Source organism: Heteronotia binoei, chromosome 16 (genome assembly GCF_032191835.1).
Source record: "Heteronotia binoei isolate CCM8104 ecotype False Entrance Well chromosome 16, APGP_CSIRO_Hbin_v1, whole genome shotgun sequence".
Classification (NCBI taxonomy): Eukaryota; Metazoa; Chordata; class Lepidosauria; order Squamata; family Gekkonidae; genus Heteronotia; species Heteronotia binoei.
The window spans coordinates 34,780,018-34,919,052 of record NC_083238.1 but is presented as its reverse complement, the minus strand read 5'-3'; the positions used below and the strand labels follow the sequence as shown (position 1 = coordinate 34,919,052).

Genomic DNA, 139,035 nt, shown 5'->3' with positions numbered 1-139,035 from the left:
GAAGCCGCAGAACAAAGTTTGAGATCAGTGACACCTTTAAGACCAACAAAGTTTAATCCTGGGTATAAGCTTCTTCCCATACAGATCCGAAGAAGTGTGCGTGCACAGGAGAGTTTACACCCAGAATTAAACTTTGTTGGTCTTGAAGGTGCCACAGGTCACCAACTTTGTTCTGTCTGTTTCAGACCAACACAGCTACCCACCGGGATTTAAAGGCGCCACTGGACTCAAACTTTGGGGAGTTTTGCAGCGAAGACCTTGCAAGACCACCGGGGTACCAAGGCAACCACTTTCTTTTTTTTACATTTCATTTTATTTTTCCTCTGGGGGGAGGTCAGGATCCTCGGTTGGGAAGCCGGCTCAGCCATCCCTCTGGCCGGGTACCTGCAGCAGGGGCGCAGCTGTTTTTCTGCTTGGAGTTCTGGCGGGACTCCTTCATCCAGGGGAAGATCTGCTTGCTGATGGTGGCCGCCGAGGCGCCGGAGGAGGAGGCGTTGGGCCCGCCTTTGCCCTTCTTGGCCGGCCCGGCGTGGGCGGTGTTGGCGCTGGGCGGGGAAGGCGAGGGCAGGGCCGGGGGCGGCGCCTGGGCCTGCTGCTGCTGGGCCGGAGGCGGCTGGGCCTGCTGCTGGGGCTCGCCGAGGCCTGGGGGTTGCGTTGGGCCTGCCTGGCCCCCTCCGCGCATGCAGCTACCGCTGAGGTCCGCGGCGCTCTTGTGGGCCGGCGGCGGCGGACGGATGGGAGCGGCGCCCTGGAGGGAGCAGGCCGAGGCCGGGTAGTCGGTGTCGAGGGCCGGCTGGGCGTAAGGCTGCGGCGGGGCCGAGGTGTAGCCGTAAGCGTCGGCCTTGCCGTAGGCGCCGTAGCCGCCGAAGAGCGCCGCGTTGTCGTAGTAGGCGGCCTTCTGCATCTTCGGGGGCTCCCCGCTCGCCGAGGCCTCGAAAAGCAGAGACCGCCGCCGCCCCCCCGCTCAGGCGGCCGCGCCTGCCTCACGTCTCGGGCCTGGGCCAGTCGCCGCCCGCCGAGCCACCTGCGGAGGGGAGAGAGAAGGAGAAGAAAATGGCGTCATTGGCGGGAAGGAACACACACACAGATGCCTCTGGCCTGGTCTAGACAGCGAGGGTGCAGAGAGGGGGCTTTAGATCTCCAGGGAAAGGTGACCATGAGTCGCAGTGCCTTCTGTCAAGGAGAAGGCCTTGTGGATGGGAAACCTGAGCAGCATGGGAAGAGCTCAACTAGAACCTCTCCCCCCTGAACAGGCTGCAATCACACACACTAAACAATGCACTTCTAATCCACTAGCGATTGCACTTTGCAACAGAATTTTACTGTGTGAACTGGCAAAATCCAGTTGGAAAGTTAATTTTTGTGTATGTGATTGCAGCTATATGCTGCCTCACTAAATATAGAAAGTATAAATACGTCTCTATGTACATATATACAGAGAGAGAGAGAGACAGACCTATACTTTCTGTACACGTCCTGTACTATATATACTCACACTATACTGTTCTATACTAGATTTGAGTCCTTAGAGACCAACAAGATTTTTGTTTTCAAGAGTCAAACCTTCCTTCCTCAGATACGAGTAGGAGCTGAAATCCCGTAAGGACTCTGGCGCTATTAGACTTTTAAGTCTTCTGCTACAGACCAACATGGCTACCCTCTGCAATTATGTACAGTATTTATAGTCTGCCTTTTTTCCACTGAGACTCAGGGGGAATTACTCCATGCAAGTCAATAGGATCAACAGGATGAGCCATAATAAAACAATAGATTGCAAAAATCTGAACAGGACAAGTTCAGTTTTTGAGTTGTGGGGGGTTATAGCATCTTTGGGATTCTGCTGCCGCATTCTGTAGATCACTTCCAATCCACCTGCGATGTGGATTATCTCACTGTGTGGAGATAATGGTCTACAGAACATTTACAGTTTCTCAAGCCTTGGAATGAACCAGGATGGTGGCTCAATGGTAGAGCATCTGATTGGTAAGCAGAAGGTCCCAGGTTCAATCCCCGGCATCTCCACCTAAAAAGGGTCCAGGCAAATAGGTGTGAGAAACCTCCGCTTGAGACCCTGGAGAGCCGCTGCCAGTCTGAGTAGACCCTACTGACTTTGATGGACTGAGGGTCTGATTCAGTAGAAGGCAGCTTCATATGTTCATGTTCAGGCATGTGGTGTCTCCTCGCACGAACTTTACTGTGACAAGGATACAGTATTTATACACAGACGTGGTTTTAGGCTATGCAACCCTACTGGGACCCTTGCCAGCTCTTCTTCATGTACCAAAGAACATACACTTGAGGACAAGCTAGACCATAATTTGACACTGGGCTCTCCACCATGCAGAGGAAGTCACCCACAAATGGCACCTAGATGAGCAATACAGGCAATGGCCATATAATTTTGCCTTTGTGAGTTCATTCTTAGATCAGTCACCCTCAGTGAGGATGTGAGATCCAGTGCACAAACTCTTAAACTAGAACAAGAATGTGAGTAAGATACCACAAGACATCAGTTTATTTCAAGGCTCTCCCTTGGTTTTCTAACCCTCCCCATGACATACGCACATAAGACTTCCATTGTTCCTCATGGAGTTGTGGCAATTCCACAGTAGCACAATAAAAGTCACATACACTATGCACTCTTGGGTGCTGGTTGTCTCTGGTAGCTATTTTTTTCATACAACATGGTACACAATTGCCTCAAAACAAGATTTACTTCATCTTTCTTTTAGATGCTAGACTTGATAGCACAACCGTATGGAAAGTTATATACCTACAACAGCGAAAGCAGACATTTTGCTTCCAAATACATCGTGTTTGGGATTATAATATATGCAATCTCCTGTTTATCACCTCATAAATATTGGGACCCAATTTGATTCCTGTCTTCTTAATTCCCCACCTCCCATAATGCCATTTGCTGACTTTCATGTGGGCATGAAATTCACATACTCTTCTCATATGCACTCTCTCTGCCTCCCCCCCTCCCAAGAGTAACATTTTTGTCATCATTGACTTATAAACACACCAATGGTCTTTACTCAATGTTACTGTTCTCCAGAAACACATACTAGATCAATTTCAAACAGAAGTCCAGTGTGGTGTCTTAAATGCTAATAAAATTTATCCCAGCATAAACTTAAGTGAGTCAATGCTCACTTCATCAGTTGCATCTAATGAAGTGAGCTCTGATTTATGAAAAGTTAGTATAATAATGTGTGCCATCAAGTTGCAATCAGCTCTTGGTGACCACAGAACCATGGGTGGTTTTCAAGGCAAGAGGCAAGCAGAGGTAGTTTTCCATTGCCTTTCTCGGCCTAGCAATCCTGGAGTACATTGGAATAAATAGTCTTTAAAATGTCTCTGGACTTTTGTTTTATTTTGCTTCAATGGACTAACATGGCTATTTTTTTGAGATACCAGGGCAGTCACAGAGCTATCCAAAGCAGACTCACACTTTTTAATCCCATTGACCTTGACTAATTTAGAACAGTGTAATTCTACTTTTAGGACTGCTCTTATCGGACTGTTTATTGGTATCCTACCTTACACACAATCAGTATAAAATCAGTATCCTTCCTTACATACAATTGCTATGGATTATACACATCAGTGGGTTTATCTACCAAGTACTTATGTTGTGGATTAGGATACTCCAAAGGCAACAATACTCTATGGCATGAATATTGTACACTCTATGGTCTCAACCAGGGACAGAAGGTTTGTTGAAATCACTGAGACTGACCTCCAGCAATGTATTTAAAATGGCAGTGCAAGGGACTATACAGTCCAAAATGGCAAAGGGGAGAGAAAATACACAGAAGACAGATTTTCCTGTGTGTCATTCCTCATCATAATTTATTATCTCTGCTTTGTCTGTCCATCAAGATCAGGGAAATTTGTTATCTCTGCTTTATCCCTTACCAAGACCAGGGAAATATATATCACTCTCTAAAAATGAAGAGTTTTTAAAGGATGATTTTTCAAAACAGTTTCAAACACAACTCTGTCAATATTACAGTTTTATTTGGAGGAGAGCGGTGAGTGTTAAAAGAGCAAGCCTTCGGCAAGCAACAAAATGCTGTTATATTATTCAGAGCCGGCATGTGAAATTACCCTGGACAAATTGATAAAGAGACTGGCAGGTTGAAACAACTGAATTGGTCGTCTACAGTTTATTCTATAAATGCTTTCTTTGGATGAAAATGGGATATAAAAATGAAAACTGAATTTCTCTCAATTGCCTATATGATTAATTATTATATTTTTAATGCAAACATTTCTTCACCCTTTATGTTTGATCTCTGTGTCATATTGGTATAAATATTAACTAACTATTTTTGTTTACTCTCACTTCCCTCCTCCCTCCCCCCATTTTCCCCTGCAGGTCACGCATGCGCCTGAGTATTTGTGAGCCCAGAGTGACATGATGGATTGAATCACAATTGGAACCTGAAAAACCAGAGAAAATTCCATCTCTATTGTAAATCCTGTCTCTTGGTGTTTTGTTTTGTTTTTTGTTCCTGGGAGGAAGTTAAAGTGTAACTGAGGGCATTCAATAACTTTCATTTGCAATATAAAGAAGAAATACATAGGTCAGCTACCTTGGTCTTAACAGCTTAAGACAATGTCAAAATATTTCAACCACATCTTCTTGTGGGTTATTTTTTCACCCAAAACTAGAGTAAACTACAGGGCTTGGTTTTCCTTACCAAACTCTCAGGATTGTCTATGACTGTGCAAAAAAAGATTTTACCTCCAGATGTAATACAAAAAGGAAATTCACCAAAATTATCACAGGCATACTATGCTTTTTGCTCTTTCATGAATAGAATTGTTTTTGGTGAATAGGACCCTGAATTCCATGGATGTTGAAGGTAACTTGTCCATTAATGGTGCAATCAGTCTACCTCTCCTGATTTGTGCCAACTGGGCCAAGATTATCTGTTTATTCAAATAATTGTGCTATGGTTTGTTCCCCCTGCCCCCCAATGGGGACCTAATACAATTTACAATGTCATTCCTCCATTTTATCCTCCAATAACAACCAAGATAGGCAATATAGGATGAAGGGGAGAGAGTGATTGGCCCTAGTTCACCCAGCAAGCAGAATGGCAGAACGGGAATCCCAAACTGGATCTCCCAGATCCTAGTCTGACATTATAAGCATTAAACCCACACTGGCTCAATTTTGTATCCCTTTCTGGTATGTTAGAACAGATCTGAGCTTAATAAATACATTTTTTAAAAGCTCAAAAGCAACTAGAACTCTCAGTCTGCATTGCATCAATTCTACAATAGGTTTATATATAAACATTCCAAATAAAACTTTCTTGGTCTTAAAGGTGCAACTTGACTCCTACTTTAAGCTAAACCTATGACAGTCCCTGTTTTAAGATTTTCCAAAATGCTGCGTTTCTGAACAGACTCTTCAAAAGCACACTTCTCAAGAGCTTCTGTTTACTACATTGCTTATTGGAAATCCCATCCCATTGATCGCATTGATACAGGCTGTGGAGTCCACTTTGAGTCTCACTGAGAGGGGGGGAGGGGACTATTAATACTGTAAATAAATAAAGCAGGGGCTTAAGTATTATTGGCAATCATGGAGAATGCACGATTCACTTCACTGCTGTAAAATCCAGATTAGCCTCTTTCCAGGCAAGTGACAAACAGCAGGACCCTACCTGTATTTGCTCAGAAATAAGTTTTCACTGAGTTAAGTTTTAGGATCACAGCCAGCAGCTTGCCCAGTCGTAATACTGAAATCTATCTCCAGAAAGCGGTTCCAGTGCTTCACACTACAAATGTGGTCTTATGTACCTAAGTGGACCTAATGGCACTCTATCCCCCATTCACTTCCTTCTCTCGTTATAGCCTACAATTCCTGCTGTTTGGATACTTAAATAAATCCTTGATCAAACATCATAAAACAATCTGTGGGGAACTGACTGGTTACCAGTGAGTGTGGATGTTTCCTTCCCAATAAATCAGTTTAGCTTCAGGGAATACCATCATTTAAGGGCCTTATGAACATGATATCACCCAACATCCACTGGTCCCTGTCGCTAATCCCTCCCCTCCCGAACAGTCGAGCATGGTTAAAGGCCAAAATTATACCTTATCCTTCATTTCACATTTCTGCCTCTTCAGTAATCATTGATGGAGTTCACCGATAAACTCCCCGTACAAAATATGGATCATGAAAACATTCTTAATTTACTGCACTTCCTTCCCATCTCTATCTTAATCCATCACCCTCAATTTAGCCTGCAAAATATCTCAGCTGTTTACGATCGCTCTTCGGGTCCCCACATTTCTTTCCTGCATCGGGGTGGGTGGGTGGGGGTGGGAGGAGATAACAACGAGGTTCTATTATCTGTCATGTTCTAGGACTGCAGACCCTCTACACGCTTTCCTGGAAGTGATCCCATTGACTAAAATGGGACTTAATACCACTGTAGGATTGTTTAGGATTGCTTTCTCTCTCTCCTGGCAAGGTTCTTGCAGGCTTTCTACAATTATGGAATACAGTAATTATTAAATAATTGAACAGGAGAAAGGGAGCTGTGAGGTTCCCTTCTGCACTCTTAAGAGTGCTGATGCTCATTTATTCCCAAGTGAGACTCTATATTCACAAAGATCAGGCTCCCCGAAAGCCTGCACCGAAGGGTGCTTTTTTGTGGGTTATTTTTTTCTCCCAAACCAGCCCAGCGCATCGCTGCGTCCCACTCGGTTCCCCAAAACCAGGGCTTCCCCAACCAACACATCAGCTCCTTCACCGAGAATAATCATGGCCAAACCCGAGAAGCTTTATTTCTTTTCTGAAATACCAACTGCTTGTGAACTCTGCTTGAACCTAAAAAGGAGGCATGGGGCCATAAATCACACGGACAATGTTCTAGTGTTTGGTGGCTCATCTTTTAGATCTCCCTCCCTCCCTCCCACCCAACCACCCACCCCCACACAGGCGAGCACATGCCTTTCCAGCGCTTCCCTTCCTTCCTTTAAAAAGGGTTTGCGTGGGGACAGACCCTTACATGTTTAACCTTTGCAAGAATATCATACGCTGAGAAGCAGGGGGGGGGGGTCTTGCTGGGTTGCAGGTAACATACCCAGACACACATACTCAAACCCTTGTTGGCTTGGCGCGCCGGCGCGCACAGAAACATACAAAGAAGCGCCTCTTTCCCCAGACGGTTTCCCACCCCAGTGGGAAGCAGGAGAGGCGAATTCTCTCTGCCCCAGGAAAACCACAAAGTGCCCTCCCGTCTGTGTTTCGAATCCCCTATCCAAAGCTGCTTCTAGGGAAGTTAACCTTGTCTGAACCGCGGTGCCATTCGCCCGAGCAAGGGGTCCTTTGTTTCCTGGCTACTCTCGAGATGCTGAGGAGCCTAATCTCTGGAAATCAGACTTGCTGGGGTGGGGGAGAAGAGAGAATAGGAGGCTCCCCCAACCTCCCCTCCCCCTCCTTCCCTTCTCTCGGCCTCCCCGCCACCACCACGCGTCACCCCCCCCCCTCCCCTCCAGGAACAACAAAACTCGCTTCCTGACAAGTTCCTCGGCTCTGGCCCGTCCCGGTTCGATTCCGCCCCCACCCCCTGCTCCGATATTCATATGAAGCCGGTTCTCGACTAATGCGCCCACTACACTTAATTCTGCCGGGGAATCAATATCTAATATGATACCGAATAAATAAAAGGCAGTAAGAGAGGCCGGCGGAGTGGTTATTAGGCGGCCCCGGGTTCTCACGGTGCATATCAATGTTCCTGTCACGGCGGCGTGTAGCAAAATTTATGACTGCTGGCGCTGGGGCAGTAAACGCTCCAGTAAGGAACGGAGGAGGGGGGAGAAAGAGAGAGGAAGAAAGGGAGGAAGGCAGGAAGAAAAGCTCCCCTTCCCAAGATCGGCGTGTAGAACAGGCTGCGTAGGAGGGAGGCCGGCCCCAGAAGGAAGGCCGTCGGCCACCTTTCCCCTTCCCTGCAGCCTGGCGAGGGGCCCGCCGCCTATAAAGAGGCCGCCGGGCGCTTTGGAGAGGTTGCCGCGCGCTTTGCTCGGCTCCGGCGGCGCCTTCTGCAACGAGAGAGAGACGGGCCGGGGGGCTGCAGTCTTAGGCGGGCGTCTCCGAGCCCGCGGAAAGGCAGGAGCCTCGCGGGGAAAGAGGCCTTTTTTTCCGGGCAGGAATTGGACGCAGAGGGACCCTGCCCTGTTGTATCCACGCCGTTGAACTAAGGCGGCTGGAGGGCCCCGCAGCCCTGCAGGGTAAGGTGCTGATGCTCACAGCCCGCCCCCCCCCCGCCCCAGCTGATACGGGGGTCCTTTCTCTCCCCTGCCCATCTGTTGGGCCTCCGAATCAAAGGGCCGCTTCTTCATAGACGGGGATGCCGCACAGCGATATTGCTGGTATCTGCAGGGATGGTGCGATGCGGCCACAATTAAGCGCTTTGCAGTCGGTCTGAAGGCCGGGGGTGGGGGCACATTTTAGCTCGGGATTTCGTGGGGCTCAAGCGGATCTAAGCTGCGCTGGAATGGTTCCCCCAGTCTTCTCCAAGACTGGATCGCAGGGGCCCACTGAAATAGCTTTCAAGTTTGGTCGGATCGGGATCGCTTCTGATAGGGCTTCGTTAAATGTCCCTTCCTCTTCTCGCGCTTAATAACGGCCTACTGAAGCGGCCTGGTAGAATATCATTTCCGCTTAGGCAAAAAAACAAAACAAACAAACAAAAACAAAAAACGCCCCCCCCCCCAATCCCTTCACTATATAACCTTTTCATCTGTGTGCGAGAAGTATTTAAGGGCGGTGAATATGAACCATTTTTAACCGATTGTCAACTAGATTATAGCAGCTGCCCAAGAATCGGCTTTTAAGGTCCTTCCTCCTTCTAGTTAAATAAATAACCCTTTGGCAAACTTCAGGCATAACAAACAACTGGGGAAAAACATTTAGGGGGAAAAAGGCAACCACAACTCACCACGCTTATGTTTTTTCTTTAGTTTTGTCTGTAAGCCTTTTGGCAGGATCTTCAGGCTCCTTTGGATAAATCGCTGTGACGTACCTGGAACAAAGCGGGAGACTCAGTGGAAGCTGCACTAGTGTCTTTTTGGTTGTTTTTTATTTTTTTTAAAAAAAAACCCTCTCTCCCCTCCCCCCCTTCTGTACATGAGACTTCATAATAAATGTAAGTATTAAATGCAGCAATGAATAAATTCAATATAATGGAACATAGGAAAACGTGCACGGTAGCCTTCATTGACTGTATCATGTTGAAATATGAGTCTGTTTATGCGCTGGGAAACAATATTCTTTATTGGTGAACTGGCACAACAAAGCGCCACGGAGACATTCGAGGGTCTTGGAACACTGAGAAAGTTCACCAGGACTTTGGATCACCACCAGTAGACCCCGCACCTACCCACCTTCACCTTTCCCATTTGCAGTTATTTGGCAAAAAAAGGCGCTGCAAAAGCTGCCATGGTGGGAATCCTCCTTTTCGATATCGCCCTAGCAGGATCTCTAAGAAGAAGAGGTCTGTATCGGGGTGTAGCGTTGTTGTACACTTGTGGGGGGGGGGGGGGGGAGGAAACGCAAGAGCTCCTGCTGAGGAAGAACTTTGTAGCACACATAAGGAGGCGTTGGATTGTCCCTTCCCCACCTACCCTCGGAGGGCCACGGGCATCGAAGACCAGGCCAGCGTTCAAAGGAAGGCAGAGCATCATTGCGCCCAAGGCGAATGGGGAGCGACCAAGGCGACTCCCGCACCAGACCCTAAGCCAGAAGCTAGACTCATTGCATAGCCCTAGTTATCCTGCCTAGGGCCCGGCCTTCACACCTCAACTGCTGCAGCAGTCCTGGGGCACTTTCCAGACCAAGCGAGTCCCATAAAGCACAAAGGAAGTCAGAACCCTTATTTCAAAACACACAGGCAAACCTTGCATTTCTTGAACAAAACCCAAAACGTGTCTGACCAAGGGAACTTGGACTCCCCCACGCTGATACCCTGGCAATTTTTGGAGGAGTTGGGCTTTAAGTTGCTACTGGGCTCAAACTGCATTAAAAAAGGGGGGGCACTTGCCTCCCCAACCCCCCCCCCCCGGAAAATCATCTCACTATATTTATTTGGAGACCCAGCGGTTATTTTTTTGCCTCTGAATCTGCTCAGGAAGAACTTTAAAACCGCGCAAGGGGTGGAGAGGGAAAATGGGATCCCCTCCCGTCCACAGTGAAGAAGCCGCTGTCATTACAGAGCGAATATCTAACAAGCATAAGCCTTTGGGATGACCTTTGGCTCGCACAGCCATAACTCACCACTTAATGAACAACCAGCGGAAAGCCCTCCGAGGGCTGGCCCGGCACCCCAACCAGCGCCCAACTTTCTTCGCCCTCCTAGCTGAGCCCAGCTGCGAAGCAGCTTTCATTGATGCTTTGGCAAAGCGGAGTTTGGGGGAGTCGAGCTGGCTGCCCGCAGGCCACAGGCTCCAAGGAGCTCCCCGCTCCTCCCGAGGCCTAGTCCAGGAAGGTCTTATATAAGAGATTCACGTGGGCCTGCGACGTCTTTCCAGGGGCTTTAAGATATCATTTCCCCCCTGTTTACAACTGGAGTTCGTTTTTATATATTTATATACATATATATATTACACACAGCATTAGAAGAAAACTTAAGCTTAGGGGTGTTTTTTTGGGGGGGGAGCGGGAGGATGCATCATGAAAGTGAGCTGAGCTGAAAGGATTCGCCAAAGGCCGTCGGTCATTGTTACCCGCGGTAGATTAACGCGGTAAGTTCCCCCCACCTCTCTCCTTTTTTTTTTTGCTTCTAATTAATTATCGACTTCTGAATCCCTTCTGCAGAAGAAGTACAGCACCTCTGGGAGATCCTGATTAGGAGAAGAAAGAAAGAAAGAAAGAAAGAAAGAAAGAAAGAAAGAAAGAAAGAAAGAAAGAAAGAAAGAAAGAAAGAAAGAAAGAAAGAAAGAAAGAAAGAAAGAAAGAAAGAAAGAAAGAAAGAAAGAAAGAAAGAAAGAAATTTGGACCAAGATGCAAATGTTGATGGGAGAGCCACATAGGTTTCTTCTGTTCTTATAATAATAATAATAATTTTTTTATTTATATCCCGCCCTCCCCGCCGAGGCAGGCTCAGGGCGGCTTCAAGGTCCTACGTTGAACCTCTCACCTGCTTTCTGGTGACCTTGGACTGAGATGTTCTCCTCCAATCCAGAGCTTCAAGCTCTGTCCAAAGGGTGCTAAGGAGTTTTGAGAACCAGAGGCCTGTATTTCAGGACTCATCCAGACCAGGGCCCCAAGACAGAGGCGGCTGAAATTTTAGGTGAAGGTCCAAACCCTGGAGTCTTCCCTGGAGTGCAAGGAAATGAAGTGCTCTTTGTCCGTAATTGGATTCAGGTGAAGAACTTGTCAGATTCGCAGCTTGGAGGCATGGGAGCTGGGGTGGGGGGGGGGGGGAGGAGACCAATGCTCAGTTTCTGGGCAGCATCTTTCGACCAAGCCTCGCACAAGTCACTGAACAAAACGCCACTTATGCTCTGGCCTAGTTCGGGGTACTAAAACAGGGTTAACACTGGAGTCAAGGAGAAAAACCAAGAAAGGAAAATCCTCCTCCAGACACCAGGATGTACAAAACCTAGATTTCCAACGCTGAAGAGCTGGGATCTTAAACATACTTAACAGCAAATCAGGAGACTCACCTCCGAGTAGACATGCCTGTGAACAGGCCGCACCATCACAACCCTAAGCACACTGGCTAAGTGCTGAGTTTCATTGAAATGGATGGGATTTACTTCCAAGTAAATGCGTTTTGAATGTTTAGAGTGATACAGCAGCAGTATCCCCACCGCCATAACTCACGTCAGTTCTCTCGAAATCCATCACTTCTGAATAAGCACATTTCACATCGGAGTAGTTTGTAACCCTGCTATTTTAAATAAGACGGGCATTTCTTTGGCTGTCTTTCAAACAGCCTATGCCAAAGAAAACCCAGCAAAATGCTACTGGGATACTGTACTGGATATGTTTAGAAACGTAATCTTTCCTTGATAATGACTAGCCATAATCAATTTAGGACACACACACACACATACTACTGCTGCAACCCTATGCGGAGTTACTCCAGTCGAAGTCCACTGGAATCAACCGGAGCGACTCCGGAGAGACTACGCATCGGACTGCACTTGCCAGGATGAAACCTCTAAACACACAACCCCCACCCCTCACTGAATTCTTCCGAGCGAACATGCAGAGGAACCGGCTGCATCTAAACACCAGAGACCATGAGCATGCTTGGTTCCGTGAGGTTGTTGTGTGTGCACACACAACACACACATCCGGACCAGTCCTTGCAAATTACAATAGAACTATAGCAAGCGGAGCTGTGGTCAGCAATTCCATTCGACTGGGGGCCCAGGGAAGCAATTCAGAGAAGAAAAGAAAAAAAGATATGGGGGGGGATTTGCTTCTCGAAAGACACCCCCCCCCAAAAAAAACCCCCAGTATTTAGTGACACCACTGCCTCTGGGTGTGATTAAAAGACGACTGCCTACTCCGAAGGATCTGAGGACCGGTCGCCCTGCCTGTCCCTCTCCCGAAACGAAGGTTGAGGTCCAGAAGCATTGGGTGTCCAGCCCATTACAATCCCATGGGACTTGGATCACCCCCGGAGAGTTACGTCCCCCCTTCTTCCCGGAACCCAAAGGTTGGTCTTTTCTTCCAAGGGTGTCATGCGCAGCCTGTCTATTTCAATCAGGTCAGCACTGATCAAATAATACCTGAATCCTCAGCAAGCAATGTCACTCCTTCTATAGAGAGGCAGAGAGAGAGAGACCTATTCTGACCTGCGGGTTCCTTCCAGGCACACAGGATTTCTGCTGGTCTCCTCTGGGAAAGGGCCTGGGTTGGGGGAGGGGGATGGAGGTCAACGCTGGGCTTCAAGACTGGTAAAGTTCATGCAATGGCTTACCTGCGTCCCCTGTTTATGGCTAAGAAGCCGTCTTTCCCGCTCTCAAAACCTCTGGGTTGGCAGACGAGAGGATCTCTCCTTCCGTCTTTGTTCTTCAGACAATACTCTCCTAAACCTGATCTTGCGGCTTCGCACAGACATTTCCACAGACCAGTATTCCCGATAGAATAGAAACTAAGGCTGGCGCTCCAATAAAAAAAAAGAAGGCGAATGGAGTTCGGAGTTTGTTGGGTTTAATGCGGGGGGGGGGGGGGAGTAAAGCCTTCAGCGATCAACCCCACGGAATAAAAGACGCCAATTGGCTGGCGAGGGTTTAACCCCCTTTTTTTGGTAAATAAGAAGCCAGGAGGCCAGATCCGCATCAGCGTTATAGCGGTAATAAAAATAATTGCGATGATAATAATGATGATGATTACTATTATTTAAAAGGAGCAAGCGAGGCAGCTTCCTGTAATAAGAAATAGCCAGGCTGCCTTATAACGCAAGCATATTTGTTCACGTGATCCGGAGACTGGCGATGCTTCGGATCAAGGTTGGCGCTCCCCCCCCTCCCCAATTCGGGATCTTCTGGGAATCCTCCCCCAAGATCCTCCATCTAGGTGGCCGTGGGGTCGGGCTGTGGGGTCGGGTGGGGCTTCCCCAAGAGCCCGCAGACCCCCCCCTCCCCCAAGCTTCCTATGGAGAAAAGCAATGGGAGCGCACAACCCCGTCAAAGGGCTCCATTCGCAGTCTCTGTGCAGAAGGGGCACCACCGGGGAGCCGAAAGCCTCCTTTGCCAAGCCAGGTCCATCCGACCAGCTCGATTTCTTTAGCAAAGTCTTCGCGGAGAGGGAGGGAGGGAGGGGAGGGATGGGGAAGAGACAAAAATCCCTCAGATTTTGTCGGAAATTGGTGGCAAATTAAAACCAGCGCGGACAGTTTGGCTCAAGAACCGCTATAGTATTATAATAATCTGTAACTAAAACAAATGGTGGCGGCGGCTGTAGAGGGGGGGACGTGTCAATGACAGGGGAGTGGCTTCCCCCATCGCTCCTCAAAATAATTGCGAGTTTAAAGCTTCGGGATGACATAAAGAAGAAATGTGGATCGCGTCGTGGTTTAGGAGTTATTTGCTTGGGAAATGGTCGATTTTTTTTTTGTAAAAGCCCATCGACGACACAGGAAGGCTGCAGTTTTGCCCAAGCTTTGTATTGCAATAATATTCGGCTTTTTCTTCATAAAAAAAAAAAAAGGAGAGGAATGAATTAGGAGAAGTTGGATTTGGAATGAAAGCGCAACCTCCTTTCCTGCCTCAACATTCAGCCCGGGATTCGTGATGGCTTTGTGGTGGGAACCATAATCTCTTGAGTGGTCCCCACCAGGGACAATCCAAGCATGAGACGCGGTGGTACCATTACTAGCGAGTATGGTAGCTCCTTTGTCTGATGCCTCTAAAGTCACTTGGGCTAGCACCCCTTCCTAATCTAGAATCTCCCATGATTTCATTACCACCAGAAGCACGGAGATCTGACAGTAATGTATGGCTTTACAATACTCCCCATAAGTATGTGGTAGCATTTTATCTAAATCCCTCTGCTTTCTCCTGACTTTGTAAAGCAGGTTTTGAACCACCAAATCAAACAAAAACCGGGAATCCACTTATCCAAGTTCAGGAGAGACTCCGACCTGAGAATCGGCTCGCCTGGGGTGGCGTTTAAGACCTTTCTGAAGTGGAGAGGGAAGCTGTTCAAAGTCAAGCTCTTCTTCGGCCTAACCTGATGCGAAAGGAAGCCCCACTGAGTCCAGTGGCGTTTACTTCCAAGTAAGCGGCCTGAGGATCGTGGCTTATGGATTTCGCTAGAGGTTGAACGCGCGCGCACACCACGGTAATAGCAAGAGAGGTCCAACATCCAATAGAACCTGGGTGGTTGAGGAGAATCTTTTCCGCCCTGTTCAAACAGGACCAGCAACGCAGATCATCAATCAAGCAAAGATCAAGGTGTAGCGGGGGTGGGGGGGGGGGGAAGAGGATACTAAAGAAGAGAAACCAAAACGCCCCAGCCCTTCCTCCAGAAACAACTTCTGGAATAAGGAAATCGGCCACCTATAAACTGTGCGCTTCACAAAAAAACAAGAGGACAAACCTCCGGCTGGAAAAGGCTACGAGCCAAGGGGGGTGGGGTGGGGAGAGGGGTGGAGGAGATCCAGTTTGGCCGAGATCTGTCTCCGGTAAAGGATCTAAGGCTTTTTCCAGTCTCAGCATCTGTCCGTAGAGCAACAAAACCGAAAGATTTACGGTCTTTGCCGGGCCTCCTTTCTCCCCGCTCCATACCCACCAACCCCCTCCATCACCACACACACACACACACAAACACACACACACACACGGATCAGCTTCGCACCCTTCCAGGAATTACTTACGATGATTTATAACGGCCAAGCCGGCAATTGTCAAACTGATAAAATATACGGGGGACAATATGCAGGAATCAGCGTTATCATTAAAGGGCCCTTCGCGTTCGAAGCTCCGAGAGGCTCACGCCAAGCGGTGGCTTTCTTTGATGGAGCTTTTGAGGTTCTTGCTGGGGTCAAAAACCCAGAGAATGGGGACCCCAGGACTCGGGTCTGTAGGGGCAGCGAAGGGAAGAAACCTCTGCGCCCCGGCCACTGTCCCAACCCTTAAAACATGTCTCATCTTGGAATAACGGAATTGATACCCGTATTGTTTGAATGTATAATGCACAACGCAGGAAACTCCGTCGATGTCCCGACACGCGCAAGGGAAGTAATGAAACCACAATCTTGGAGATATATATATATTTAATATATATCTTGGAGATATATATATATATATATTTATATATATATATATATTTAAAAAGCAAAGGTGTCCAAGCGAGGTTGGATCAGGACCACAGGGGTTGCAAAACAGACGTCCAAATGGCTAGAAAGGGAAATCCAAATGGCTTGGAAGGACAGAGTCTAGGTTTGCGACGCGCACCCTTTTAATATGCATATATACCTATGTGCGCGCGTAAGCACACAAACACGACACTTCTCGATCCCTCTTTCGCTTAAGGTAGCCTAAATCAACCCCAGGCACCATGAATTACATGCCAGTTCCAAGTGCCAAGAGATTTCCCTTTCCTCTCCTTCCAAAGCGGCAGCTTCCCCACGCATTTCTCGTTGGTTTGTTTTTAATTTCCCCAGGATCGCGGTCTAAACCCAAACTCCGCCGGATCGCCCCCACCGCTTTGTGCGAGAGGACCACTGCAGCCTGGTAGGGTCTGGATGGGGGGTGGGGGGAGGGGTGTTAAAGTACCCTTCGGATTCATTACCTATTGGTTAAAGTCCGCCTTGGGTAAAATTTCAACTCCGTTTTATAGCCTTCTATTATGACGCAGAGCCAAAAGGGGGAAAAAAAAACCCCGAAAACCACCCCATTCGACGACCTTTGCCTGAAAAGGAGTTCAGGGCCTTTTCTCCGCTTTTCAGAATGGGCAGCAGATGCCCTGACAACCCGCATTGTTCCCAGTAAGATATCAACAACCAGTAAATCTTCCCCCAGTTCCTCCACACACAGGCAGCTCCCTTGGCCAAACCTACCCATTCTCTCTCTCCACCCCCCCTCCCCATATCCTAATCTCTCACAATAAAGGGTAAACATTGGGGTGCTCGCCTCCCCCGCCCCCCCCCCCCCCAACGCACACCCCCATATGCCCAGAACAGTTTCTGCCTAGAGAGCGCGGCTACAAATCAGCCCGGGAAGGGGGAACCTATTTGTCAAGCCTTTGACAGCTAAGTTCATTAAGTATCTCGAAATATAAAAGAAAAGAAAGAAAATGGGTACATACCAAGGCTTCGCTTTCTTTCTTTCTTTTATTATGAGTAAAGGAAAGAAAATATATAAATATATATATATTTGTTTTGTTTCGTTCGGCTGTAGCCAAAAGAGCTAGGTGTGCGTAGAAAGCGCCTGAGCCCCTTTGTATATTATATTCTTGGGATCTCTTCAGTTTTCAGGTCTGATAGAGTCCTTTCCTTGGCAGATTAATGACGACTCCGTGTTTCTTAAGGGACGCGCTGAATTAATTATTTCGCCCATCACGTGGTCGGGACTTGGAGAAAAATCTATTCTTATCATCTTCCCCCGCACTTGGAGAAAGGCTGCCTTGCGGTGACTCTTCCCCAGCAAAGATGATTTGGGTCTACATGGTTATATTTAAACCTCTCCCACCTCCGCCAGCAGCCTCCCCCCCCCCCCACACCGAAAAAAAAAAAGGAAGGAAAGGAAAGCGATCAGGGGGAAGGTTTGGCAAACATGGCCGTTGGAAGCCGTGCGAGGCGCTCCATTGGCAAGGGTCCCCTGTTTACTGGACTGGAGAGGGGAAGGGGGATTTTGATCTCTCTCTCTCTCTCCATCCTACCCCTGGCTCTTACCACAATAACGAGCAGGGAGGCAATATTCAAAACGATATCGATGTGTTTGGCGGAAGCGGAGCAGCCGCTGAGCAGAAGGCGCTGGGAAGCCTCATCAGAACCAGATTCCCCCAAGGCTGGCTCGCCGGGGTGGCGTGGACTCAGGGGCGCACAATCAGCCATTCCCAGCCCCTTCTGGAGCCACAGCATCCCAGCCCGGGGGGGGGGGGTGGAGTGGCGTGGAAGTCTACAGCCCCAGCGGCAGAAGAAGGGGGGGGGGGAGACCAGTGGCACCTTCAAGGCTAAGTCGATGCCCGAATGGTTTCTTGTGTAGTCCTGAAGCCACCACGCGTATTCTCTGCTAAGGGGAAATCAGGCCTTGGTGCCACTCACTGGAATCCGTGGCCAGTGAGGCACCTTCGACTTGGCACTCCTGCCCAGGCTGCCCAGGTGCCATCAGAGTAGACAAGCTATAGATTGTATAAGTACATGTGTATGTGTGTGTGAGAGAGACAGAGAGAGAGAGATGGACACACACACACACATACAGAAGTGCAAGAGTCCAGTAGCTTCTTAAAGACTTACAAAATTAAAGGTAAAGGTAAAAGGTAGTCCCCTGTGCAAGCACCAGTCACTGTGGAGTCTTCTGAGCAGAAATTCTACTTTGTGAGAGCTACTGGCATTAAAGTGGTGAGCTACTGCATACATTAGTTTGCTCTGGGGCCATTTTTCCTGAGCTAAGACAAGAATGGGTGAGCCAGAGGCAAAAAACCCTGTGAGTTAGCTCACAGTAATTCAGCCTAGAGGGAACACTGGTGGCAGGGTATGAACTTTCCCGAGAGTGACAGATCAGCTAGATTCGAGCCCAGTAGCACCTTAGAGACCAGCAAGATTTTTGGGGTATAAACTTTCCACTCATACCACCCCCCCCCCCCCAATCTTTCGGTCTCCTCTCTGAGGTAACCCTGGATTCCATTCTAGCTGTTCCACCACAGGCCGACAGGGCTGTCCTCTGAAGCCCTCTCCACAGAGTGAGACATGGTTAGAAGTTGGCTGGAATTTTCCCAGAAATCCTCAGAATGGGTGCAAGTTTTCCCCTTATGGGCTTGACAAGGCACTACACTGCCAACACCGCTCTTAGAGCCAGGTTCAAGTCTGAAACATGATTCCCCCCAAGTACATCTCCATCTCCATATTCAGCAATAACCTGACCCCAAAGGCAGTTTATACAGATGCCCCCAAGGGCATTTCTTCTTGTCAATGGACTCCATCCAAGCAAATCACTGCATTGCAACCAAGGCCGGATCTGCTACTAGACAAACTAGGTGATGGTCTAGGGCGCATGCCTTCTGGGGTCGCAGAATTCGGTGCCCCCATGCAACTTAGTGATGTTATCAGTTCAGTACAAGGGGAGGGGGGGCACCAGAAGTCAGCCTCGCCTAGGCCGCCTAGGCCAGCCCTGATTGCAACGGATCTGATTGCGTTGTATTGAATTGTAAGCACCTTGGTTCTGATCAGAGGCTCCAATCCAAGACGTTTCCCTCAGGAATAGTTTCATTCCTCACCTGAATGGAACTACTCGTGAGGTAGAAGATGCAGTCGGTCTCTACTTATTCTTTTGAATTCTGCCATGGGTTTCAGAGGAATACAAACGAGTTAGCTTTGCATAAGGCTTCCATCCTTTAAAGAAATAGGCATAAATTCCACTGAATTCAATGGTAAACAGATTCCATTTGAGTCCAGTAGTACCTCTGAAACGAGCAAGAGGTTCAGGGTACAAACTTTGGAGAGTCAAAGCTCTCATCCTCATGGTAAACATGGTTAGATTGCAAGATTGCAGTCATGGCTATTTCAAATTAAGTTTCAGTAGACTTAGTCCCAGGTGAATATATTTAGGGTTCCTGATTTCATATGTGAACCAGTAGGAATCAGCAGTACAACTCTAAGGCCACTTGCATGAGTGTAAACCTCACTGGGCAGACCACACTTTGACTCCAGTGGCACCTTTAAGATCAACAAAGTTTTATTCATGAAAGCTCATATCTTGAATAAAACTTCATTGGTCATAAAGGTGCCACTGGACTTAAACTTGGTTCTGCCACTTCAGACCAACATGGCTGCCCACCTGGGTAGGCCACAGTATGATTCTGCATAGACTGGCTTAGGGTGGCAGCAGGGTTGGCTCTGCCAATAGGCAAACTAGGCAATTTCCTAGGGCGCTGGCCTTCTGGGGGTGCCAAACTAGGTGCCCCCATGTGAATTGGTGGCTTTATCAGTGCAGGGTGAGGGCACCAGAAGTTAGCCTTGCCTAGGGTGCCAGACACTCAAGGGCCAGCCTTGTGGCAGAGTAAATCCCACTCAGTTGACTGAGGTTGACTTCAAAAGGAGCATGCTGCTGAGCAGGGCTGGTAGATCCACGCTGGGGTTGAAACGACAGACCAGTTTTCTCATACTTGGGCGGTCAGATCCTTCCTTGGAGCTGCTGAGGAACTCTAGAGGCCATGTGGATTGTATGTTGGTGCAATTCTTAACAGTAAGTCTGAGAATGTGAGCTCTAACCTGGGAGTCCCTTTTTGTCTCAGCCACACTGTTCCACAGGGGTCCACCATCTGTAATGAACCACAAAGGCCACTGCCCAACCTTGCTGTCTTGTGGTAAGATTTAGCAACGGGGGTGACAGGTTTAGCACTGCAGCAGGTCTGGCTGTAAATGCCTTTCAATAAACACACACACTTCCTTTTGAAATTAGCCTTGCCTTAAGGTTTGGTTGATGGTTACTTGGCTCTTGAACACATTGGCCAGATTTCAAACTGCTCTTGAAAGCATGCACACACACACACACACAAGCCCGGTGGGATTTTTGTTTGCTGCTGATGGTGTATTCTCTCTCTGTCTCTGTCTGTCTGTCTGTCTGTCTCTCACACACACACACACACATGCACACACACACACATGCACACACACACACACATAGCCTTTGAAACTCTGCTCACTTTCACTTGGAAGGCTACTGTTGGACAGTCCCAGGCGTTCTTGAGCACATGGAGAGCAATGCTCAAATCCAGTACTGGCTCTTAATTTTGCTCTTCTACAGCAGACCAACATGGTTGCCCATCTGGACATATCTTCACGGTGGTACGTGAATTACAGCACTATTCTAACCAGAGCTGTGCCCTTCTAAGACTATTGGCTACAATGGACATGGGGTGGGAAGAGATGTAACTCTGCTAAGGATGGCTCTGTGGGTCAAAGGATACTTTGGATCCTGACCAACATTTGGAAGCCAATCCTGAAATGAGTGGGGCTTGATGTGTTCAGGGTCAGGACATCAGGGACCTAGAAACTAATAATAATAATAATAATAATAATAATAATAATAATAATAATAATAATAATAATAATAATAATAATAATATTTAATATAATAAAGGTATTATTATAGGTACAAGGCAAAAGAGGGGAGATCAACCAAAGCAATATGGATTTTAGTGGGTTTTGCCCTGTCTCCTTTACTTTTCTGGTACTAAGTCTTTGATCCATGCTTGTTTACAAGTAAACCTCAGGTGAGATTTAATTTCCAAATCGAATTACCATGCTTGAAAGTAACCCAGATTGAGATTTGAGGACGACTGTAGATTTATACCCAGCCCTTCTCTCTGAATCAGAGACTCAGAGCAGCTTACAATCTCCTATATCTTCTCCCCCCACAACAGACACCTTGTGAGATGGGTGGGGCTGAGAGAGCTCTGATAGTAGCTGCCCTTTCAAGGGCAACTCTGCCAAAGCTATGGCTGACTCAGGGGTTTTGTCTGAGTAAATATGCTTAAGGCAGGCCTAAACAGCTGTAGCCCTACACAAATGGCCTTGGAAGTAAGCCCGGGTGAATTCAGTGGCTGCCAAGTAAAATCCTTAAGCATTAGGTTTCTTTGGGAACAGACCCAGCTCAACTCAGTGAGCCTTGCCCCAAACATGTCTCTATATATGCAACTGAGTACATATGAACATATGAAGCTGCCTTATACTGAATCAGACCCTCGGTCCATCAAAGTCAGTATTGTCTTCTCAGACTGGCAGCGGCTCTCCAGGGTCCCAAGCTGAGGTTTTTCACACCTATTTGCCTGGACCCTTTTTTGGAGATGCCAGGGATTGAACCTGGGACCTTCTGCTTCCCAAGCAGATGCTCTACCACTGAGCCACCTCCCTCCCCAACCAAAGCTACATTCATCAGGATAGTTGTGGTCAGGTAGAAACGTGGTCATATCCATTCACAAAGTGGCTGCAGTGGCACTTGTCAGGCATGGCCCCTTACACACACACATTTGCATGCACACACAGCAACATATACTATGTGATGATGGGCATGTCTATTTCTTTCAAATTTAACAGTGCGATTCTAACCAGAGTGAAACTCAGAGAGTGTGATCTTGCTGAAGTCTCCAAAGTTAAGGGTTCATATTCACACAGTTCCCGTTCCACTTTTGACATCTTTTATTGCCCCAGATATAAAGAGGGCTTACACCAACATCATTTGTATAAATAATGCTTTAATCAGAGGCAGAGAAACAAAACATTTGGCAAACTTCTAAAAAACATCTCACAGTTAACAACAGAACTGCCACAATGCAGTTTTTTTTTAATATCACAAAGGTTGTGGTTATTATACATCTTTGCATCCCTAAGAAAACAATATAAACAACCTAAAGGATTCTCTTCCCCTCCCCCTTCAGCTGGAGAGCAGGAAGATTTTGGAACAGTTCAAAACAGGCTTCATCATCATTATAGCCCCCCTCTGATCATCATACCCTTCCCAACCAAAGAGAGAGGATTGGAAATGAATGGTGGTCTTCCTTCTCAAAATCCACCTTTGGCCAAATGTTAACTCCCCACCCCCTCAAAGGAGGAGAATCTCTTTGAAACTGAGACCCTTCCATCATCATCTTTCTGAGGCTGACTAATATAGTTGGCAACCAAGATTTAAGACCTCAAAAAAGGGAGCTCAAAGGGGTCTCCACTCCCCCACCCCCAGCAAGATTTTTAAGACTCGGAAACCAGAAAAAGCACATTTGCCCAGAGGCCATTAGCATCACAAAAGGACTTTGGGCCTGTTCTGTTGTCTTCACACATCTGAAGCTCACTTCGTTTGTGGCAGGGGATGGATGGGCTACATTGTGAAGTCAAATTTGTCCCGTTGGCTGTCCCCTTCCAAAACATGTTTACTTGCAAATAAAATCCACTGCGTTCAATGGGGCCTATTTCCTCATCTAGACTTGCAGCCTTAAAGTCTTGCCCTAACCAACCTGAAGTCTATAACGGGGTCCATACACACTCAGGACAAAATGCTACAGAAATCAATGAAACTCGTTTTTTGAGCAAAGGTAGGATGGGCACTCGAGTTCCATTGAAATCAGTGTGGGCATCACCAGTGTTCCCTCTAAGCTGAGTTGAGGTGAGCTAGCTCACATTTTTAGCCTCCTGCTCACACATTTTTGTCTTAGCTCAGGAAAAGTAGCCCCAGAACACAATAACTTATGCAGTAGCTCACAACTTTAATGTCAGTAGCTCACAAAGTAGAATTTTTGCTCACAAGACTCTGCAGCTTAGAGGGGACATTGGGCATAACTTCTGGTGAAGAGACTTTCAGATGGCGCAAATGCCAGATCTCTCCCACTGCTCTCTCTTTTCATTTCCAGCTTCTCCTGCCCCCTCTCCCTAGAATACTGTCCAGGATATCCCTCGAATATCGCAGTCCTTAATACATTTTCTAACGATGCAGTCCTTCGCCTGTTTCCGCTGAAATAAATCCCACCTAGTTCAATGGGACTTGCTTCCAGGTTTATTGGCATAGGACTGCAGCCTGAACGCGGGGGATTGGCTTCAGAGTCACTATTGCTTCAGTCCGGACTTGCTGGCTTCCTCCCCAAAACAACCACGTTGAGCGCACCCAATTCATTCCCGCCCTAAAGTCAACCGCAGCAGATTTCCCTTTCCTGAAGTCCAGAAGAGTGGAGCGCCTGTGGAGACCAGGGGGGTTCGAGAAGGGAGCTGGGTTGGGTATGAGATCAGGGGTTAACCCAAGGCTGGAGTTTTCTGTTGGAAAATCTGACTTCAAAAAAGGAGATCTGAAATGGCGAGTCAGGGGCTAGCCAACGGCTGCTTTTCTGTGCTTGGGAAAAAGGGGAAAGGACTAGGGGAGTCCAAAAGGTGAAGGGTTTAGAGGTCATCCCTCCCGGCTGAAATACGGCTAATCGAACAGAAAATTTGTCCTCTGAATGAACCTGGTACTACAATTTAGTGTAAGTTCAGTTTAAAAAAAAAACCCTCCAAACCTTTTCAGCCTCTCAACGTGAAGGCGTCACAGAAGAAGACATCTTCACTGTGTACGGAATCCGCGCTTTTTGTCGTAGGGACAATGACGCGAATAATGCAGGAATATCCATCTTTAATATCCCGACGGGCAGATATTCAAGGGGCGCCCGGGGGCGAGGCTGGGAAGGCAGGCCGGGCGCTCCAAGGAGAACAAAGAGAGAAGGGACCCGGAGGACAAAAGAGCTTCTAGGATCCCGATCCGAAAGCCATCGAATTGGAGGTTTAGCCCGATCGGTTTCCAGTGGCACCGACTTCCAAAGGAAACTAGCGTAGGGTCAATTTTCGGGGGGGTGGAGGGGAGGAGAAAACACAGTCTCCTGGATACACTTTGGCTATTCGTTTTTATTTTTTTCCGAATGAACCCTCCGGTGCAAGCTCTCTCTCTTTTCCCACCCCATTTCTCTTTCTTTCCCTCCGCCCTTTCCTTTCTTGGTCGAGAAAAGCCTTGAGAATCTGGTCTGTTCTAAAAGGAATCCTAAGGTACTATGACACACCTTACAGGACTGTTCTGTTTCCCAGGAATCCGAAAGGTTCGTCCCCACTTTTCCTTTCAGGTTCCCCTCCTGAGCGCGTGAACCTCGCAGCCTGTTCTGCTGAAAAGCCACGTGGCTTGCTTCCGAGTAAGCCTACTGAGCCACGGACAGCGGGAATTCGAGCAAACGAACAACTCCCGCCCCCCTCTGCTTTTTCCAGTGACCGCGAGTTCTTCCATATTGTACAGACGACACTTCGTTCCTCTCCCAAGTGAAAGGGGCTATTATTACTTTGGTTTGGGTTTCTCCGATCTTTGCATTGCCAGGAAAGCCCGTGGTTGCTCTCGCAACGCCTACCACGGCCGCAATATTGCACCGAGCCTTAAATCAAGGTCTAATTTCTAGATGCCTTCTAGATCCAGTTTTCCTCTTTCCTAAGTATTTCCTGTGAAACAACTTTAAGAAAAAAAAACCCCAGCTCCTCCATTTGGGTTTATTGGTCTGAATCAGAAGAAACGCACGCTTGAAAACCCAAAGTTCACACACACCCTTTAAAAAAAAAAAAAAAAGCAAAAGCAATGGTGTAATTAAAAATATAGCAGTAAAGAAAATTAAAAGCAAGAAAAAGAAGTCACAGTGTGATTATGCAATCAGTTTCCTGGATGCCACAAATCAGATGGAATAATCATTGGATTTTTATAGATTTGGGGAGGGTGTCATTAGAAGACCTTGGCTCAAAGCACAGCACAATATATATATATTCCTTTTTTAATATATATATTAAAAAAGGAAACATTTTCAGTCTATTTAATTGCAGAAGGATCTCAGCTCCTTCTCACCCTTTGTAAGATCTAGAAAAACATTTTCATATTTATACACAGGGATCAGAAAACAGGGCGGGGGAGAGAAAGAGAGAAAGTCCTCCAGTATTATTATTATTATGAATAATCTCAGCAACGCTGAAGGGGAGGGGATACTCTTTTTTCACTATTTTTGGTTCGACTATTTCCTTCCTTTCCCACATTCTCTAGCCAACCAATAAATAAATACACTAACAACAATTTAAAGATAACAATAACCCGTTTTCGTTTCATGTTTTTAAAAAATATTCCCGAGACATTGGGGGTGGGTGGGTTACACTTATTAAAAAAAAAAAGGTCAAGCAGCAGGGAAAGGTGAAGGAAATTCTCTGCTCAGACTTGTGTTGAAGGTGGGGGGGGGGGAGGCTCACCCAACCAAACGCCCAACCCAGAAGGGCACAGAGTTTGGAGAGGGGGGAGAGCAAAAGATGGCAGCGTCCTAACCCAGAGAATCCCTAACCCAGAAACCTTCCCTTGCGGACTCCGGATAGGAGGCTGAACAGTTTGGTTTGCAAGGGGGGGGGGGGGAATGGACCCTGTTTATGTCTACAGGAAAAGTCGTATAAAAATATTTCTCTCTATATATCTCTATCGTTTCCTCACCAGCTGGATGCACAGTTTTGTTTGAGCGGTCCTTGTGCTGTTCAGTTCCTACGAAGTCCACAGTGTCTTTGGGCCTGTCCTCCAAAGACCCGGAGCCCACTTCGGGGGTCTTGAGCTGGGCCAGGCAAATGTCCGTTTGGGCAGCCGATAGGTTTTGTGCGGGTGTGTGTGGGAGGGAGAGAGTGCGCGTGTCTGTGCCTGGCTGCTCAGAACAGTTCAACTCCGGATCAACCGGCTGAAACGGACCATTCCCACGTCTCCTATAAAGCGATCAAGTCCGTCTGATGGTCCTTCGAGACCGTCTGTAAGCGCTGGCTGGAGGCAGTGGAAGACCCCGAGGAGCGGCCCTTGGTGTTGGGCAGCTTGTGGTCCTTCTTCCACTTCATCCTCCGGTTCTGGAACCAGATTTTGATCTGGCGTTCGGAGAGACACAAAGTGTGGGCGATCTCGATCCGGCGGCGCCTGGTCAGGTAGCGGTTGAAGTGGAACTCCTTCTCCAGTTCGAGGACCTGCTGCCTCGTGTAAGCTGTTCTGGAACGCTTGGGCTCCCCGCCGGTGTAATTGGGGTTCACTGAGGGAGGGGGGAGGGGAACAAAAATAAAATAAGAGGCAGGACTTCACAACAACCTCCCAAACAACTGACAAACTCAAGCTTCCTTTTTCTCAGCAGACGTTCCACAAGCAGACCAAAGCATGATGGCCCCCAAAGCCATGTGGTGGCTTTGTATGCCTATTACCTTTGCTCATAAAACCCTGGATGTTCTTTCTTTCCCTCTCTCTTTCTCCTTCCCTCCTTCCTTTCTCCCTCTCGCCCAAAATTGGCAGGGCGCTTTCCAATATCCCGCTGAAATGGAGTCTTCCTGCGCCTCCCCCCCACCCAACGCCATCAGCCACATGGCCAAGGGCCTATTCCATCAGCCATAAAAATTTATGGCGAGCGTAATTGCCTACCTCGCTTTCCAACCCCGCATCTCTCCCGGGTGGGGGAGAAGGAGAGGAGGAGGAGGAAGAGGAGAGGGGGAGAGAAGGCCGGGCCGGGGTGGGGTGGGGGTGCCCTTATGCTTACCCGAATTCACGTGGACTTTCTTCATCCAGGGATAGACCACGGCCGGCTGCTTGAGCGCTGCTGCTGCTGCGGCTGCCCCGTTGGGGCTCTTGAGATTCTCCCGCTGGCCGCAGGCTCTGCTAGCGGGCAGGGGTGGCGGGGCCGGCGGCGGGCAGTGCTCGGCCGGGCCGGGGAAGTGGCCGGAGGAAGGCTCCTGCCCGTGACCCCGCGGCTGGAGGGCGGGCGCGCCGGGGCCATTGGCGCAGGCGAAGGGCTGCTGCGGCTGCTGCTGCGGCTGGGCGTAGTTGGCGCGCGGGTAGAGCGCTTGAGGGTGGTGCGCGAAATCCGAGCCCTGCGCCCCCGCGGCCGGCGGGCCGTAGTAGTCGGAGGCGCCCTGCTCGCCGCCCAGGTAGCCGCCCTGCAGATACTCCTCGCACGGCGGGAATTTGGGGTCCACGTACTTGGAGTTCACCATGTAGGAACTCATGGCCATTAATTTCGGGGAGGTGGGAAATACTAATTTTTCCTCGTGTTGTCTTTTTTTCCTCCCTGCCACAAATCCCTCCTACTTGCTGTCAACTGAATAAAGTTGGGCGCCCACGTGACCGCCTCGGCCAATCGGAGGGCGGAGAGGTGGATCACCGGATCTGTGAGCGCACCTCGTAATTTCCACAAATTTTCACTAAATAATACACGGGGTGGGGGTGGGGAGATCATCCGAGGGACCCAACGCGCGAACTGAGTCGCCTCCCCACTCCCTCCCCTTCCCAAGGAGATATGAATATCATAAAACACCATTCATCGAGCCAGGCCCGTCACACTGACCCCCTCCCCAGCCCCCTCCCAAATCCATCTGCCCTCATCCCGCAGGTAAATCAAAGCCTTTTGTCTCTGCCGACTTCTTTTTTTTGTAACCTTTGATGCCCTTCCGTCTAATTTTTTGCCAATCCTATGAAAATGTTAGTGGGTTAGGTGGAGCCAGCGTGGGGTGGCGGAGGAGGGGCGCAGGCGGAGGCGAATACAGAGGAGGGAAGCCAGCCATGAGGAGGGGGGGGGGGACTCAGAAAGAGCGGATCAGAAATCAGAAGACATCAAAAGGGAGGGCAATATGACGGCACAATAGAGCTGTCCTGCCTTTGTTTTGTTGGGGTCAACCAAAAGTTACCAGAACCTAGTTGGGCAGAATCAAATCAGACAATGAGTAACTAGCTTCGAATTTACTCCCCAAAAGTTAAAACAATGTTTTTGGGGTTTTTTTTCTTTTTAAAAGCCATCCAGAAAGCAACCATTTGAGGTCTTCCGAAGACGATAAGTTCCAACTTTAGAAGAAAAATGAATTTGCCTTTTTAAAATATAGGGTTAATAAGATAATGCCAATGTCCCCACCCCCTCCGGAAGAAGTAAAATAGACAAAGCGCTAATTTTAGAGGTGCCCTAAAAATATGGAGGAAATTGTGGAATTGGGATGGAAAAAAAGAATTTCTGATACCAGACAGTTGTTCTAGGCACCGTTTATTGTGTTTTCATTTAAAAAAAAAACATGATCTGATCAATTACTATCTCACTCAGTCCTTTATACTAATTATATTTGAATGAACAGTTTTATGATGGGATGTGTGCCCTAGACATTGAACAGAAACCTCGGATGAGCATGCAAATTATCTTTAGAGATCTTCTACCTTTAAAGCGTCTAACCGTTTGCAGAAAGGTGAAGTTTTTGCATCGACCATATATTCCCCTAGAATCGAATCTGTGACTATGTGAATACCACACAAATTCGGTTCTACAGGGTATATATAGACAACGTAATAAACATTCTGGTTTCATCTACTGAGGGTAACAAAAGGCAGCTGTGAGCATAACGTTGGGATCCCTCTAATATTCTTCCGAGGACCGCAAACCTACTCAGTAGAGGGAAAGGTCTGAAATTATGGATTCGAAGAAGGTGATGATTTCATAGGAACACAAACAATATAATGTAAATATATTATTCCCGGGTGACAGTGAGCTTTGGAAGGATTCCTAACGACGAGTCTTCAGACAGCGTGGGTTACAAACAACGTTTCATCACTTAAAGAGGCGCAGAAAGAAATGAAATTGCATTTAAATGGCAGTGGCTAACTACCTATCGAGATGAGATCTCGGCTAATTTTAAGTTTGTAAATAAATGGGGGGAGGGGGGAATCTATATTCATGATTCCAAATGATAATAATTTTAGAACTCTCCTGAGCGATAAGGCTATAAGAGAAAAATTAACCTGAAAAACGAATAAAGCCTAATGTTGGGTTGATGCCGCCGCCCGGTCTTAAAGACCTTTCTCCGATTAACGGAGATTCTTCTCTTTTTAAAAAGGACCCTCTGGTTTTTCTTGCGATGGCTGGGTGGTGAAGGGCAGGGCCCGAGGTCATTCTAAATCATTTACAAACATATCCCAGTGTTTCATTATTTCTGCTTTGTCGACAGAAGCGCAGAGAAGGAGTCCAAAAGTTCACGAATTGTGGGTGACCCGGTTTCTCTGTCTTGCTTTGCGGTCAGCCCTTTCCCTTCACTCGGCTATTCTAACCGAGAGACATCGGGACGAACGGGGTGGGGCTTACATATCTAAACTGTGGAAGGCATTCAAGATCTGTGAGTAAACAAGGAATGTCTCTCCTTGTTTGTTTTCCTTTTAATGGCCTTTGCTTTTTTTGTTACAAAAAAATACCCTGCTGGAGAAGGAAACAGGAGAAAGCCACATTCAGCGCATCTCTTATGAGATTGCTGAACCCATACCTATTTGGAGGGGGGTGGGGTGAACAGGCATTATCATTTCTAATTAGAAGCATGGGGGGAGAAGGTTGGATGTAGGATCCCCCCCCCCCTCTGGCTTCTTTTGATGAATAAGGATTTCAGAAACGTTGAATAGGTCAATGGGCCAGAGAAGCCAGCTCTAAAGGAAGATACATTTTTCATGTTCCACAATAAATGCTACTTTTTTTATACTGGGGAATTGGGGTGTGCAGACCTCACTGAGCAGAAAAAGTCGATAATATCAGGGAACTAATTTTTAATTTTTAAAAAAATCTCCCCAATATCTTGTGCCAGAGTCGCACATTTTCATATTTGTTAGACGCGGTGACCTGCGTTTCACCTTTATGGCCGGGCTCGCTCAGACAGGTCAAAGCCAAAGAAGTTATTGATGGACAAAAACGTTAAATATTCACCTCCTGCTTAACTGCCCGTACAAATGCTTTTGATCCGTTGGGCCCTCTTTTTTATTGCATTCTAGGTCATAATCAGCAGGCCAAGCTTCTGCTTAAAGGAGACATTTTCAAATAAAACAGGGAAAGTGGGCGATTCCCGCCCTCCCCTTTTAGTGGCTTAATTTTTTTTTAAGAGAAAATTTTGAGGGCTGTTTGGAGACAACTCAAGCAAAAGCAAGGAACAGAGAGGGGATTTGGGGGGGGGGGGAATGTGGTTAACCTACTCCCTTCTTAGTGCTTCAGAGCTATTTTAAAAATTAGAAGCAACATTGATATTTTTGTTTTAGATAGCAAGGTTGAACAGAGCAGCCCGGAATTTCAGGTTAGCAAAGATAGCATTCAAAAGGGGGGGGGGGGGAGGGGAGCGGGGAAAATAGGAGATGAAGTTTTGCTGAACAAAATCTGGTTTAGTGCATGCTTAACACAAAAAGGCGGTGGGTTTTTTTAGGAAAGTAAGACTTCCCACATTGTAAAGCAATAGAATAAAATTGGTTTCCATAAATGTTTGCAAAAGACAGGATCTTTCTTTCTTTCTTTCTTTCTTTCTTTCTTTCTTTCTTTCTTTCTTTCTTTCTTTCTTTCTTTCTTTCTTTCTTTCTTTCTTTCTTCTCCCCCCTCCCCCACCAGTATTGAGGATAGCACTGTCCCCTTCCTTCCTTATCAATGTCTTATCAGGCTTTCTCAGGACGACTTCCTGGAATCCGAATCACCCCAACAACTTACAATAACATAATTCCAGTCCCCGACACTGCGATCCTAAGGACATTGACATAGGTTGTACGTTTCCATCTAAACCAAAGACATTATTTCCGAAATACTTAAGATTTTTTTTTGGGGGGGGGGTCTACCAACATGTACAACAAAACATCATTAGCGTCATTAGGACACTAGTTTATTCCCAGAAGCTGAGGAAGGCGACCACCAAATGTAACTGGATTTGGAATTCCACACCCTTCCTATAGAGGTGATGTTTGCGCAGGCAGCCGGCTGCATAGTTTTGTCCTTTTCACACACTAATCCTTCCCATTAGCTGGGGAATTCTTATAAGCATGGGAGGGGGGAATAACACCTTGCACCTGTTCAGTCCTGCAATGATCTCCCTAGAAAAACTGTACCATCCGCGTTTGCTGCGATCTGGAAGCGGGGACAGGAAGGGGAGGAGGGCCACCAAGTCAAGGGATGCCTCCCAGAGGCCTGCAGATGCGACACCAAAACTTGAAAGAGATTCTGACAGAAACTTCAACAAACACATTCTCCTTCGCCAGTTACATGGGGGGAAGAGAACCAGGTGACACGTGGAAGCCCAGCCGATTTTGCCCCCCTCCTCCCTCCAAAATAAGAACAAGAAAAAAGTTCACTTACTGGTGATGAGCAGCCATTGCCCCGCACCTGTTGCGAGAAGAACGTTGGGGATGGTTATAATTTCAGGTCAAATCAGATCATCTTTTGAAGACTTGACAGTGCTCTTTGCCTGCCTTTATAGAAGCATCACGACCAATCATGAAAACATACTTAAAAAAAAAAAAAAGCACACAGATGACCCCCCCCCCCCACTTTCATAGTTTTTAAAATATAGTTTATGGCTCTAAAACAAAACGGAAAACAACGCATTGCAGTTCATTTGCTCTTTTCAGTGAAAAAACTGCATGACCCAGAAGGTCTTTTTGACCGCCGATTTCTGCCCCGCGGACACCGACACAAACCATCTCAATTGGGACCTCATCCTGCCTCCACGGAGCACCGCAGCACCTGAGAAAGGACGTGGCCCTCTGCACCCAAGCAGAGAGGTGCCCTTGAAAACCCACGGACTTCTGCTTGGGAATGCTCTACTATGTCCTACTTCCTTTGCCCAGCCAGGATCGAAAGATCCACAACCTCAAAGACCTTCCCGTAGCTTCAACAAAGACCTTACCGTTGAATCAACTCTCTAGCCGCAGGCCGGTTTTATTATATTGACTTAAATACGTCTTCTCTCTGTCCCTTCTCTGCTGATACAAACAAGCGCGACTGGATCGCCCACGTGCCTCTAACCACACACTGTATTTGGGCTCTTTCAAAAAAGAAAACTGCTTTGAAGAGAAGCCGACCAAGGCTTATTTTATTTGTCAAGGTTTCCTTTTCCTCCATTCATCCTTTCCTTTCCTTTCCTTTCCTTTCCTTTCCTTTCCTTTCCTTTCCTTTCCTTTCCTTTCCTTTCCTTTCCTTTCCTTTCCTTTCCTTTCCTTTCCTTTCCTTTCCTTTCCTTTCCTTTCCTTTCCTTTCTTTTTTTTTGACAGCGCCAAGCTAGGAAAAGGCTCGTTCTAAACGCAAACAGCGGCCAGGTTAATCTCTTCTGGAAGGGTCTCTCCTCCCTCCATTCCCTTCGAGCCGAACACAGACAACAAGGAGAAGAGGGAACCCTTCGCCAACTCAGTCTTTTCCGGCTTCAAACCTTAGCTTCCAACCTGGAAAAACGGCTCTCCTGACAACTCTTCCCACGGAAACCCGGACGGAATAGAGCCGGATGAAAATTACCCGATGCAACATAAAATCGCAGGGCTTCCCCCTGGATTTGGATCCCTCGCTCATGGAAGAAAGAGATCGGCGCACACACAGAAAGAGACTTACTGTAGGGTTTCCCAGCGAAAGAACCGGGAAGAAGGGGAAAAGGTGTCTTGGCGCTGGGGTTTCCAGGCAGAAAAGCTCCTTTGCCCAAGGTTCCCCTTGTCACTGCTTCAAGGAAGTCAAGCGTCTGCACTTGTATGCTCTTAAACTAATTTATGGTGGGAATTATATTTTGGCTTGTCAACTCTCAAGCCATAAAACAAAGTTTATTGGGATCACGTGCTCCGAAAGAGCCACTCAGGGTCTATCTGGGCGAAACAATAAATAACCTCCGGCTTTAAACTTTTATTCACTTAAATAAAGAGGGGGCCTGGAAGGAAAGGAGAAAGAGGGGAGGGGGAAGGAGAAAAAAGGGGCGAAAAGGGGCTGCGTTCTATGAAATTTAAAGTAGTCCAAAATAGCTGGGGTGATGCGCCGGGGGCAGGCAGCGGGTGTAGCGTTTTCAGCCTAGTTTGGTGGTGCCCGAAAAGCGGCCAAAAGGGGACTTTGCGCGCTCGCCCCTTGATTGCTTTTGAGGAAAGGAACGTGTGAATTCCGCTGTGAGTGAGTACCGATTCCAAGTTTATCTGAATGAATATGGATGCGGAAGGGGTGGGGGAGAGAGGGGGACGGGGAGGGGGCAAAGAGAGGTCGAGAGCGACATGAAAGGCCGTCAGGTTTAGGAGACCCTCACAGTCCCCCCTCCCCTCGCCCTTTCGTCGGGAGCGGTGCGCTTTCGCAGCCACACGACCACCGGCCGTCGCTTTGCCTGGAGAACAATCCCGCTCAAAGCTGCGGGAGAAACGGTTGGGGAAATGTCACAAGGAAAGGGTTGCTCGTTGGCTGTTTCCTAAAATGTTTCTTAGTTTGGGCCGGTCAGAGGGAAAAGACAGGTATAACCAGCGTCCCCTCTAAGCTGAGTTAGTGAGAGTTACCTCACGGTTTCTTAGCCTCTGTCTCGCACATTTCTGTCCTAGCTCAGGAAAAACGGCCCCATAGCAAACTCATTGATGCAGCAGCTCACAACTTTAATGCCAGTCGCTCAGGAAGTAGAATTTTTGCTCACAAGACTCCACAGCTTAAAGGGAGCATTGGGTATAACCGCTGGTTAAACCTCCACGGTCTACCTCTGAATGCTAGTGGAGGCTGTGAGGGGGGGGGGGATCGTGGCTTGGTGGAGAGTTTCGTTCCCAATAGGGATTCGGGGGAGGGGGCTTTGCAAGCGGCCAAACTGTTTCCAAGCACAGGAAAGGGTGCTAGACTTCTTAAAAGGGGCAAAGCGGTTGACCACACATCCCACGCTCCTCCCCCCCCCCAGGCTTCGATAGCTGCCAAGGGGCACTGTCATAAAACAATAAAAGCCGTCTGGTGTGAGGAAGGGGGGGGGGCTCTGAGGGAGAGGAGGCGGGGCGGTTGAGCCACGCAGCTTTGATGAGATTCATTCCGAACACAGGAAGGGAGTTTTCCCTGTGCAGGAATCGACCCCTTTCCCCCTTTGCATGTGATTGGAGGGGAGGGGGAACCTTTGGAGAGTTAGCATTTGTGCGAACTCTATTCTCTGTTTCGTTCAGTCTGATGGACAACCTTCGTGACAATGTCAAATGTGTTTTTTTTTTTTAAATCAATCAATCAATACATTTGGAATTAAAAAGAAAAAAAGGGGGAAGCGTAAATGCAATGCCGAAGACTCCGCCCTCTTTTCCCTTCCCATGCAGACGATCTCATAAGCTCAGGAAAATGATTTACCAAAATTATCCCACGTTTGAACCGGGCTGAATCCCCTCCAGGGAAGCGCATTGGCGTGGCGTTGCTTCTGCCCTGGCCGCAAGTGGAAGCCCGGGCTGAATACGCTGGCCTCAGGAATCACTACAAACGCTTCGCCAAATATGACACAGTTGTAATCCAATAGCACCTTTCGTCTTCTCTTGAAAGAGTGAAACGCAGGGAGACCCAGACTGGGATCTTCTGGCTGCAATCACACATACTAAATCATGCGCTTTCAATCCACTTTTGGTGCACTTTCCAACTGGATTTTACTGTGTGAACTGGCAAAATCCAGTTGGAAAGTGCACTGAAAGGGGATTGAAAGTGCACTATTTAAGTGTGTGTGATCACAGCCTCTGTGTGTTTCGCGCCCCCCCCCCCCACACACACACAATGGCTCACAATCCAGTTCTAAATGGTTGGCCTTTATTTGAGCCTAAAGTCTCCCTTTCCGTCCTAGACGCATTACTTGAAAGTAAGACAGAGTCAGGTGGGGTAGCCATGTCGTTCTGAAGCAGACAGAACAAAGTTTGAGACCTGTGGCACCTTTAAGACAAAGAAAGTTTAATTCTGGGTATAAACTTCCCTGTGCACCCACGCTTCTTCAGAGACCATGCACACCAAAGCTTATACCCAGAATTTGACTTTCTTGGTCTTAAGGGTGCCACTGGATCCAGACTTTGAAAGTAAGAGCTACGGAAAGCGAAGAGACTTTCACAAGGAGTGGATTCATTTCCATGCCAGGTGTATCAGAATGAAGTCTATATTCGCTCCATCAAAGTGCTTCCGTTTTAAACGATCTGATTCTATACTCAGGGTTGGGAAAGTAGCCCAGCACCCATTTTGTTGAAAATTTCTCTCAAACCACCTTTTGTTTTATACGAAGCTGTTTTGGCAATCCTGAGGCATAAATCCCCTAGAAGGCAGGCTGTCTTTGATCCGCTCTGTTTTGAAAAGGTGGCTCAAAAGACCTGATATGGGGGTTAGAGCTGGGAGGGTGGTTGCATCTCTCTCTCTTTTTCCCCTTGTACATTCCGATTTACCAGGAGCGGTAACTGACTCAAAAAATAGATAAATCTAAGACAGAAAATCAGAAACAACCCCCCACACACACACAAGCAACCCCCTAAAGCAAAAAGGTGACTGCAATCACACACATTAAATAATGCACTTTCAGCCCATTTTCAATGCACTTTCCAACTTGATTTTGCCAGTTCACACAGTAAAATCTAATTGGAAAGTGCATTGAAGGTGCATTGAAGTGCATTATTGCGCTTGTGTGTGATCACAGCCTTAGACAGATCTTCTGGGGCATGGGTTCAGATCAGGACACTGTACGGAGGCCCTGTGATATGACAGGTCATTGCCAAACGACAAGGACCCTTCAAAGTTGATAACCTTGTATTAAAGTCCATTTAAATATGACTGTTTAGTGACTGACAGACTGGCTGATGGTGTTTAGGTCTGGGTGGAATATTTCATCAGAGACACTTGACTGGAGTGAAAATGAAATTCAGCTTAATCCAAATGGTACTGAACAAGAGGTGTGTGGAAGAGGGCATCTTCACGGTCCCTATTACCATTCTCCCAAAAGAAGTCTAGCATACCGGGTTCCAGGGGCGTCTTCATGCATGAAATTTAAATAGTTTATAAATTAAATTCAAAATATATGTCCACAAGAATAATATAGGCCAGGGTGTGTGTATACTGTATTGTTATCTAGCTGGCCTGGATAGCATTCACACTTGGCCCAAGAAGTTCCATAAAGACTCAAAAGAAAGTTTCAAAAGAGTCTAATAACCCTACCTATTTCCAGACCCACCAAGCAGCTTAATCCCAAGAAAACATTCAACCGAACTCTTTGGGATTTATTCATTGGGGAGAGGCCATAGTTCAGTTGGAACATCTGCTTGGCATGCAGAAGGTCCCAAGTCTCCAGTGGAAACGATCAGGTGAGACCTCTTCCTGAGACCCTGGAGAACTGCTGCTGGTCTGAGTAGACGACGCTGTCCTTAGACTCATGGTCTAATTCAGTGGTGGCCAAACTTGCCTAACATAAGAGCCACAAAGAATAAATGCAGATGTCTGAGAGCTGCAATACAAGAACATTAGATGTATGAGAGCCGCGATAAGTGGACATTAGATGTCTGAGAGCCTCAAGGCATGACCATCAGATGTTTGAGAGCTGCAAGACAGGGGGGAGGGAGGAAAGCAAATAGGACGGAGGTGGGAATAAAACAACTTTAACTTTAAATGCATTCTCCAAGCTGCCGACTAGCTTGACTTTGAGAAGTGATTTAAATGCCTTCTCTAAGCTAGCCAACAGGGCAGTGGGGGCTTCCAGAGCCACACGATATGTGAGAAGGAGCCATATGTGGTTCCCAAACCACAGTTTGGCACCCCTAGTCTAATTCATTATAAGGCAACTTCATGTGTACTTCAGAGTAAGTGTGAATGAAGGGGAAAGCCCAATGGCTATGGGAGAGGTCCCCACCTAGACTTTGACAGCAGGTTACAAGGTGCTCTGCTAAAGACTTTTTCCAGGGATGCTAGAAGCTGAAGGAATAGGATTTACACCATCTCTTCCTGCCTGTTTCATTTCAATAGGGTTTATACTAGCACCTGAAGCAGGAGTGGCCAAACTGTGACTCAGGAGCCACATGTGGCTCTTTCACACACATTATGTGGTTCTTGAAGCCCCCACCACCCTGTTGGCTGGCTTGAATAAGGCATTTGTCTCTTTATATCACTTCTGCAAGCCAAGCCAGCCAGCAGCTTGGAGAATGTATTTAGAGTTAAAGTTGCTTTCTTTCCACCTCACTCTCCTCCATCCCCCATCTATTTCCCTCCCTCCCTCCCTCCTTCCTTCCTTCCTTCCTTCCTTCCTTCCTTCCTTCCTTCCTTCCTTCCTTCCTTCCTTCCTTCCTTCCTTCCTTCTGTCTTTTGGCTCTCAAACATCTGATGTTCATGTCTTGCGGCTCTCAGACATCTGACGTTTATTCTATGTGGGTCTTATGTTTGGCCACCCCTGATCTGAAGCATTCAGATGTGCTTGGTCAGCCTCTGTGCTGAAGTTTCAGACCTCCTTTCTTGTTGCTCTCAAGGTATTCTTCTTCCGGTTGACTGCAAATTGTTATACATCCTAGAACCTGTCCTTATGGTAGAGAAAAGCAGGGTATAAAAACCAACTCTTCTTTGTATCTGTGTTATTGATCCCAAACACAATCCTGGACAGATAGGAGGACTTAGCTGTGAAGAGATCTCAGCAATAACTGATGGTCATCACAGCTTCTCTTCCTGTACTGGACATCTGTGTTACAGCAAAGGTCCCAGGGGGAAGGGGGGCCTGGGATCATCATTCCGATATGCAGATATTCATTCATTCATCTTTTAAAGTCATTTATACCCTGCATTTCTCTCCTGCAGGTCTGGGATCTTCATTCATTCATTCATTCATTCATTCATTCATTCATTCATTCATTCATTTGTCTAAGTCATTTATACCCTGCCTTTCTCCCCCATGGGGACACAAAGTGTTCTTCTCTCCTTCATCTTATTGTCACAACAAACCTGTGAGGTAGATTAGGATAAGAGACGGTGACTGAAGCTAGATCACCCAGGTAACTTCCATGGCATGTGGGGGTTTGAACCTGGGTCTTCCAGAAACTAGTTTAATGCTCTTTACTGCTACATCACCCTGGTTTTTACAGTGTGGCACAGTCATTATTGACCAGAGAGCCTGGGGTTCTACTTCCTTAAATCTGTGGTCCAGCCCCCAGCTTGGCTAATTCCTCACCACATCATAGTGCTACAGCTCAGCTCTCAAGGAGGTGTTCCTTCACGTCTGGGCTGTATCATTTGAGACTGCACAGGGGGGCACACGAGTGCTCCCCAAACTCCCCTTCTGCGCTTAGAAAAATACCCATTCAGGAGAAAATCAGCCTAGAACCCCTGAACGAACAGTTCAACTTTCTGTGTGTTCTTTATTTTATATGTAGTCACGTGAGCCTCCCCCTGCAGTCTGAATTGGGCCAATCCAGACACAGATTCCCTGGTTCAGTAAAGACCAGGTTAGAGCCCTACTGGTTGAGCTGAACCTATGATGCTTTTCAAGAGGAGAGGCATAGCCTAGATAGCCTGCCAGGGTCACGGTCAGTTCTCCAAATAAGGAAACAGCGCAAGACGGGCATTTGCTATTTTCTTTCCATCTCACCGTTGCTTATTTTCTCTGTTCTAGAAGCTTCCCTCGTCCCCTCAAATATGTCCTGACTTCTTGTTAACTCCTTCACTAAGGAAAACACTCCACACATGTTCAGAGACCTACTAGCGGTCTTGTTTTCCTGCCCTGAACCCTAGAATAGCAAATTGCTGTTGGGGTTCATCCTCCACCAACCACCAAAAGCATCAGGATTTTGAAAATCGGAGCTCTGGCAGGTGTCTCTAACTTGGAAGGAGCCCTTCGTGAAAGCAGGGTGTGTGGTGTGTTTATTTTGTTTTGTTTTGAAAAGGATGTCCTTGATACTTGGGGCCCACCGCTAGGGGACTGGCAAAGCTGCAGGCGTTAAGTAATCACGAGGCTTTAGGCAGAAAAGGGTGCGGAAGAGGGTGGCGATCAAAATGCCAGCGCAAATGAAGCCCGGAAGCAGTCAGTTCGGCTCCTTTGCACCAACCCAAGCAGTTCAAGAGGAAGGCGTGCAGTGGAAATTGGCAAGAGGCTTAATGCCGCGAAACCACAAAGCGGAGGAAATAAGGCAAATGGGCCGGGGGAGGGAGCCCTCCTTCATGTGGTCGAGGAGAGAGGGAAGGTGGGAAAATCCTCAGGTGAAAAATTACAAGGTTTTGAAAAATGGTTCCCTGGCGAGCAAACCAGAACTGCTGAAGCCCTTCAGACACGTCTGGCCTGGAAAAGGTCTGTGCCAAAGGTAGAGGAGTCTGGCAGATTGTGTGCAGAAATGCCCAGCACTCCACTTTCCAAAGCAGTCATGTCTCGAGGAAAAGTGGAATATTTTTTAAAAAACAAATAAACCAATGAGTGAGTTGTGTCGTCTGAAAGAAAGTTGTAATTCCAGGAGGTCTCCAGCTCCCACCTGGAGGTTGGCAACCCAGGCTTTTTATATCTGAGTATAATCAAATCTAGTTAAAGTCAATCTGGATTAATGGAAAGACGATCCAAAGCAGACAGGAAGCTGATCCCTTGGCGAGTTTTACAATAAATCTACCTGCTATTCATTTTAAAAAATGGCACCTGGATTCCAAAGCTGGAAAGCAAGCCAACAGATTTCAATAGAACTTACTTTTCTGGCGTACCTGCCGGTTTGAATCTCAGCCTTCAAGCCTAATGAGTCAGTCTAGGATCAAAATGCTGGACATCTGCTGCTTTTCCTAGAGAACCCGCAGCGACTGGAGTAAAATAGGGAAGTGCTGAAAAATCCCAGGAGTATTTGGTCTCTCTGTTTGGCTTCGTTCCAGTGTAATGTTACGTTGTAGCATTGAAACATGTACTTCCATTTCATTAGAGCAGCAGCCCAGGAGAGCCCCATCTCTTCTGATCTCGGGAGCTAAACAGGGTCGACCCTGGCTAGAATTGGGATGGGAGACCTCCAAGGTCTACCCGGCTCCTGACGTGGAGATAGATAAGGGCAAACCACCTCTGACCGCGTCTTGCCTTGAAAACGCCATAAATCAGCTAGGGTCTGAGGATGCTTTCAGCCACCACAGTCTTTTAAAGACACTTTCCTGGGAGTAAGTGCCACTGAATAACATTGGACTTCCTTCTGAGTAGACCTGCTTAGAATTGTCCCTTAAACTGCGTAGATTTATTCAGACAGCGCCATCCTAGCAGAAGACAATGGAATTAGAAGAACATGATTCTTCTTAGGATGGCAATGTTAGCTTGCCTGCTAGAATAGGGCTGTAATCCTAAACACAGTTACTGGGGGATAAATGCAATTGAACGCAGACCTGTCTCTAAGCAAAGTAAGGGGAAAACGAGCAGCGACTCAGGAAATCTCATACCCTGCCGCAAATGTTGTTAATCTTTAAGGTGCTACTGAATTCTTGCTCTTCTCTACTAAGTAAACAATGTTCAGGGTTCTGCTGGCCCACTGCGGCTCCACATAACTTGTCTCTGAGTAAACTTAGATCCAGGTGGGCAGCCGTGTTGGCCTGAAGCAGTAGAACAAAGAAGGAGTCAAGTGCACCTTTAAGACCAACAAAGTTATATTCAGAATGTAAGCTTTCGTGTGCTCTAAGCACACTTAAGTACCAAACCGTACCTGATTCCTCGTCTGATGAAGTGTCCTTAGGGCACACGAAAGCTTACATTCTGAATAAAACTTCCTGGTCTTAAAGGTGCAACTTGACTCCTTGTTTGTTCTGAGCAGCAAGGGACATGATTCTGAGGCAGGAGCTAAGGCATCCGTATTTATTTACACCCCCCCCCCCCCTAATGGGGACGCCAAACCACTTGCCTTCCACCTGGCTCTTCCTTCCTTCCTTCCTTTCCTCCTTACAACGACCTTGTGAGGTAGGTTAGGCTACGATAAGACTGTGTGACCTGCCCAAGGTCTCCCAGCAAGTTTCCATGGCAGAGTGGGGGTTTGAACTTGGGTCTCGCCAGAGCCTACTCCGACTGCCTGGCCACTATGCCGCAGGGCTCACGCGGTGAGGGAAGCAAATATCAGGGCAGGAAGTTAGGTTTAGGAGGTTAGACTGATACTGCGACCGCGCACATTAAATAATGTACTTTCAATGCACTTTCCGACTGCATTGAATGTGTGAACTGGTAAAATCAAGTTGGAAAGCGCATTGAAAGTGGATTGAAAGTGCATTATGTAATGTGCGGGTGTGATCACAGCCTGGGAATTCCTAGCCCCTTTGGAAGGTCACACGTCTTTCCTTTATTGCAAGCATGTCTTAATAAGATCCGAGTAATGCTACAGACGTTAACCAGCGGTAGGTTTTGGTGTGTGTGTGAGAGATTCCATCACCCATGTTGTGTTTCCCGTGGAACGAGCCAGGCTGCGGGGGGGTGGGGGGAGGCACGCTGGAAATTCATTTTGCTTAATCCACAATTGCTTTGGCGAGGTAAACTCAAGGCTTTTTTTGTAGCAGGAACTCCTTTGCATACTAGGCCACACTCCATGGATGTAGCCAATCCTCCAAGAGCTTACAGTAGGCCCTATAAGAAGAGCCCTGTAAGCTCTTGGAGGATTGGCTACATCAAGGGTGTGTGGCCTAATATACAAAGGAGCTCCTGCTAAAAAAAAAAAAAAAGCCCTAGGCAAATTGTACGTATTCCAGTGGCGACAGGCCGTGACAAAGGGAAGGACGATCGAGGGGCTCTCCCTGGCGGCCCGCGCGGGTATCCCGCCCCTGACCGTGGAGGTTCCATTGATTCATCATTGTTCGTGAAGGGCGCATGTCTTTTTCAGAGGTGGGAAGTTAGTTTGCTCATGTTATAAATACAGATATCCTGACTCCAGGAAAACTTTTCCAGACGGGCCCAGGGACGCCGTCATAGTTTGGGGGGGGGGGGAGGGCGGGGTTTGTGTATGGGGGAATCGGAACCAGCTCATATGTTGGCAAGGGGGTGCCCCAGCTTTGCATTCCAAGTGAGCATTAGGATCTAAAAGTGATCCCCTAAAGATCACTCAGGGTAGCAGTCCCATGGCGCAGAGTGGTAAAGCTGCAGTACTGCAGTCCAAGCTCTGCTCACACGACCTGAGTTCGATCCCGGCGGAAGCTGGTTCAGGTAGCTGGTTCAAGATTGACTCAGCCTTCCATCCTTCCGAGGTCGGTAAAATGAGTGCCCAGCTTGCTGGGGGGAAAGTGCAAATGACTGGGGAAGGCAATGGCAAACCACCCTGTAAAAAGTCTGCCGAGAAAACGTCGACGTCACCCCAGAGTCGGAAACACTGGTGTTTGCACAGAGGACTACCTTTACCTTTTTAAAGATCTCTCATAAGTAGGCATTGCGATCTGAAGGGGATCGCCGGGTGTCGAATCACCGAAGGGCCGCCGTCTACAGCTGCAAGGAGAAACTGACCGACAACCCCCCGAGAGTGCCGGATCTGAGCTTGGAGACAGGAGACTCGGAGAGATCCGCGCAGGGGTCGGTCAAAAGAAAAGGAAGGGCGCTGGAGGAGCGCAGAAGGTCAAGCCGGAGCGAGCACTTGTGGCATGACTGTGGAAGATGAACCCTGAAAAGAGGCGGATGAAAGATCGTCTGGAGGCCTGTGTGCTGCAATTCCTTTTAATCACCTCCTTTGGAAGAGACAAGAAGCGCCATAGACCGACCGGGGAAGAGCGCAATAGACTGGAAGGGTATGGAGGGGGGAGAAGCTCTTACAAGCAACGTGGAGAGAGGGACTTGGTTGGAGAAGGCCGGGTTGCCCATTCCAGAGATCAAAGGGGCAGAGCAAAGGAAGCCGGAGCAGAGGAACATCAAAAGACCAGACGGAGGAGGATCCCGAGAAATAACGAAGGGCGAACCCCTCGGGGGGTCCCAAGCCATACAAAAGGCTGTCTCTATAGCCTCATAAAACTGGGCCTGCCCTTGAGGACCGCGGACCGCGAGACTCTAAACCACACCGGTAGCCCCCCCCCCCCCCCCTAGCCTTATGGGGGGGGCGTCATTTCAGCGTCTTCAAAAGCCCTTTCGTCTTGGGGCTCTCCTAGGCCTAAGGGAGAGGAGTCCTGCCTGCATTAGGAAGGGGGCGTCGCAAAGCTGAAGAGGCGATGTGGTGTAGTGGTTAAGAGTGACAGGCTGTGATCACGCACATGAAATAATGCACTTTCCAACTGAATTTTGCCAGTTTACACAGTAAAATCCTGTTGGAAAGTGCGTGGAAAGCGGATTGGAAGTGCATTGTTTAGTGAGTGTGACCACAATCTCAGGGCCGGCTCTGTGAGAGACCTGGTTCGAATCCCCACTCGGCCATGAAAGGTGGCTGGATGACTTTGGGCCAGCGACATTCTCTCGACCTGGCCGACTTTGCAGGTTGCAAGGATGAAATGGAGGAGAGAGAATGATATAAGCTGCTTGGGTCCACCCACCTTGGGGAGAAAGGCAGGATACAATGGATTAAATGAAATGCGCGTTTATATGAGCATTCCATTGATTTTAGTAGGGTTTACCGCGGATAAAGTGGGAGGCTAACGAATTAAAGACTAGGCGAATGAGCTCTGGTCTGGTCAACCTCATTAGCCAGACTTCGCAATAGCCCACTAGGACCGCAGTCCAGATAAATTTCCATTCTAATCGTACTCCTGTTTTTAGTTCCTGAAATAGCAGCGTATGATGTTGGGCTAGTAATGTAGAAAGGTTCGAAGCCGGCTTTTCCCTAAAGAAATCTGGGAGCTGTAGTTCGGCGAGGACTCTCTCACACAGAACTACAGTTCCCAGGATCCTCAGCCTGCAAGAGTGCAACATCAAACAGTTCCCCCCCCCCCCCCAATTCTCCAGCCCTGCTATGAACAGAAGGCCAAATCAAAACAGGGATGTCTACAGAATTAACGATCTGCTTTCTTGTGACCTTTAACTCTTTATAAAACGCCAATGAGGGAAGGGAAGGGGATGTCGGAGTCTGAGAATTCCCGGAATGAGTCTGGTGGCACCTCAGAGACTAAAAGACGTTCAGAAGTACACATTTCCCTGGACTGGCTGAAGGGCCTTTGCCGACTGCAGCCCAGAGAAAGCGTTGTCAAGTCTTCACAGGTTTCTGAGTCTGCTGCCAAAAACTCACTCACGCGCCCCACCTCACTGGAGTTGGGGGGCTTCAAGTTCATTTCTTACTGGGATGGTCTGGAAAGACTCTAGGGCAGGGGTGTCAAACATGCAGTTCAGGGGCCGAATCAGGTCCCCGGAGAGCTCCTATCAGGCCCCCCGAGCAACTGGCTCCTAGCCCCTTCATCTGCTTCCTTCTCCCTCTCTTGCCTCCTTCTGCATAACATCTTGCTTTGCAAGGCTGGCTCAACTGCACAGGAGCTACAGAGCAAAACCTCTATTTCCTCCATTGGCTGAGGCTCCTCCCTTGGGGAGGAAGGGGGGAGGAATAGCTTGTTTTTCCAGGCTCTCTCAATTGCACAGCAGCGCTAGTGAGCCAAGTCTCGCTTCCTTCTATTGGCTGAGGCTCCCTCCCTCAGTCCCCTGGGGAAGGAAGGAAAGAGCCAGAGCTTCCTTTACCCAGTTCCCTGGATCTCATGGGAGAAATACAAAGAAAGTATCTTTAAGACCAAAGCAGGAATCAAGTTGTACCTTTAAGACCAACCAATTTTTATTCCGAACGTAAGCTTTTGTGCGCTCTCTTAAGCACACTTAATCAGACGAGGGGAACTGGTATTGATCTAATCTGATGAAGTGTGCTTAAGAGATCGCACGAAAGCTTACGTTCTGAATAAAAAATGGTTGGTCTTAAAAGTGCGACTTGATTCCTGCTTTGTTCTACTGCTTCAGACCAACACCGCTGTCCGCTTGGATCTGTCTTTAAGACCAAGGAGTGCTAACGTTTTAAGCATAATTTAAGTTAAAATATATGTGTGTGTGTGTGTGTGTGTGTATTTGTCTGTGGTCTTTATAAAATTTATACCTCTGCTACCTAATCTTAAACACATGGCCTGGCCCAACCCGACATGGCCCGGCCCAACAAGGTTTCATTGATGTCAGATCCGGCCCTCATAAGAAATGAGCTTGGCACCCCTGCCCTAGGGGTGCAGGAAGTGGCTCTTGAGCAGCTCAGCTCTGCCGCTCTTGAGGGAGGATGGGTCTCCTGAACGGGTTTAGATCCGCGAAGCTTTGGCTCTCCCGCTGAGGGCGGGTGTGGAGACGCCAACCGGCGCTGCCTGGCTTGTCCTACAGCGCCTTCTTCTGGACGAGCGGCCCGACGACAAAAGAGTCTCTTCCTACCAAGAGGTGTTGTGTGTGGGGGGGTGGGGGGAGGTCTCTTGGAGACAGGTTCACAGAGATGGATGGGAGGAAGGAAAGAGAAGGAAATGGAGGGGGGTGGAGAGAGGAAACAGCTGCTGGGATTTCAAAGAGAAGCCATCCGCCGAGCCTGCCACAGCCAGCTCTGATCAATTGCCCTCTCACGTGTTCAGAAGACGCCTTCGGAGATTATGGCTGGAAGGTTCAGGCATGCTGTCTTAGACATAGGTAGCGCTGGTTTCCCAGGCCCTGTAGGGTGGCAGAGACCTTTGACCCTCTTTCGCTAATGTCGCTTGATGATGCCAATCTAGCATTTCAACCTAGGCTCAGTATTATTTCGCGAGATCGTGCATGGACTCGCCGTTTGCTCTTTTCCGATCGCTTTGGCTTCAACAGGGCGCTGAGCGGGAACCGCATTGCTGGGCGCGGGACTGCTGTTTCTTGCGGAAGGATTGAGTGCTCTGAGAAAGGCCAAGGGGCTTGCAGTTCATAGATCTATCCGCGCTTTGATACAGCAGCGAAAGCAGCTAAGCTTGTGGTACAGGAGGTGGAAACCCAAGGGACATCACAAAAGGAATATCAAGGAGCAGGAGGGATATGGAGGAGGCAATAGTGTTTCAGGTGCAAAATTGGGGGTGGTGGTGGTGGTGTTGTGTCTCCAACCCAGCTGTTGGCTCAGAGCAGGCAGTCAAGAGTCAGTTCTGAGCACTGACAAAAGCTTCCAAGAATCCCTGTTCCTTCTGAGAGCCAGGGAAGGGGCCTAGGGCCGCACTCTGACCTCCAGAGGAAAGTGACTCGGGGAGCCCTCAGCGTTGAAACCGCGGAAGCAAACCGCTCCTCTCAAGCAACAGACAGGCGTTCCCCAGCCAGTGGCTTGCCAGCACGGTTCTTGGAGCTGGAATCCGTGGCTATTAAGCCGAGTTTAACAACTCTAAGCCGGGTGGTGCGCCACCACTGCAGTACTCCCTCGCAATGGGAACGCCTCTTCGAGCCACTGTTAGGACGCCATTGCGGAACTGCAGCCTCAAATTTCGTAAACCCGCCCCCTCCATCCTCCATAGCAGCTGTCTTTCTTCCCTTTTTTTTTTTTTTTTTTAAAGACCCCTCATAACAACCAACCGACCTATATAGATCTTTCACAGGGCACAAGCTGTGGGCGCTGCCTTTGCTGCTTCGACGTGGTATCTTGTAAAAGAATTATGGAAAGCCTCAAAACTGGGCTGATCGTTTTTGTGCGTGTTATTTCCTCACCCCACCTCTAGCTCTGCTGGCTTGAGCTGAATTGTTGACCATCTCAGAAGCTAACCACCAAATTGCTCACCCTAATCCAGATTTCTGATTTTTTTTTTTTTTAAAAAAAGGGCATTTATTTTTCACCTTGGGCTTGCAAACTACCCAATAGAGAACTGCAAGACAGCAGAGAAAGGGAAAAGCGCAAGATTTCCGTCACCAAGAGGACTGAAAACAATGCGGATTTCCCTTCTCCTGCTGCCTAGTTATTCCCCCCGCCCAATTTGGCAAGATCTTCCATCCATTTCCCCCCAGTGAGAGCAGCTACAAGTCCCGGTTCTCTTCAAACGATTCTTCCCTCCATAGCTCTGATTTCTTGGAGGTTGCCTGCGCCTGCTTCCCAAGTGGAAGATTTGGAAAGGGAATGACTCCTACCCCCACCACCCCACAAATCTATCCAGTTAAACTAGCCATTTGATTCTAGGAATGCAAAGACCCCTCTGACCCAAGCGCCCTGGATCCACCAGATCTTATCTCTGAGTGTTATCCCCCCCCCCCCGCTCCTCCTAGGCTCTACCCCATTGACCAAATGAAAACGTTTATGGCGGCTCCTCTCCCCCCCTCCACTTCCTGTTTTTAACTCCCGACGCAGGAGCGCCATTGAGTGCCGCAATGCAGCAGAGCTGTAAATACCTTTAACAGCTGCCTGCCAAGGGAGGAGTGAAATACGGTCTTTGTTCGGATTCTCCCAGCCTCCCCAGTCTCAGGACCTCATAAAGCAGGCCGAGAGAAGTATATTTCACCGAGGTGGGGGGAGGAAAACCCTACGATCAAGCTATAAACAGACTGCTTTTTTTTTTTTTAAGTGGCTAGGGGTGAGATAAAAACGCATCTACTTAAAAGCAAATTAACTGCCTGTTATTCTTCGCACCCCCACCCCCTGCACAAAATCTATGCAGAACACATAGAATCTGTGGATCTCTTCCAGGGGCGAAATGAGCTTCTGTTCTTGCTTGCTTGTGCTTTTGCATGCTAAAGGAGAATGCGGTTATGAACCGGCTTCCTGGGGTATGGATGAGGAGGGAGTTCGAGTTCCCACGCTCATTTTAGGGATCCACTTTCTCCTTCGAGAACCCGGTCAGACAACCCGCTACCCAAAACGCAATCCGCTTTCCAACACAATTAACTTCAACAAAGGTTGAAAGCAAGCTGCCATTTACATTTAATGGGGGCTTTTTTGAGGGTGGCGGTGGTTTCCAAATAAACATTCCTAGAATGATTCGGCTGCAAGAGCGCTTCGGATGGCAGTCTGAGATAAGGTCTCAGGTGTTTGTAGGACCAACTACTGTCTTCAGAATTTAATTCTGGACGCTAAAATCTCTCCAGCCTGTCCCCTCAGCTCTCTTAAGCTGAAATGTCTGAGTATATTCTGTTTCAGCCCTCCTGAAACGTATAATGAACACGCAGCTTCGTTAGCTGGTTTCTGCGTCTTTGAGCTACAGAGTCAGACCGAGCAACCGAATAAATCCCATTCTAAAAACCGGCGTGGAATTCCGAATGCCAAATAGACCGTCCCGAGAACTGGTAGTGATGTTTCCAACAGAGCTCTAAGCGATGTAGCCTGAGGGTCACGGGACCGGAGGAGATGCGATAGACCAGAGAATGGAGGGGATTTGTTTATGCACCTGTGAATACTTTGAGGCGAGATGGTTTGTGGTTTTCTACGAGGACCCTCAGCTATTACAGCCTAGTCCTACCATCATCTTGCAGAGTGTCCCCGGCTCATAACTATGATGGCGGCTAATAATTCAGAGATGACTGAACACGAGGCCAAAGCCACCTCCAAACGACTTTCTGCAACTCTTCCAAGGAGAACAAAAATGGATCCCTCGTGCTTTTGAAAGCATCCCTTTTGAATCACGCTAACATCGTGGAAACCGACTCTCTCCTATAAGTTACCTGAGCCTCGTTTCACCAACCAAGCTGCCTACAAGCAACAGAAAAACGATCTCACTGTTCAATATGACTTCTGGCACTTCATGCCAATCTGTTTGCAGGGACCTCTTAAGAGAACCCGCACCCGCCCAACCCTGGAGGCCCAGAGTTTTGCTTTAGCAGCATCCCCTCTCTCACCCCCCCCCCCCTTTGTTCAGCCTGCATTTTCCTGAACGGAACGGAAACCGATCGCCACCTTAAAGACCAACAGCATCGATGCTGAATGAGCCAAAAACTGCAGACGGTCCCGCTTTAAAATACAAGGAGCGAATCCTGCGGAACATTCGAAGCAGGCTTGATGCGACCATCATCGTGCCCGTTTACACGAGGAATAAATCCCATTCAAACTATTGACTTACTGCCCAGCAAACAGGGCCAAGACTGGACGGATAGTGGGTTCATGTTTTCACCACCACCACACTGTTGTTTGAATAAGCACAACCCATTCATTTCTCCCCCCCCCCCCGCCCCACCGCTTCCCACCCCTGGCAGATAGATAGATAGATAGATAGATAGATAGATAGATAGATAGATAGATAGATAGATAGATAGATAGATAGATAGATAGATAGATAGATAGATAGATAGATAGATAGATAGATAGATAGATGATAGATAGATAGATGATAGATAGATAGATAGATAGATAGATAGATAGATAGATAGATAGATAGATAGATAGATAGATAGATAGATAGATAGACAGATAGATAGACAGATAGATAGATAGACAGACAGACAGACAGACAGACAGACAGACAGACAGACAGACAGAGCAAGCAGATAGAGCGGATCTCATCAATTATATGTATTCAATAAAAAAAATCTGAGTAATAACGACATTTGTCATCAGCAGTTCCCCTCCCCAGCCCCCAGGCTAAAGGGATCACTGCGCATTTATTCCAGAGGCGGCGGGGCTACCATTGGAGCAAGTGCTTGGCAGCCATATTGGTGCTGCTTTTGGTGGCGGGCACGGCTACGTGTCGGTCTCTTTGCTGTGGCTGGTGTCAATATAACAAGGAATCTTGTTCCGAATAGATCGTCACCTGCTCTAAGGCTAAGTTTGCACCCGCCCGAAAGGAGCTACCAAACACAGCGGGCGTCTTAAAGAACACCGCCACAGTCGAGAGAGCCGCACAAACAAATCCTCCCCAAACACTCCAGCCCAACATTCGCAGTTGATCGATTCCTCAAGCCCTTCTGCGCTCATCCATGCGAAATCCCGGCTCTCTACCTGGCCACTGACCCGGGAGGCTGTGCAGACGTCCTGGCGTGTGATGGGGACGGGGAAGGGGGGCAGGAGCAGAGAGCTCCCGGATTCCTCCTCTTCCATGTCAGCAAAAGGAAAGGGCTTGGGGCAGGGACACCAAGCGCTGTAGAGGCTGGTTTTGGCGCAGAATTCCGCTTTGTCTGCTCATGACCCTGAGGAGAACTGGGGGAGGGGGGGAGCGGCGGCACCTGTAGGCAACTGCAGGCACGCGGGTGAAATTCTAGGACCGGGATAAAAATCCAAAATTGGAGGGGGAGACGCACCACCAGGGGTGAGAGCGAATATGTGATCTCTACTTTGGGAGATTTTTTTTTGGGGGGGGGGGTTGGAAGAGGGGGCTGGGACCCTTGAGTGGCTTCTAAAAAACCTACGCCCCCCCCCCCGTCGGTGTTTCTGTAAGGCTGGAAGACGCTTCTCTTTGTACAGTGGCGAACTCCCCATCCCTAGCCAGACAGGTGACCAGGCAACCATTTCACTGCCTCCCCCCTTCTGGTCTTCCTCACTTTCTTTTATGACTTCTGGAGTCATTCTCCGGCGCCTTAGGCAACCGGGGGGAGGGGGAGAGAGAGCGCGAGAAAGAGAAGGAGAGGAAGCCCTGGAGCGATGCAGGCAGGCGAGTCCGAAATAAACATGGAAGCAAGACCAGCCTTACCCGTCCGTCGCCTGGGCGCAAGGGCGCGGAGCCGAGACGCAGCATCTTGGTAATCCATGGTGAGAAGCAATCCGAGTCCTTCTCCAATGCGGAGAAGCCCAAAGGCGGCGGGCAGGCAGGTAGGCTGGGAAGAAAAAGGCAACCGGCTACCAGGGGGAAGGGGGGGGGGAGGAATCCAGCCGCCTCGCTGGCAAAGGGAAGGCACTCTGTCCTCGCCTCCCTTCCCTTCCCCTCCCCACTCTGCGTCTCGGTTCCGCCTGGGAACTGACAAGGTAGACGGTGGGGTGGGGGGACAGAGAGAGCGAGCGCGGGTGTGTTTGTTTTGAAGCGCTCTGGGCTGGACCGGATCGGCACCCAAACACCCCCAGCCCGGCTAATACACCTCATCGGAGACAAAGGTTAGCAAAAGAGGGGCTGGGAGGCTCTGGGAAAGGCAGAAGGCAGGGGGAAATTCGCCAGGGAAATCGAGGGAGGGGGGGCGGTGGAATAAAGGCCGGGAGAACCTACCGCGCTCGCACATGACCAGGCGCAGCCAATGACGTGCCCAAATAGGTCATAAAAGGTCTATTACCGAGTTGTAAATTGTCTTCAAACAAAAAGGAATTTACTGCAATTCCTGGCGGATCTCTCTCTGCCCCCCCCCACCCGCCCCCACGAGCTGGCTACAAGAGCCCTGTTTCTTTCCCCTAACACCCCTCTCCCCATTTCACACACACACACACACACACACAACCGGCTTTTAGAGCACCACGGCCCCCCGCTCCACTTTCGTTTTCCTCGGCCTAAAGACACAGTATCTGTTGAGGCTGATCCGGCGACGCAGCCAAAAACTCCAGGGAAAGTGGGGGAGGGGGTCATGATTAGGAGCCAGACTGCAGAAGAGAGAGTCCTGTGCAGTTTTCGCCCCCCCCCCAAAAAAAACACAACACCTAGCTAAACATAACCCTCAACTCGAAATGCAAACTGCTGTTTGGCGCAGTGCGAAGGGCCAGGAACGCTCTCCTCTCTGTTCCTAAGTGCCCTGAAATAGCCTTGAGGTGGCTGAAATGAGGATTTTTGCTTGCATTTGTGGCTGGTTTTTCCCAGATCTAGTGTAGGAGGAAGCGATTAGGGTTTGGGGGGGGGGGGATAATAAACCAGGTGCTAAGGCCGAACCTCAGATCGCTATTTGTATCCCCCCTCTTCGCCCCCCCTCCAGTGTTACAAATGAATCATGGTACCCCCAGCCCTGAAGGGATTTTCTCCTAACTCTTCTATTCTTCTGTGTTTCTCAGTGTTTCCCGAGCCTGACTTTGGAGGGTCCCAAAAGAACCCCCCTCCCGATTTATGGAGCCTCTTCGGTGTTGCAGGAAAACAGAGAACTTCCAGCTCGCGATCCACAAAACCCTGCTTGGCTGCGGTTTCTCTGCTGCGGTTTTGGGGAGGGTTAGTGGGGAGAGCTGCTCTGTCTCCCGCCTCGTCCTGCTGAACTTTTAACGTGTCTCTTTCGAAGAAGAGCCAAAATCTCCGTAGAACCCACGAACGACCGCGATCTTATTTCCGTCTTTCGTGTTTGTTTCCTCAGTTCTATTGCACAGTTCTATTGACGAAGAAGCAAGCCCAGTTTGAGAACAAAACCTTGGACGCTGGTCGACATTTTGCTATTCTGTGGCCACCGAACGAAGTATTATTAACGAAGAGAGTGACATTATTGGGAAGGGCGATTGGAATTTTCTCCTCCACCTCCCCCCCCCCTCCAAAAAATAGTGACACAGTCTTTGCCTCTATCTGCAGACCCACCAATTCCAGAGGCCCCAAATCTCTGCTGTTTCCCGTTGTAAATCAAGGGTCTCCTTTATAACAGGGCGATTTCACCCGAGGATATTTCTTGTCCCATAGTAGGGGATTATAGTTTCTACTTAGAAACAAGACTTCTGGCGTTCTTGGGGAGTTTCCGCGTCTCTTGGTGGGATCCTGGTCGGTTTCAAGTGTCTCAACAGGTCGCATTCGAAGGATTTTAGAAAGAACTCCTGTCCAGACCAGCTCCCAAAATGGACGCTTTCCAAGAAATCGAGGCCTTTTTAAAGCAGTGGTGCATTTCACGGCTTTAACCGTCCTTGCTGTTTTGGTTATATGCTAGGATCCGTAGCTGAACGTATTGACTACTCTCCTTGTAAAAGTACATAGATAACTTAGTTCCAGAGAATTTATTTTTAAAAGTGGTCCACTTTTATCTCTCTCCCCCTCCCCCACCCCCCACCCCCAATCTGTTCAGAGGCCTAAACATTAAATAATTCGTAATAATGTCTTTGTCCTGGTTAAAATAGCTAGTCTGTTTGGAGAGCTTCAAAATGGCCCTCTACCTGCAGACAGAAAGGCCTTCGGTGGCTTTAAGTCAACCTGATCTTCTGAAATTTCGATACAGCGATCAAAATATTTTGGAAATATACGCTCAGTTCTATGTATCTTTCAGAAACCTTTATATTAAGAAAGGACAACGAGGACAGCTAAACCTTCTGCCTTCGTTCCTGGAGGTTCCCTTGGTCTTAGATCCTCCTAGCTAACCACCAATCCGCCACGGGGACGCTTTTTGCCGCATTTATGCAAATTCATGCGCCAAAATTGTTTGCGTCTCCGGTTCTGCCGCAGTTCCTCTACGTGTCGGCGTCCCTCGCCCGCCCTGGCGCTCCTAGTGGCGCTGCGGTCCTTCAAGGAAGGAGTTCAGGTGGGGAGGAGGGATGCACCGGAAATTAGACTCCTTTCCCCCCCCCCCAAAAAAAATCTTGGCTCTTTCAGCCCTAACAGAATGAGGGCGACACAGAAGAGACGACTTAGCTTTTCACTGAAAACATAGAATCTAGATTTTTAGTTCTTTCTCACGGGGGGGGGGGGGGGGGCAACCGTTCACCCGATCTGTTTCTGAATAAGGACCAAGTTCTGCTTCCAGACCTGCTTAAGGAGAGGGGTTTTTTTGTCCTTCCCTTTCCCATCTCCCCCCCCCCCTCCCCAATGATATCTCTACCCTTAAAGGAGAGGAACAAGACCGAGGGGGGGGGGCTGTTGTGGGAGGAAGTAAATATGGGAGAAACAGCATTGGCTCAGCACTACTGGGGGGGGTGGGTTGCAGTAGGCATGATCCTTCCTGCGATACCCTTTTAATGGATCCCCCCCTCCCACTAAAATCAATAAAAAGGGCTCAGTTTTTGGCTGCCTTATGCGGTTTTACTTTGGGGGGGGGGGAGGCTGCGCCTGGAAAGGGGCTAGTCTTCCTTCTTTTGAGAAGTCGCTTCCTGGTCGCGTATGGAAAGAGTGTGCCCAAAGGCCCCTTCGCTCTGCCCTTCTTTGTGCAGGAGCCAGCGAAAGTCCCATTTGGATGCGGTGTGATAGGAAGACCTCGGAGTAGGGACCATTTCAAAAAGAAGGCTTTCTTCTCGACTGGTGCATGAAAGCAAAAGCAACACCCGTTTTAAGGTCCATCTCAGCCACAGTCGAGCAGCCTCTTGAGCCAGAAGTTGATTTAATTATGTGACCAGTTTGAGAAGCCGTCTACTCAACGCTTTCGGGGCTTTCCTTCGGGCCATGAAAAGAACCCGGGGGAACGAGAGAGATGTTACCGGGTGGGGTGGGAGGGACAATGGTGTGGGGAAACCCGTCTGCAGCCACCTAAACCCACTCACTGTTGGGCTCAGAGCCACTGAATCGACCTTCAGGGTACAGTCCTGAGAATATTTGCCTGAGATGAAGCCCCCTTGCATAAAATGAGGTTTAAAGAACCGCAGGGTTGGAAGCAAATTGCGCGCAAGACTATCTGGAAAACCGTGGAAGAGAACCGGCTTTTGTCTCTGTCTCCTGTAAAGAAAAAGACACCTCCCCTCCCCTTATCTCTTTGCAGGGGAAATGCATGTTGTGGAGAATACAATGCCAAACAAAACAGTCGGTGTGTGCCAATTTAAAGTAAAATAACATGCACTTTTTTTGAGAACAGTACCCATGCTCTATCTGTAATTTTTTTCGCTATCACGTCATTATTGTTTTAAAATCCTCTATAATTTCATTGTATCTGTAAGTTTCCTGGTGTGTGTGTGTGTTTAAAAATCTAAGATCCAGACTGGACACATTCGAAGGAAATCTGGAGTCAACTATGCGTCAGGCCCACCGGTGGAAGGCACACGATGGTCACAATCCAGCAGAGAATTAGGTACCCTTGGCTAAAGACGCTTGAAGTACATGTTACCCCTCCCTTCCCTCCAACGCCGTCCTCCATCCGCGAATTTCATGCAATATTTGCAGAAGCAATGAAGAAAGCAGCTCAGTTTTTGCTGTAAGTCTTTATTTATGACAGCGGATTCCAGAATTTGGCACTGAATGTTTTGCCCCCTAAAGAATTCTTTTCCAACTGGGACAGAATTTCTGGGAGTTTATAGGTTAACTAAACTCCCAGAAATTCTGCCCCTGTTGGAAAAGAATTATTTAGGGGACAAAACACTCAGTGCTTCTCTCTGTATTATGGGGATAAGGATATCTGCCCACCTTATAGAGATTTCTAATGACGTTTACGAAGCATCTGACCTCTCAGGAAAGAAGTGTCTTATTACTGTTGCTGCATGGACTGTTAAAAGTGCTGCCCATACAGGCATAATTCAGTGTAATCTATGCTTGTTCGATTCAATGGATTTTAAATAGGATATAAAAACGTAAGGACTGTAGTTAGCTATAAGGTTAAAGAATAGGTGTAAGATATACTGATCCTAGGAAGGTCACTTAGCAATTTTCAATTCGGGGGATGGGTTTAGTTGGGAGATTAATTGCGGATTGATACATGTGACGAATTGCTTTAATAGTTTAAGAATGTTGTAAGATCAAAATAAAAAATAAAAACAGGACTGAAAAAAAGTGCTTCCCACGCTACTAATAACCATATTTATGCTTCTGTTGTTATACACAGAGCTGCACTTATCTGAACAGCTAATTTCTTCTTGTCCAATTACGGCTTGTTTAACAGGCTGCGGTTCGACCCCCTCCTTTGCATTAGTCCAGACTCTGAAAGTATTTGCTGCTGAACGTTTTTTTTTAAAAATTGACAGCAATAATATTGGTACCTGATTCCTCGTCTGATGAAGTGTGCTTAGAGCACACGAAAGCTTACATTCTGAATAAAGCTTTGTTGGTCTTAAAGGTGCCACTTGACTCCTACTTTGTTCTACTGCTCCAGACCAACACGGCTGCCCGCTTGGAACTAATAATATTATCTGTTGGTAATATTCTAGTGGGTGGCTATGTGCCTTCACCATCAGTATTCATTCTCATGACTGTTAATGGTTAACTCCTTATTAGTCGTAATTATTATATTGAAGGGTTTTATAGTGTGGCGTTAACATTGCTGGGAAATCCTTAAAGTTTAACGTGTGGTTTGGAAGGAGACGGCTTGCAGGGGCCAGCTTCCATTTTTATCTCTAATCCAAACCACCTGCACAGACAGACGGTTTAAGTTATGGCTCATCTTCGCATACTGGAGGGATGACGGGGTGTGCTGGTGGACAGACAAAGCCTTCGCCCAGCAGAGCAGCCCTGGCTGTAAAAGGGTCCAGGAACCATGATGGAGGCCGCCGAAACAAGGCTGTTTGTCTCCAGGGAAGGACCTCGCGCTGCAGAAGGCTGCTGGCTATAGGAGGCCTACCTTGGCTACTGGCAGGCCGAGGATGTTGCAAAGCAAAGCGAGAAGCCCCCGTGGCTTTCTTGCAGGCTGGAAAAGCAAATAATCTCACTAGGTTCGCGTGAGCCTGCTCCCAAGTAGTGTTCCCTCTAAAATGAGTTAGTGTGAGCTAGCTCACAGTTTTTTACCCTCACACATTTTTGTCGTAGCTCAGGAAAAATGGCCTCCAGAGCAAGCTAATTCATGCAACAACTCGCAACTTTAATGCCAGTAGCTCACGAAGTAGAATTTTTGCTCACAAGACTCCACAGCTTAGAGGGAGTATGGCTTACAAGTAGACGACCGCTGGTCTCAAAGCTTCCGACAGAGCAGCTAGGTTCTTAACGTGTTTACGGTGCAATAAGACCCATGGAGTTCAGTGGCGCTTACTCCCTTGTAAACGTTCATAGGATAGCAGACTGAATAAGGACTGGTTCTCTGGATCCGAGCCCGCAGTCGATTAAATGAGGGTCGTGGTGTTACGTATTATTATTATTATTATTATTATTATTATTATTATTATTATTATTATTATTATTATTATTATTATTATTATTATTATTAATTTTATTTATATCCCGCCCTCCCCGCCTAGGCGGGCTCAGGGCCTAGCTGCCTACTGACCTCCATGGCTTAACGCGTCTCTTTTTAACAGGCTTAACTGGGTAGAAATATCTCTGCCGTATACCAGCAGGCTTTCAGCCAATGGGACTGCCATTGCAGTGAGGGGGGGGGGGGGGCTGTTCCTTCTTTCAAGACCTAGGGACCCCGAGCCTCCCATTGGGACCAGTGGTCCCGATCCTCCCCCTCCCCCCCAAACAATTAGGAAAGACATTCAAAACACCTGAAACATACCCAGAGCGCTTGCTCCAGCGTGGTAAGATTCTCTGCTTTGAATGCCCCAAAGCACATTGATTAAAACCATCCGGTTTCGAAAAAAACAGCGAAAACAGAGAGAGGAGATCATGACTGGTTTGCACAGGAATAAAATTTCGTTTTTATTTCGATCAGCAACTGATAATCAAAAGGTCTCATTATAAGGTAGTTCCTTCTCCCCCCTCCAAAAATCATTTAAATCTCTTCATTAATTTACTTTACAAAGAAATAATAAGTAGGAAGTGGATTCTCCCACCCCCTTCCAGATAAATACAGGTGCAAAACTCGGCTGATTGGATTCCTAAAATAGACCTGACAATTCGTCCTTAGAACAGAAAAGGGAAAAAAGCCCCGTAAGAAAACCACGTACAAAATGGCTAGGTTCTTTATAAAAAGTAACAAATTCCAGGTGAAGAACAAGTGCAACTATCAGCTGGGACTCTAGAGAGGGACAAATCAAACCAACTCTCACCTAGCACAGAAATGTCATAAGGTAGCTTGAAAGACAAGGTCGGACCCTTGCGTCAAAGGTGCCTGAGAAGCTGGAGGGGTGGCCAGGAAATGCCCCCCCCCCCGTGTGCCATTGTCCTTAGCTAAGGTTGAGCGGAGGAGAGCTTTACTCCGTCGGGCCATCCTCTCGGCCTTCGATATCCTCCCGAATTTCCTTCTCGACTTCCCCGCCTTCCTTCCCCTCTTGCCTGGCCGCTGGGAATTTGTCCTTGTTGTTCTCCTTTTTCCACTTCATCCTCCTGTTCTGAAACCAGATTTTGACCTGTCTCTCGGTGAGTCCCAGAGCGTGAGAGACCTCGATCCTTCTCTTCCTGGTCAGATAAGGGTTAAAAAGGAACTCTTTCTCCAACTCCAGAGTCTGGAAACGACTGTAGGTTTGTCTTCCTCTCCGCCTACCAGGAGCTGCTGTTTTGTTTTTGTTTTGTTTTTTAGGGGGGAGAGAAATAAAACACACACACAGCGTTTAAAAAGAAGAAGAAGACACATGCTCTGACTCACTCACTTGATATGCAGAACAGGGAAATAATTCGCGGGGGGGAGAAAGAGGAGTCTTCCTTGGTGCACATTTTCTTTAAGCGTGTAAACCTATGGGGACTTGAGCCACTTTATTCAGGAGACTCTCTTTAAAAACAAACAAACCAAAGGCTCATTCTAAGCCCGGTTACTTGAGGGGAAGCCCAGTAAGAACTGTAAAGAAAGAAAGAGAGGTCTGGAGAAGGGGATTAATTTGGCCTTCCAGTTCAACCTCGTGGTCTCATCCGGGAACCCTAGACAAAGTGTGATGTACGTGGGGACGGGGGTCGCTCCTAGGCCCTGCCCAAAGCGGATCGCATAAAACTAATCCAAACTAGGAGGCAGGCGTGACGGGGCTGTTTAGTGCCGCCGTTCTCGAGAGCTTTGGGGCATGCCAGAGAATCAGGGGTGGATTGGGGTCAAAGTGGAAAGGATTGTACATACACGGTCTGAACGGGAGGGGGGATATAACATTATAGTACATTTACCGTATTTTATATTTATAATGAAAGAGAGCGCAAGAAAGAGAGAGAGAGAAAGCAAGAAAAAGCGAGAGAGAGCAAGGAAGAAAAGGAAGGAAGGAAGAAAAGGAAGGAAGGAAGGAAGAAAAGGAAGGAAGGAAGGAAGGAAGGAAGTAAGAAAGAAAGAAAGAAAGAAAGAAAGAAAGAAAGAAAGAAAGAAAGAAAGAAAGAAAGAAAGAAAGAAAGAAAGAAAGAAAGAAAGAAAGAAAGAAAGAAAGAAAGTGTGCCAGAGGGGCCTGTGTGGCTGGTCTGTGTGCCCCACCTTGCGGTCTCATCCAAGGGAAGAGGGGAGCCGGCGACGCGCCCTGATTTAAGCGCTCTGGGTCTTCGCCAAGGTTCGCGCCGGACGATTTACAGTCGGCGTAGTGGACCAGCTCGGCGGCCTCTTGGTGTGTCGTAAAAAGCGCTTGTCGCTGTAAGTGATCGTATCCGTAAAACTTGGCCGGCTCCCCGGGACAAGGCGGGCCGGCGCAGGGGGGCTGCGGCTGGGCCAACGGAGGAGGAGGCGGCGGGTAGGCTGCGGGGTTCCCCCCGGCCAGGTGCTGCGGCTGCTGGTGGTGCTGCGGCTGGTGGTGGAGCTGGTAGTATTCCGGGCCTGCTCCTGCGCCGCCTCCTCCTCCTCCTGCGGAGGCCGGCCCGGGCGGGGGCTGCGGCAGGGGGAAGCCGGCGGCGGCGGCGGCCGCGGCGGCCGCAGCGCTGTTCCCGTAGAGCAGGGCGGCGGCGGCGGCTGCGGCGGGCGCAAAGTGACAGTCGTAGTAGGGCTCGCCGCCGCCGCCCGCCTTGTACTTGGAGTAGAGCGAGTTGACGAAGTAGGAGCTCATCGGCGGGCGGGGGGCGAGCGGAGGCGCCGCCGCCGCCGCAGGAGGAGCAAGGAGGAGGAGGAGCGGGGCAGGCCGAGGCCCCCGGGCCGCCGCCGCTCTCGACTCCGGCCGCCCTACTCGCAGCTTACTCGCAGCTTACGCGCCGCTTACTCCGTCGCCGGGCCTCTCAGGCTTGGCGCAGCCGCCGCCTCCGCGCTGACAGGGCCGGGCTGGCCCCGAAGCTCTGGCCGACTGACCTGCCTGAATGCTTTCACTATTTCCTTTGAGGCAGCAGCCTGCCCCGCCGCCACGCGCTGCCTAGCTGCTCGCTCACAGGGGCTGGGAGTTCAGGGCCGGGCAGGGGCGCCTTTTGGCTGCGGCTTTCCTTTTACCTCCCCAGGCAGAAAGGGAACAACAACAACAAAGGGGGAAGGGAGAAAAACCAGAGGGAGAGGGAGAGAGAGAAGGGGGAAGGGAAAAAACCTTCCCAACCAGCCAAACTCCACCGGCTGCTCAGACTAGCTCCCGTCCCCTCCTCCCGCCTCCCCTCCAGCCCCCCAGCGTTGTGCGCACTGACTTGGAAGCGCATATTTCTCCGCAAGCCACTGAGCCGAGAGAGAGGCGCAGAGATCCGGGCCAGATAACAGAACCAGCTGGAGCTGCGAGCAGGACACAAAGGGCCGCACTCAGGGGCTCCATTGCAGACCCACCGCGAGGCTGTGCGGAAGGGGGGGGGCAGCGTGGAGGGAAAGGGAACAGAACTGCACCTCCTGGGGGGAAGGATCCGGAGCGAAGGCCCCAAGTCCGGTTCTAGGCCGCGCGTTAAGACCTCGAGAACATGCACCTCTGAACATGTACAAAGTGTCCCAAAGCCCAATCTCTAGAACTAGGGAAGAGGGACTTCCCTTTCCAGGTCAAAGGGCATGACTTGGGAGCAACGTGGAAAAGGAGGAGAGGAGCGCCTTCTCCATTGTTGGGAGGGCGGGAAGGCTAGGGGTTCCCGGGCTCCAATCCGACGGTATCGGTAAAGGGCAAGCCCGGAAGCCCCCCAGGCCGCAGTCTCAGGGGACCAGGGCAATGGGAGAGAAGCTAGGGGAGCAGGAAGACTCCATGGGGATTTGCCATGGGTCGCTGTGAGACTGGGGGTTCAGCTGGCGGAGGGGGCGGGGTCTCTCCGAGTTCTGCTAGACAGGAATCGGTTTCTCTGTATTTTCCAGGGGGAGGGAGGGAGTAATCTGGCCGGGGGCGGTTTCAGGCCAGTAGGCCGGTTGCAAATGAGATGCCCGTTTCCCCTTGACGCAGGGCGCGCTCGGCTGCGGCTCCCAGATTAATTGATACTTAATGGGAATCATGCCTATGAATAGCCTTTCTATTATTTCGCCCTGGGTGGACGCCGTTAGCCAAGCAAAGCCTGGGAGGTGGAGAGGTGTGTGTGGATGTAATCCTATCGGGTCGGGGGGGGGGTGTTGCCGACTAGCAAAGCTTGAGGTCGGGAAGGGCAACAAGGAACCGGGGAGGAACGGGAGAAACTCTGGGCAGGAGCGCGCAGTACTTGGTTCGGGGCCCCGAGGGGTGTACCTTACGCGCCGCTGCTCGACTGGAAAGCGCTTCCTTCCTTCCTCGCCAGGCAGAGACGCCGAAGACCAGCCTTTTCTTTGCTGGGGAAGCAGGGGAAGGGGGGAGGCATGAAGGCGTGCGATTTGGGGTCTGGTTTCAGGAAGCCCAACGTCTAACACCGACACCCCCCCCCCCCCGTTAGAAATGCAGGGGCCGATAAACCTTCTGGAGAACAGGCGGTCTTCTCTGCACCGGTTCCGGGATGCAATAACTAGTGGGCCTGCCGACAATATTATAGCTGGAGGGGGGGATTAATAACGTATTTCGGGGGGGGATCCTGATATTCGAGTGCAATGAAATTAATTAGAATTCTATCTCCACAAAAGATTATATGGGCGGAATGCACCACCGTTTAGAGCATATGCTCTATTATTTGGAGACAGTATGACTGCACAAATTCTTTCTTTCTTTCTTTCTTTCTTTCTTTCTTTCTTTCTTTCTTTCTTTCTTTCTTTCTTTCTTTCTTTCTTTCTTTCTTTCTTTCTTTCTTTCTTTCTTTCTTTCTTTCTTTCTTTTCTCCCTCCCTCCCTCCCATGATTTAATATTTGTTCTGGATTTTGTTCTGATTTGTTAAACAAAAACAACATCATTTTTTAAAAAAAGACAAGCGAACATCTCCCCCCCCCCCCCAGTTTATTTATATGTCCTAACCAAATTTCCTCGTGGAAGAAAATTTACACCCTCTTTTCCAGGAAGGCCGATTCCGCTAAGTAAAGAAAGAACCTCTACTAATACAGACGATCTTTCAGTAGAAAAGAGGACGCTGTTTTAAGGGGGGAGCTGGGGGGGGACAGGAAGAGAATACGAATCCTGGAGAATTTCTGCCCCCTCTTCAATCCCATCCAATAAGAAAAAACCCTCGAAGTGCACTAACCGTGCTTGCAGGGCTGCGGATCCCTGGTCCAGAATCGTGTCTGGATTCGCCGATTCTTGCTGATTATGTCGTGAAAGGTACATTTCTTCAATGGAGTGAAAATGGCGCAGGCCAGATGAGGATTTTCTTTAAAGATTTTCTTTATGCCGAGAGGCAGGCCCTGCCTAGAGAACCTTTTCTTCGCTGCCGATGACAGACTACAACTAGAATAACGAAGGCCTGACTGTTTGGACCCCACAACTGTTGCGTCGACTTCACATTTATCGGAGCAAGCCTCACTGTAAATCCCCCCCCCCCGAAACCCCCACCACCACCTGAACTTCCCTTAGGGTGGTCTTTCTGGAACATGCACCGCCATTGTCGTCAGAGAACTTGGTGTTTGTTGCTTGGTTTAATTCGCTTGGGCCAGCTAAAGAATTATAATGATGTTACCTTAAAGAAAAATTGCCTAGGTTTAAAAAGCAAACTTCGGAAATAAATGCAGTTGACTGAGAAATGTAACTGTGTGTTTGTTTGTTTATTTTTACTGCAAAACGTCCCCTGGGCCCCGGGAGAAAAACCAAAAGCAAGGTTAATGGCTCCTGTAGCAGAAATCCCTTTTGTTCCTGTTGAACCATATACATGCATGCGCTCACACCCCCATATACGTTTATTTGTGTATTGTTCAGTATCTATAGGAAGCGATGGGTTCCACATAAACCAGAACTTGCTTCTTTTTTTTCAGTCTTCTATTTTTTTTAATTAATTGCTATTATTTGTGAATGTAGTAGTTACCGTTTGGGTTTTCTCTCTATGCTACAGATATATGTTAAAATATAAATAGATTGCTTTTTTGTTTTGTTTTTTTAACATACTTTCCCGCCCCCCAAAACAACAACACTTACCTTTCCGCCTGTGATTATTAATTGGACAAAACAGAATTTATTTCGCAAGAACAGGCCAGAAATATGTCACACCCAGTCAAAAACAATTTGGAGAAAATATTAGAACAACAACCCACAACAATAAACCGCTTCCGTTAGCATTGTCGTAAGCGTTTGGATTAAAATGGATCGTTCCTTTTTGGATGCCTGTGTTTGTGTGTTGTGGAAACGCCGGGAAAGAATTTTCTATTGCTATTTTAAATATTTCTAAAATGGCCTGACTTTGTCCAGACACGCGCACTCTTTTAACACGTCTCTGGTTTATAATAATCGAACGTAGCGTCATAAGTAAATTAATAGGGGAGGGTACTTTCAGAAGCGCTGACTGCCGCACACCTCCCAAGTGAATTAATTTGATCGCAGTAAAGATCCTTCATTAGGTCATGCTCATTTATTTTTGGCTACAATACCAAATGCATAGGTGCTTTTAAATAATAAAAAAACCCCAGCCTGTACATACTTAATCAACACACAATTCCTGTCCATTTTCTTTTTTCTAAAAATGAAGGCCTCAACAACAGAAAATGGAGCAACACCGTCCTCTAGTGGCGACATGGAATCTTGACCCTCAATCCGGTGGCGCTTCACTGAAGTGCTCCTTGCACAGAGAATGTGAAGGGGATGTTAGTAGCTTTGACTCTTGACTTCCGCGAGTTGTAGAAAGATCGTCCCCCCCCCCCCCCCGAAAAATATTTATTTTCAGGCGGCTGAAGATGACGAAATAAATCATGCAAAAAAGGGGGGGAACCCTCAATGAGCGTGCAATTATTACAAATAATTTACAAATACTATTGACAAATAAAAACTGGGGCACTCCGTCCTAAATCTTGAGTGACAGGGCATTCCTCGCTACGCAGATACAGTGTCGATCCTCGTTAACCACCGGGCATGGAGCTCGTTCATTCATCTTTAACTTAATAAGTTAAAGAAGGTACTGAAATCACGGTGAAGCCCTCGCAGTCATAGTATGGGCCGTGTGACTCCCCCTAACCTCTACAGAAAGAGCTTAAACCGGCCTACTCAGAAGTAAATCTGAATTTCTTCCATGGTCCTTACTCGCAGGAAAGTGGGTTTTTCTTTTTTTAGGACTGAGGCTCTGGTCCATTTGTTCAGATTTTTTTTGTCCAGGTTCATAACCCTCCTGACTTGAACTTGTCTATTTCATTCTATTCCTTACTGCAAGACCTGTCAGTGCTTATTAATTTTTTTGGGGGGGGGGGAATCGAGGATGTCCACCTTTCTGATTCTCCCAGAAGATGGAGGCTTCGCTTGAAAAACCAGCATGTCCTGGCGGGTGTTTTCTCTGTAGTCACGGTGCGCGCTATACGGTGCCATTTTGAAACCAATAAACCTGGACTTGGGGAAGAATTATCGGCAAGTTTACACGAGTTTCAGTCCCAAGTAGGACTCGAACCTTCTTCCTCAAGGGGCATTCCTTCCAAGGTCTAAGTCCCACCCCCACCCCAACCGGCCCCTCTCCAGCCTTTCTGTGGCCACACGTCCGTAACCTAATTCATGACTTCCAAAAAAAGAAAGAAAGAAAAAAGAAACTCCTGCCTTTCCAAAACTGCGCCCAAACCCACCCGGAATGGGTTTTTTTGATCCTCTCAACCTTTTACAGGCCTCCCCCTCTCCCCTTGACTCTTGTCTGGGCTCCTCCGGGGGCAAATTGAAATTTATAGTCCAGGTTTTTAGGACCTGGGTTTTGTCTGCCTGGGTGTTTTTTCTCCCAACAAACACAAACATCAAAATAAGATGAGTCTCAAAGAAAGGGGGAGAGCCATTGCGTATCATAAACTCATTAGGTCCAGACGTCTCGCCTTCTCAATGGTTTTATGGTGCCCCCGTTCTTCCTGTGTTTTTTTTTTTTTTTTTTTTAAAGAATGCTAGGTGGAAGAACTGGCCATGAATGGGAGGCGAATGCAACACCTTTCGCCTAGGCCTTTATCACCGTGGTGTGTCTTGGGGAGGGGAGGGGAGGGGAGGGCGGGCAGAGATAGCATCCACAGACCCAACAGGGCCTCTAGGTCAGGTCTCTGCCGCTTGTTGTCCTTCACAGTGAAATCTTCTTTCAAATCGTTTTAAGTGGCCAGCTTGTTAAGTAGATTTCACCACCATAACCCGCCTCTGTTTTCTCCAGCTAATTCTGGAGTTCTTCTCCTTCCCTTCCCTCCCCCTCCTCTATTACCCATAAACTCCGCGCACTTGTGTTTGGTGGGCACCATCCAACCCACGAAAGTCCCAGTCATTTCACGAGCGGGAGGTAAGCGTGCGCTGACCCTCGAACCGCAAGAGCTAGACGGTTCTCCTAAATGTGCACACACCGCCAAAAAAACCCTGGCTGGTGTTCCAATAAGAGCTCCTTTCCTATCGTTTGGCCGACGTCGTAAACGTTCATAAATGTTTGATGAAAGAGGGCATATTATTAAATACCCATTTCAGGCCCTGGCGGAAGAGACCGTGTCCAAGAGAGTCCTGTCCGTCAAGTTAATTTGGGGGAAGCGGTGTTTCCAAAGGGCACCGAGAAGGCAACTTTAATCATTATGCTATTTGAAGACGTCTCGACCTGTCGTGCAGATTCTCGGAGCTGAAATTGCCTAGCTGAATCGCTGGGATGTGTGTGTGTGTATGAGAGAGAGAGAGAGAGAGACACAGAGAGAGTGTGTCTTTGCACCCCCAAAGACCATAAACTACCCGCCATGTACAAATGCAAATCAAAGTTCATGAGGCCCTGATCTGAAGAGAAGGTCGCGGGCAGCAGTCTAGAAGCAGGATTTTCTGTGCCCAGACTTATAGGAGATGTCTCCACCTACGTAGTTTTGAAAGGCAGATGGTGGACCTAGAACCACCATTCTCTCCCGAGCCTCGTTCCTGGGAAAGGACCCCAGGCCTACTTCAGGTTCAAAAAGAGCAGAGAAAATTCTCCACGCCGAAGATGTACAGAAACCATTCCCATTTAGACACCGTTTGCCCTTTTTTTTGGAGCCAGGAAAAAAACCTCTGCTTTTCGAAGAGTTTTTCCTGATCCATGAAAGCGTAAATTCCTCTAGAAATGGTTCCCTGCGGGTTGGGCACACGCAGATCTCTCTCTTCTCTCTCTCTCTCTCTCTCTCTCTCTCTCTTTATATTTTAAAGGGCACCCGGTGAAGCCACCCTGGTTCTTTAGGGGAGATGGTTTCCTCCGAGCTCCGGAGAGATTGGAGGGCGGCCCTGTTTTCCGCCCCGCAGTCGAAAAACACACACGACAAAAGCCTTTCCCAGCCGCCTCCCTTCTCAAACGCCTCGCTCTTCGCGGGGCGGGAGAAAAATCTTCATTTTATTCCATCAACTTTTATTATAACCGTTCCAAAAAAAGAAATGTCCTTAGGTAGGATCTCGGGGGTGGCGAAGCAGCCCGGCGAGTCGTCAAAAGCGCTGCTTCGAGGCCCCGTCTCCATCTAGTGCAGCTTGGAGGAGGAGGAAGAGGAAGAGGAAGAAGACGGGGGTGTCCTTGTCCTTCCTCTAGTCTCTTGCAAAGCAAAACGAGCAGTAGGAGAAAGTTGGGAAGCAAGACTCCCCCTCCCCCATTCGGGACTTTCTGGCTTACCAGCTATGGCCAGGAAAGGGATCCGGGTTAGTGTTCAATATTGCTATCTTCGTCGACACTTTTGCTTTCTAGAATTTCTCTCTTTTTGGGGGGGAGGGGGACTCCCTCGCTTCCTTGCTCTAGACTAAGTCCCTTGGAAAAATGCATGTCCAACATTTAATATTTAGGTAACGATTCCCCCCTCCCACCCACGTGCAACCCACAATATCTGGAAACTAAATGGGGGGGGGGGCGAAAAACGAAGCCCAGAAATCAGGTTCTCCAGCAAGGTAGCGACCTCCCGGCCCAACTTCCTCTTAAAAAACTCCAAAAATATCTGACACCGATCACATTCACGGCTACCTTCAATAAGAATAAAAAATACCCCCCCAGATCTTTTAACGTTCTAAGTTAAAGTGCCTGGGGGAAATAATAATAATAATATTAACAATAATTACTATCGAGAGTGGTGTGTGCGCGCGCGTTAAGGGAAACCTCGGTGCCTTCCACACACACACACATGCCGACCCACACTTCCACGCCATACAAACAGACATTCATACGTACATTAACAATTCCGCGCCAGCAAGGCGCTAGTCCCCTTTATTGCTTTTCTCCTTGTTCATTTTTTTCATCTTCATGCGCCGGTTCTGAAACCAGATTTTGACCTGTCTCTCGGTCAGGTTTAAAATCCGAGCCACCTCGTAGCGGCGATCCCGGGTGAGGTACATGTTAAAGAGGAATTCCTTTTCCAGTTCCAAGGTTTGGAATTTCGTGTAAGGGCAGCGCTTTTTCCGGGTCGAGCGCGCGTGAATCCAGTTGGCGGCGGGGTTATCTGAGAAAGGGGACGGGGTGGGGTGGGTGGGAGAGAGATTGATAAAAGAAAGGGGGAGAAGGAAGTGGGGGGGGGAGGTTAGAGTTTTGGAAGGCGAAGCGGGCCGGCCTTGCTGCGGGGAAGGGAGGCGAGGAGTCGTTCACCGCAGTGCAGGGCAGGGCAGGGGTCTCGCCCGCTCTCCGCCCGGCCATAAAAGCTGGAGCGGGGCCCGTCTGTTGTGCGCTGAGCTCATGAGGTGTCTCCGGGAAGGGAGGGAGGGGGGGCTGCGTGCTTATGGGGGAGCCTCTCTTTTCTTTATGGGTGCTCGCCGCGGCGGCTTGCGCCGGAGTAGGCGTCTAGACGTTTTTATAGGTTAGTAAAACTATCAGTTTTGCACATTGGGAGCCTTGCAGGTTGGAGCGATAAATCAAAGCGGGCGCAATTCCGTCCCTTTCTCTCTCTCTCTCTCCCTCTCGCTCGCTGGCTTCGCTCTCCCCCCCCCCCCGTTTAATAACTTACTTGGGTCAAGTTGGTGCTGTTTCTCCTCCTTCAGATCGCTGCTGGGGCTGGGGTTGCGGCTGCAACCGGAGGCGGGCTGGCTGCCGGCGGCGGCGGCGGCACTGGGGACCGGGGGTGCGCCGTTGCCCGCAGCCGCCGTTGCAGTTGCAGCCCGGGCTGGCTTCTCGCGGGCTTCGGCCAGGAAGGGATTGCACGAGTAGTCGGGGCCGGCGCCGGGAGGGATCGCCGGGGGCTCTCTGGCCTGGGCGCCCTCAGTCCTTTTGGAAGGAGAAGAGGAAGAGGAGGAGGAGGAGGAGGAGACGGTGGTGACAGCGGCGTTGGAGGCGCAGGGGACCGAGGACGAGGTGGAGGAGGCGGCGGCGGCGGCTGCAGCGCCGGTCTCCGGCTTGACGATCCCGTAGTGGCTGCGCCCGCCGGCCGCGGAGGCGGCTCCCGGGGGCGCCCCAGCGCCGTGGCCGCCGTGGCTGGGGCTGCTGGGGAAGGAGGAGGCGAAGGGCTCGATCCAGGAGCGCACGTATCTGCCGCCGCCGCTCTCGCCGGGGCCCCCCAAGTGGGGCTGGGGCATGTAGGGGTGGTAGATGCCCGGCATGGCCGCGGACGGCTGGGGGTGGACGGCGGACCACGAGGCGGAGAAGACGGCCGACTTGGGCGCGAAGCTGCAAGAGGCGAAATCCGAGCCCTCGGCCGCCGCCCCCACCCCTGAGGCCGAGCGGGGGCCCGCGTGGTGCCCCCCGCCCGGGAGGAACCGGCCGCTGCCGCCACCCACCCCGCCGCCGCCACCGTAGGCTTCCTCGGCGCCCTCATGGCCTATCAGAGAATCCACGTAGTAGTTGGTGAGGGCGCCGCTGGAAGACATGGTGTCGGGCAGGCGGCCGCCGTGGCAGGGCATATGGGGGGGAGGGGGGCAGGGAGGCAAAATAGGTGACTCCGAGCGGTGTAGAGGATCGCCCGGCCCGCAGAACAATCCCGGGATTTTGCGGGCTGCCCGCCTCAGCCATTGGTCCCGCCGCCCACGTGATCATATTTACCAATACTCGGAGTAAATCAATCCGCTAAATGGAGCACGGGGCGGAGGTGGGGAGGAGGTAGCGGCGGTGGTTTTATTTAAGGGAAGCTCCCTCGCCCGCAAAAGAAGGGCCACACCCGCCCCCCCTCTCTATTAGGAAGGGGGGGCGAATCCACACACACCACACACACCCGGCTTCTTTCGCAGTTGCAACCGGAGGACAAACCCAGGATCCTGACATTCGCCACAGGGCGCCGAGCGGGCGTGGCTCCGCAGCAGCAGCAGCAGCAAGTTGGAGCTGGGGTGTGTGTGTGTGGACTATTTCTTCACCTCCTTGGAGTGATTTCTGCCATTCATGGTTCGGCCACCGGCCCCGAGCGCACAAGTTCCTTTTTCCCTCCGGCTCCTTTCTTGGTTTGGTCTCCGCGCAGAGGGAAAGCGAGGCCGAAGCCAACGAGATCCTCGCCTGTGAAAACAAACACTGCCAAAAAAAAAAAAAAAAAAAAACCAACCACCAAACAAACCCAGCCACCCTCCTGGAAGTGTATAACGACTCCTCGTAAAACCGGGAAAATGTTACAGTAAAAGGGAAACGCGAAGCGCCACGCGGAGGGGAGGGCCATCTTGCCAGCGCGGCCCACTGCAGGCGGTTTCTCTTCCCCTCTTTCTGTCTTCCTTCCTTTCTTTTAAAACAAAAAAAAATGAAATAGATCAGAATGGAGTGATTGTGAAAGAGCCAGGCGGAGAGAGAGAGAGAGAGCCAGAGAGCTGCCCGTTGTGTTGTTTTAAAACAGGTGGAAGACCTCTCCGCAATGATTTTATGCCTTTCAATAAAAATTTTATGAGGTGCATTTGATTATAGATTAATGTGTGTCCCTAATAAAACGGACGGATGGCACACTCGGAAAAAAGAAGAAGAAAGAAGTCAGTCTCTCTCTCTCCCCCCCCCTCCCTTCGCCTCCTGGATTGACATGAAGCCCGGATCTGGGGGGGTGAAAAGTTTGGGTTCAGAGGGGGCGGAAGTCTCCAATCCAGGCGCTTCAGAGTTGGGGAAGGAAGGAAGGAGGGAAGGAAGGAAGGAACTATTGCACAACTTAAATCAGGTCTACGATATCTGCGTGAAGGAGCCTAGACAGACAAGTAGCATATGGAATTATTTTTTATTGTTCCTCCCTTTCCCTTCTTTTAATTCTTGGGTGCTTCTAGTCCCTTCCTATGTCCAAATCGCTCGCTCGCTCGCTCTCTGTCACGCACAGACGCACCCCCCAAAAATAATCACTCAAGGAAAACTCCATCTGTTGGAACCACCTTTATTTTGTACATGGAAGGAGGGAAAGATTTGTTTGAGATGCGTTTCGGAGAGAGAAGTAAAGGATCCTTGGGAGGTTTCCAAGAAATTCTCACAGCTTAGACCTCGGCGCCGGCTACTCCTGTCTCCCCCAGAGAGTCTCTTCTGACTCTCGAGGAGACAGGCTTGGGAAATGGGGAGGGGGCGTCTGGGGGGGGGGGTGAGTTCGCATCAGCAGCTCGTCTGGGAAGAAAACAAAAGACCGCCCCCCCCTCAACACACAAGAGGACAGGGCTGATTTTTCTCTACTCAGCCTTCCCAAAGAAAGAGACCTGAAATCCCCAACGATTTCGTGACTCTGGAACGCTCCTTTCCGAAATTTCCTGGAAACCTTCTCTCACCCTGGCTGGCTTTAGGCCGAGGAATCTCATGCCCAATCTTCTGCAGGTCAGAGATGTGTGTACCAATGCAAGATCAATCCGCATTCACATACCTGAACCCATCTTGCACCCACTGCTCGGCATTCATTACAGAGATTCGAAGCAGGAGCGGGTGTGTGCGGGTGTGGGTCTCTGTATGCTTCCCTTTGATCCCTGCAGCATCCGCATTTAGAAGCAATAGTTCAGATTATCGCAGCCGAAGGGCCGCCTTTCCCCTCCCCGGTGCAACACTATTGCTTTTTCGAAAAGGAGACAAAATCGACTCAGTTATGAGCACTGGACACATGGGCGAAGAAGTCCGTTTTATGTAGAAGCGGCAAGGTCTGCTTTGCAATCTGTACCGAACCAGGAGTGGATCCATTCTCCTCCACCCCACAATCCCATCCCCGCACCTCTCAACCCATGCGCAAAGACGTGGGGGTTAACGAACAAACAGACAGAATACACAAGCACATCATACACATTATAGAGGCTTCGAAAATGTGTGTGAAAGCACACAACGACACAGAGACAGGAATTAGCTGTACACACACTTGGCTGTCTACTGAAGGGCCTCCTGGAAAGCTGGCATTTACAACCTTTCCAGAACAGGGGTTGATGCTCAAATGTGATGTCACCGGTCCCTTTATGAATTGCCTGCGTGTCATTAGGAAAGCAAATATTTTTCGGCGAGTTTCCTGGGCCATTTTCTGGTCTCCAAGCCGAGCAGGGGCGTTTGCTGTTTGGGTAGGCGCCGGTTTCCTCCGAGCAGGAGGCGGGAGGCGCTCTCGGCTTCCCAGCCCCTGGCTTGAAGGTTGAAGACATTCCCCAGCATTTGGACTTCAGTTTGGGAAGTCACGTTCATTTGCAAATGCCTTTTAAACGCCGTTTCTGCTCCGGATTTTCTCTCTCTCTCTCGTTTCCCCCACACACCCACCTCTACCCCACCCACCTTCTAAAGTAGCAGTCGGCCATATGTTGTTTTATTCCCCCACCCCCTCCCAATCTCTGCCTGGAATACAAAGGTTAGAGACGGATGAACTTCATTTCCTTGATGTCTGCTAACTTCAAACAAAACAAAACAAGAAACCCACCGCAGAAGGGAAGGGGCGAAAAGGCACGGCCGGAGAAAAAGCGAAAATGGTGACGGAGACCTCGAGATAGCGTCTTGATCCTACAGGGCGACTCGGGATCTTTCCTGGGTTACCCAGCGGGGAAGGCCCAGATCACATCTACCAGCCACAAGGGCTTCTTCGGTTTTACACAAGGCTTTCAGAAGCTACGGGGCTGCGACCCTTCCTTTAAGAAACTATATTTATCCGAGAACGTGGTCTGTATTCGAAGAAGCCAAAAGCGCAACAGCAACCAAATCTTGGCCGCAGAATGGATTTTTCTCAACGATGGATATGGGCCTTTTTTTGTTTTGGTTGGTTGGTTGGCTTGAGTCTGCCTACCGTTTGTATAAGCAGTCTCAGAATTATTTGGTTGGACCCTGAAGCTAGCTTTATGTCTTTTTATTTGCCTCGACTCGCTTACCCTTTACGAGTGGCTAGGATGAGGGCGCCCGGGTCAGGTCGTAATATTCCTTTTACAAGCCTTTTTGGAGTTCTCAGACCCTTAATGCGCCATTTCTCACAAGGATTTAAGAAAGTCGGGGCACACCAGATTGTTCCTTTTTGCCTTCCAAAAATTCAGGACTTCGCTCACTGGTAAGAAAGTTCCTCGGACAGGGGGAAAAAAGGGGGGACCTTCAAGTCGTAGGACCTTGGCGGTGGGCTTGGTTAGTTTTCTCGAAAGACCAAAGGACCCTCATGACTTTACAGAGTTTATTGCATTATACATGCGAATAGGACATGCACAACGAAGAAGACATATTGCTTGTTATACGACTAAAATTCCACGTATGCACCACAAGGGGAAAAGGGGGGGGGGGGTGGAATAGAACGTATACACTCAAGGAAGAATGGAAGATTCCATCGCACGAAGGACAAATCGGACGCACACGGGAGGAGAGGAGAGTTACATCATAAAATGTGCTTTCTTTCTTTCTTTCTTTCTGCCCCTCCCCCCACTAGGATCCCCCCCTTTTTTCTTAAAAAAAATAATAATTCCAAAATATTTTATATAGTCAAAATGTCATGGCCCGTGTCCTAGCGCCCCCCCACATAAATACCACGTGGTTAGTTTAAAAAAAAACATGAAAAAGTCACATTTTCCGGATGTTCAACAGCTCCAATAAGTTAAGACCAAAATGACTGTGTTCAATCAGAATTTACCCTGCATTACTATGAGAAAAAATAATAATAATAGTAATAAATTACACGTGCTAGACTTTCTTTTTTAATTATATATATACATATCTCCTCGTCGTAGGAACATACATAGACACTTGTAAGCACTAGAAAAAATGACAAAAAAAATCACATTCGATCAGAAATAAAAAAAATGGAATTGTATCAAGGGGTGTTGTTTTTGTTTGTTTGTTTTCTACCCCCCTCCCCGCCCCCAAGTCTTTCCTACATGGATAACAACTGGTGGTAACTGAGCCTGTGTCTCGACTGCTGGTCGGCCCCCAGGTGAACGGTTTAAGAGAAGGTCAGGTTAGCGGTCAGTTCTCGGATTCGGTTCTCTCTGCTCATCTTCTTGAGTTTCATTCTGCGGTTCTGAAACCATATCTTGACCTGCCTATCAGTGAGGTTAACGCTCTTACTGATCTCTAGGCGGCGCTCTCGAGTGAGATACATATTGAACAAGAATTCTTTCTCTAATTCCAGTGTTTGATGCTTAGTGTAGGGGCATCTCTTCTTTCTCCCACTCTTTGCTGTTAACCAATTGCTGGTTGGAGTATCAGACTTGATTTCCTCTAGCAAAATCGAAGGAAAGGAAAGGAAGGAAGCAAGGAAGGAAGGAAGAAAAAACAAAATAGAAAGAAAGGGAAATAAAAATAACCTCAGTCTGTTATAGTGTACCCTTGGCCATGAACCCCCGTCTATTGTGTCTGGCAGATATGGTGTCTTGTGGGTATTAAATATTGCTTAAAGGAGGTATCCATAACTGGAGTAATGTGGGGTTTTCCCCAAAAAACCCGAACATTCTTCCCAGAGTCGAATTAAACAATACCAGCACCATTCCGTGCCATCCTCGGGGTTATTTCTAAAGTATTTGTGTATATCATCTGACACATTCTACACACCAGAATATACACATCTCAGCTAGCTCTCGAGCTATGGAACAATATTCTCCTTGCCATATGCCAATGCTCATGTTTTAGAGAGTCCACCCAAAGCCATAAATGCCCCCTTATTGGGAAAATGGCTCTTTAGGTGGGGAAAAAAACCCTCAGCATTTTCCCTACCCATTTTGACAGAGACTTTCCTTTGGATCACCCAAGAAATCAAACAAACAGCCAGAAAATCAGGTAGCCTTTTGCCCCCCTCCCCAAGGAAACACCAGAATTTAAAAAAGAAAAACGAAAACACCACCAAAGAGGAGCCATATTCTATTTTTTCCGTTCTCCCGTGAGAATAGTGTCTTCCCATCACATTACGGGCATTTTTTGGGGGGGGGGTCCTAAGGTTTATTTTAATGTTTGCCTGTAATGGTTTCCCATCCACTTCATGCGTACATAACTGTCTAAGATTCATAGCAGGCTTTGCAAAGGTAAAACGCACTCAGGCCATCTCCCCCCACCCCGGTTTTTCGCTATTCTGCCATGTTACATTCCCCCACTACAAAGGACTCCTTTGACACCCCCTTCCCTTTAAGGACAATGAAATCAACACGCTGCCCCTTCGTTTAAAAACCAAAGCAAAACTCCCCAAAATCAACTTCCGAATCATACTGGACATTTGGAGACAAAAAGCTAGGCTATCTAAGTAGTCTATTATTGGCCATCTTGGGCAGCAGGGGCTATCAAAGAAAGGGCCATTTCTGAGGGTCCATCTCCTTCAAAGTTTGTACCGCTCTGCGGCATCCCAACCGACCCCCCCTTCCTTTTTTGCTTAAAAAAACCACCTTGGTTTTGACTATTATGTTTAGCATTCAGGTAATGAGAAGATCCAGTGGAAAGACCTGGTCCCAACGTGACCCTGGGGATTTGCCACCATCACAGCCCTTTTGGAAGGCATGGAAGGAAGGAGGCGGTCTGTTCCAAAGGGAAGGGAAACCTCTAGGGCAGGATTCGAGCCTGGGGGTCCCCTCTCAGGGGGGGGGGGGAAGCAAGGACTGACTTCATGGTTGGGGCAAGATCCAACCCCTCCACCCCCTTTGCTAACAAGCCAGGGGGAACCCAGCACCTGCAGCAGCCAGAGAGAGGAAAGGGAGAGGGGGGGGGGAGAGGAGAGAGACCCCCCCTTTTCTCCTCAACAGTCATGGCTGCGCTTCAGCACCAGGAGATGTGGTTTGCAGAGGCGGGCTGTGCGCCCCAGCTCGCCTGCCGCCTTAGGGTCTCCCCCAACTTTTATTCTTTTTTTGCCTGGCTTTCTGAAGCATACAGACCTTTGCTCTCCTTCTCTTGGGTTTCCGGGCTGGAGACCGAGGCTTCGGCCAGGCAGCTCCTGTCGTCTTGGAGGGCGGGCTTGGGCTCGGGACTCTCGACTTGGGCCACTTTGGCGGAGTTGTCCGGGTGGTGGCTGTTGCTGCCGCCTCCTCCTCCTCCGCCTCCTCCTCCGCCGCCGGTGGGGTTCTCATTCATTTTCTTCTCCAGGGGAAGTTGCGAGGCGAGCTGCGGCTTGGAAGCGCCGCGAGGGTTTAACTGTAACATGACGGTGGAGCTGGTTTCGGGGCTGTTATTGTACTCTTGGGTTTTGCCCGTGGCGTAGGTCTGGCTCAGCCTGAAATAGCCGGGGACGGGGACTTCGGGGTTGTCGATGGGGCAAGAGTCAGAGACCAGCCTCTGGTAGGAAGGGACGTCGGACGAAGACACCAGCTTGGAGCGCTTATCGGAGTACATGCAGCAATTCGTCTCCTCCTTAATATTGGTGGTGAAGGAGCAGGTGGGCACCTGCTGTGTAACAGGTTGCTCTAGCCGGCACGACCTGTTCGGATCTGTCCAATTGTCTACTTGAGGTATATACGGATGTACATTCATACCCATGTTTTGATGGTTCACCTCTCTTTTGGCCAGAGACGGTAGCAGTCCACAGGTTTGCATTCCGTAAGTCCCAATGTCTGTGCTGGGAGGCATGTACATGCTGGCGCTGTTGGAATAAAAACTGTCACTCCTGCAGGCACTGATCAGAGAGTCGACTAAAAAAGTATTGGCGGCAGGAGAGCTGTTGGGAAAGGACATTTTGGGGAGGAATTTGAAGAAGAGAGATTGTCTCCTTTGTAGGCTGACATCTCTACGAAAACATTCCCTGTGTAATTGTGGATGCCTCTGCGCGACCACATGACGGCTAAGCCAATGAGATTTGAAAATGGCCTTGAGCTGCTACCTCCCCGCCGGTCACGTGGTCCGCGGGACACTCCGGGCTGCGGCGCAAAGGTGGACAACAGCGACACCTAGAACGTCCCGGCGAAAGTGCGCCGCGCGCGCCCCGACCCGGGCATGACCGGCGCGCGGCGGCGGCAGCAGCAGCAGCAGCACCGCCAGAAACAAGCCTCGTTTCTTTTCCTTCTTTCCTTTCCTTTCCTTTCCTTTCCCCTTTCCCCCCCCTTTCTTTCCTTTCTCTGTCTCTCTCTCTCTGTCTCTCTTTGCTAGAGCCAACCCAAGCTCCCTGCGCTGACTTAAAACAAATGCACTGAATTGATTCCCCGCCCCTCCCCCCCCCGTCTCTCTACCTTCCTTCTCCTTATTTTATTGTAATATCCTGGAGTTGTCCGACTTCAGCCTGATCCTGACATCTCCTGCTCCTTTGCGCCAAAAGAAAAACGAGGCAGGGACTTCACCAAAATCCTGGCTGGGCTAAAGGGAGGGGAAAGGGCAGAGCGAGCCAGAGAGATGCTGCAGGCGACCGTTCAGCAAGCAGGCGACCAGACGGTGTAAAATATGGGGCATTTCCCTTAATATTCCTGCCTCTCCCCCCTCTCTTTCTCCCCCCCCCCTCCAGCAGAATTGCCCAGGATCCTGTTAGGTTTTATAAATGACCAGCGATAGAAAGTACCCCTAAAACTCAGCCCAGGGAAAAAAACCCGCCTTTCTCTCTTTTCCCCCTGTCCCCTTGCTCTTCTTCATCCAAGCCTTGTTATAAGAATCAGCTTCCAGAGACGGTGCCATGCAGCCGTCCCAAAAAAAGTTGTTGGTGGGCGGTGGATTATGTCTTGAAGTGTAGGTGAAGTCCCGAAGTGTGCTATTTTGGGGGACAATACAAAGAGAGAGGAGGGGGGGGAATAATGTTTTCCTTTTATGGATTTTGTAAAAGCCTCGCTTCCTGACAAGTGCAAGGTATCAAAGGTTGTGGAATTTATTAATACAGATTAAGAAGAATCAGGGCGATCAATAAAAGCCTCATCTGCATTCTTCTGCGACTTGGTAATTTTCTCGCTTCTGAAGCTTTTTCCAAGAGTTATACCCTCTATTGCCACACACACGGGGAAGATATTTTATGAACAAATCAATCGAGACTTTGTAAAGGATAAGATTAATAGTTAAGCTTTAGCATAATGGTGTTCGCGTTATGAATTATTGAAAATTATACTATTGATTCCGGGCCCCTCCCCCGCTACTCCCCAAGAAAGGTCAATTTTTGTTTTAATACAAATCGTCAAATATTAAAAGCTGGACTTTTTTGCCGTAAGTTCAGTTTTACAGTCAGACCAGAGAAAGAAAGAAAGAAAGAAAGAAAGAAAGAAAGAAAGAAAGAAAGAAAGAAAGAAAGAAAGAAAGAAAGAAAGAAATCCTCTACACCCTTTCTCTTACTCTGTCCATGGACAAAAATCCCTTTGCCCGTGAACATGGAGAGACCAGCAAGAGACATTCGTCGGATGTGACGCTGTTCAACTTTCAAAGCTCTCAATATACCGCCCTGACTTCGTCAGAAACTGATCAAGATCCGGCGTTGACTATTCCAAGAAAGAAAGAAAAGGGAAAGATCCGAATTCAACCCTCTCCAATGTGCTGAAACCGACAGTCTTGCACCACCTATGGTGGAAATATTCCAAATATGCTTCCTGAGCAGTCGGATGTTCTCGGTGGTCTCCCTGCTCGGCTACAGCCCTGACTCGCCTTCAAACGCAAGACGCCAGTGAAACAACTGACCGATAGTTTATTTGTTTTCATTAACTATTCCGGTATCTCCCCACTCCATATGGATTTAAAAAGCAAAACAAAACAAAAGGTTCTCCCCGTTTTTAAAGAAGGGGATGATGGCGCACGGGTCACGCTTGCCCTGGAGCTTTTCGCTCCATCTTTATTTCTTTGGGGCCTTGAGGAGATCTCTCCTACAGTCGCGACACCCTCCCGGCTACCCCCCAAGCCAAAACCAGGAACAGCCCAAACACAAACCAACCAACAAACAGCGAATCCTTGAGAAGGCAAAGGCCCCCTCCGGCCGCGAGAGTGGCTCGCCAGAGTGTCACTGGGCCGGCCTGGATTCTTCGAGGGTGACCCCCCAACCACCCCCGATCCCGGCCAAGTCTTTGTTCACTTTCTCCACACCCACAGCCCATTTATTTTATTTTATTTTTCTGAGCCCTGTCGGGGAATCTCGCGGTGGCCATGAGACAGCCCCCCCCCCCCTTTGCAAACCTTATCGCAGCTGTTCAAATACAACATCATGGCCACGTTAAAAAGCTTGCGCCTTTGACGGCCCCCGTCGCCGGCTTCTGTGTTGCCCAAGTGGTTCAAGAGCTTATCTTCCCAATATTCGGGTCCATTTTCCCACCAGCCCCACACTCTAGATTCCAAACCCCCCTTCGAATGGAAGGCTAGATCGGTGTTCTTATCTTGGATGCGGGCTTGTAGTTAAAATACACCCCCCAGGAAGGCGGTGGAGGGAGTGTGAAGAGAGACAGAGGAATTTCGTCTCCCTCTCTCTCTCCCCCCCCCCTCTATTTAAGATCATTATCAGAGCCATTGCTAAGATTTTGTCTGAGCTGGGGAACAAAACAGAAGTAGAGGTCAGGAAGCCTCTTCTTCTTGGGAGGGGGGGGGAATGGCTTTCCCCCCTCCCCATTGTGCCTCCCTGCAATTTCCTCCCACAACCACCGCTCCCTCCCCTCCAAACAAGACGCCAGACAGCCCACTGAGTTTAAAGGAACCCCATAGCATTCGTCCCTAGTCCCTGGACTAATAGCGAGATCTAATCAGGGATTTTATTTCCACCCAACGGCCTCCCATCAGCCTTGTTTACACTTGCGAGAAGTGTCCCAGATATCGCCCAGTGGAGACATCCCTGCTAATTTTGTTTTTTAAAAGTGAATGAAAAAAAATACATATCTTTTATCTTTTGGCTGCAACGTCGCCCAGTTGTAAAGTTAAAACAATGGCCTGGACCTCTGTCCCCTGTGGCATCCCTCGAGTGGGCATTGTTTATGAACTGATTCTGAAACTCAGGCTCTACTGTGCCTGGGTTGCTGCAGGAGATTGGAGCCCCAAGGTATAAATAGCGCAATCCATAATGGTCGGTCCTTTGCTAAATGGATATAAGGTCGCGCTAATACTCTCTAACTCCAAATCGTGACCAATCAACTCCTTTTAAACACTAACTTGAATTCGGCGGGGCAAAGAAAAAGGGATTTGAACTGGGGGTGGGGGCGGGGGAAGAGACAAAAAAGGCGAAATTTTAAAATTTGTTGGACGCGTCTAGAGGTTGAATAAACACCTCTTCGGGGGAAATGAGTTACTTAGACCTTGCCTGTTTAATGCCACGCCAGTTTTCAATCATGTTAAAGATGGAATTGTAGTAATTAACATTAATAAATAAATCAATATTGTGCCATAAACGAGATATACAATCTACATTAACGTAAAGGGCCCTTTCCTCTTTACTGTCCCATATTTTCCCCCCTCTCTCTAACGGGGGTAAGCCCCCCAAAAAGATCCATTTATAACTCGATTACTATTTGCAGTAAAATATACGTTGTCACCTCCCTTTTCCGCCTTAATAAATAATAGAAAATGAAATATGGGAGGCTAAGTCCTTCTTTTTAAAGTTTAATTTTAATCCTTCCTCTTTCTTCAACAGTCTTTCCTCCACATTTTAGTCCCATTGGGATGTGTGTTTGTGTGTGTGTGTTTGTGTTCGTGGGCACACACTTGGTGTTTTTCCTGCCACCCCACTATTTCTATTCCAATTTATTCCCTCTTTTTGTCCAGATTTTAAGGCGTTGTAAGAGGTAGTTCTAGGCGAGGGGAATAATGGTGCAGTTGTCGATCCAGACCGGCGGAGGGAGGAAATATCAAAATTGGCACACCCAATATTGCTCACAAGAGCGGCTGAGCTTGAAAGAAAGAAGCAGAATCCTGGATGCCTTTCGAACAGCTCGCCTTCCGCCATCCATTTAAACCTTTGCTCTAGGCGGTATTTACTAATAGGTCCGTTTTATTTCATGGCATCCCGCTACAGAGCTAGAGAACGGGAAGGTATTCCTTTCAGCCCAGGAAACCAATGTCACGGCTATACTATCTGGTGACTTCCTTTCACCTAACCAATGAATGATTCTTTGCCCTGTGCCTAACACACCTCATACGGAATACTGACAATGTTCATAATAGTTCGGATTTTTGTAAAAAAAAAAAAAGAAAAGAAATAAAAAGGAAAACTTCTTTTAAAAAAGCAACCATCTGTTGGGATTAGCGTCTGCAACACCATCCTACAACCTGGGCGCTTGCAATAGCATGCGGAACCCCGTTCCCTGATCGTTCATTTTGTTGGAGAGCACGTATAGAATAATTCAGCAGTCTCCCTCCCCCTCCTCCCCTCCCCAATGCAGATATTTTTATATGGGGCGTGTATCCATAAAAGTATGTCATAAACAAAATTCTCCGCAGAGGATTCGCGCCTTTGCCTATTGTTTCTCCCCAGTTCTTTGTGTTTGACGGCACCCAGTTCCAAGTTCTGACCGGCGGAGGCTGCCCGCGGCCCAGTTGGATGTCTTAGGGTGGGCGTCTTTTACACCCTCGGATCATTAGAAACGCTGGGCCAGCCGAGTCTTAAAATGTATGGAATCGCTCCTGCCAGTCTCAGGTATAGATCTGAAAATATCCCTCCAGCGGTTCTTTCTTAGGCTCATATCAAGACAGCAAAAACAGAGACTGCACCGATTTCAACCTCTTCGACTGGTAGGTGACAGTGGTCAAAAGGTCTCAGATACCGCCCAATGGAGACATTCCTTCGAATTTTTAAAAACGAATATATGTTTTATCTTTGGCAGTAACATCAACCATCTTTTTACTTACTAGCCAAAAGGAATTTGAGAATTGTTTCGAGAAAGAGACAGAAATAACTGATATCTATGATTCCCCCCCCCCCCCCAAAAAAAATCAAATGACCGAATGTCCACCGACCCCAAAGAGAGACAAAGCCAACATTTTGAATATATATGCATGTATGTATACACAGAGTATGTATATGCGTGTATTATGCATGCGTATCCATCCATCCATCCATCCATCCATACTAAGCTCTTTGTATGGTTCTGAACACGCAGAAGAGAATTCCACCCTCCCCCCGCCCCGGTTTTTAAAAAATCGGTTCTGTGACCATATATGCATGGGATATACGAAATGTTTCTCAGAAAGCACCCTTTTTTCGCCTAGTGTTGATCTGAGGTTCTTTTACACCCGCAAGCATCCCGTTCAAATCCTGACACTCCAAGCCTACACCGACAGCAGAGCGGACAAACAACGCCCCTGCGAATATTCCACCACAACCACACATTGCTGGACCAACACCTTTGTATAAATAACATAAGAGTCGGGTAAGTTTAAGAAAAGAAAAGAAACACACACACACACACACACACACACAAATCGGCATAATTTTATCATGGGAAGTCTGTGAATTTAAAAGAAAGACCAAGATACCTCCCCCCAGCCCCCGCAATTTTCCTTATTTGGTCTCAAAATAGATTCAAATTAAACCGTAGCGTTCATGATGCATTTGAACTAGCAGAATATTGCGTTGTTTATCCTTCAGTATCTGGAATTTTGTCTGGAGTCGCCCTCCTATTTATTGCGGACGGGGAAGTCTATTCGAGGTAACTGGAGTAACAATGAACTTCTAAAAAGAACCCGCACCAACCTCTGGAAAACAAAGTCTGGGAGACTAATTTCCTAGGAATGACTTTGAATGTGTCTAGTAGATTGGACCACATGCCTAATGATCAGTGGCTATTTCTAGGATGGTAGAGAGCGGTTAAACTCTACCTTGGACCAATTTTTAAACATTTATTCTTCGGAACGAGTCCTTGGGAAGGACCGAAATTGTTGAGAACATTGGAAGACGAAATTCCTCAAACGACCTTCTCCTTTAATCATCATCATAATCATAATTGGAGTGTCCTTTAAAAGACTATATATTTCTGTTCTTTCAACGGACAGTCAAATCTCGTTTCTCCATCGCGATTCAAAGGGACGAAACCACTCTCATATTTTTTTTAAATAAGTGTTTTTTTCCTCTGGTCCATAGAGCTTTCTTTAGAGAAATTGTTGCCCCTGGTTTTAGCACCCCGACTCAGCTATCGATTTCGTAATTAACAACAACAGCGAAAAAATCCTCGCTACATTTTGTAAAATTGTGTTATCCGCTTGCATTCGCCTGAAAACCTGATAGAACATTCTAAAGACGAACTAGAGAGATTTATATTCGTTGGATGTTACTCTAACACTTTCAAAAGAAACAATTAGAAGTCCATTCGGCTGAGGAAATTTAAGAGATAAACTAACTCCTCTTTAAAATAATAAACTTTTTGGTTGTTGTTTTTTTTTTAATCTTGTGTTCCATATGGTAAAATATCAAGATCTTCTTTAAAAATAAAATACGTCTTGATCATGTCACGGCTGTGAGTTACTTGTTTAATAAATCTTGTTTATGCTTTATTTTCTCATTTCCCAAGCCCTGAAATCTTATAGTTGCTTATATATTAGGAATTTTATTGGTAGCAGTATTATTAGGGAGGAAATACGCTTGGAGCTGCAAGACAATTATGCATTCTGGAATATTGGCGCGCCCTCTTGTGGAATTTAGCTGCAAAGCACAAGGAGATTTTTCAATCTTTCTGCTCTATTCTTCTTTTATTTTGATCCCACTGTTTTGTTCTTCAAAAAAAATACGGAAGAAGATGGGACACATATAAATGAATAACAATTAGAAAGAATAAATATGTATTGGTGTTGTTCTATCCTATTTTATCCTAAAAAGTCAGAATATGTCTGACACTTTCATGTCTGGCGTGGAAATGTCATTCCGGAGGATTTAATCAATTACAAATTCTGCAGATAGATCTAGGCGCAGATATTTGACAAATAGAGCAGAGATCTGCTTTTTCACGTGATAGCTGAAAGTCTTCGATAACCTCAGGATCTTATTTCTCAAGCAGAGGAAATTTTACTGTGTTTACAAAAAGAAAAGGAATCTATATTTTCTGTAGTTCCTCTGGAAAGCAAATAACATTTTTGATCTAAACCACATCCTGTGGTAGAATTTCTATTAATAGAATAGGATTGCAACCCTTATAAATATATATACTATTATTATTACTCATTATATTATTATTATTACTCATCTGATGCCCTTATTCAGATCACCCGGGTGAATTAATAGGAAAGGGTAATTTTTCGGGGAGAGAAATAATGGGTTGTGCTTTTTCAGCAACAAAAGGATGTTTTCTAAAAAGAAAAGAAATTAGTTTCTAAAGGGGGGCAAATACAGAAAGGGTGACCCTCCCCCCCAATAAATAGGCAATTTCTGCTGCGGGAATGACCTGCAAAGATAATTCTAGGAAAGGCTCTATCAACATCAGGAAGGGTTATGAATCCGTTGATGTGGATCGCTCTGCAGTCAGAAGCGTGTTTGTGTGTGTGCGGGCGTGTGTGGTGAGTGTGCGGGCGGGCGGTGTATGCCTGCGTGTGTGTGCGAGAGAGAGAGAGACGGAGAGAGGGGAGGGGAAAGCGGGGAGTGAGAAACGGGGGAAAAGAGGGAAAGAGACTGGGTGGTGGCTGAAAATCAGAGAGGAACCTTTCGCGCTCCTAATTATTCAGAAAGGTTAAAGGTGACGACCTTGACGTTTTGGAAGTTCAAAGGCAGAGGCTTATGCTTTTCTGGCTTCAGGTTTTCAAATTTTAAATTTTGCGCCCTGCTTGTCTAGAGTTGGGTAGGTTAAGGTTTAATCCGCATATTGTCTCTTCGCACTCCGCTTTGGTGTTTAAACGGGCGCAAACGGAATGAGAGTCTCTTCCATTTTGTTTTTTAAAAACCAGATCTGCTTCTTCACTTCTTTACTGCTCATTGCGGAAAATCATTCCCTCCCTCTCTCTCTCTCTCTCTCTCACTTTGGCCTACCATAAGGTGTATAATATAGCCCAATTAAGCTGTTTAGACCCTGGGCTTTTATGGTGTTGTCTAGACAGTTCAAGGTTTTGTAAACAGCTCGGCCAGGGCAGACAACAACAAGCGGAGAGAAGGACCCCCATCGAATTCTTCGTACCGATTTTATTATTTTTTCAAAAAAGTTGGCAGCTAGGCTGGCCTCCCTCTTCAAGTGGACACTTCCATTTTTGCTCCTATGTGTTGTAGACTTGGCCTGGCCAGAAATGACTTCCAAAACACCCCCTATTTTAGTCATTCCCCCCTCTCGCATATAAATAGGTCGCGTTCCTTAAGGAGAAGTTTGGGGACCTACTAAAAATGGACAAAGTTCACAATTTTGGGAGGAAACATTAGAAAAGAACGGGAATTTTTTTTTTTTTTAATGAACCGTCTTATCCGGAAACCATCTAGACAAAATTAAGGCATTTTTAATGTCCCTGAGTCGCACTGGAAGCACGTGCTTGGGTCAAGGGCGCTTGGAGTGGAACCTATTCCTCCTTTCCCAAGTTGTGGCGCGCAAAGGTCTCAAACATGGAAGGCGAGCGGGCAGCCATGTTGGGTTTCTCCTAAACTGGGCAGCTTCGAAGCTGAGGGTCTTTCAAGCCGGCGATTATTCGGACTGGAGGCCCGAACCACCGGCTTCTAGAAAAGTCTAGAAAAGCAAAACTCTGCTGTCAGCCCATGGGCACCATCAGGGACACGGTTAGGATTCTTCCAATATGGCTTTGCTGAGAATGCAAACGGAAAATACAAGTCCAACTTTTCTAGCAACCGTTTATTCACACCAACAAGACAGTGTCCCATGCTTTTCATATGGCAACAGCAACAGAGGCATATCTATACAGGAGTATAGATATATATATATAGAGAGAGAGATCGCATATACATGACCACCTTTTTCAACAAATCTGTCAGAACGGGTATTCCTAATTTAAAAAAATGGCACCACCAGGAACGGGCGACAGAGACGCTTGTGTTTAACCCCATTTTTTTTTTTTTAAAAAAAAAAAAACCCAAACAAAACCAAAACAACTTCCATCTACATTTGAGGCGCGCTGGTCTCAGCCAGCCAAAAGGGAGAGGGGAAAGAACATCGTAAGTGGTTTAAAACAAAAATCAAGAAAATTGACTTTTTTTGGATTTACCCAGTTTCCCCTCAGAAGAAATCAGCTCCGTCAAGTCCTGGGCCATCTCCAGTAGACGAGGAGGGGTTGGAGGAATCAACGTTGCTGAACATGAGCAAAATGGAACCCGTGATGTCCGCAGGGTGGCTGTCCCAGAACCCTCTGGGTTTTCCAAACTCCTCGGGCAGGTTTGCACCGAGAGAGGCGATCTTTCCTGCCCAGCCATCCCGCCGCCCCCCCAAGTTCGTTCTCTCAAAACAAGGGATTCCCAGTGAAATACTGCAGTCGGTCTCTGTTCAGTTTCTTTTCTTTCATCCTTCGGTTTTGGAACCATATTTTCACTTGTCGATCCGTCAAGTTCAACATCCTGGACAACTGGAGTCTTTTCTCTTTGTTAATGTACACGTTGAAGAAAAACTCCCGTTCGAGTTCCCGGATTTGGTACTTGGTGTAAGGGCATCGCTTTTTCCGGGAGCGTTGAGGAACTGCTGGACAGTTGAGGGGTGGGTGGGTTGTGAAGGGGGAAAAAGAAACAGAAAAAGAGAATCTGACCCGACCTGTTCCAGTTAAAAACCAAAACCCTCCAGAATAGGATCTATATTCAACATCTTCATTAGGGCAACGTCAATGGCTAGAAAGCTGGTTGTTACCCCCCAAGAGGTCTGAGAACACCCAGAGAGCTCCGCCATCACTTTAGATAACTTTGTACCCAACTGGTTGGTGTCAAAGAAACCCCATCATTTCTCTTTAAATTGGTGTATAGTTTAAAGCAATTACAGAAAAAGAACTTTTAAAATAAATAAATAAATAAAATGTTTGACGAACGTTTCTTCCAAGGCACCTTCTCCCCACTTCACTCCCACCTTTGCAGACTGGAGCTTCGTTTCACAAGGAAAGGGGGTTTCTATCTTCCTGTTTTAGAAGGACCCCTCCCTCTCCCTCCCAAAAAAACCACAACCGAGGCTCCCGGTCAACCATTTTGCCACAATTCCTAACCCCCTCCAAAGGATACCTTTTGAAGCCCACCTCGATGACTTTCCTATCGTAAACCGGCTTTACAGGGCAAAAGGAAACCGGATCGGATCTATAAAAGCGCTTTGGGTGCTTATAAAACGGCACGTAAAAAAAGAAAAAGAAAACAGGAACCACAGCGTGCGGGGATTGACAACGCGGTGGCCCGATGGCCCGCGGGGGTTCCCCTCCACCTCCGTCCCCCCCTTCCCTGTCCGGAGCTCCCCCTTCCCTCCGCACCCCCCCCCCGCATTATCCCGCCAGCAGCGCCCAACTCCAGTCCGCGGCCCCTTCCACCCCGCCCTACCTGAAGCATTGCTGCTCTTCTCCGCCCCGGCGGGGGACTCGGCGCTGCCCGGGCCGGCGGCGGCTGCGGGAGGGGCCTGCTTCTTCTCCGGGCCGGGGAGGGGCGAGGCTTTGCCACAAGTGCCGCTGGGGGGCTTGAGGTCTCCGGGCTCCGGGCCCGCCTGCTCCGCCCCGGCGGCTGCGGCGTGGCCTGTCTCGTAGAACTGGTCGAAGCCCTGCGGGAGAATCCCGTTCCTCCCCACCGCGTTGTAGAAGGAGGAGGCGGCAGCGGCCGCAGCGGCGGCGGCGGCGGCTGCCCCGGGGTGGGCGCCGCAGCCGGGCTCGCCCTTGAAGAGCACGTCGGGGCGGCGGGCGGGCGGCGACAGGAAGTCCCGGCCGGCCATCACCTCCTCGTAGTAGGCGGAGGGCGCGTAGGGGGCCCCTCTGTAGGGCCACTTGCCGGCCCCCCCGCCGCCGCCCCCATAGTCCCGGAAGGCCGCCACGTCGCGGGCGGGCGGCAGGCTGGAGGCGTAGGGGAAGGCCACCTGGCAGGAGGGCGACTGCGGCAGGAACGGCGGCGGCGGCGCCTTGTTGGGGAAGTCCGAGGGCGACACGTAGTAGGCGGCGGCGGCGGCGCAGCCCGGCAGATACATGCCGGAGGAGGAAGCGGCGGCGGCGGCGTGTCTGCCGCAGTCGTCGAAGTCGCTGCTCATGCCGCCCGGGGGGGCCGCTGCCTGGGGCGGGCGTCCGGCGGGCAGCAGCAGCGGCGGCGTCGGCGTGGTGGGCAGGAGAGGCGAGCACCCCGGCGCCCGCGGAGCCCCATCTAGCTGCGCGCCAGGCTGCGGGCAGGAGCAGCGGCCGCGGCGCAGGCGAAGGGGGGAAAAATCCCACCGCGCGCTGACGTGCGATTCATCTTGATTGATTCCGAGCTGGTAATTTGGGTCACGTGACGGGAGGGCGACGGAGGCGAAGAAGGAGAAGAAGAAGAAGAAATGCCCTGATATCTATATCGGCCCTCCGCCTGCCGCCTCGCTGCCCAGAGCGCTTCCCTGGAGCCGCCTCCCCGCGCCCGCCGCCGCCGCCTCCGCCGCTCGCCAGCCCTCCGCCGCGCCTTTGGAGGAGTGGGACCGTCGCCAGCGCTTCTCTCCTCTCCTCTTCTCCCACCCCCCTCAGCCTCCCGCTTCCCCTCCGCCCCCCTCTCCCCCCCCTTCCCAACTGGTGATGAGCTATAGGTAGGGCGGCGAATCACCTGGGAATGCCCCCCCCCCCCGCGCCTTACTCCACATGCCTCTATAACGCCCTACGACAAACGCTCAGCCCCATCTCCAAAAGAAAAAGAGAGAGATTCCCATCGCGAAGGGGCGCCCGCACCGCCGGCCCCTCTTGTCACGCATTACCAGGGCATCGCTGGATGCGAGGGAAGCCAAGAGACACCGGAAATGCGGTCGGGGGGAAACCTGGAGGGCGGGAAGGTGCAAGAGAGCCGGAGAGCTCCAAGCCAAGTCCTCTCCACCCCCGAGTCGACCACTGGTCAGAGCATCATTGCTCTTGAGGAATAGAGGAGGAGGACTTGTTGCAGCTCGCACGCATCCACCGCCAGGATCCCGGGTGTGTGTGTGTAAGTGTGTGTGTGAGAGAGATGCTTCCCTGAGCCAAGCTAAGGTCTCTTTCTACCTCCTCACTTGGGAGCAGAGTCTCCCCACCGTCACAGATCCGGCCCCAGCAATCTTTCCTATGGTTTCTTCCAACGCTTTGGCTCAATACTCTCCTTTCCCTAGGTAACCAACGATGGACATTTCCCCAGAAAGATCATGCCCGCAGCCTCTGTACCAATCCTGCTTTTCACCCGTCCCGGATGGCCCAACTTGTGAGTTGCATCAGATATGTCGTATATCAGATATTAACCGAACAGAACAGCAGTTTCCTTGTGGAAAATGCCGGATTCCAACCCTGAGAGGCGCATCTCTCCCGCCCACTCTCCGCCGGGCGGCTCGCCCAGCTAGCGGATCACCAATGTCATTTGAAGGAGAAAAGCATATCTATGTTCTCAGATCCCCCCAAAACACAACAGACGCACACCGTTTTGTCCTAAGATCTCGGCTGTGTGTTTCCCAGTGGCCTTTTAAAACATTTCTTCTTCTAAAAATACACACATCCCAGGCGCAAGAAACCAGAGAGGGGGAAACAAAACAAACCACTGTAAGGCACAGAGAGAGAAAGAGAGAGACAGAATTTCGAGGAAACCCAGCGAAGAAGAAAACAAAAATCCCTTCGGAAAACATGAAACATGCCAAGGTCTCCGAGAGAGTCCATTCGGTTCTTGGCCCGGCCACAGTGCAATGTCAAGTTTATCCAGCCGACGCTCCTTCTACCGGCTACCGAGGACGCCTTTCAGTGCCAAACATGTTTTCTCAAGACAACGAGCTGGAAAGAAATCCAAGTTTCGCCCTCCCACTCCGAGAACTAATCTTAAAGTCACATTAAGCCAGCATATTTTCACAATTGTCTACAGCGAGCATATTTTCAGAATTGCCCATGACCTTGTCTTTAAAGAGCGAGGCCTTAGATACATGATTTTCGAAGGGGAAATCGAAAGAAGAGACCGGGGCGAAAGTCACGGCACCGCAAGCTTGCCACTCACTACACAACACAATTAATCCGCTGGCCCGCGACACTGCAGAGGGGTCGGATCCCCTGACAAACTTGCCCACGCTATGCCCCAAATCGCATTGCATTCTCCGGGTCTATAGCGGGAAACAGGATTGGCTCGCCGGCTTGTACTGACGCCCACGGCTTAATTATATGAACATATTATATATAGTTTAATAAGCCACACTCTGCAGGGAGTCAGCGACAGAAATGGCTGTGGTTTTATCCTATCATGTTTCATTACGTGCCATAGACACATAGCCTTTTGCAACCACAGATAAAACTATTGGATATTCCCAACATAAACCCAGGCGTGACTCCGGAGTAGCAGAGACCCGGCCATTGACTGCAAAGATATTCAGAACGCGGAAAGCGCCTTGACTGGCATCCGCCATGACCACCCCATCGGATTCATTGTGCAGAACTCGAGGCAGGAAGCCGAGAGGGCAGCTCTGTTAACTGGCACAAACATCCTCGCCTCTTTGCCTGGACTACGCCTCCAGATAAGTCTCTTTTCTGGCTTGGTCAAGGGAAGGAACCAAGCGAACCCCACTGCGTCCAAACGCAAATGTCCCGCATTGGGCTGCGCTCGCCGTCTCTGGGCTGGGCGCCATGAACGCCACGCGCAAGAACCCACCACGCACCAGCGCCATCAGAGCCCACCAGTAAAAAAAAACAACAAACCAACCAGGCACCAACAATGAGCAACAGCCGCACGAAACAGGCAAAAAAAAAAAAAAATACTCGATCCCCTCCTCTGTTAGTGAACACCCAGGTTTGGGTTTTGCTGCAACGAATGGACCTCCCTCCCTCCTTCCCTCCCTCCCCAAAGTCGACTGCGCAGCTAAAATGGCTTCTGCGCTTCCTCTCGCCATTGGGGGTGGGGGGGAGGCAAAGACCTTCGTTTGGATGGTGCCTTCCAGGGTCCTCGAGACCAAGCAGAGCAATGATCTTGCAGGACAACAGACAAGCCCACCACCCTTCTCTTCCCTCCTTTCTCGTCTCCCACCCATCTCACCCCCCCCCCGCCCCACACACACACAGGAAACCCTCAGCCAGGTCCTCGCCAGCACCGCCATCGACGCTTCTCCCCCGCAGAACCCTTCCGCAGCGACCACAGCTTCGGACCAGAGTCCATCGGTTGCCATTTTTCAAGTTCAAGGACACCACGACCGCTGGCTCCCGGCTGAAGAACCAACCCCAAGATTTTTTGGCAAGAGACCCCCCCTCCCCACGCTCGTCCGAGACCCCCCGCTGGGGTTTCCTTGGCCAAAGGCACACTTTGGACACGTCCGGTTTCTAGAGCTTTCCCTCCTTGGCCTAAGAGAGCCATCCTAAACGGAGTTATGCCCTTCTAAACCCTTTGGCTTGGACGGGTTTAGAAAGGCTGTAGCTTCACTGAGAATGGTTCTGGGAGATCTTAGCAGGCTCTTTTTCCACGCTAGCCACAGATCCCCTGATCCCACGCATGAGACGCATCCCACCGAACAAAGCTGCCCAAAGCACAATAAATGCCATGACTTTACCGTTTGCCGTCTTGCAAGCGCCGCGGTCCTTGCCTCCAGCCATAAGCGAGGATTCCAGTCCAAGTGGCAGTTCCAAAAAACCTTTGGTGGGAAATTAGGACGATCCGCATAAGTCTCGGGAGGAGGTAGAACGAAGGGGGGGGGCGGGAGCCGTGGAGAGAGAAATGATCCCAGGTCCTGGCTAGAGAAGTTGCGGTATTTTGTGCCACCCAAGATAAGACACTAACTTGACCTTAACTTTGTTATGGCGCCTCCAGTATCTGGAGAACGTGAGCAGACGCTGTCTGGCAGCTCTCGTAAAAACTGACTGGAGAAGAGATTCGGAGTCATTTCATTTATGGCCACGACAGTGCTGCAAGAAAGCTTTTTTTCTCCCCCCCTCCCTGCCAAACTTTAATTATTTATGCTCTTTTAGGAAACACAAAAGCGACCGGAGCCATTTAAAACAATCAGAGGGGACGGTCCTTTTTGCCTTATCAAACTCGCAGGCATGGTTGAAGCGCCTCCGCTTAGCCTATCAGAGAAGAGGACGGGTCCCCAACGCCAGCAAGAAGCGGGTTTGGGGCTGACTGGCGAAGGAAGATCGATGGCCAAATATGTGTCACTAATGAAGCGCTACAGGCATGTCCGGGTGTGATTGTGTGTGTGTGTGTGTGTAAGCGCAAGAGAGAGAGAGAGGTCGTGTTCATATCTACACACATAGGACACACAAAATCACAACGTCTTTCTCTCTCTCTCTCTGTCACACACACACACACTCATACACACACGTGAGAGCTATCTATGCCTCCATTAGGATCATAGCCAGTGGCAACGTTCGATCCCCATGTCTTTCTTTCTCTGTCTGCCTGGGGAAATGATGCAATGCCCCCCTCACCTTCTCTAGGGCTGGGATCCCAACCCCTGCGACTCAGAAACACGTTCCAGAACGATGGACGGGGATTTATTTCTAAACCAGAGAATCTGAAGCCCCAAACCTGGTGCGAATCCATTCAAAATCCTTTTTAAAAATGGTTCCTGCAACCCGACAGGCTGTTAATGGCATCCACAGATACGCCTTTGTCGGTAGCCTTCGGTATGTCTGGTTCAAGCACTTTTGCTCGCAGTAAACACAGGAACATTCCCACCTCTCCCCGCCCCCCCGTCACCCCCTCTTATGAGTTGCAATCGCGCATGATGTAGATACACTGATCCTAAACAATAAGCTAAAGGAGCTTCGGTTTGCTAGTCTGCATTTTCGTAGATACACCTATAGCAGCCACCCGCAAGAGCTGACCACCCCCACCCCGGAACAGGACTCCTTCTCGAAACATCTCTTTGTCTCCTACCCTGCTCTACAACAATTCTGGCAGCCCAATCTTGCCTGACCCTACTCAGCAGTAAGTCCCACTGTGTCCGACGAGGCTTGCTCCCAGGTAACCGTGCACAGGATTGAGCCCTAAGCGGAGCCACGTTCTCTGCAGGGATTTTGTGTTTGTGCGCTTCAGGGTGAACTGGTTTTTGAACAGGGGTGAAGCGTTCAGCCAGGACTATGTACTTGGGTGACGTAATCAAAACATAGGAGAGCATCCATGTACACCCTCGGTGAAGTTTCCGATGTCCTCTGGCTCCCTTTCTCCTTTCCCGTCTTCCCCCCTCCCCCCCCCCGAGGTATTGCTTCCCACACCTATAACGACTGCATTAGCTACAAGCTCTCCAGAACCCAAGCGAACACACGCCATTCTGTGTTCAGCCGTGCTGCGATTTAGAAAACTCTGGTTTAATCCAATCGTTGAAAGCAAAAACAGCAGCAGCAAAATGAATTCCGTAACCCGCCCCCCCCCCCCCCAAAAAAAAGGGATCCAGACTACCGTTTCCTTTTTTGGTTTCGGCTTGGGTTGGGGAATCCTTATTTGGAAACTGAACCGCCGACACATCCCACCCAGAACGGCCAAATGAGAAACCGAAGTGGTTTGTTCCGGGGATTAATTCTTGCAAATAAATCCAGGCTAACTTTAGTTGTCAATATTTATTTATTTCCGCTGATTATTATTTTTTTTAAAAAAAAAAAAATCGCCCCCTTTTGATTCTCGAAGCTCTGTCGTGGAAGAAGAAAATGAGAAAGGGGGGGCGGGGAACCCCGGGCGATTCTAGTCCTAGTCAGCCGTCGCCCTTGGAAAAAATCCCCTCTTTCCTACCGCCTTCCTTTAGTATTTTGAGGCCTCCTGAGCTATTTGTCATAGATATATAGATAATTATTTAGAAAATAACAAAGGGAAAAGATTCATTCTCGAACAGCGTTTGCAGAAGAGCCGTCGCCCGCTTTGGAAATGCGGATTGCTTCTTGCGCCGGTTTATGTTTCACTGGAATACTGTTCTGCGGTTGTCAATTTATTGTACGAACTTGGTGGTGATACCTTGAATGGATATGTGGAATTGCATTTTTTTAAAGGTATGAAATAACAACACGAACGGCGACAGTGCTTATGGGAGCTGCCGTTAAACGACTTACATTGACTATTTTAAAATCAAACCAAAACCAAAACCTGGGTTTCAAAATTGCATTTGAGAGAATATACCTTTTTTTAAAGCAATATTTCCATTTGTACAAAACCCGGTAAAGTATATAAACCTCGTCTCCATTTTATTTATTTTTCTTTGCACAGATTGCGCACACCATTCTCCGCCTTTTAAAGACTGGAGAGCTCTCCAAAAGCGAATCATTCTTCTCTCGATCCTAGAGGAACTTTGGAGAAAAATCGAATTTCAGGGAAATGACCGACATTTCCATCTTAAGCCGACGCTATTTTGTTTTTAAATTTACAGTATTTGATTTACAAAACATCCACCCACCCATTACACCCGGCACCAACATTACAGTATCCCAAACTAAAAAACCAAACCAAAACATCCCTCAAAACCCAGTCCAGTTGGCTTCTGTGGACCCACAATGGAAATCCATTCCCAATTATCTCCGTGTTTACCGGATTGTTTCTCCCTCCCCCCTCCTTTGTGCTTAAAGCTGGGGGGGGCTGGGAGGGGGTGGAGGAGGAGGCCTCCCTTTGTGCCCCTCTGTCGCTTTTGGGCAAGGCCAAAGTCAAGCAGAAACCCGAAGGCCTCTGGGCAGGCCGCACAGCCAAGGGCAACCATGAAAGGCGAGGCGAAGTTGCAGCCCAACAAATGGCGGGAGGCCGACCCAGGCGGGGAGGCGAGGAAGCCCAGACTGCTTGCTGGGGAGGGGGTGGAGGAGTCGTCCTGTTGGAGGGCGGCCAGAGAGCCCGGGAGTGGGGGCGTCGTCGGCCCTTGCAGGAGAAAGAGGGCTCCCCTCGGCCTGCGACGGAGACGCTTTCTGCTTCCAGCTTCTTCTTCTTCCCCCCTCGCTGGACTGGAGGGGTTTGCCGAGGGAGGGGGCGATCCTGGCCGTGGCTTCCTTCCTGGCACCCACAAAAACAAAGGGAAACAAAAGAAACACCGACTTCTCTGCCCCCGGCTCCTTCCCTTCTAGGGCAGCGGGCACACCAGGCAGGGCGAGCCTTCCTTTGGGGAAGAGAGGTGTAGAAGAGACGGTCGAAAGGAAGCAACCGAGGGACAAGGGCCCCTGACCGGTTTTTCCACAAACAGAAGCGTCTTCAACTGCCCCCCCCCCCCGAACTACGGAGCTCTGGACACTTTGGGGGTAGGCCGTGGGCGGGATTACTGTCCTAGGAGTGTCTGGCACCTTAGCTGGACTTGCAGCCAAGGAAACCCACCTAGGACAGGCATGGAAGAATTTCTGCAGCCCCCAGTCTCCCTAGCTTTGGGGAGAGATGCAGAAACCCTAACGCTTAACTAGCTGTCTTTCCTGGTAGAGATTTCTCTCTGTCTCTGTCTCTTTGTTTCTCTCTTTCTGTCTCTGTTCCAACACTCTGTCTCTCTGTCGCTGTCTGTCTGTCTGTCTCTCTCTCACTCACACACACACCGGCTTCAGAACAGAGATTTTTCTTTTCTTTTTTGACAGCAACTGAAAATACTGGGCCGGAGGTCGATAGCTCATACCCAAATCTCAGGCAAGGCGTCCAGACCGGAGTGGGAATTGGGGCGAGGCCACTGGGGCAGATTCGACTCCATCTCCTTTCCCGATGCCCTTGAAGGGCAGCGAAGGCCGCCAGAGACCTCGCCCTTCGTGGACATTCGTTCTCTTGTTAAAAAACAAAGGAAGAGAGGGAGAGAGAAATGGAAGATGTCGTCTGCTGTCTAAGAACGTGTATATATATTTTAAATTCGTGGCATTCTCCCTCGCCGACTCTTGCAGAGACACGCTGGGTCTCAAGAGCGCCCCCCCCTCCTCCAGACTCCACAGACCAAGACGTGTCCCTGGCGGTGGAGGAGGCCGGACAGAGCTTTACCTGCAATTCTGCGACCTCCTCCACCGAGCGTCTCCTCGCCCCGGCCTGGAGCTGCCCAAAAGCGGCGCGGGGAAGAAGAAACGGACCTCCCGTCTCCTCCAAGCTCCAGGCGGTGAGGAGGGGTGTCCGGTTGTTGTTGTTTAAAGCAAAGTGGAGGAGGGGAGACTCGCTTCCCTTTCGTCCATTTCTGGGGTGGGGACTCCCCCCCCTTCGGCTAAAAGAGAAGCCTTTGGCCATATTCCCAAGTCCCAAAAGGTGCGGTTGGGAAAGCGGCGCGTCCGGAGGGGCTCTCTTTGGCGACCCCCCTCTGCCTTTTCTCTCCCTCTCCGTCCCCCTCCCCTTCCCGCTTAGCCCTGCGGGAGCAAAGCCAGAGGCAAGTTCATGATTGACCGCGCCAGGCCTTCCCCGCCCCTTGGCTGCGCCCCCGCCCCGGCCGGCGTGGCTAGTAGAGGGCGAGCGCCTGCTCGCGCATCCCCACCCGCTTCTTCTTCATGCGCCGGTTCTGGAACCAGATCTTGACTTGCTGGTCGCTCAGGTGGAGCCGCTGGGAGAGCTCCTTCCGCTTCTGCCGGTTGATGAACTCGTGGCGGACGAACTCGCTCTCCAGCGCGGCGATCTGCTGCTTGGTGTAGGGCTTGCGCTTCTTCCGCGACCTCCCCGCAGTGGGGCACCAGGGCGGCAGGCCTGCAAGAGACAGGGCGAGAGACAGGGTCGGGGAGGGGGAGACTGGGCCGGTGGGCCTCTCTCTCGCGCGCGCTCTTGGGGGCCGCGAGGACCAGCCGCATGCAAGAAGGGAAAGGGAAGGACCGGGAAGGAGAGGAGAGCTCTGCGCGGGCGCAAGAACGGGAACCTCCGGGGAAGTTTCGGGGTCTAATGGTGCCCAGATGGAAGCTGCGCTCTTCCTGAGGAGTGAGCGCCCCTGAAGCTGGCGGGCTTACTCTCGAGTAAAGGGGACCGGGACGCGAGGCTCCTGAGCCCTCCTCGACAGCCTCGCAGCTTCCCAAGTGGGACTCCAGCTGCCGCCTGGCTGGGAGAACTAGGGAGGCCCCGCTGAGCTCCGGTGGCGGCTGCTTGGCCTCGGGTCCTCGGCAGGGCCGCTCTCCGGAAGGGGCGGTGGTGGGGGGTTGGTCGGTGGCCTCGGCAGCGGCATGCAGCGACCCCCTCTCCCTACCGTCTTGCAGCGCGGCTCTGTGGCTGAAGTGGGCGGCGGCGTGCGGCTGCAGTGTCACGTTCAAGTTGATGGTCTGCTGCTGCTTCAGGTCCTCCTTCAAGCCCTCGGCGCCCGCCTCCGCCTCCAGGAGAGCGCCCGGCTCGTAGCTGAGCCCCTTGGCCGGAGACGGAGGTAGACCCCTGCTGCTGCTGGGCTGGCTGGGCGCGCCCTCTCGGCTTGGCCTCCTGCGCTCCGCCTTGGAAGCGCCCTCGTGGGCCTCGTACTTGGCGCGGCCGCCTTCCAGAGCCCCTTTGTGGACGCCGCCGCTGCCGGGGTGGAGGAGGAGGGGAAGGTAAGGCGGCGGCGGCGGCGGCTGCGGCGAGGAGGAGGCTGCAGGAGCGCCGAAAGCATGGCTGGCGGGCGGGCTCCAGGCTAGGGAGGTGCGGGGGAAGGAGAGGGCCGGCAAGGAGGTCGCCGCCAGCTGGTGGCTCCCGTTGGTCCGCAGGTTGGGGATGTAGAAGGAGTCGGCGGTAGCGGCGGGCAGGTTCAGGAGGGAGCTCACGTAGGCCGGCCGGCAGAGGCTGCGGTCGCACATTTCCAACCCCGAGAGCTGCAGCTGGTCCGGCCTCGGCGGCGCCGCACTTTAATCGCGACAGGGAATCAGCCCCAAAAGTCCCCACCGATTGGGCGAGGACGGGGGGCCGCCGCGGATCCTTCCCCAAAAGCCACCATCTCCAGCGCCCCTCCAGCTCTCAGCCAATGAGCCGGCTGCTGGGGCCAGAAGGAGCTGGGGAGAACTTCTGGAAAGATGGAGAGAGAGAGAGAGACTCAAGGCATGGGGAAGGGGAGGGAAGGAGCCACCAGGGCAACTGGGGGGGGGGGGAGAAAGGGAGGCCCTCGTGGTGGTTTCAGAAGACCCCCTCCTCCCTTTCCTCTCCCCCGCTTCAAGCCTTCAACCTTCATGATGGCGCCGCTTCCTGCCCCTTTCCTGCCAACGTCGATGAAGACCGGACCTACATTTTCTGCCTCCATAATGGCTTCCCGCATCGTCCCGCATTGTTCCAAGAGTTCCCTAAGTCCCTCTGTACGTGCGCGGGACACCCGGGCTGCGCCTCTCTGCATGTGCGCGCTCCCTCCCGCCCTCTGCCCCCCCCCCAAATACTCTTCTGCATTGTACTGTGTTCTGTACTACTCTATACTGTACTGTACTATACTATATTACGCTATGCTATAGAATACTATACTTTAGTGAGCTGTACTGTTGCCAAACTATACCATACCGCTCCATACAGACAGCTGCATATTTTTAGAAGCTGTATAGTGTAATATAGTATTATATTTCAACACATTGGCTGCAATCACACACATTCAATTATGCACTTTCAATCCACTTTCAATGCACTTTCCAACTGGATTTTGCCAGTTCACACAGTAAAGTCCAGTTGTAAAGTGCACTGAAAGTGGATTGAAAGTGCGTTATTTAATGTGTGTGATCGCAGCCATAGTCTGAAGATATCGATTATGTTTAGACTTTGGCCGCGATCACACAGGCTAAATATTGCAGTTTCAAACCACTTTCTATGCACTTTCCAACTGGGTTTGGCCAGCTCAGGCAGTAAAATCCAGTTAGAAAGTGCACTGAAAGCGCATTATTTAGTGTGTGCGATCGCAGCCTCTGTCTCTCTCTCCGTAACACCTTGGTAGACATTTGTGGTTGTTGAATCGGGAGCGCGTTCTATAAGCCAAGGGCGCATTATGGGTCAATCGAACAGGGCAAATTTGGGCTGCGTTTATTGTCTTAGGGTGCATCAAGGCAGTAGCGGATCCGTTTGGACTCCAGATTGAAATTCTGCAGGACTCAAAAGGTGTTGGCGCAAACAGAAATGTCAAGCGTGTACCGGGAAAAAAAATAAAAGGAAGTTGCGGCAGCTCTGATATATATTTGCGCCTTTGATAGATAAATATGTTACTGGGAAATCTACTGAAATCTTCCTGAATGAGCAAAACGTTTCTGTCTGTTTCAAGACTTGAAAAGCAGGAAATGAGTTTGCGATCAGAAGGGACGAGTGCCATGTTTTCCCACCCAGGATCTGATATTAAAACTGTGACTGAAAAGATTAATGAATTCTTTGATCTTAAGACATGAGACCGAATCCGTGTTCCACACGCGGCAAGGCAAGGCAATGTAGTTCGATGGATCTGGCTTGCCCGTTTGCAGAGCGTCTCTAGAACCCTAACAAAGGCATCGAAAGGCCAGCTAGCGGCTCTCTAGCTGTCTGAGGGAAATGAAGCTTACTCCCGGATCTGAACCGGCAGGCCAAAGGGGGGTGTTTTTGCCACTGCAACTCCTAACCCAACGTGTTGTGCTTTGTAGAGATGGATTCCACCTACTGTAAAACTGTAACTTTTCAGCGCTTTCAAGTTTAAAAAACAAACCCAACAACCAAATCTGTAATCCCCACCCTCCGGTCTCGCTGCTTTGTCCTACGTAAGGCGCTCTACAGGATATTGTTCCCTTTTCCCTTTCATTAAAGGCCTCCGATTCTGTTAGATAATCTTTTTCTTCGCCCTGCCTGCAGCAATCACATCGCTGGCGCGTCCACACTAGCGCCACAGTCCCGGGTCTTTCCGAAATCGGCCCGATCGAGCTATTCGCTCACGTTGTCTCAAGAACGAGGTTGGTTTGCAAGGAGGGCTCCCGCCGGCCTCGCTGGCCGAAAGGGCCCTAAAGCCGGGGGAAGAAGCTTCCTCCACAGGCGAGCGCCGAGGAACAGGCGGGCCCGCTGCTTTGGCGCACGAATGACGCCGCCAACCGAAGCAGGAGGAAGAGGAAGAGGAAGAGGAGGTGGACAGCGGTGTGGCGGCCCACCGGCTCGGGTCGCGAGGCAGCCCAGTTGCCAAACCTCCTTTGCTAGTCGCTTCTCTGGGCAGAGACTGGGCTGGAGGGAAACTTGCGGGGGGGGGGGTGCTGTTGGAGCGATGAAAAGAAAGAGACGCGGATGCGTTCGGCTTCCGCCCGCAAAAGGCACCATCTCTTTCCCAGCACCTACAGTGAGCTTATGTTAATGTAATGGCCAGCACCGCCGGTATTTGGCCCGAAAGAAGTGTGCCTGCACAGGAAAGCTGCTACCCAGAATTACACTTCATAGATCTTAAAGGTGCCCCTGGGCTCAGACTTGGTTCTGGTCCAATAGAAGCTCAGCCGCGTTCAGGGGGCCTCCCTCCCTCTCTCCCAAGGAAACCGACTCAAACCCTCTCCGAGCAGTTGGGTCCCAGTCCAGCAGCCTGGAGACCAGCAAGCGTTTCAGGCTGTCCGCTTCCCAGAATCGAAGCTTAGCTGTAGCCTAGAGGGAGCTTCTTTGACTCTTCAAAGCTCACCCCCCCCCACACACACACAAAAAATCCTGCTGGCCCTCGAGGTGCTGGAATCGAGCTGTTTTCCTGCAGAGCAACACGGCGGCAGCGGCAGAAATCATATTGGACTAGATTCAAATCCCTGTTCTTCCAATAATCTCACTTTGATTCCCTGGGCCAATGTCTGTCTCTGTCTCTATCTGTCTTTGTCTCTGTCCCTCTCTGTCCCTGTCTCTATCTCTGTCCCTCTCTTTCCCTCTCTACCTGGCAGCGTTGTTGTTAGCATAAAATGCAGGAGGAGACGGGCTCCCCGGACACTGCGCCGAGCAGTTGATAGTGAGAGCGGGATTAAAAACCAAATAAGGATTATGATCATCGCAACAAGGACACGGACATCGAGAAAATGAAAAAGCGTTTCTCTCTCGGCGAATGCAGACCGCGCGTTTGGAAAAGCGCCTCGATTACATCCAGAATAGCTGCAACGACTTTTGGCTGCAGAGAAGGCCCTCGTCTCGAACGGGTTGAAGCCAGGCTTTTGAAATCCGTAGCACGAATCCCTGTGTTTTGGAATCCAGAATCCGTTCTCTCCCGTGTCCCTACAAACTCGCCCCACAAGGGCAAAATCTACCGGATCGACCCCAGAAGACCGACGGAATCCCTCTGCTTCAGGAAAAGGTCCTGCCTGCAGACCTACTCGCAAAACACGAGGAAAAGACCCGGCGGGGGGGGGGGGGCGGTTTTAAAAATAAATAGCAAAGTCGTCCGATATTTCACGCATTGATCTCTTCCCCCCGCCCCCGCCCTGCGACCCCTCTCTCTTTCCCGCAGGCCCCCAGATGACCCGGCCTCGCTCTGGCGAAAATGTCCGCCTGGGGGTTCCGAAACTATCCCGCTGCTCTTCCGGATTTCCAGCCGCTTGGCGACAAATCCCGTCTCCTGCGTCTTGGAGCCTTTGGCGCCGGTTCCCACCGGGTCTCCCAACCGTTTTCTTCCTGGTAGTGCTGGAAATGCCCTTCTGCGATGATTCGGCTGGAGGCGTTTCGTGATCCGGAGCCTCCGGGACTGTTATGCCCACTGGAATGTCTCCCCCGCCGGCTTTTCTGTCTCCGCGGCGATCCACCGGCGCGGCTCCGGGATCAGGGTCGTAAAAGCTCCTCTTTGTGCGCTTTGAAGGCGATGGACTCCCTTCGCTTCCCTTCCTCTCCCGCCGGCCCGCTTGAATACCTTGGCCTTGGGAGGAGGAGGAGGAGGAGGAGGAGGAGGAGGAGGAGGAGGAGGAGGAGGAGGAGAAGAAGAAGAAGAAGAAGAAGAAGAAGAAGAAGAAGAAGAAGAAGAAGAAGAAGAAGAAGAAGAAGAAGAAGAAGAAGAAGAAGAAGAAGAAGAAGAAGAAGAAGAAGAAGAAGAAGAAGAAGAAGAAGAAGAAGAAGAAGAAGAAGAAGAAGAAGAAGAAGAGAAGAAGAAGAAGAAGAAGAAGAAGAAGAAGAAGAAGAAGAAGAAGAAGAAGAAGAAGAAGAAGAAGAAACCTTCCCATCAGCTCTCCGCTGCGCAGGCCGGGCCAGGCCGGACCACACAGGCGCCGCCGCCCGAGGCTACTGCTGGCCGCCGCCTGGGCCAACTGATCTCTTCCATCGAGACGCTCTTGTGAACCCGGGCCTTCGCCCTTCCCCAGCAGGTTCCGGGGGGGGGGGGCTGAAGGGGATCTGGAGAAGGATGCACCGGGTCAGCTCCTTAGAAAGGATGTGTTAGGGTAAAAAACTGAACAGCTGGCAACTTCTCCTGCCAGGGACGTAAAATAACATCTCTTGGTAAAGAACATTAAAACTTCTCTCTTCAGACTGTTGGCGCCCCTGCGATGGATGCATTTGTCTAGATAGACAGACAGACAGACAGACAGACAGACAGACAGACAGACAGACAGACAGACAGACAGACAGACAGACAGACAGACAGACAGACAGATAGATAGATAGATAGATAGATAGATAGATAGATAGATAGATAGATAGATAGATAGATAGATAGATAGATAGATAGACAGTGTATTCAAAACCAGGCAGCTGTTCATCTGTCTAGCAAACATATAGAGCACTTTAATGCACCGCACAGACAGACATTAGGAAGGAAGGGAGAGTGTGGCTGCAATCACACACCCTAAATAATGCACTTTCCATCACTTTCAGTGCTCTTTCCAACTGGATTTTACTGTCTGAACTGGCAAAATCCAGTGGAAAATGGATTGCAAGTGGCTGGAAAGTGCATTATTTAGCGAGCGTGATAACAGCATCTGTGTAACAGCATAAGCCCAAACAGAGTTACGCCCTTCTATGCCGGTTGCCTGCAATGGCTTTAGAAAGGTGTAAATATTTAGGATTGTACAGTACGTCTGATACACACACTTCCTTAAAATGGAGTTCTGTCGCTTTTAGGACAAATCGAGTTCAGCATAAGCTTTCACCCCTGAAAGGAACTACCAGGCAATTTCTTACAGTTTTCAGGTAGTGGTGGTGCTGGTCTTTATGGGAATGCAGCTAATCACCCATATTAAATTCTCACATACTCCCCCCTCACACACACACATACACAGCCATCCATCCATCTATCCAGTCATCCATCCATCCAGTTTATTGAGCTTCGGTAAACCTTCAGCCTTTGCCTGGGAGTTTAGCCTCTTCTGTCTAACCAGCCATGCATGGCACTGGGGCCTTAACCCAGTTTACATTAAAACTATTTAGCAGCACATAGATTTGCCCTGCCCTCCTAAACAGTTGTGTCCTTCTAAGCCCCTCTGACTTTACTGGATTCAGAAGGGGGTAACTCCACCTAGGGTGATGCTGTTAAGTGGCAGTTTTAAAGTCTGATGCTTTCAGAATGCTTCAGCTACGCACGGCCAGCGCTGTCCTGGTTTGAACTCCGAATAATTATGCCTCTCCTGTGCAGGTTCTGATGTGTCTCCAATACTTTTTTTCTACTTATTTTAAAATATAAAGAGGCAAAGTGACTAAAAAGTGGTAATTTTCTGTCATAACCTTCAACTAATGGATATCTAGGGCCTGGCACATTGACATGGGAGCTAATCCAATTTACAAGAAATTTATTTCTGAGTAAACGTACATGAAACTCAAGTGCCATTTATTTCGCTGGAGAATTAAGTGCTCAACTTTGGCTGCATGGATGTTTGTGTGGGAGTGTATACCTATCTGCACACCTATTATACACACACACTTCTGTACCTTCTGTAGACATGTGTGTGACAGACAGTAACAGGAACAGGTCCTGTGAAAAATCTATATGCCAGATTCATATATAGAACACGAGTGTGAAAGTCAGAAGTGTATTTTTACAGTCTACAAAACTCTACATGTGCAATAACATAAATATACAACTCATGGAGATCGTTAAATACTTATCACTATGAATCTCAGAGGTCTGCACACACACGCACACACACACACACACACACGCCTCCTGGATTAATCCCGCACAGAACTTCCTCTAAAAAAAATGGGGGGTTTTGCCAATAGAAATAATTTCCTTAATCAGCTGAGAGTGAGCCAGTGATCCCTTGGGAACCAGCTCCTACAAACTGATCTGATGTGTGATTACTCTGAATTTTCGTCCCACTGCGTATAATGGAACAAAGTCTTGTGTGGGAAGAACAGCTGACGATTCGGAACTTTACTTGGAAGACGTTTTAACTTCCAGGTTCCATCCGAGCAGGACTGCGGTGCCAGGGTCTCTATAACGAGCTAACTACCCATTTCCTGAGGAAAAAATCCGAGGTCTCCCCCCCCCCCCTCATGCGCCATTGCTAACAAATTATTCGTAAGCAACAGAGTTCAGAACACCTGGATGCACCTGACAAAAGACCGATGGGCAGCCTCATTGGCGAATTGTTTTGCTTTATGGCTAGGGGGGGGGGGCTTGAGAGTGGTCCACTCTCCGAGAAGAGACTTCCCAGTGATTTCCATGATTGTTTTAAACTTGCTAAAGGGCGGCTGTGATCCCACACACTAAATAATGCACTTCCAATCCACTTTCCAGCTGGATTTTGACAGTTCACACAATAAAATCCAGTTGGAAAGTGCATTGAAAGTGCTTTATTTAGTGTGTGTAATCATCACAGCCTAAGATTGACAGTCTGAGCATTTTTCCATGGCTGATGGAGTCCTGTGTGACTGAAAAACTTGCCAGCCGGTCTGACAGTCCCAGCCTATTCAGAAGTATGCCAGGGATTTCATAGGACTGTGGAAGACTGGACTTCGAGGATCTCACAGCAAACGATTTCATTTTACCCCCACCCCCAACTTCAATAACATGGAAATAACTCCACTGATCCAAACTATTTATATTTCCAAGCCATAGAATTTCGGATCACAGAGGTGGAGTGGAATCTTAGCTATCTGTGTTTGAACAAGTGTTTGCACGAAGTTCCATAGGATTCACTCTACGACTCGTGCGATGATTAGACTGCAATGTTACTGTTTACTTTTGAGTAAAGGTTGCTATTGCTGAAGACCCGATCTCATATTCTGCCCTCCCCTTTTGTGTGTGTGAAAGTAAGCTGTACAGAAATAATTTTCTTTCTTTCTTTCTTTCTTTCTTTCTTTCTTTCTTTCTTTCTTCTTTCTTTCTTTCTTTCTTTCTTTCTTTCTTTCTTTCTTTCTTTCTTCCTTCCTTCCTTCCTTCCTTCCTTCCTTCCTTCCTTCCTTCCTTGACACACTTGACATATATGAATACACGTCCTCCCTCTGATAATGGGCTGCCCTGGATGAATGAATGAAAGAAAAATGACTATTTCTTCAAACTATTTTATAGGACTACAGAAGCACACGTTTTCAATAAACGTTTTCAAGAAAGAAAGAAAGAAAGAAAGAAAGAAAGAAAGAAAGAAAGAAAGAAAGAAAGAAAGAAAGAAAGAAAGCCCACGTAGTTCCCACATTTTCTTGGAAGTGTCTCAGCAAGACTTGCTTCACAGTAATTTACTCTACACTTAATCCCCTGGGCTGAGTGAGACTTGTTTTCCTCCAACACGGCTGCCATAGATAATTTATGTAATTGGGAGTTATTATTAAGCACCATTTTAACATTCCATTAGAACACAGCTCTACCCTTCCCCCCCCCCCTTAATGTTCTTGGCATTTTTTAAAAATCACATGACGTTTATTCATTTTGACGAATAAAGCGGTTCTGGTAGGCTGCGGCCGGGAAGGCTTCTTTCACGGCTCCAAGGGCTACGCCGCAGTTTGTCCAGCAGATGGCACTATTGTACTACATATTGCGCAGCCCACTTCTTGCAGAGTCCGGGATCATGCGCCTTAGTACGTTAGCGACCGCCCTCTTTGTGTCGAAGGTGTCCGAGGGTATCAGCCGCCTCTGTTGCTTACAAGTAAACAACCATCGCCCTTTCCCAGGAATTGTTTGGGATACGCGCCGAAGGCCGCCCTTGAGCACAACGCGCGGTGTTCCCATTCAGCACAAGCCAGCCTGGTGAGCATCCACGTGGTCAATAACAAAGGAGAGGGAAGCGGAATTTGGGCCTCCGCGGTTATCTCGAGGAACAGCTCCGAGTTGCACCCTAGTCCCTATTGGAAGAGCTACAGTGGTCACGGCCCCGGGACTCGCAATGAGCGATTGTAGATAAAGTCGGGGGAGGGGGGAGTACTTGCAGAGTCTCGTCTGCTCAGAGGTTCAAAGATTCTTCTTACACAGGCATGATGGGGGTATATGGGGCTGAGCCAGGTATAACTTCTTTCTCTCTCCCCCGCCCCCGTGGCTTTCTGTGCTTTCGCCAGCTTTATGGGCCCCGGGAAAGAGGGTGCTGGTACTCCTTCTAAGTTGTGGAGTCTTCTGAGCAAAAATTCTACTTGGTGAGCTACTGGCATTCAAGTTGCGAGCTGCTGCATAAGTTAGTTTGCACTGTGGCCATTTTTCCTGAGCAAAGACAAAAATGTGTGAGCTGGAGGTTAAAAAACTGTCAGCTAGCTCACACTAACTCAGCTTAGAGGGAACACTGGTGCCAGAGCCCTCAAACCCAACTGATCAAAGTTCCATTTCCGGGGTCCCTTTTGCTTATGCAAAGAAGGTGTTCCGCAACCCGCTCTGGGCTTTCTTCAGACCAGTCCCAGGTATTCTCTTAGACTCATTCTACAATAAGTGGTTCGGACCGAAAGCCATTCCTTTGTGGTTCAGTGTGGTGCCACACAACAAGGGGAAGAGGGGCGGGGTAGGTCACTTTACTACTATTTGAAAGTAAGGGTGCATTCACACTACACCAAGACTGTGATCACACACACCAAATAATACACTTTCAAACTGGATTTTGCCAGTTCACAAAGTAAAGTCCAGTTGGAAAATGCATTTAAAGTGCATTATTGTGTGTGTGTGATTGCAGTTTACATAATGCATTTTGCAGACTGGATTTTTGCTATTCTTATGCTGTGTACACACACACTAAATAATGCACTTCCAATCCACTTTCAATGCAGTTTCCGACTGGATTTTGCCGGTTCACACAGTAAAATCCAGTTAGAAAGGGCATTGAAAATGGATTGAAAGTGCATTATTTAGTGTGTGTGTGATTGCAGCCTTAGACAGTAAAAAATCCAGTTGCAAAACGCATCGTTTAGTGTAGTGTGAAGGCACCCTAAGGCTGCTTTCACAATGTTGGTAATGTGCCTTCAACGCACTTTCATGCAGGAAAATCTCAAATCGCAAACATTCACTAAAGTGCATTCAAAGTGCTTTCTCCAGCACGTGTGAAAGCAGCTTTAGTTTTACTACCCATAATATAATTCGCCTCCAGTTCATATTAACTGGATGTGAGAAGATAACTTGATCGAAATAGCTGGACCATTTTTTTTTTAAAGAACTATGTGAATGCAAGGCTGGTGTAGGCATATCAATTGGGTCGGTTGTTTTGTTTTAGATGTGAAAGGTCCCCAAGCCGCGGGACGTGAAGGTAAGAAAGTCGTGTTTGTTGAAGGCAGAGGCGCGTGCAAAGAACAGCTCGTGTTATCATTTGCTACCCCTGGCGTGATTTACTACCGCTATTACTGCTACTCGACTACCATACATCTCAATATGGACTGCATTCCACAGAAGTAAATTTTTCAAAATCCAAATGTGTCCACTAACTTATAGTTCCACACATGTCAACTGATCTTAAAGTTGATTGATTTGGGCCGCATGGAGCTTTAATAATACAACGTTTAATAATATAACATTACAACACGTGGTAATATGTACTAATATGGGCCCTTTATAATATGCAATATCGTCATAACTGGCGTCACCGTTGAATGAGTCCTTTTATATTGATAAATATTTTTTTCTGAAAAATTCATGGGGCGGGGGAGGGGAGAGAAGGGGAAGATTCACCAAAAGGATGGTGGGTTTTATGTATTCCAGGCACCAAAAGAGTCTGTTTACCTTCTCTCAGCGCTAGGACCGTTGCTCTTTCTCTCTTTTTAATCCTTGGAGGCGAACCCTACCGCCGACCTTTTCAATGCACGAAGATGTAAGTGTTGTTAGGTCAAAAGGAAACCCTTCTAATGGAAAGAGGGGATGGGATATCCCGGGGGAAAGGAAGAGAATTCCGGGAAAGCGTTTGGAAAACAAATACTAACCGGGCTCTGCACACACCAAAGGGAAGGGCAGCGATCCTTCGGAAGGCCACTGGAAGGACGCTCCCCCCGCCCCCGACACACACACAAGAAGAAGGGGGGAGGACGCATCTAGTATTTTAAATTTCTTCTTCTGTATGTGTGTGTGTAGGGGAGGGGGAAGCTTCCTTTCAGTGGCCTTCCGGGGGAGTCTCAAAGTCCCCAGTAATTCCCCACACTCTTGAAACCCTTCAGTGGATTGAAATTTACCAACACGGCCCTTGAATGTTTCTGCTGCGCTTTCCTCGCGCTTTGTATACCGAATCTCAGCCAAAAGAATTCCAACATACCAATGAAGGCTAAACTACAGCTCTTTTGCATTGCGCCGCCGGGCCCGCAGAGCTCACAACGTGCCCGGCTTTGGAGGGAAGGCTCGTTCCTCACGTTTGGACACACTTCATTTTTTTTAAATACTTTTTAAAAAACCCCACACCACAATCTCCCTGAGGACAAAAGCCACCTTTAAATAATAATAATAATCATCCCAGATGGCTACACAAAAATGGCTTTCTCCCTCCACCCCCCCCCCTTGGCATTTAAAAAGAATCGTTTTAGCCGAGGCTGTTTAGAAGTAATCTGGGCGAGATCGTTAACAGCTTGCGAGGTCGCAGCTCTTGCCAAGCCCAGATGAAAGTGGGAAAGAAGATTAAAACAAGAGTTTGGAAGGGGCGGAGGGGAGGAAGGGGAAGAGGAGGTTATTTAGTATGAATACAATTTGCCGGGCCTCGCTGGGCAGCTATCGTCGCTTTTCATGACCTCGGGCCCAATCCCGCTCTGTTCATACACGGAAGGAAGGCTTAAAAAAAAAACAAAAAAACAGTTCCGTGGGGCACAGACCCAAGGAAGATTGCAAAACGGCAGTCCAGGGAATGGCTACTCGGAAGTAGGTTTCACTGTGTTCGGTAAATGCTGCCTATCGATGTGGGTTCACACTAGACTCTAAATAATGTCTTTTGCAACTGGATTTTTACTGTGCAAGAATAGCAAAAATCCAGTTGCGAAACGCATTATTTAGTATAGTGTGAACGTCTCCTAGTAGTCTGGATTCCGGGTTTAGATCTATTCGGCTGAATTTAGCAATCCTAAACAGGCCTATTCTTAATTCTCCTAAGGTCTATTCAATGAGGCTTACTTCCAAGAAAGCTTTCATAGGATTGCTTCCCTTTAAAAAAACAAAACAAAAACCTGGATCGTCTCCTGGGCTGCTGTGTGAACAGCACAAGGCTAAGGCACGTGTATCCCAATACACAACACACGTGCCTTCGGCCAGCACGGATCCCCCGGTCCAGCCCGCGGCGAACAGATGATTCTTCGACCCCCGTGATTTTGCAGCCGAACTCTGGCCTTGAAAAGTTCATGGCGCCGATAAATGTGTCACTCTTCAAGGTAACTACCGGAGTCCTCGCCGCGAATTCTGGCATAATAGGCTAACACAACTGCCCCCCACCCCACCCCGCAAACAGATATTTGGGCTACCATATCCTAGGGCGCCTCGATTGTCCCCCTTCCTAGCTTTGTGTCCAAAGAAACTATCGAGGAAATAAAATACCCCGAACTCTGGCGGCTGCTTAACTATTGGGACTTTTTTCTTTTCTGTCGTCATTTATTGCTTCTTTCATCGATACCCCTTTCCTTCCCTAATTTCAAAAAAACCATCCACAGCTCGCGCGTTTTGGAGCAGAACTTTTCCAGGGTTGGAGTCCAGAGGCATCTTAAAGATCAAGGAAGTTTTATTCAAGGGATAAGGTTTGTTTGTGCGTGTGTGTGTGTTTGTGCGTGCGTGCGTGCGCGCACGCACACTTCAGATATAATGAAATGGAAATGACCAGTTCATACCTGTAGATAGAGGGCGAGCAGTAAATCCACCTACAGCATGATGAAAATGTTTAACAGATTCGAGGACCAAATGCAAATAGGAATAACAAGCATAGTTTATGTGGTTACCATTTGTTTGGGTTTAACTGTGGGCGGGGGGAGACATAGTGAAGGAAATCGATGGCTGCGATTATACACACTAAATAATGCACTTTCAATCCACTTCAAATACACTTTCCTACTGAATTTTGCCACTTCACACAGGAAAATCCAGTTGGAAAGTGTACTGAAAGTATATTGAAAGTGCATTATTTAGTATGTGTGATCATAGCCTATATGTCAAAATTGGAGGTGGATAGGCAGATGTAACCTTAATTATGGGATGCTAAGAGTACTTAACTCTATGTTGATTTACTGCTCACCCTCTACTATGGACTGGTCATTTCCATTTCACTGTACCTGAAGAAGTGTGGCGGGTGCACGGAAACTTATACCCAGAATTAAACTTTGTTGGCCTTAACAGTGCCGCTGGACTCTCTCTTTGGGTACAGTCACACACACTAAATAATGCACTTCCAACCCACTTTTAAGGCACTTTCCAACCCGTGTTCCCTTTACGCTGAGTTAGTGTGAGCTAGCTCACAGGGGTTTTTTTGCCTCCAGCTCATACACTTTTGTCTTAGCTCAGGAAAAAATGGCCCCAGAGCAAACTAATTAATGCAGCAGTTCACAACTTTAATGCCAGCTGCTCAGCAAGTAGAATTTTTGTTCACAGGACTCCACAGCTTAGAAGGAGTACTGGATTTTGCTGTGTGAAATGGCAAAATCCACTTTGAAACAGTTCCTGAACTAGATTGAAACGACATTATTTAGCATGTGTCGTTCTGCTGCGAGACCAACAGGACTCCCCGCCTGAATCTATTTTGCAATGTTGGGAAAGGTTAATAAAGTTCATGTTGGTGCTAGAAACTCACACACACAACAACAAAGGAGAAGAAAAGGGCGCCCAATATTTATATAAAAATACATATCGATTTATACACACCTTTATACAACGAAACACAGAGGCACGGTTGGCTTTAGCCGCTGGAACTCCGGACCACTTTCCTTAACTAGGTCGCTTAGAGCGTGAGGGGTCCCAGCAATTCGTACAAAGATCATGCAAAAGGCCCGACTGAGCAACCCGAGGCGAGAGAAACTGCCTGGCTTCGCGGGTGAGGAGCAAGAGCGAGCAGAACCGAGCGAGAATCGAAAGCCGCGGGCAGAACTGGCCGGAAACGGCGCGTTTTTACGCACCAGCGATTTTCACTGGACCGAAGGGCGCGCGCGTTTGGCTGAGTTCTGTTTTTACCCCAGCGCAACCCATCCGGTGCCCTGTGGGCCTGGCCGTCCGAGTAAACGTGCCTAGGGTAGGCCCGGGCGGCGCTCGTTTCGGCCAGCTCCTGCCCTGACTCCCGATTCCCGGACAGAGAAGAGGATTTTTTCCAACTGTACATGAAAAAAACAACCGATTTGTACCATGCAGAACTGGAGAACTTATCGCAAAGGCCGCTCTGAAATAATCCCCCAGTTTTTTAATAAAGGGAAAAAAGCTTGAATGGAAAGTTGGAGGAGCTACTTTGATTGTAAAACGCATGGCCGACGGGAGCGAGCCGGGAGTCAATCCTACTGGTTTCAATAAAGCTTAATTTTTTTTTTTTTCAAGTGAACGCGTTTAAAACCGGAGTTGCCTGCTTGGGCGTCTGTACCCAGGGAGACAGGAATCGTTCCGGACAAGGCAATTTAGGGCACTCTGGATCCTCGGGACCCTTTCGCGTGCAGTCCAAGAGGTCGGCGGCCAGTCGGGGCTCCCTTCGCCTGGGAAGCCAGAAATTCTAGCCTGGCAATGACGTCGCCATCTTCACATCCAGGATTCGGGAGGTGGATTAGAAGGCAGGAGATGGTTGGGTGGGGGTGGGGGGTCTGCTTTGAGCACCTGGGGAGTCTCAGACAGTTTTGGTAAGAAGTTCGTGACTGCTCCACAGCCCAGTGGGCCTGGAAGACACTCATACTCACACTCTCTCGCTCTCTCTCTCTCACACACACAGATGACTGCGCACCGAACCCTACCCAAATACAAGGCAAGAAAAAAACAAATCAAGGCAACCAAGACCTGCGGCCTCCCACCGATCCGAGACCAGATGGCGAATCTTGCCTTTAAAAAAAAAAGTTTCACAAAACATCAGCGCCCTGCCTGAGAGGGGTAGGTGTGAGTGGGGGAGGGAATATTAAATATATTTCAAGTTTCTTTCTTTCTTCCTTTCCTCCCACGAAGTCTTTGGATCGCGGCGAGCCTTCCCACCCACGGCGGAAGGTGGGTGTGGGGGGCTGGGATCAGGAAACAGAGTCCTTCAGCTTGGACACTATTTTCTTGTCCTTGACGCGCCGGTTCTGAAACCAGATGGTCACCTGCCTCTCCGAGAGGTTGGTGGCCGCCGAGATCCGGCGCCGCTTGTCCTTGTTGATGAATTTGTTGAGGGCGTACTCGCTCTCCAACTCCTTCAGCTGCAGCTTGGTGTAAGGCACTCGCTTCTTCCGCCCTCGCCGGTACACGCACATGTCCGGCTGGTTTAGTGCTACGTCCCCTGGAGAAGAAGACGGGGGGGGGGGGGTTAGAAAGAGAAAAAGACTTCCGATTGGGGACCCAGTTAGAAATTGTATTTCTAATTTGTTTAATCTGTTAGTTCCCATTTAGCCTTCCTGTGTTATTTTTAGTCTGCTGTCGACCGAAAACGTTGTGACCCGCCCTGAGCCTCCTGGTGGGGAAGGACGAGACAGAAGTCCAATGAATCAAATCAAATCAAAGAATCGGATCCCAGCGGAGGCTCGGAAGACTGGCAAGCCCCGTGGTTGAGGCGGCTTCCGCAGTTGCTTCTGGGTCAAACGGAAAATGATAGAAAAGGGAGGATGAATCTATTTTCTGCCCAAATAGGAGTCGATTGCACCTTTAAGACCAACTTACTTTTATTCAGAACGTCAGCTTTTGTGTGCATGCACACTTCTTCAGACGAGGCTTATGTTCTGAATTAAAACTAAGTTGGTCTTAAAGGTGCAATCGACTCCTATTTTGTTCTACTACTTCAGACCAACACGGCTGCCTATTTGGATCTATTTTCTCCCCAAGCAGAGATCAAAATGTGGCTCTTACAGTGACGGGTGAGCTACCCCCGGCCATTTCCGAGGAAATCTGGCTGCAATGTTTGGCCTGTGGTTTGGGGAAAGGGGACTGAGGAGAGCCGTAGCCGGAGTCCTCCAGGGCACGTCTCCAACAGCAAATCGTTGGCGAGGCTTTGGCGAGGCCTGTCTTCGCTCATTCTAGCCCTGCACCTAAACATGCCCTCGGGTGTTGAATGACCTCTGCGGTTCCTGCCTTTCCGGCTGCGAAGCCCTGATAGTTATCGGACATGGGTGGGGGGGGGAAGGGGAGGGAGGAATAGTTTCCGAATAAACTTTCTACTGAGAAATAAATGGTTTAGGCTTCCACGGAACTTAGCAAACAAGGTGGTGACGGAGGGCCACACTTTTTAGGGGGAACAACTCCAAATGAATAGGGCTGGCTGCTAAGGTGGTGAGAAGTTTGGAGAGGGAAACTTGATGGGGGAGGGGGAGAAAGAACTAAAAACGCCCCCCCCCCACACACACATCCCGCCAATAATAATAATAATCTACGAGACCTTTGTACTAATCTAAGCCGAAACCCGCTTGCTCGGAAGGCGGTCTCGCCGGACTCCAGAGAATTGCCTATCTCAGGCTTGCAACGGGAAGGGAAGGTCCGGGGAACGAAGTATGCGCGGGTTTTGCCAGGGCCGCAGGAAAAGGATCGCCGCCATTCAAGAGCAAGGGAGCAGTGTCCTCTCTAAACTGAGTCAGTGTGAGCTAGCTCACAGGGGTTTTTTAAGCCCCCAGCTCACACATTTTTGTCTTAGCCCAGGAAAAATCGCCCCAGAGCAAACTAAGGCATGCAGCAGCGCACAGCTCTATGCCAACAGCTCACCAAGTAGAATGTTTGTTCGCAAGACTCCACCACTTAGAGGGAGCGTTGCAAGGGACGGCCCAGGGTTGCAGGAGCTGAACCTTGGGAGTAAGCCCCGCGGTGCGGAGGAGAAGGCCTTCCGAGTAAGCATGCGCAGCTGGAGGAGGCACAACAAAGCCTCTGGCAGGGGAGAGTCCTTGGGAACTGCAGGGTCGGAGCGCGGGACTTCCGAGGAAGCCTGGAAGGCGCGCAGGGAGGAAGGGAGGGAGAGCAGCAGCAGTTCCTTCTCTGGGCCTCTCTTTTTTGGGGGTGGGGGCAGTTGGAAGAAGGACCCTCCGCCGCCCCCCTGCCGTGCCCTGTCCTACCTGGGAAGGAGGACTTCCAGAAGTGGGATCCTTGGCCCTGGTCCTTGGCGCAGTACACCTGCCCGTTCCAGCCGTTGGCCAGCGTCCAGGACTGGTAGCCCTCCATGGAGATGTAGGTTTCGTGGCGAGGCTCTCCGGCCGCCGAGCCGAAGGTGGAGACGACGTCCAGGTAGCCGGCGGGCACGTGCTGGTAGGGTCCTGCGGCGGCGGCGGCAGCGGCGTAGCCCTGGTAGAAGGAGACGTCCTTGGCCCGCGAGGCGACGGGGTCGCTGCCGGAGGGGACGCTGGTGCCGGCGGCCAGGCTGGCCACGTCCATGTACTTCTCGCCGGGGAAGGGGGCGGCGTGGGGCGAGGCCTTGAGGGCGGCGTTCTGCTGGAGTCCCACGCCGTGCGCCATGCGGCAGCTGTAGTAGCCGTTGCCGAAGGGGTGGTAGCCCGCGTGGTAGCCCAGGGCGGCGGCGGCCGCTGCAGCGGCAGCGGTGGAAGAGGCCGAGGGAGCCGCCGTCGGGGGCCCGCTGGAGCAGTCCTTGGCCGGGCCGGCCTCCGAGGAAGAGGACGAGGAGCGCGCCCCTCCCGTCCCCCCCGCCGCCACCGCGCCCGAGCGCTCGTACCCGAAGCCCCCCGCGCCCGCCTGCCGCCCTGACGGCGCCGCCCCGAAGACGGGCGCCGCCGAGAGGAAATTGCGGCACTGGCCGCTCCCGCCCGCCTCGCCCCGCAGCCCCTCCATCTCCCAGCCGCCCGCCGCTCGGCTCATGCCGCCCCGCAGCCCCGCCGCCCGCCCGCCGCAGCCTCCTCCTCCCCGTCTCGGCTCAGCGACGGCCCAGCAGCGGAGCTCATGGCGGGCGGGCGGGCCAGCAGAAGGGGCGGCCGGGCGGCGGGTTGAGCGGCTCACGGACGGAAGGAAGGAGGGACGGCGGCCTCTCGCTCGCCGCGCTCTGGATGCCTTATAAGAACCAAGGCCGCGCGGGGAGGGGGCAGCGGCGCCGGGCTCTACAGGGAGCCCCACCGGCCTCCCCCTATTGGACGCTGCGGCCCACGTGACCCTGACCCGGCCACCGGCAAGGGGGGGCGCTGCGCCTGCGAAGGAGCCTCTCGCCGCCCCCTCGGAGCCCCCTAACGCCCCCCTCCCAGGTCTCCGCTTGTCCTGGGAGCTCCTGCAGCGGCTGGAAGGCGGAACAAAGCTTTTTTTGGGGGGGGGGGGGGAGCGGTGACTCTGTGTGTGTGTGCGCGCAGCCAATGCCAAGCTGTGTGTGTGTCCCCAAAAAAGCTCATGTTTGTCTATCCGGGAACTTCAGCAAGCCACGAAGCTGCGCCGCGCTGGTGTCGGCGGCTGGGTGTGGATCGAGGAGGAAACGTGCGGGCTTGGAGGGGGGGGGAGGTTGAAATAAGATTTACATAGTAAGAGCCCCGGGCCGACCCTCCCCCGCCCTTGGACGGGACCTGCCACATCATTTGAAGCAGGCGGGATGGAGGAATCCCGACGCCTTTGCGCTCTCCGCCGCCCCCCCTCCCTCCTCTCTCTCCACACACCCCCCCTCCCCCTTGCTTTCCTCTCTGCATAGACCGGAGTCAAACCAACTGGGTCGGCGGTTTTGGCCAAGGAGGGACCCGATTCGGAAAGGAGGAGGAGGGAGGCAGGAAGAGAGTTTGGTGGTTCTTGTGGTTGCCGCCACCCGCGCCAGTCCACATAGCGAAAAGGCCCAAGGCTGGAAGAAGTCCAGTGGTGACTGGCGACCTTTCCCTCTGGCCATCCAGACCACTCCCCCCCCCCCACAGCCCGGCTCTGTCCCCCCACCCCTAACTTGCTCCTCTCTAACTGTTGAATGGGTTATTTGGGGAGATCCAATCGCAGTTCCCCAAAGCGGTGTTTTCTGGAGTGCACCAAAGCGCAATTCTTAAAATCTTCCCTTTAGCCTGTGGGCACGCCGTGATGGCAGCTTTCCTCAGTAGTAGGTCGCGCCTGGTTAACTTTTTGGGCTGCTTTGAAGGCAACCTACGTTGGCGTCAAGACAGAGAGCACCCAAACCTCTAAAGGAGCAACAATATTGGAAAAACTAGACCTCAAGAGCCGGTCGACCTCCTGCGCCCGCCCCACTCCTATAGACTTCCCCTCCTTGCTGAGGATTCACTAGGAATTGGGTTCCCCCACCCCCTAGGGCGCTTGCGGGGTAGGGCGGGATATGCATTGAATTAGACAAACCAAGAAACCAGCTTCCTGCATCCTTTCCTTGAGGTCCAGGCAGTAGAGGACGGTGGGCTGGGGTCAGCTTGGCGAAGGGCTCAGATGTCCACGCAGGGTGACGGCGAGGGAGGGGGGGGGCAGATCTGATCTTCACAGTGGTAAGTAGGCTCCGGCGCTTCGAAGTTAGCCTTGCAGGGGCGTTTAGACCGCACGGCGGCTCAGTGCCAAAGCCAGAGGGGTGGACTCCTTGGCTGTGATCACAGACACTAAACAATGCACTTTCGATCCACTTGCAGGGCTCTTTACAGCTGTGTCCCGCCAGTTCGCACATTAAAATCCTGTTGGAAAGTGCACTGAAAGTGGATCGAAAGTGCGTTATTTGGTGTGTGAGATTGCAGCCCTTGTTCCTAAGGCTGCCTCCCTAGGCGCCCTTAATTCCGGACTAAGCTCCGAGGGCTATTGGTGGGGGTTTCTTCCGATTTGCCACGCAGGGGATGGAGCTGCAGGTCACCCGCATGACTTGGCACCCTAGGCCTGCCTGAATCGTGTCCCTTTGCAGATGTTTGGGTTGTTTCCCTGGGAGGGTGAGGCCCGTTAAGGCAAACGGTCAAGTGAAGTGTGGATAGAATCTGAGCCTCCCAGCGCCATCGTCCACATTTTATTCTGAAGCAAATCACACACAGGAAACAATTCGATGCATTTTCCCACTGGATGCTGCCAGTTCACACAGTAAAATCCAGACTGAAAGTGGATTATTTAGCTTGCGTGACCGCAGCCCTCATCTCTACCACGAAGTTTGAGTCCAGTGGCCCCTTTAAGACCAACAAAGTTTAATTCTGGGCATAAAGTTTGGTGAGTAGATGCACTTCATCAGATGCATGCACAGGAAAGCTCATAGCCAGAATTTTAACTTCGGTGGTCTTAAAGGTCCCGCTGGACTCGAATTTTGCTGCTTCAGACCCGCCTGAATTAATCTCTGCCAGTTTGCTCAGGCGAGGGCTACCTCCGCTCATCGCTAAGGCCTCGGGGCTGAGATTCTCGTGGAGACAAATTCGACCGAAATTCGTGAAGGGTCTTTGAATTCAGAGAGAAGCCCGCGTTTGAAGAAGCTTCTCGACCTATTTTGGTCTCTGGCTTGGGTATTTACTTGGTCACGGCCAACACCGAACAACAGGCCATAAAAGAATAAAACAAAATCAGCCTTCACACGCCCCAAAATAAAGCGAAGTGTGCCGAAAATTCTTTCGGTTCTTCTCTTGCAGGCGGCCCAGCGAGAACCAAGGGGGAGAGACCTCCAATGGGCAGGGTTAATCAAGGCCCCTGGAAGTCCAAGTCCTCGAAGGCATTTGCGAGGATGCGGGTTTAGATTCCTTGGGTGTATTCACACTACACTAAATAATGTGCTTCGCAACTGGATTGTTACTGCATAAGAATAGCAAAAATCCAGTTGCAAAATGCATTGCTTAGTGTAGTGTGGACACCCCGCCCCCCTTGATTCCCTACATGCGGAATTAAATCAGGCGGGAGGGCTTTAAAAGAAGCGAAAGAGGGAAGAGAGGGGGGTCCGGGCAGGGAACCGGACTTTCGGTTGGTTCCGGGACTCCAGCGGAATTCAAAGCTGACCCCGCGCACAACCCAATTTGCCGGCGGCGGCATCTCGGAGCCCTTTGGAGAAGGGAAAGGCGCGCCAAGGCTGGTCTCCGCGCTGCTTTGAACAGCTCTTTCCCACCCGGGTTTGCGGCCCTCCTCATGACACGCGGCCAGGTTCTGAGCGAAAGGTGAGGAACGCCCGAGCGGTGGCAGCGTCAAGCGGCTGGAAACCAGCGCGAGTCCCCAGTTCCGCACCAGGCCTCGGTCGCGGCCTTCCCACGACCCGGCCGCTCCCAGCCAACCTCGCCCGGCCTGCGAGGGAGACTGACGAAGGTCGCTCTGTCCTGCCCTTCAGACCAACCCAGGGTGTGTAAGGTGGCGGGCAATTAGGAAGTGGTTACTCAAAGCACCCATTAAAACAACAACATAACAACATAAGATCATAAGAGAAGCCATGTTGGATCAGGCCATCCAGTTCAACACTCTGTGTCACATAGTGGCCACACACACACATACACACACACACACACACACACACATATACACACACATGCTGTGGCTAATAGCCACTGATGGACCTCTGCTCCATATTTTTATACAATCCCCTCTTAAAGCTGGCTAGGCTTGTAGCCGCCACCACCTCCTGTGGCAGTGAATTCCACATGTTAATCACCCTTTGGGTGAAGAAGTACTTCCTTTTATCCGTTTTAACCTGACTGCTCAGCAATTTCATTGAATGCCCACGAGTTCTTGTATTGTGAGAAAGGGAGAAAAGTACCATCACCATGATTTCTTCCACGAAGGCGAATTCTACACTCCCCCGCCCCTCGCCCCAGTCTAACGCAGTTGCGCAGAGTTTGGAACTTTTTTAAAAAAAGCATTGAGATGTATAGGAGAGAAATCCTAAACCGGTCTACTCAGAGTCCTACTCAGGTCTTGGGGGCTTAGGAAAGGGGTTTTTAGAATTGCGCTGCCGGACGCCGTCTCCTCCTTCGGAATTCCTCCTTGGCGCACCTTAAAAACGGCAAGCATGGGGGTTTGTGGCTTGGCTAGACTGCCCAGCGATTTAGGACGAAAGTGCTCCTGCAACTCGATTCTATTCCCGCCCTAAACAAGCAAACAAGCGAGAATAACAGGGGCTGTTGCCCCGGTCCGACCAAAAAGATGCCATCCAGGCGCTCCCCCCCCCCTTCTTCCTTTGACATCAGCGTAGCTCAAATTGTGCCCGGATCGTGCCGCCTCCAACCCACTCTAAGCTGTGAAGTCCTGTGAGCAAAAATTCTACTTTGTGAGTTACTGGCATGAAAGCTTTGAGCTACTGCAGAAATTCGTTTGCTCTGGGGCCAATTTCCCCTGAGCTAAGACAAAAAAATGGATGAGCCGGAGGCTAAAGAACCATGAGCAAGCTCACACTAACTTAGCTCAGAGGGAACAAAGTAGGAGTCAAGTGGCACCTTTAAGACCAACAAAGTTTTATTCAGAATGTAAGCTTTCGTGTGCTTAGAGCACACGAAAGCTTACATTCTGAATAAAACTTTGTTGGTCTTAAAGGTGCCACTTGACTCCTACTTTGTTTTACTGCTTCAGACCAACACGGCTGCCCACCTGGAACTATCAGCTTAGAGGGAACACTGGATAGGATCACTGAGAATCGCCTGAGACTCTCTACCGCTGCTGGACCATCGCCTAGCTGCTAGACCATCGCCTAGCTCACTGCGGTCCAGCAGGCCTGGAGAGAGAGACCAATTCGCTGACTCTCTCTTTTTTCTCCCTTTTTGGTGAGGTGTGTAGAAATGTGGGGCAGGATGCTGTGCATGGGAATGCAAACAATGAGCTCACCAGGGAAGGGGGTGGGGAATCCAGAACGGCAAGCACCCCCCCTCCCCCTCCCCCACACCCCGCCAGCGCGAGCCTTTCATCGCTTGGCGCAACTTGTTGCCCTGGAGAGGTTGAGACATTCCAGGTGACCCAAGTCTCTGGGCTGATTCACGGTTACGGCTGGAAGACGGAGAGGTCGGGATGACCTTGATCTTCAAGAGAATGGAGGGGAGGGGGAGCAGGAGAATGGCAGCGACTTTTCCAGACTTGCGTCATTCAGGCCACCCTCGCCGATTTCTTCTCTTTCGAAACTCTCCGAAAACATCTTGCCCGGTTGGAGCAGGCCCGCTTTGCCGTGGTATCAGGGCGTCCCCGTGCAGGGGCAACGGCATCTTTCCTGACTATTTTGCCTTGCCCAGACACCCGCCCCTCCGCCCTTCCACGCACGCCTTTGGCATTTACTCGGGGTGTGTGGCGCTTGACATCATATAGATCCACATTACATTTTCCATCCAGGCATCAGGATAAACCATTCCCCCACCCCCAGCTGTCTCTGGAAATATCCAGAGAAATGAATGGAGGTTCCTGAAAACGAGGGAAGAGGAGGGGAGGTGATTGAGATTTATGTTTTTAGAAGAAATTATCTCATTTCCCCCCAAACATACAGGGCGACTAACCGAACAGCTATGCGGAGCCATTTCCTAATTAAGCAAGGCGCTTGCCATTTTAATCTTTCTCATCTCTCCGCGGCCTCCTTTATCTCCCCCCCCCCCCCCCGCCCCATCTAGACACATTCGTTTGAGACAAGGCAAGCTTCAAAGTATTCCCCTGGCGCTAACTTCCAAGTCGCCGGGCACTCTTAAGACTTCCTACCACAGATAGCAGAACTCAATTCAGGAGTTTGGATTCGGAGAATTTCCTCCTTCGTTTCGATGCCTATCTTTTTGGCACCCGCCTCTTAGAAACACATTGCCGGGAAACTAGTTCCACAGATGTGAGACTTCATAATACACTTAGGATCCAAGTGGGTCCCGATGATTCTATCACGGCGGAGGCAAGACGGTGGGCATCACGCCAATTGCGAATCCGAATCCGCTTCAGGTACCATTCGGATGCTTTGGAGTTACAGACAATTGCTTGTGTGTGTGTGTGTGTGTCTGTTTTAAAAGAAGCTGGGCCTGATTGGCGAATATTCATCGGATGCGTTGGAGGCTCGGAGAAGAGGGTATAGAATATATTCAAAATAGGTCCGTTGCTGTCACCCACCCATTAACTGTTTATTATTCGCTGACTATTGTTTTAATTCGTTATCAGCCCGAAACGCTGGTGCGGGAGCACAAAAGATCTGAGCAGAGATTGAGGGCCTTAGAGGTCGGGAACTGCACATTCCATGGCGAAAAGAACCAGGCTTCGATCGCCCGCATTTTGTTGCGGCCACTCATTTGCGTAAAGCAACCCAGCTGCATGGGGTTTGGTTAAGAACAGGACTCCACGCCAGAGAGGTTTGGCACGAGCCCCCAACACTTGGGCAACGGGATGGAGTCTTCATTCTCTAGGGGTCATTGGGCCACACCTTCTCGGGCTGGCTCTCCAAAGTTTCTTGATTCTGGATGCAAACCAGCTCCTGTTCTACGCCATAGAGTCCAGTTGGGGACATGAAGCAAGCGCATCGAAATAGGCCCCCGACTGGATCACTGGGACAGTATAAAACGAAACACCTGGAAGAAAAGGGACTTGGACGATACCTTTGTTCTTTAAAGCATATATTAGGACAGGATTGGGTATCAGAAATAATCTCGAAATATCGGAGGTACGGCCCATTCCTAATCCTATAGATTTCAGCTGGAGAGTTAGAGAAAAATTTACTCAAGTCAGCTCCTTTCCATGAGTTTGGCATCCTTAAATTCCTGTCTATTGACTGAGTTTGGAAATGAGCAAGTTCAATTCTTGCCAACGCAATAGTGCGGGTTAGGGTGACCATACTTCGAAAAGCAAAAAAGAGGACCTATTTCCTAGCTGACTACTCCAAACGTGTGATCCCTATGCCAAACTCCGTTTTAAATATCCCTACTATTTAAGCTGCAGTAAATGCTACTAACTAGGAATATTCCTAACCTTCCAATCCCAAAGGAGGACATTTTCATTCGTTTTTTTTAAGAGTTCCAAAGAGAACGGACACCAAAAAGAGGACATGCTCTTTAAAAAGAGTAGAACTGGGAACCCTAGGACAGGCAGCAGAGATCTGGTAGCAACAGCCACACAGGCGGGTAGCCCATCCCTCCCTTTCCCGTTGAATTTTGCTGCTTCTAAACGCCCCTGCCTTTGTCATCTATTCACCGGGAAGGAAAAGACCATAGAAAACACAATCAAGTATAGCAGAAAGTTAGGGGAGTAGGGAAACTACCTTACCCTCCCCCCCCTCTCCAGCCCTGCACAGTCCACCTTGGGATACACTCCCCATCCCACAGGAGCCGAATTGCAAATCTCTTGGCGAACCGAATGAACACAAGTTGCAAACTCGCCAAGAAAAGAGCATTTCTTGCAGTTTAGGAAGGTAAGAAGTCCTTTTTCAACTCTGGGCAACAGATCCTGCAACCCATGGTTGCAGCAACAACCTCCGAACAGTCGCCTGCTTAAAACCAAACCGAAGCTTGCAACCGTGAATGGCAAACTTGGGGAGACTTTCTTCCCCGTTACAACAAGCCCTCGACTTCTTCAGCGGTGGCCTTCGAAGGTTCAGTTCCCAGTCTCAGCCACTAGATGGCCCTCGAGTTTTCCTGTTCGCGGCTCAGCTGCTGGTCTGTCTACCGCGAGTTTTCGCTGGACCCTTGCCCGGAATGCGAGCCCGAAACCTGAAGCCTCTCCGAATATCTGGGTTAAAAAGAATTTTTACTGCAAAAGGAAGAGAGTTCTCAGGGAGAAAAAGCAACTGTCGCATTAGTACAAAATTTCCGCTACGGTTGTCTACCAGTAAGTCAATAAAACCAGGACTGGTTTTGTTTTCTTTAGGAGTCTCAGAAGGGGGCGGGGGGAGGTAAATACCTTGACAGCACAGGCGAATTTCTTTTTAAAGGCTAAGAAAAGAAAAATCTGAGACACATTTTTTTCTAGGCTGCTGCTTCATAGCAGAGAGGCTGAAAGAGCCTTTGAGATCCATTCCAGTTGATGGCAAAAAGATTTATTGTAATGGTTTAGGATTACCCTCATGTTTGTAGGCATATGACTTTATTACACCATCATCTCCATTTAATTAAGTACCTTTTTTCTCATTGCAGGTTGTAAGCTCAATAAGCTGCCCCGGGACTTTCCCTTGTATTATTTCACATGTTGCACGCCTTTATTATATGTTGCATTATTATATGCTGCATATTTTTCACACACATCCGTCACCGACGCTCCTTCGAAGCTGTGGAGTCTTGTGAGCAAAAGAATTTAACTTTGTGAGCTACTGGCATTCAAGTGGCGAGCTGTTGCATAAATGAGTCTTCTCCGGGGCCATCCTTCCTGAACTAAGACAAAAATATGTGAGCCGGAGGCTAAAAAAACTGAGCTAGCTCATGCTAACTCAGCTCAGAGGGAACACTGGCATCATTATGAAAGCGAGAACTGCAAGTCAGTGGGATGCCCGGGCCCACACCTTCCACGGTTAAGGTGGGAAACAACAAGGAGGAACACTGTCCAAAAGATTTAGGGTTAAATCATCGGCCTGAGCAAAATTCCTATGAGGTCCACGCCAGGCACAGACCAGCCACGGGGGTAGATCTTGCTTTGCCCACCTTCCTTAGCGTTGCTCAGGGACACCCCCGGTTCTTCTCCAAGCTTGGAAAGAAACACCAGCGCGTTGACCCCTCCACTTGACCCTTCCTCTTCTTGCCGACGCCGGAGGTGAAACCCAGTTCCTCCCGGAAGAGGCTGGCCACCGGGAGGGTCCGGACAGCTGTCGACCCCGGTCTTGGTTGGCACGCTGTCCTTTATTACCTGCCCGGGCTCAAGAAAGCCGCCGCTGCCCTTCACCTCAAAGGACCCGCAGTAAAGACGGGCAAATCAATATTGACTCGGCCTGCTGCTGCTGTTAGGAATGCTCCGGCCCTGTCAGAAAACAAACCCGCCGGGGACTGGAGGTCCTCTTGGAATCGTGAGATCTGCTCAGCTACAAGCTTAACGAACAGAGGTCACCTGTCCTTTGATGTCCGAGGGGACAGACTTGGTGGGGGGTTATGGAGGGAGAGGGAGAAGCCTGGCTCCGGGGCCGCGGCACCTCCACGCCAACTCAGAGGGACCACTGAGAAAACACTCCCCAGCGAAGCTTCCCCTTTCTGTCTCTGGGCTCTTCTCGCCGTTCCCAAGAGGACTTTGAAAAACCAGCTAGAACCCTCCCGCTCTCACCCCCAAGAAATAGTTTCCCTGAACGCTAAAGAGTTCTAAAGGTTCTTCTAGCCAATGAATCTGCTTGTCTAGAAATGGAAGTATCAAGTCAAGGCTTTAGTAGTATATACCAGGGAAATTTATTTTCCCTTTTCCTTTTTGGAGAGCCGCAGCTAAGGCGAGAGCATTGCGGTCGATGTCGTTACCTAATATCTGCTTAACCGATGATTATTAAACTCCTTTTTATGGCGCGTACTAAACTTCCCCCTCCCTCCCGCAGAGGTCACGCTTCCAAAGAGGCTGCACGTCAACCCTGGGAGTGGGCAGTGCTCCCTCTAAGTTGCAGCCTTGTGAGCAAAAATCATACTTTGTGAGCTACTGATATTAAAGTTGGGAGCTAGTGGCATTAAAGTTGGGAGCTGCTGCGTAAATTATTGTGCTCTGGAGCTATTTTTTCCTGAGCTGAGACAAAAACGTGTGAGCTGGAGGGTAAAAACCTGTGAGCTAGCTCACGCTAACTCAGCTTAGAGGGAACACTGGTAATAGGTATTCTCTAAAAGGCGCAAAATCTAAAACGACACTAATAAACCGGGGAACCTAAGAGGAAACTCGGTCGTCTCACTTAACGGATACACATTTCGGCTGCTAAATGTCATGTACACATAGACAGGCATAAGCATATAAATGTATGTGAGTCGGATCCAATCGGCTTGCGTGTTGGTGGAAAAGTGTGTGCGTGTGTGGGGGGGGAGAATTTCTCTTTGACCACCAAAAACGCTATGCTGGGCTTGAGGGGGAGAGGGGTGGTCATGGATCTGGATGGAGATCAGCCATGGGGGGGAGGGGTGGTGGTGGTGGTAGGTAAGCAGGAGAACTTGATGAGACTAAAGGCAAACGCAGGCGGGATCCATCCATCTGCATACCATTGACGTCTATAAGGCGCGTCATCACGCTTAAGGATTCCAAATTAGCGGAGTTTTGTGCCAGCAAGAAGAGAGGTGAATTTCTCTCCCTGAAGTTTTATCAAGCTCTCGGTGGGGGGGGGGGGGAGGAGGGGGGGAGAGGACACCGAGGCTGTTCAAGCCAGCGAGACAACAGAGGGGGGCGCCAGATGACAGCGAGAAGAGCCTTCCGCAGCACTTCCGCTTCTCGTTGGATGACGAGTGGCTGGTCCAGCTTGGCTGAAGATTGCACGGAGATCTAGCCGGAAAAGGGAGTCCTTTCTCCTAATGAGAACCGCGCTTTCCACTTGTCTGTTGAGCCAAAAGGGCTCCTGATCCCGCGGTTAGTTTGCGGCGGGAGGGGAAGGGCGGGGGTGGAGGTGGGCGGAAGTCCTTCGCACAGTCTGGACATCTCGTCTGCAGTGGAACTTTGGGGGAGCTTAAACTCTGCGGCTGTTTTATAGGACCCCAACACAGAAGGGAACCCCAAATAGATCTTTTCAATAGATCTTTTATTCCAAAAGGTGGACGGTCAGTTGTAGGAGGTGGGAAAGGTATATGTGTGGGGGGCGGGGGGGGGGAGGGTCTGAACAAGGTGGTCTCTGGAGAACTTGCCTGAAGAAAGCGAGTTTCTCCATGAACCGGGGAAAGATTAATCTTCCGGCCCCTTATGTGTCATGTGGGCGCCGCTCCAGCGTCTGCGCCGAAGTCGATCAATGGTCGGAAAGACAGCGTGAACTTTTTGCATTGCATGAGATTCACAATTACAGGAGATCACATTGTGGAGTGCGTCTTCTACCAGCAAGCCTTCTGGTTCTTTTTCAGCCTTTAATAATAATAATAATAATAATAATAATAATAATAATAATAATAATAATAATAATAATAATAATAATAATAATAATAATAATAATAATAATAATAATATCCTAAACTTCTGTATGCCATTGTTTCCAGTGGGCTAAATACAGACAACGAGATTTCGCCTTAATTCACTGCTGGATAGGACTTCATGAAAGGCACTCTTCGGTCCAGTCCCTAAATGCCCACCCTAATTTTCCTTTTGATTCGATCAGTGGACTCATGGGCTGCCATCACACACACTTAAATAATACACTTTCAGTCCACTTTCCAACTGGATTTTATTGTGTGAACTGGCAGGCTCCAGTTGGAAAGCACATTGAAAGTGTGTTGGAAGCGCATTATTTGGTGTGTGTGATCACAGCCATGTTTAGTTCCCAGCAGTGTGCTTAGAATCAAACCTGTTTAAATCCTCAGTTGGGTGGCGCTAAAAAAATCCACACACTCAACCGTAAATCAAGCCAACGGGGAAGAAATCTGATTCAGTCTGGTTCATCACACACTTAGGTGATGAACCCACGAGGAGCTACGCAGGGACAATTCGAGGCGCCTGGTTTCCATGGCCCAAGCTAGTCCGACCTAGTCAGAGCGCAAGAATTGCAGGGTCGGCCCTGGTTAGTACTTGGATGAGAGGCGTTCACGGGAGTCCAGGACTCCGGGGTTGAACATATGGACATATGAAGCTGCCTTATACTGAATCAGACCCTTGGTCCATCAAACTCAGTATTGTCTTCTCAGACTGGCAGCGGCTCTCCAGGGTCTCAAGCAGAGGTTTTCCACCCCTATTTGCTTGGACCCTTTTTTGGAGATGCCAGATATTGAACCTGGGACCTTCTGCTTCCCAAGCAGATGCTCTACCACTGAGCCACCGTCCCTACGCAGAGGTAGGCAAAGACAACACACCTTTGAATGCCCTCTTGCCTTGAGCACCCCAGGGGGCCGCCCATAAGTCGCCTAATTTTATTAAAAACGTTCCATCCTCTTGACCTCAATGCAGTTTCCTGCACTGTGAACTTTCTCCAGATTTCATCCCCACGGTGTATGTTCTCCAAAATAATAGTTAATAGTCCTCAGTCATATGTGTGTGTGGGGGGGGATCAGCCATGTGCTTAACCGTGTTCCATTCAAACTCACTGGATTCGTCTGGGACTAATTGGCTGGGATCACACATCCTAAACAATGCACTTTCAACCCACTTTTCAATGCACTTTCCAACTGAATTTTCCCTGTTCAGACAGTGAAATCCAGTTGGAAAACGCACTGAAAGTGGATGGAAAGTGCATGATTTAGGGTGTGTGATCGCAGCCATCCTGTCTGAAGTGAAAGTGATTTAGGATCAGCCAAAGGGGGCCTCCAATTAGCAAGTCGTTGGACCCTGCGGACCCAGCCACCTGGCCTGTGAGGGTTAGGGTGTTTGACGCAAGAGCGCATCTCCGAGAACACGAAGGACTCTTCTATTGTCCCTCACCGTCAGAATGGGCAACTGTAGCCGAAGAAAAGGAGGAAGGAAAAAGAGGCACCTGCGCCTGGCACGGAGAAGGCTGGACGGTCGGTCTTGAGCATGGACTCTGTCTCCCAGGATGCTCCTGACCAAGGCTTTCTCTTCCTTGAAAGGTTTGCCCTCTCGGCGGCGTCTTCGTGAGAATCGGGATTGTGAGGGGGGAAAGAGGGTCCGCAAAGCGGAAGGGCGGCCAATGGCTTCCCCCAGAGTCCCTTAAGACGTCGGGAGAGATTGGCTCTTCCGCAGAACCTCGGAAAGGAAACAGATCAGCCAACTACCTGCCAGGTAACTTTGCGCGCAGGCGGGGTGTGCGGGTGCGTTGGGGGGGGGGGGTTATCTAGGGGAAGCTGATGAGAGTCTTCGACTTCGCTAATACCTTTGACACCTTGAAATCTAGACTTTATTGGGGGGGGGGGTGTCTTGGATCGAAAGAGGAGCCTGGTGAGGAACCCGGTAGAGAATGACTGAATAAATGAAGGAAGGTTTTCCTCTGGCTCTCTGACTGTCTCTCTTTTTGCGCCTCTGTGGCGCTTTGAATCATGTCTTTAAGGTCCCTCGGCACCTTTCTCGCACTCAGCTGTTCCGCCAGAAACGGGATTTTTTGAGCCAGAGGAGAAGGAAGGACTTTAGACGTGTTCCGTCAATAAACAGGCTTATAGAAAGCCCCCCCTCGTCTCCAAACGGCACCAGCGCCGAGATCCTGGTTTGTTGACGCCTGCAAAAGAAATACATTGAACACCGCCCCCCCCCCCCCCATTACAATCCATGGCTTCTTGCCCAGGCGGCGGCTGGCGGTAGAGACACTTGAGCTGGTAGGTATCTGCCAGAATTGTGATGAAAGTCAGAAGCAGGGGGTGGGGGTGGGGGAAGGGAGGGCGGAGGTCGTGTCGCTTTCTTCCAGGGGAACCTGCTGGTTGTTGGAGGTCCTTTCCTCCTGTCCCCCCCCCCCCTTTAAACAGGGAAGGAAAATGAGGGAAAAGGCGTTCCACCGGGAGGGGGAGAGGGGCAAAGTCTCGCCTCAAATCTACCTTGAGCAGTTTTTCTGCTCCCAAGGTTCTCTCCCCCCCACACACAAAAAAATCCGCCTCCTTCGAAACCAACCCCCCCCCCCTTTCACCTTGTTTCGCCTGGGCCGAGGACAAACGAGAAAGACGCGGCATGGAAAGGTTGTTCCAAAAGACGCGCGCACACATACAAAAGCCAGGGGGGGGGGGGGGAGGTGGTGGTACTGTTGGGGGGGGGGTTTGGAAATCAGAGCATAATGATGCACCTAAATGAAGGGGGAAATGTTGCTCTGCTGGTTTTATTAATCAGACTGTCAATTTCACCCCCAGAGGCCAACACCCCCCCCCCCCAGCGAGCCAGGCAGGAGCTGCGCCAGGGAAAGGACAGGCGCTCGCCTCTTCGCTCCGGCTCTCCCGCCCTGCCTCTCTCTCCCTCTCTCTCGCTACCTGGATCTATTTGTCTACTCAGAAGCCGCCTTCGTTATCCGCTGACAGGAGCTTGTATTTATTTGCTTATAAACCTGTTACAATAAATGATTATTCGACCAGCGTCATTCGTACCTTAATGACGAGCGCTCCTTTTTCGTGATGAATGACATTTCGGGGCTGGGAAGGATGTATGGGTCATTTTGACCAGTCATTCCCTTCGCTTTGGCATCTCTCGCGGCTTCTTCTTCTTCTTCTGCTTCTTCTTTTTTACGCCTCCCTCCAAAAGGGGTGATAATATTTAGAGACACTCGCCGGGCTGAATGCGAATTAGCCACCGCTGCAGCCTCATCATTAAGAAGAGACCCGCTTTGGCAACTTTGACATTTTTTAATAGATACATAGATATATATTTTTTTTTCTTCGAAAGGGGGAGAAACACAGGCACACACACACATAGAGACTCGCACCCCCCCCCCCGTGAGCGCACACATACACTCACACTCACACACACACACACACACCCCAGCTGAGATGATGGAAAGAATAAGAAAGGAGATGATCCTGATGGAACGAGGGTTGCACAGCCCGACGGCGGGCAAACGGCTGGCCAGCCTGTCCGACTCCGCCGGCGCCGCGGTGCTGGAGGCCCTGGAGAACTCGCCCCACCACCACGGCGGCCGCCTCAGCCCGCGGCTGCCTCCGGCCTCCCTGCACGGCGCCCTGGGGGACCTGCCCGGCAAAGGCAAATTCGAGATCGACGCTTTGTTCAACCTGCAGCAGCAGCAGCAGCAGCAGCAGAGCGGCGAGGGCGTCGGGGCCGCCGAGCTGCCGCCGGCCGAGAGCCGCAAGAAAATCGGCCATTACTCCGAAGTGGCTCAGGAGGCAGAGATGAACAGCGACGTGGAGGTGGGCTGCTCGGCTCTGCGCTCGCCCGGCGGCCTGGCCGCCTCGCAGCTGAAGGAGAACAACAACAAAGGTAACCCTCCTTCCTTCCTTCCTTCCTTCCCTCCCTCCCTCGCTCGCCCGCCCGCCCGCCCGCCGTCTCCCCCTCCCCGAGGCGGGCGCTCAGCGGGGCAAGAACTTGGCAGGCCGGCTGGGCGCTCCGCGGTACCCAATGCGCCCTGTTTGGGCTTGTACACTCAGCCCTTAAACGCCCGAGCGGATATGCTGACCCTTTATGGCACGGGGGCACCAGGCAGCAGGGGAGTCTCTATCTAAGGCTGGAGGGATCAGATTCTCTAGTCTGTAGACAGGCCGGGAAGCGCAGGGAAATCTCTGACCTGGGTCTTGGGTGGTATTCAGACAAGCACACCCCTCCCCTAGTCAACTCACGACCCCACTTCAACTCGTAACAGGATTTCGCGGGCGTGTTTGGACGCACCATCTGGGGGCATCCCCGGATTTATTGTTGTGCGTTTGGAGACCGAAGCTTCTTTTCGCCAGCGTCTTTGACGGTGTCTTTTCCGATCAGAAGTGTCTAGGCAGGTGTCTCTCGGGAAGTTTGGGAGAGGGGGGCTGTATAGAGCGTTTAGGACCGAGCATTTTCCGGGCAGCAGTTAGGGTATGTGTTTCGAGGGTGTGTTGTTCCGCCCGGAGGTTTCGATCCTCCTCGGCGAATTATTTCCTATTCCCTCGGCCTTTTCGTTTGATATTTTCTCTAAAAAAACACTAACTATCCACTTTCTTTTAAAAAGCGAATTTGTGTGTTCCTCCTTCCCGCCCTACCAATTTTTTTTTTTTACTCTTAAGGTTATTCATTTAATTCTGACTGTCAGAATAATTCGAGATAATCTTTAAAGGCAACTTTTTAAAAACAACGTGAGATTGGAAACAGATCCTGTTATGAAAGTGTTTCCAAAACGATAGTAAGTAATCAGAGGGGATTTCCCCCTCTTCTGCTGTGGCATTTCACTTTTTCTTTTCTTTTCTTTTCTTCTTTCTTTCTTTTTCTTTTTTTGCGAAATTTGCCCTGGGAGAAAATTAATCTACAGCCCAAGTCTTTCAGTTTAAGGGTTCTGTTTCTCTTCTGCGACAGCAGGCAAACCAGAATCGGCCTCCCTTCCCAGCTTCACAAAACGCGTTCCCAACTTTTCTCTGGGTGAATCGAATGCCCAAGGTAGAAAAGAGAGCATTTTTAGAAAGAAAGCGTCTAAATTTCCGTACGATCTTTCAGCGACGAAGCCATTCGTTTTCGGTCTAGAAAAGAAACTTTTTTTTTATTGATCCTGTGAGCGGCGGCCATTCGTATCCGTGACAGTCGGCATCAATTACCAGCCAGTCCGTCTGGCAAAGGGCGGCGGCGAAACCCGCCCGGGACAGAAGCCTTCCTGGCTGCCTGAATCGCTGCTTTGTTGTTTGTTCTCAGGCTATTCGGAGAACAGCTCCACGCCCAGCACCACCACCTCGTCGTCGGGTTCGAGTCTCAGCAGCCTGCACAGCGGGAGCGCTCTGGGGAGTTCGGGCTCCAGCGCGGATCAAGTCCGGAGGTACCGGACCGCCTTCACCCGGGAGCAGATCGCCCGGCTGGAGAAGGAGTTTTACCGGGAGAACTATGTCTCTCGGCCCCGGCGGTGCGAGCTGGCCGCGGCCCTCAACCTCCCCGAGACCACAATTAAGGTATTGCAAAGCTTGGGAGGGGGGGGGGGGCGCGCAGGAATGGGACGGAATTTGGAAAGGGGGGAGCTAGGCCCAGTCCTTCGGGTTCTGCAGTCACCCGAGCGCAGCCAAGTCCAGCAAGGTCTTGGCGATAGGGAAGAGGGGGCGATTTACGCGCCCTCCCCCTGGCTTCTTCTTCCCCAGGGTAGCGAAACGAGGCCACTGAGAACAGCATCCTAACACAAACAAACAAGAGAATCGCGCCATCGCCGGCTGTTCATTTGTGACTCCGCGCAGCCTTTTCGTTCTTTTGCTTTCTCTCTGGGAAGAAAGAGTTTTACATTTTCTTCCTTCTATTGTTCTGCACGTTTCCGAAGGGAAAGAAAAAAGAGTGAGTGTAAAACAACAACTGGGGAAAGCATGCAATTTATTGAAACGATGCAAATGCGTCGATGGAATGAACTGATCCGTTTTGGAACGGAATTGTAGCGTATAGTCTTTCTCCGGTTGCTTTCTTTTTGGTTCGTTTTTCTGTACAAGGTTTTTTTTTGTTTTGTTTTCGGTTTGGTTTGGTTTTGGAAGAACGGGGGGGGGGAAGGGGGTGGCAGCTCCAGGGATAAGGCCTCTTCCAGCTCCCTAAAGAAGGGATGAGGCCAGATAGAAGTCGGGGAAAGAATCACCCGTTTTCTTAACTCTCAAAGCTCGCTTGGTCTGGAGGGTGGCCAAACTTCCAGGTCTGCGCTGGGACCAACCGGGCGATTCTGAGCAGGTCTGCGCAGGAGTCTTTTCAGCTTCAGGCAGGGAAATGTCCTCGGGCTTGTTTTGTTTTGTCAATTGCTGTGGAATAGATTTTTTCAAAAAATTAAAAAGAAATTCTTGTAGGGCAGGATAGACAGTGAAGCAAGTGCAGAAATCTAGGCAATAACGCTGTTTCGTCGCAAAGGCCCCCCCCCGCCCCCCCATCCAAGGGTGAGATCTAACCCGTTCTAAGGGTGCGCGCGCGGGTGCGCTCCAGTAGCCCAAACGGTCCCTGCAAAAACTGGGCCCTGCTGTCCTGTTGCTTCCGCAACCCAGTTTGTGTGAAACTCAGCAGGGTGTAAAACAGACCCCAAACTCCAGTGTTCTGGGCTTCGTTTGTTTCCGGAGCGGCTGGTGACGCGGCCCCGCGGTCTGACTTCTCTTCTCCCGGGCCTGTGCGAGAGCGCGGGGTGGGGGTGGGGGACGGATTCTCCATTTAACATGTAGCAAGGCAGAACGGAGCCGTCGGGGAGGGAAATCCTCCCGGACGGTTCTGGGAGAAACTGTGAGGCCGGCGTGGCTGCATTAATTAGGGAGACAGCGGTGCAAAGGCAAAGCGGAGGGCGTCTTTCTGCTGGGGGGGGGGGACGTTCCAGCGGGGGTCACCGGCAAGAAGCGGGCGGGGGGGGAATCCCCGTTGGGGAGTACCAAAGAACTTGCTGGATCCTGCGCACCACTGGCCAGAGGGGAGTTGGGGAGGGGGAACCGGTGTAAGACCTTTGCGCGCGCATGGAGGGTGTGTGCTTTGTTTCTGGAGGGGGCTGAGAGGGAGTCCTTTTGGGGACGGGTGGTGGGCGTGCAGGAAGCCCCCCCTCCGCCTGGCCGCCGCTGCCCACCCCCCCGCCTACCCACTGGGCTGCTCTTGCTCTCCCCCCTCAGGTGTGGTTCCAGAACCGGCGCATGAAGGACAAGCGGCAGCGGCTGGCCATGTCGTGGCCCCACCCGGCGGATCCCAGCTTCTACACCTACATGATGACCCACGCGGCGGCCACCGGCAGCCTGCCCTACCCCTTCCACTCCCACGTGCCGCTCCACTACTACCCCCACGTCGGAGTCACCGCGGCGGCGGCGGCTGCGGCGGCCACCGGCGCCACCGCCTCGCCCTTCGCCGCCTCCATCCGCCCGCTGGACACCTTCCGCGCCCTCTCGCACCCCTACTCCCGCCCCGAGCTCCTCTGCAGCTTCCGCCACCCGGGCCTCTACCAGGCGCCCTCCGCTGCCGCCGCCGCAGCCGCTGCAGCCGCCGCAGCCGCCTCCTCGGCCGCCCCTCCCACCGCCCCCACCGCCGCCCCCTGCTCCTGCCTCAGCTGCCACAGCAGCCAAGCCGCCGCCGCCGCCGCCCTCGGCTCCCGCACCCCAGCCGCCGATTTCACCTGCGCCGCCGCAGCTGGAGCTGCCACCGCCCCCCATGCGCCCCGCTCCGAGAGCGGCTTCCTGCCTTACTCCGCCGCCGTCCTCAGCAAGACGGCTGTGGCCTCCCCGGACCAGCGCGACGACGCCCCCCTGACCAGATAACCGCTCCCCGCAACCACCGCCCAGGGCGCGCCGGGGCCACCGCCAAAGGAGCCCCGCCAGAGACGCTGCAGGAGGAGGAGGGCGCGCAGAAGCTGCTGCTGCTGGCCTGGGCAGGACTCTTGCGGCGGCTGGGTTGGCCATGCCCCCCACCCCGATGCATAAGGGAGGACCTGGGGGGCAGCAGCCGCCCCGGGAAGGGATCAACTCTCCTTTCCCCAAACGCTCCCTCCCCAGCCCCGTCCCTTGGAGCCACCCGAGGGCAGGTTTCCAGACACTCTCTGTACTTGAATGCTGCTCGCCAAGCCTCCTGCGTTGCTCCCCCTGTCGGCCACAAAGGGAAGTGGTGGAGCACCAGCGTCCTTTTTTTTTTTTTTAAAGGATAGCCTAACCATTTTTAAAAAAATTGGATATTTTTTAAAAAGTAACAACCTCCAAATTAACACGCAGACACCTCACTCTACCTTTAAGGGAAATTTTCTGAGGACGGAGCAAATAGGCCCTGGAACAGAGACCATAGCTCAAGGATTATTCCGTCCAAGAGAAAATGCGATTCTTAGGGACCGTTTCCGCTCGGGCCTGACCTCTTGAAATGGAAACGGCTGCGTGTTTTTGGAAGAGACCCCCCTATAGAGCCAAGGATAAGCTCGTGAAAAGGAAAAGAAGCTGACTGGAAGGTGGTTTAGAAAAATAGGGAGGTTTCTTGGGGTGGGGGGGGGGCGGTGTTATGTCTGAAACGACCATAGTCCACGGTTATCTGGGAAATACTTGAAGCTTTCTAGACATGTGACGAATTGTTCTAAAATTACTGATCTTCGGATACTTTATGATTAATATTAATTTTAGTTAGTTGAAAACTTAAAAAAAAGGGAAGGGGAAGGAGAAATAATGAGTCCGGGTTTTATTTTTCTCCCCCTCTTTGGCCCTTGAAAAGCTACCCCGGGGTAGGAGGGACCAACCCCCCCTCTCCCCCCACCCCCGCTACGACTGGAGGGACTTCTGCGAACTTGAAGGCGCCACCCAAACCAGCGGCGTTACAGCCGTGTCAGTTCTGATGCTAATAATGTGCAGATTATGACGAAAATTGCCAATCATGTTCTCTGATGGACCTCCTTTGAATGTGGAATTGGGGGAAGAAAAGTTCCCCGCGCGGAGACCTGCTGTCAAATACTAACAACCCGCAAAGGGAAGTCATTAGAAGAGACAGATAAGAGACTCGGTACATAAAACATTGTTCTCGGTGCAAAGAATGTCTGTTATTTAATGTTATCTCTGCTACCTGGGAAGTGATTTTTGCACATGGAAGCCACGGTTCTTATCATCTCAATTGCCAATTTTCATTTTGGTAACTTGGACGCCCCGGGTAGACTCCCCCCCCTCTTCCCTTTGCCCCCTTCTTCTTCTTCTTGTTCTTCTCTTCGAGTTGATATTCCACCAATGTGAAAAGCCTCATTAAATCAAATTCGGAGGTTTCCATAATGCTCCCCACAGAGCCACTTCGCTCTTCACATAATGAGATTTTTCTGAAGCCCTGAAATAACTAGCAATTGCTTATTTAGGCCCTGGGTATACGGTGCGAAGGCAGGCACCGAAGCCTACCTATTTTCTCTCCAATTTATATATATTTCAAATAAGTGTCCAGAATTCTTCTGTTTTTAAGACACTGGATTTTTTTTCCCGTCCAGATTCTGACTTTCAGGGCATGATTTTTTTTTTGTTAAAAAAAAATCTACTGCTTTGTTCAGTGAACATAAACTAGATTTTTTTTGTGTGTGTGTGTGTGGTCAAAGGATGGAGACAGATTGCTTGAACAGAGGTAGGACAAAATGAGGGGGGGCACAGCAAGGAGATGCTGAAAGCAGAAAAAGATGGGTTATCTTGATCAGAACTCTGGGTAAGATATTTAGAGAACTTTAAACTAATGACCTAACTCGAAAACAAATAATTTTTGTAAGAGTAAGGAACCAGACTACTTATGTATTAAAAGAAGGAGAAGAGATATACCAGCTGTTGTTCACTGAATTTATATTTAAATTTTATTAATATATAATTTAACGTTAACTGAAAGAAAATAGACCAAAACGCGGGATTCTTTAACCAGCTTTACCTTTTTTTCGATTTGTCGAAAACCAATTGCCATGGTCCCCTTTATTGGATGTAGAGATAATTTTGGCAATAATGTTTACATTTTTTTCTGAAATATAAATATAAATATATATAGCTTAGAAAGGATCGAGAAGGTTTTGCTGGTTGGGGGAACAAATAAAAATAAGACTCTAAAATCGTTTTATGTTTGGTCCGTTGGACCTGGTTATTATTATATGAAAACTGTAAATAAAGTCTTTGTGCTTCAGATATTGCTGGCTGTACGGAACTCCCTGTAAAATATTTTACAAATGTGCAATAACGACAAAGCTTTGTATATTACGTTATTTATTGTGTTTGGTCATGTAAAATAAATGGTATTTAAATCAAAAGCAACCAGATTTTGCTAAAGCCCCTGCGAATACCTCGTGTAATGACACTTGCTGGTTTTATTTTGAAAAGATGTTATTCTGGTTTATGAAAATTTCTTAAAATAACACATTTAATATGGGTTTTCATGCACATATCAGATGCATTAAATTAATCAACACAAACACACACACACAAAACCAATGCAAAGCGTTGCTCATATTTATAACAGAGGGGCAATGAGTCCAAACATTGGTTTAACTTTAATTGGCTGGCCCGACAGATGAGCGCTTACAAATACAGCGTCCGCATTCTGGAAAGGGAGGGGAAATAGTAAACAGACATTAATTTGACCCCATTTTTAATGTATGTGACTATTTTAGGGCTTTCTTCCATCTTCTATGTAAATACCAATCTTAATTCATTCCGTTAGAAGGGCGGGTTTTATTTTGTGCCATCAAGACTCCGAAGTAATGTTTTGCATCTCAAAACGAAATAGAAATATTGGTGTGTGTCCCCCCACACTGTTCATCACACAGAATGTTGTTGAAGATAACTTTCTCCAAAACTATTTGGCTAGGACATACTCGTTTGAATGTTCCTTCCTTCCTTCCTTCCTTCCTTCCTTCCTTCCTTCCTTCCTTCCTTCCTTCCTTCCTTCCTTCCTTCCTTCCTTCCTTCCTTCCTTCCTCCCTTCCTCCCTTCCTCCCTTCCTCCTTTCCCTTCCCTTCCCTTCCCAGATCGATATTTTGATGGACAAAAAATGCGCGAGGAGATGGGGGGGGGGGTGCACCAGCGAGGCTCTCTCCATTCGATTTTTGTTGTCGCTGCCGTTAAGCCCAAGATGTCCCTTGCACGAAATTCGCCTTTACCAACTGCTCACCCTGGCATTAATTACAACGACGCGGAAACTACAGGGAATACAAAAGGCTGCTATCACAAGCCATTTTGGCCCTGTAATTTACCATTATTATTGCATTAGCTCTAAATGATACAAGCTGATACTGTCTTTAATTGCAGTTTGGTTAAATATATACTGGAGTGTTCCCAGGGGTTCTTTGTTAGATAAGCCACGCACGCCCCCACCCCCCCTCCTTTTTCTCTTGCTCCCTGAACACCCCCATTAAAGAAATACGATTATAGTAGCACATTTGGAGCGGTGATGTATCGCCCTTCTTTTCCCTGCTCTTCGCTAACGTGGGAGTTGTAACCCTTAAAAACAAAGGCATTGAGATAGATGGGGCAGCTAACAGGAGAAGACAGTGCCCCCCCCCAGACCCCCTGTCCAAAAAGAACAGCATCTATTCTCTTCTCTCGCGCCCCCCTCTCCCTCCCCCCCTTCTTCGTCTCCAGTGGGCAGAAGAAAAAAATAATTCATCATAAAACGCGAAAAGACTGTCTGTCATCACCCCTGAATTGTTTCTGACAAGAAAATAAATCTGTGGGTTGTTTAATATATTTTATATTTTCTTTATTTCGGGGCGCTAATAGAAAAACCAAATTAAATGTCCACGGGCGAGATAGAAATGCAAAGATCGATGATCCGCCCCTCCCCCCCGCTCCCACTGTCCAATCACCCCTATTTAATTGACTGTATTTTCTGGGTAATTGAACTGCTTGTTGTAAATTGGAGATTTTATAGAAACGACATGAAAACTACATTTACTGACAGTCATCGCATCTTTGACATTGATTATCTGATCAACGCATGTCATGCTAACCTCCAATTCTTCATTACATACTGTTTATGAGCTGTTACAGGAGAACTGGCTTGTTCCAGCGTGATTGATTGCCTTATTAACGCGTGTTCTTGTAAGTGTGACCGAACTGATTACGATGCATATGTTTAGAATAATGTTTCATTTAGCTGACTGCGGATAATACAGGGTGACAGCTGCTGCAGGGAGGACAAAAAAAAAAAATACAACCACACCACCACCACCCGAACTACAGGGCGCGTTTGGGACCAAAAAGGGGAAGGGGAAAGGGAAAAAAAAAGAGCCCGAGTTATTTAAGGTGGAACCAATCACCCGGGGGGGGGGGGGGGACCTCTGGAAGCGACTGAACCGCTTGACAGTGTGGCTTTCTCGCCTGGCGGCTCCGGCCTCTAAGTAAATATATCAGCGCCGTTTAGGAGACAATAGCCCAAGTATGGGGGGGGGGGGGAGGGAGGGGAGGGGGTTATGTATGGACTGGAAGTAATCGATTTTTTAAAAATAAATAAATAAATAAATAAATAAATAAAGAGGATCTCCCTCCCGTTCGGGGCTCGATCTGGCTGCCAAAGGTTACCAAAATAAACAACGGCCCTCTCGGTGATGGAGTCTCCAATCAGGGGAAATGAAATTGGATTGGGAATTAATTCTTCTTCTTCTCTCCCCCCCCCTTTAGGATCCTAAAAATATGACGCTTCATAGCGACAGTGTTGATGTATTTTCTTTCTAAGGGACAAAAGTCGACTCTGACTTAGGTGTCGTCCAGGGGGAGGAGAAGGGGTTGGCTAGGCTGGGGGGGGGGCGCTTCTTAGCCTGCCTTTGAAGTCTCTCTCCTGCCTCTTTCTAATTACTGGCCCCCCCAACACTCCCCACCTTTTAATCGCCCTCTTTAGCCACTCAGCATTACAGTATTTAAAAGTCTCGATCGAAGAAGGAGAAGACGAAAAGGTGGTATGTGGGGTGGGCGGAGAGGGTGGAATCGCCCCGGCTGGCGAATGGAAATTTCTCTCCCGCCACAATCCCTCGCCTTGCCAGGAGTTTATAGATTGATAGCATCAAGCTGCGCTTTAAAAACAACACATACCCCCCCCCCCCCAACACACACACAAAGCTGAGCGGGAGAACGGAAGCCAGCTTCTAAATGGACCCAAAGGTTCTACCCCGAGTTCCTTCGGTTAAAGAAACGACCGCCTCCGGCCTGGCAAGCCCCAACTGAACGCTTCGCCCCGGAAGGGAGAGCTGGGGGGGTCGGGGGGGAGGTTTCCGACACACAGTTAGCAGTCGAGGGAGGATTCCTGGTCACACAGGCACTCCTCGCAGCCAGGATCCCCCCCTGGGTTTGCTGACACCCGTGGATCCATCGATTATTCCCCCCACCCCCAACACACCCACACCATAAAAAGTACGTGCAACCGGATCCAAAGCATGGGCTGGTTTCCAGGAGAGGGTTTTGCAGGGAATTGTTGAGAAACGCGGTTAAGCTGATTTACTCGCAGAAGTAAATCCCGCTGAAGCTCGTGGGGGGTTACTACTTAGCGTGATTTTCAGAGCGGCAGCACGGTTGGACTGGGCAGCTGCTCCTCCCATGAGGTCCAGACCAGCGCTGGAAGAGTGTAGGATAGAACCCCTAGACTGAAATGTGCTCCAAGAAAGCGGCGGGCCCCTGGCCTAGCAAGAGGCGGTGGGAGCTCCCCTGCTGCAGGTCTGACTTGCCCGCTCACAGAAGCCGTTCTCCGCTTCCGCCACCCCTTTCCATCGCCCTCAGTTGTGGGCCACCGGATGCCCACCACCAGGGCCTTTTTTTTTTTTTAACAGGAACACACAGGAACGCATTTCCGGCTGGCTTTGCACGAGGGGGTGTGGTCTAATATGCAAATAAGTCGCTGCTGGGCTTTTTGCAGGAAAAAAGGACTTATTTGCATATTGTTTCTGCAAAAAGCCCTGTGTTAAACAATGGTGACACCAGGGGTGTGGCCTAATATGCAAATGAGTCCCGGCTGGACTTTTCCTACAAAAAAGGCCCACCCACCACATCTTTCCGGGACGTTTTTCTTGGGCGCAAACAGACGCCAACAGTGCTTGAAAGCAAGTTTGGGATTCCTCCATTGGGATCCTGCTGGGAGGTTCACGTGGCTATTCGGCTGCAGCCATCCAGGACGGAGTGAAGGCCCCACTCAAGTCATGGCCTCCTTGGGCTT

At 49.7% G+C, this 139,035-nt stretch overlaps 9 protein-coding genes across 9 annotated transcripts in view; 1 reads left to right on the top strand and 8 right to left on the bottom strand.

Annotated features, from left to right (window-relative positions):
• The window catches only part of HOXD3 (homeobox D3), a 4,882-nt gene extending 3,934 nt beyond the window's left edge, over positions 1–948 (bottom strand). Inside the window, exon 1 of the mRNA XM_060257321.1 lies at positions 385–948. Within this exon, the coding sequence (XP_060113304.1) occupies positions 385–904 (520 nt within the window). The 5' untranslated portion in view covers positions 905–948. The remainder of the gene's footprint in view (positions 1–384) is intronic.
• Positions 949–25,925: 24,977 nt separating this feature from the next.
• HOXD4 (homeobox D4) lies at positions 25,926–27,403 on the bottom strand. The gene is made up of 2 exons (XM_060257111.1): positions 26,732–27,403; positions 25,926–26,236 (listed from the first exon to the last, which is right to left on the bottom strand). The coding sequence occupies exons 1-2, from the start codon at positions 27,201–27,203 to the stop codon at positions 25,926–25,928; spliced, it is 783 nt and encodes a 260-aa protein (XP_060113094.1). The 5' UTR covers positions 27,204–27,403.
• A 29,614-nt stretch (positions 27,404–57,017) lies between these two features.
• On the bottom strand, positions 57,018–59,332 carry HOXD8 (homeobox D8). The gene is made up of 2 exons (XM_060257000.1): positions 58,725–59,332; positions 57,018–57,833 (listed from the first exon to the last, which is right to left on the bottom strand). Exons 1-2 carry the CDS (start codon positions 59,281–59,283, stop codon positions 57,535–57,537), a joined length of 858 nt encoding a protein of 285 aa, XP_060112983.1. The 5' UTR covers positions 59,284–59,332; the 3' UTR covers positions 57,018–57,534.
• A 7,461-nt stretch (positions 59,333–66,793) lies between these two features.
• HOXD9 (homeobox D9) lies at positions 66,794–68,473 on the bottom strand. Its single transcript, XM_060257123.1, has 2 exons — positions 67,575–68,473; positions 66,794–67,076 (listed from the first exon to the last, which is right to left on the bottom strand). Exons 1-2 carry the CDS (start codon positions 68,461–68,463, stop codon positions 66,835–66,837), a joined length of 1,131 nt encoding a protein of 376 aa, XP_060113106.1. The 5' UTR covers positions 68,464–68,473; the 3' UTR covers positions 66,794–66,834.
• Positions 68,474–72,795: 4,322 nt separating this feature from the next.
• Positions 72,796–75,796, bottom strand: HOXD10 (homeobox D10). Its single transcript, XM_060257343.1, has 2 exons — positions 74,785–75,796; positions 72,796–73,150 (listed from the first exon to the last, which is right to left on the bottom strand). The coding sequence occupies exons 1-2, from the start codon at positions 75,575–75,577 to the stop codon at positions 72,873–72,875; spliced, it is 1,071 nt and encodes a 356-aa protein (XP_060113326.1). The 5' UTR covers positions 75,578–75,796; the 3' UTR covers positions 72,796–72,872.
• Positions 75,797–85,116: 9,320 nt separating this feature from the next.
• HOXD11 (homeobox D11) lies at positions 85,117–86,889 on the bottom strand. Its single transcript, XM_060257018.1, has 2 exons — positions 86,199–86,889; positions 85,117–85,368 (listed from the first exon to the last, which is right to left on the bottom strand). Exons 1-2 carry the CDS (start codon positions 86,887–86,889, stop codon positions 85,133–85,135), a joined length of 927 nt encoding a protein of 308 aa, XP_060113001.1. The 3' UTR covers positions 85,117–85,132.
• An 8,253-nt stretch (positions 86,890–95,142) lies between these two features.
• Positions 95,143–96,475, bottom strand: HOXD12 (homeobox D12). Its single transcript, XM_060257017.1, has 3 exons — positions 96,288–96,475; positions 95,887–96,191; positions 95,143–95,399 (listed from the first exon to the last, which is right to left on the bottom strand). Exons 1-3 carry the CDS (start codon positions 96,458–96,460, stop codon positions 95,158–95,160), a joined length of 720 nt encoding a protein of 239 aa, XP_060113000.1. The 5' UTR covers positions 96,461–96,475; the 3' UTR covers positions 95,143–95,157.
• Positions 96,476–111,068: 14,593 nt separating this feature from the next.
• HOXD13 (homeobox D13) lies at positions 111,069–113,827 on the bottom strand. Its single transcript, XM_060257152.1, has 2 exons — positions 113,073–113,827; positions 111,069–111,319 (listed from the first exon to the last, which is right to left on the bottom strand). The coding sequence occupies exons 1-2, from the start codon at positions 113,824–113,826 to the stop codon at positions 111,069–111,071; spliced, it is 1,005 nt and encodes a 334-aa protein (XP_060113135.1). The 5' UTR covers position 113,827.
• Positions 113,828–128,291: 14,464 nt separating this feature from the next.
• On the top strand, positions 128,292–132,671 carry EVX2 (even-skipped homeobox 2). Its single transcript, XM_060257260.1, has 3 exons — positions 128,292–128,739; positions 130,129–130,379; positions 132,036–132,671. The coding sequence occupies exons 1-3, from the start codon at positions 128,295–128,297 to the stop codon at positions 132,669–132,671; spliced, it is 1,332 nt and encodes a 443-aa protein (XP_060113243.1). The 5' UTR covers positions 128,292–128,294.
• The last annotated feature ends 6,364 nt before the right edge of the window (positions 132,672–139,035 follow it).

Excerpts from the sequence above, each read along its gene's own strand:
- EVX2 (XM_060257260.1), top strand. The coding sequence starts at position 128,295 with ATGATGGAAAGAATAAGAAAGGAGATGATCCTGATGGAACGAGGGTTG. Across the intron at positions 128,740-130,128 it reads GAAGGAGAACAACAACAAAG|GCTATTCGGAGAACAGCTCC; the intron begins GTAACCCTCCTT and ends GTTTGTTCTCAG. Across the intron at positions 130,380-132,035 it reads TCCCCGAGACCACAATTAAG|GTGTGGTTCCAGAACCGGCG; the intron begins GTATTGCAAAGC and ends CTCCCCCCTCAG.
- HOXD11 (XM_060257018.1), bottom strand. The coding sequence starts at position 86,889 with ATGAGCAGCGACTTCGACGACTGCGGCAGACACGCCGCCGCCGCCGCT. Across the intron at positions 85,369-86,198 it reads GAAGAGCAGCAATGCTTCAG|CAGTTCCTCAACGCTCCCGG; the intron begins GTAGGGCGGGGT and ends TCAACTGTCCAG.
- HOXD8 (XM_060257000.1), bottom strand. The coding sequence starts at position 59,283 with ATGAGCTCCTACTTCGTCAACTCGCTCTACTCCAAGTACAAGGCGGGC. Across the intron at positions 57,834-58,724 it reads CCCTTGGATGAGACCGCAAG|CAGCTCCTGGTAGGCGGAGA; the intron begins GTGGGGCACACA and ends AAAACAAAACAG.
- HOXD4 (XM_060257111.1), bottom strand. The coding sequence starts at position 27,203 with ATGGCCATGAGTTCCTACATGGTGAACTCCAAGTACGTGGACCCCAAA. Across the intron at positions 26,237-26,731 it reads GAAAGTCCACGTGAATTCGG|TGAACCCCAATTACACCGGC; the intron begins GTAAGCATAAGG and ends CCCCTCCCTCAG.
- HOXD10 (XM_060257343.1), bottom strand. The coding sequence starts at position 75,577 with ATGTCCTTTCCCAACAGCTCTCCTGCCGCCAATACTTTTTTAGTCGAC. Across the intron at positions 73,151-74,784 it reads CCAAGAGAAGGAGAGCAAAG|AGGAAATCAAGTCTGATACT; the intron begins GTCTGTATGCTT and ends CGATTTTGCTAG.
- HOXD13 (XM_060257152.1), bottom strand. The coding sequence starts at position 113,826 with ATGAGCCGAGCGGCGGGCGGCTGGGAGATGGAGGGGCTGCGGGGCGAG. Across the intron at positions 111,320-113,072 it reads CTGGAAGTCCTCCTTCCCAG|GGGACGTAGCACTAAACCAG; the intron begins GTAGGACAGGGC and ends CTTCTTCTCCAG.
- HOXD9 (XM_060257123.1), bottom strand. The coding sequence starts at position 68,463 with ATGCCCTGCCACGGCGGCCGCCTGCCCGACACCATGTCTTCCAGCGGC. Across the intron at positions 67,077-67,574 it reads ACAGCACCAACTTGACCCAA|ATAACCCCGCCGCCAACTGG; the intron begins GTAAGTTATTAA and ends CCCCTTTCTCAG.
- HOXD12 (XM_060257017.1), bottom strand. The coding sequence starts at position 96,460 with ATGTGCGACCGCAGCCTCTGCCGGCCGGCCTACGTGAGCTCCCTCCTG. Across the intron at positions 96,192-96,287 it reads ACCTCCCTAGCCTGGAGCCC|CGGCGGCGTCCACAAAGGGG; the intron begins GCCCGCCAGCCA and ends CCACCCCGGCAG. Across the intron at positions 95,400-95,886 it reads CAGAGCCGCGCTGCAAGACG|GCCTGCCGCCCTGGTGCCCC; the intron begins GTAGGGAGAGGG and ends TGTCTCTTGCAG.